Here is a 144,179-nt window from a genome sequence, read left to right as displayed (position 1 = left end):
CTTTAATAAAAATACAAAAATTTGCTGGTGGTGGTGGTGGGCCCCTGTGACCCAGCTACTCGGGAGGCTGAGTCATGAGAAGCACTTAAACCTGGGAGGCAGAGATTGCAGTCAGCTGAGATTGCACTGCTGCACTCCAGCCTGGAAAGACTCCATCTCTAAATAAATAAATAAATACATAAAATATTTTTTAGAGACAGGGTCTCACTCTGTCACCTAGGCCAGCGTGCAGTAGCACAATTATAGCTCACTGCAGTCTTGAATTCCTGGGCTCCAGTGATTCTCTCACCTCAGCCACCCAAGTAGTTAGGACTGCAGGCACATACCACCACACCCAGCTAAGTTTTAAGTTGTTTTTCTTTTTGTTTTGTTTTTTTTTTTAGAGACAGGGTGTCATTTTGTTGTCCAGATTTGTCTCGAACTCCTGGACTCAGGTGATCCTCCCGCTTTGGCCTCCCAAAGCACTGAGATTATAGCCACTGTGCTTGGCAATATGTTGCTAATTTAATGGCCTCATGAATCCCTGCAACATCTCCCCTTTCTAGCCCAATGTCGTCTATTCTCCCTACCCCAAGCCTGCCCCTGCTCTGGAGTCCTTTGGGGTCACCACTTGGAAAACTCTGAGATAACACAGGCTGCCACTCCCGAATGGCCAAGTGGAAGAAATTCCACAGTGGGACTGGGAGAGGAAAAACAGTATAGGCTTCCCATAACCAGCTCATCCTGAGAACTTGTACACCATTTCAAACATGGCCGAGACAAACCCTACAGAGGGACGGTGTCATCTGAGTGTGACAAAGGGAGGGATAGAGAATTAGACCCCAGCCCACGGGGCAGGTTTGATTTAGCAATGTGGTCCCCCTTCTTTCAATTTAAATGATCTGAAAACAAAAAAGGGGCCAGAAACCTGTTTCACTCTGCCTTTAAAACAATTATCTGAATAAATTCAACAACTTAATTTGTCTTAGGCTTAGAACTTACACTAACAAAATATTGTGGTAAATTTTCGTATTTAGCAGTGATCGGGCTGATTTCGGCTCATGTCTTTCCCAGATTTGGTTGCAAGACTCCTGTTTCCAGTTTTCAGAAGCACCTGTGACTCCACTGAGATAGCATGTGGCGACCTTATCCAGGAAGACCAGTCTGACGTATGAAGAGTTTTTCCTTCCAACTTTGTCTCTGTCTACCTGATTTATAATCATACTAAGAATCTGCATAGCACAATATCATTGTCAAAGCCCTTCACTGTGTGTTATTACTATATTAGATCTTTTTAAAATCATTTTATTTATTTATTTATTTTTGCAGAAACAGCATCTTGCTATTTTGCTCAGGCTGGTCCTGAACTCCTGGACTCAAGCAATCCTCCTGTGTTGGCCTCCAAAAGTCCTGGGATTACAGGCATGAGCCACTGCTCCCAGCCCCATCAGATCTTCATAGTCCTCCATAAGGAGTAGCCATTATGATCACCTGAAATAAAGATGAGGAAACTGACTTCTTAGTGACTACCCTCAAGTTTGTTGAAGTATTTCATTTCAACAAGCACTAGTTTGCTAAAGCTGGGCCCAGCTCTCCCATTCTAGTAGAGAAAGTACAGTATTTTTTTCTTACTCTGATGGAAAAAGATGAAAAGTGATACCACAATGCAAAACTAAATATGGCAGTAACTGATGCACACTTCTAGGAAGAGTCCAGGAGAAAGCTGCACAGGGGAAATCTTGGTACCTCTTCAGTTCACAGCCTGACCTGGTTTAGCTTCGAGAAGCAGAGAGGACCACAGAAAAGGAGAGAAAGAAAGGGAACAGACACTTACAGGGAGGTGTGAGACAAAGGGTGAGTAATTCAAAGGCTAGAGAGGGATGGTGAATATGTGCTCACATAAAACAGGTCACTCTCATTTAATAGCTCTAAAGACTTTCCCAGCTCTAATTTCTAGGGTGTCAATAGCTATATAATGACTTCATGGGAAGGTAAGAAATATGTTGTTTAAGGAACAGCTGCAAAAACTCCAGTTGCCTACAGAATGGCATTAGGCTTGATCGAGAGGCAAAATATGTCCTTTAAGAGGTTCTCTGTGCTGATTATTAACTGTAATCATTGCGGGGCACACACACAACAAAGGATTTTTTTAGGATTTTTTATTTCCATAGGTTTTTGGAAAACCAGTGGTATTTGGTTACATAAGTTTTTTAGTGGTGATTTGTGAGATTTTGGTGCACTCATCTTGCAAGCAGTATACACTGAACCCTTTTGTACTCTTTTATGCCTCACCCCCTTCCCACCCTTTCCCCCTGAGTCCCCAAAGTCCATTATGTCATTCCTATGCCTGGTGTATTAGTTCATTTTCATGCTGCCGATAAAGAAATACCTGAGACTGGGAAGAAAAAGAGGTTTAATTGGACTTACAGTTCCACATGACTGGGGAGGCCTCAGAATCATGGCAGGAGGAAAAAGGCACTTCTTACATGGTGGTGGTAAGAGATAATGGGGAAGAAGCAAAAGCTGAAATCCCTGATAAATCCATCACATCTCGTGAGACTTATTAACTACCATGAAAATAGCATGGGAAAGGCCATCCCCCATGATTCAATTACCTTCCCCTGGTCCCTCCCACAACACATGGAAATTCTGGGAGATACAATTCAAGTTGAGATTTCAGTGGGGACACAGCCAAATCTTATTATTCCACCCCTGCCCCCTCCAAATCTCATGTCCTTGAATTTCAAAACCAATCATGCCTTCCAAATAGTCCCCCAAAGTCTTAACTCATTTCAGCATTAATCCAAAAGTCCACAGTATGAAGTATCGTCTGAGACAAGGCAAGTCCCTTTTGCCTATAAGCCTATAAAATCAAAAGCAAGTTAGTTACTTACTAGATACAATGGAGGTACAGGTAGTTGGTAAATACAGTTGTTCCAAATGGGAGAAATTGACCAAAAGAAAGGGGTTACAGGGCCCATGCAAGTCCAAAATCCAGCCAGGCAGTCAAATTTTAAAACTCCAAAATGATCTCCTTTGACTCCAGGTCTCACATCCAGGTCACACTGATGCAAGAGGTGGGTTCCCATGGTCTTGGGCAGCTCCATCCCTGTGGCTTTGTAGGGTACAGCCTCCCTCCTGGCTGCTTTCATGGGCTGACGCTGAGTGTCTGCAGCTTTTCCAGGCATACAACAGTGCAAGCTGTTGGTGGATCTACCATTCTGGGGTCTGTAGGACAGTGGCCCTCTTCTCACAGCTCCACTAGACAGTGCCCTAGTAGGGACTATGTGTGGGGGCTCCAATCCCACATTTCCCTTCTGCACTGCTCCAGCAGAAGTCCTGTAAGAGGGCCCCACCCTTACAGCGAACTTTTGGCTGGGCATCCAGGCATTTCCATACATCTTTGGAAATCTAGGTGGAGGTTCCCAAACCTCAGTTCTTGACTTCTGTGCACCTGCAGGCTCAACACTGTAGGAGATCAGTCGGAGTGGTGGGAGAAGTTATAGGGAAAGGGCACAAACCTTCTGAAAGGTCAGAAGGCTCTGCAAAGCTTCAGGGAGAGTAAGATAAAGGCAGCTGTTCTCTTACCCTGAGGCAGAAGGCGAGAAGTAGGTACAAGGGAGTGTAGGGGAATTTATCTAAATAGGCTTGTTTACTCAGTTTGACCAGAAACCGACTTTTGATCATCTGCACGTGTGACCCACTCCCTAAAAGGAGAACAATAAGTGTTAATTACCCACAGGCTGTGTTTGCTCCAGGCTTTTGGCTTTATGCCTATACTAAATAAAAGCAAGCAACTCCAGCTTATCAAGCCTGCTCTTTTCTTTGGTTCCTAGTGCCAGCAGCCCCCTAGCTGCTGTTACACTGCATGCCTGTGTCTGAGTGCTCCTTTCATCTGTTGCTGGGCCAGGGTCTGTGGGATGGACCCAGCAGCTGGTGCCCCGTGTGAGGCTCAAAGCTGCCAAGGCTTGATGCTTCCACCCTCTAAAGCCACAGCCTGAGCTTTATATTGGCCCCTTTCAGCTGTTATGCCCAGACCGTTTATTCCCCGAAGAAGACCACCAGAGTCAAGAGTCAAAGCCAAGCGGCAAGGATCTTTAATGCAAGTTCGAACTTGGTCCCTCCGTTCTACAACATACCAGAGGGCCTGGAACAATGCGTGCGCTTGCTTTTTATAGCTCGAGGTAAGCAGGACTTTCCAGGTTACAGAGGAACAAGGCATTTCTCTAGGCTACCGCATTACAATTGGTTTACATTTTAAATTATGCCTTTAGCAGCTTTCTTATTGGTTCCTGCGCTTTTACAAACGGTTGTAACCTTATCAGAGATTCTCCAGGTGTTGTTTTTCTTTGAAATATATGGAGGAATGTGTTTGTGTCGGGCCCAGGAAGTGGAGGCATTGCTCAAGGCTGTGATGTGTTTGTGTCGGGCTCAGGAAGTGGAGGCATATGGGGGGATGTGATGTGCTCAAGGCTGTGATGTGTTTGTGTCGGGCCCAGGAAGTGGAGGCATTGCTCAAGGCTGTGATGTGTTTGTGTCGGGCCCAGGAAGTGGAGGCATATGGGGGGATGTGATGTGCTCAAGGCTGTGATGTGTTTGTGTTCTTTCACAGCCATCGCTGGAGCAGCTGGAACACAGGTCACCAGGTCCCAAGGCTGCACACAGCATGGGGACCCTGGGCCTGGTCCCCTAAACCCCTTTTTCCTCCTGGACCTCTGGGCCTGTGATGGGAGGGGCTGCCCTGAGGGTCTCTGATATGGCCTGGAGATATGTTCCCCATGGCCTTGGGAATTAACATTAGGCTCCTTGCTACTTATGCAAATTTCTGTAGCTGGCTTGAATTTCTCCCCAGAAAACGGGTTTTTCTTTTCTATCATATAGTCAGGCTGCAAACTTTCCAAACTTTCATGCTCTGCTTCTCTTTTAAAACTGAATGCCTTTAACGGTACCCAAGTCACCTCTTGAATGCTTTGCTGCTTAGAAATTTCTTCCACCTGATTCCCTAAATCATCTTTCTCAAGTTCAAAGTTCCACAAATCTCTAGGGCAGGGGCAAAATGCCACCAGTGTTTTTGCTAAACCATAACAAGTCTCACCTTTGTTCTAGTTCCCAAAAAGTTTCTCATTTCCATCTGAGACCACCTGGCCTGGATTTATTGTCCATATTGCTATCAGCATTTTGGACAAAGCCATTCAACAAGTCTCTAGGAAGTGACAAACTTTCCCACATTTTCCTGTCTTCTGAGTCCTCCAAACTGTTCCAACCTCTTCCTGTTACCCAGTTCCAAAGTCACTTCCACATTTTTGGGTATCTTTTCAGCAACGCCCCACTCTACTGGTACCAATTTACTGTATTAGTCTATTTTCACAGTGCTGATAAAGACATACTTGAGACTGGGAAGAAAAAGAGGTTTAACTGAACTTACAGTTCCACATGGCTGGGGAGGCCTTACAATCATGGTGGGAGGTGAAAGGCACTTCTTACATGGTGGCGGCAAGAGAAAATGAGGAAGAAGCAAAAGCAGAAACCCCTGATAAATCCACCAGATCTCATGAGACTTATTAAATATCATGAGAATAGCATGGGAAAGACTGGGCCCCATGATTCAATTACCTCCCACTGGATCCCTCCTGCAACACATGGGAATTTTGGAAGATACAATTAAAGTTGAGATTTGGGTGAGAATAGGGTCAAACCGTATCACCTAGCAAAGGATTTTTTATGCTCATATTTTTCTTAGCCATTTTATTCAAAGCAGTTAGATGCCATAATTTATGCATCATCTGGAATTGTTTAAATTCTTTCTGCAGAAGGTGTGATTGATGATTGTTAAAAATGTCAGTAATTGTCCTACTGTCCAAAATGCCTCCAAAATCAAATAACCTTTGAATTGCTGAATGTAAGTGCAGGAATGTATAGTGGAGATCACGTAGGTCAATGCCACCAGTTTAAATCCATCCATTTGATTAACTGGACAAATACTTGCCTTATTTGTAAAAACTAAAGCCCCACCTGTCAGGGACCTAACACACAAGAAGATTATTTCTGCCTCAACAGAAGTCTGACATGGATGTGTCTATCCACGGTGGATCATTGCCAGTTAAATCCATTGTTGGCAGTATAACCCTGGGTCTTGCAAACTTTGTGTCTGCAATTAAATCAAATGTCCAACTGACAGTACACTGTCTGGGACACAGCTGGTGCTTTTTATCAATCTTTTTGGCACCAAGCATCAAGGATCAGTTTCCCTCGAATGTGACCGGAACCTCCCAAACCTGTTTTTCGTCCCGCCACAGGGGCACTGAATTATCCTGTTATTTGCCACCAACAGATGGACCAAAATGTAGAATGAGGCTTTCTCCTTGCAGAACCTGATGTGGTTCCACTGCGTTGGTGAGGTCCTGCTGATAAGCTCCAATAAAGAACAGTTGACAACCACTTTGGAGTAGACTCTGCCTTATAGGAAAGCCCAGGAGTGGCTCATTAGTCCTAAGACGGTACAGAGACCAGACATCCATGTCAAGTCTGTGAAGCTCTGTGGACAGAAGCTCAAAGACCCACTCCCAAGACAGTAAAGGAAAATATACCCACTCTACAGACCTCACTACTCCAAAAGGAAGCCTAGCACTTAGTGGGACTGTTTGGGGTTTGCAGATGAAATGTGCCTCACCCACGTATTTTGCTCAGCTCTGTGTACAAATTGACAAAGAAAATCTGTCAAATCAACCAAATTTATTTGGTGGGGGGGTGGGCGCTGAAGGGGAGTGACTTGCACAGCAGGTGCAATGGAAATAGTGTAATAGGCATGTTGGCACCCCCTAATTTTGGAGCTTGTAAACCCCAAGACTCTTTAGGAACTACAGATATATCTTACCTTTATCTACACTGTGTGGAGCCTGCAGCAAAGGGATGCAGCCTCTGCCCGGATCACACCCCTTGGGGCACTGATTTCAAGGGCATGGCTCCCTGCTACCTTCTGCTTGAGACACAGCTGCTGTCCTGCACCTGGGCCTTAGAGAGGACTCCTAGTTACCCTTGCACCAGATATTCCCATGCTGCATTGGTTCCCCTCAAGTACTAAGGACAGAATCGAAATGCACAGATTTCTCATATTAAATGGAAGTGGAACACTTCATAGGGCAAGTCTGGTCTCACAGATAATTCTCTTTACACAAGTAAGTTGAGACCTCACCTTTAAGGTCTTCTTGTCCCTCTCTTGATTACTCACAGGGGCAGCTTTTGACTACCTGGAGACCACTCCCAGGAAGTCTGTGAGGATGCTGGGGCTTGGTTTACTGAAGACTAAAAGTGCTGGTGTCTACCTGGTGGCAGCAGTCATCTAACCCCAGAGACAACTCTGGAAGAGCTACTGCAGGAGGGGCCCATAGCCCAGTGAGCTACATGGAAAGCCATCACCTTTGCCTTATTCAGTGCTCAGAAGAACCAGACACACCTTTTTCACCTACTCTTGGGTACAGCCAGCAAGCTGCCTGGTTGGTGACAACCAACTGGTATATTAAGGACACTCCTCTATGGGGCTATTGATAGCTGCTACTGCAGCCTCATGAGACATTTTTGTAACCCTTGTGGATGCCATGGAAAGGATGCATATGAGGTGAGACAACATGAAACAAAGTGGGTAACTGGACCCTCCAGCCCTGGTGGCCAGCATCATTGTCTCAGTTCATTATTGGACTGGAGATGGTAATACTGCCACTAACACAATAGGCTCAAAAGTTAAGTGCCACAGAGAGTAAAATGGCCTATGGGGACTGTGATCCCTCTCCGCAGTTGATCTTTCTGTCTAAAGGTGACAGGGATCCTTAGCTCTGGGGGTGGGACCTGCCTTTGTCTGGCAAATACAATACATTTGTCCTCTGCTGTCACCTGGTGGCCATCACTGGTATGCAGGGATAATTGACAACTGTCATCATGGAGTTGCCTTTCTGTGAAGCTGGCAGATTCTGGCCACACCATAGTGGCACTGCAGACTATTCTCTGCCTTGCTTAGTATCTGGCTCACTTGTAGTTATACAATGCCACACTGTTCACAGCAATGGGGCCCTCAGTAGTGGGCTAATGGACAAAACATTCAATGTACATTTCATGTCCTTGGTCTCAGGTTGGTGGCATTTTTAAGTGGTAAGATAGACTTTGGAAGATGTGACTGAGAAAATTGCTAGACACATGATGTTATCTGCACTGTGTCCTACACGTCTTTAGCAGACAGTGTGAGTATTACATGCAGGTACTCCTCAGAGGAAGCTTTCCCCTTCAGAGGAGATGTTTGGAGAAAATCAGGACAGAAGAGGCAGGATTCAGGGAGATCGGTTCTCTATGTCCATTATTTCACCATGAAATCTCTCAACCGATGCTCTTTTTCTTTTTCTTTTTTAAAAAACATAATTTACCCTACTGCCTTGGAAGCCTCACTAGTTTAATCATTAGGCGACACCATCAGTGACAACACAAAAAGGGTGACTCCAATCTGTTGCTTCTATCACCACCTGGTTTGGGTTATTGAATATGGAAGATCGTATGATTAATTGCTAGAATTTGTGGGCCCTAATGAACTCTTTCAGTGGCCCAGTTGTACTACTGTGCCCAGCACTCGTGATTGGTGGCTCATCGATGAGAAAGGCCTGGGTGTGGGTGAGTACTTGATTAACAAAGATAGATGTAGCAGTTACTGAATTAGAACAAACAGATTATGTCACTGTCGAAGGAAAGGAGCACTCTCAGTACTAGGGAGAAACCACCTTTTACATTTCGATGTATAAACCAATTTCAGTTTATTTTTTGTGTCAAGTAATAGTATTCACATTTTTCTTACGGATATGCTGTTATTTCAGTATCTTTTGGTGAAAATGATTTCATTTTCTTTTTTTAAATTTTTTTTAAAATTCAAATCAAATACATATATCATTAAATATGCCATCGTAGCCATTTTAAGTGTACAGTTCAGTAGCATTAATTACATTTGTTATGCAACCATCACTGCTATCCACTTCAAGAACTCTTTTAATCTTATGAAACTAAAACTCTATAAACATTAAACTAACTTCCCATTCTCACCTCACCATAGTCTCTGGCAACCAACATTCTACTTTGAGTATATCTACGATTTTTGGCTAGTCTAGGTACCTCATATCAGTGGAATCATGCAGTATTTGTCTTTTGTGGCTGGCTTATTTTATCTAGCATGATGTACTCATGGTTCATCCATGTTGTAGCATATATCAGAATTATCTGCTTTAAGATTTAATAAAGCCTTTCCTTTTAGGATGACTGAAATATTGTTTGGCCAATGTTACTGTTAATATAACACATGGGCATGTTAAAATACACATTTCTGGGCCTCACTCCAGTTACTCTGTTCAGTTTGTCTGAGGTGGAGCCCGAGAATTAGCATTTTTTAAGATAGAGTCCCACTCTGTCCCCCAGGTTGGAGTGCAGTGGCAAAATCTTGGCTCACTGCATCTCCGTCTCCCTGGCTCAAGTGATTCTCCTGCCTCAGCCTCCTGAGTAGCTGGGATTCCAGGCGCCTGCCACCACACCCAGGTATTTTCTGTATTTTTTAGTAGAGATAGGGTTTCGCCATGTTGGCTAGGCTTGTCTCAAACTCTTGGCCTAAGGCCATCTGCCCACCTCCGGCCTCCCAAAGTGCTGGGATTACAGGCATAAGCCACCACCCCCGGTTGAGAATTAGCATTTCTAAAGTCCCCAGCAGAAGCAGATGCCTCTGGCGCACCTGTCACCCTTTGGGTAGCACAGATTTGAATTGTGTTTCATCATTAAAATCACTGGTCAGCTATATGGTGACCTTAGTTTAAAATGTTGGTGAAAAATGGTCTGTGACAAATCCCAGCCTACCCTGTGATGTTTATAAATTGAACGCCATGAAATTAGAATTGGGTGGACCTGGATTTCTCTGCTGTCCTGACTCTTACAAGCTGTGTATAACTCACCTCCCCAGGCTTTCAAGTCCCTTGATTTATAATTGGGAATAAAACTATTTACCTCTTAGGGATGTGGTGAGAGTTACATGAGGGGGCAAGTGAAAGGCTCAGAGCCCTTATAAGAAATAGACTTGGTATGTCACAGTAGATGTTTGATGTATATATATTTTAGAAACTCAACCCCAGCAAACGTACCCTGACTGCCCCCCACTCACAGCCTCCTATGTTATCTCCTACACTCATCAATGTGTTGTCTTGGTTTCCACTACTTCCCTGCACTTCTAAGATGTGAAACCTAGTCAATTAGTTCATCTCTCCCCTATCCAATGTCTTGCACAGTGCCTAGGACATAGTTGATGATGAATAAATATTTGTTAATTGTGTGAACTACATATAGAGGCCATATTAGTAGTCTTCAACTCAGGTTACACATAGAATTGCCTGGAGATTACCTAGGATACACCCCAGAGATTCTAATTCAATGAATCAAGGGCAGTGTTTCTCAACCTTGGCTGCATATTAGGGTCACCAGGGGAAATGTAAAATTGCACATGCTCGGCCCCATCCCTGGCCAGTTACACTGTAACCTCTGGGGCTGACATCCAAGCACCAGTGTTTTTGAAAAGTTGCCCCAGGTGACTCCATTATGTAGCTAGGGTTAGGCACTGCTGGGCTAGATGGGGAAACAATTTAAGTACATCAAGAGTGGACTATTGGGCCAGGTACAGTGGCTCACATCTGTAATCGCAGCATTTTGGGAGGCCGGGGTGGGCGGATCTCCTGAGGTCAGGAGTTCAAGACCAACCTGACCAATATGGTGAAGCCTTGTCTCTACTAAAAATACAAAAATTAGCTGGGCGTGGTGGCACACACCTGCAATCCCAGCACTTTGGGAGGCCAAGGTGGGTGGATCATCTGAGGTCAGGAGTTCGAGACCTGCCTAACCAATATGGTGAAACCTTGTCTCTACTAAAAATACAAACATTAGCCATGTATGGTAGTGCATGCCTGTAGTCCCAGCTACTTGGGAGGCTGAGGCAGGAGAATTGCTTGAACCCAGGAGGCGGAGGTTGCAGTGAGCCTAGATCGCGCCACTGCACTCCAGCCTGGGTAACAGAGCGAGACTCCATCTAAAAAAAATAAACACATAAATAAATAGCCGTTAAAAAAAAAAAAAAGACAGAGTGGACTATTAATATGTTCTTAGGTAAAACAAATATGAAATTAAGAAGAGAGTGAGTCACTTTTTGCGTATGTCTAGTAAAATCCAACTTCCTTCCTTTCCAACACTGTTGATTAATTTAATTGCTGAGTGTATGGGGTTGTTCTGTTTCAGGTTCACTTCTCTACCATTTTGGCTAGTTGTTATTGCTGCAGGGTGACTGTGCTGGATTGACTAGTGCCCACCAAAAATTTATGTCCGTCTGGAATCTGTGACTATGATCTTATTTGGGAATAGTGTGTTTGCAGACACAATGGAGTTAAGACAAGGTCATTCTTGATTAGGATGGGCCCTAATCCAATGGCTGGTGCCCTCATCAGGAGTGGGAAATGCGAACACACATGCAAGGGAAAATTGCATGTGAAGACAGAGTCAGGGATTAGAGTAATATGTCTATCAGCCAAGGAATGTCAAGGATTCCAGCAACTTTAAGAAATTGAGAGAGAGGCATTGAACAGATTTTCCCTCAGACCCTCCAGGAGAAACTAACTTTGGTGATATCTTGAGGCACTTCTTGCCTCCATCGCTGTGAGAGAACACATTTCTGTTGCTTTAAGCCACCTAGTCTGTGTAATGCATCATGGCAGGCTGAATAAAATACCATGACTTAATGGGTATCCATGATCTCTATAGCATCTAGGTATCGCGTTCGTTAAGAAGATTAAAATCGTATTTCTGAAATCATTCCTTTATTTTGCACACACATAGCTGCTATTTACTGAACTTCCTCTAACTCCAAGTCCATGTTGCCATTCAATGAAATGTGACAAATTCATGTCTTGCTCAGAAGGCTAAACTGGAAATTCATGAATGCGTTACATATTTAAACTTTCATAGCAGGCTCAGATCAACAAAGCAAAACTTCTACAGATAAAAAGTAGATGTGTACACTTGTCACTCTTGGGCCCATCAGCACCTGTTCCCTATCATATCACTGAACTCTGTGAACTCCAGAAAGGAAGGTTTCTTTTCCAAACTTCAGAGAAGCTGCAGATCAAGAATTTGGCCAGTTGCATCTGGTTAGAAACTCCCTTCTTCCAGTGTGAGAACGTTGGACTGAAAGCGGCATAATACAAAAAGAGATGGTTCTCTGTCAGGGAGAGGTCAGCTCTGAAAAAAAAAAGAAAAAAAAAAGGAAGGGATAAAAAATTCTTTATTAGTTGTTATGGGCTGAATTGTGTGAATTGTGTCCCTCCCGAAACCTAAAAACCATAGACTTAAGTCCTAACCTCCAGTACCTCAGGAAGTGTTTGTACTTAAAGATAGGGGCCATTAAGGACGTGGTTAAGGTTAAAGGGGGTTGTTAGGGTGGGACTTCATCCAGTATGAACGGTGTCCTAACAAAAAGAGATGAGGACACAGATCCACACAGAGGAATGACAGTGAGAAGGCTGCCATCTATGACTCAAGGAGAGTCCTCAGAAGACACCAATCCTGCTGACACTTGATCTCGGACTTTCAGTCTCCAGAATTGTGAGAAAATATATTTCTGCTGTTTAAACCACCCAGTCTGTGGTATTTTGCTATGGCAGCCCTAGCAAGCTAATACAGTAGTCCTATGCGGCTCATCTGCAGGATCAAGATATTGTTTTAAGCTTTAGCACCTGTATGCATCTGTATGTAAGCTGCACATCTGTCTGTATAAATATGCATAGATGGATGTCTAAATGGGTACTCTTCTAATTGTTAACATTGCTTATCTCTGTGAGGTGAGATTATGGATGAAGTTTTGAAATTCTTTGTATTTTTCTGTTGTGTTTGAATTTTTCAAATGATTTGTGTGTCTTATTTGTGGAAAGACCAAAAAAATCAACTTTTAAAAGAAAAAAAAAAAAAACAAGCACCTCTCCTCAACAGCAATTTTTTTGTTTTGGCTTAAGTGGTCCATTTTCTCCTCTAGGACCGATCTGAAATATTAAACAAGCAGAAAATCTCCAACCCACAGCAGCAGACACCAGAACAACTTTGGTGTGACCCGACATTTCTTGCTGCCTGGGCGCTATTAGAAAAAGCCTTATTTGTTTTGTGATATTAGTTATCAAAGTGCTGCTTATCAGGAAATCTGCTTTTTTCCTATTTTTCTGACATAGATAATATGAAAAGCCTCAGAAACTCTCCTTTTAAACTCAAAGTACACGAATAAGACTAGAATCCCATGTAAATGAACTCCTTGCTGATGCATAAAATTAATGAAAGCTGCTGCATTTAAGGAGAGAGATCAGTAATCAGCTTTATTTCCACAAGAAAAAGTTTGGTCTTTTAAAAGCAATACTTGCAGTTGATTAAATCTGTTATTATTAATTCGATTTTCTCTTCTGTGATAAACAAAAAGCAGTTAAAGGCTTTGAGAGCTGTGAGAAAGACTTTGAAGATTATTTGACTCAAACTTTCCTCGGTGCACACCACCCCCCACCCTAACTCGACGGCAGGAGAGGAAACAAGACGAGGTGTGGCGACACCTCCACCATGACATGGCACCTCGGCCACAAACACTGCAGCAAAGGCTTTGTTCAGTAGGAAACATCACCCGGCAGAATTCCAAAGGCCTAAGTTTAACAGTGAGGTGGCCCCATCACAAGGAGATTCTCCACCTTGGCTGCACATTCATATCATTTGGGGGAAAGTTTTAAAAGTATACATTCCTGCTCTGCTATGCTGGAGACATAGATGGAACCATCTGGCGAGGGGCCTGGGCATCAGCATTTTTAGAGCTTCTTGTAGGTGATTCTTATGCATCCCCAGCGTAAGTGCCACTCCTGATGAACCACCTCATCTACTCTGCTCTGCAACAGACAGCCTCAAACCCACCCCCAAACACACGCTGAGACTCTGATGTGGTCGCAGTAGCTGTGAAAGTGCTAAGTGCCACTCACGTAGTCTCTGTATGTGAGTAAAGGAAAGGGTGTTACCTGCAGGGGTCTTTCACTTGTCACCCTTGGAAGAAGCTGATGAGAAAGGCACACAGGGCCTGGAAGGGTTTCCAACAGTGTTCCCAGGCCTTCTTCTTTGCTTCCTCATTCCCTCCAGGCCCGGGTCCAGGCTCGGTAGCTTTGGCTGTGGGTAGGGTGGTGGGTTTGGCTTTTCCCAGCTCTTCCATCGAGTCCTTTCCCAGCTGTGTTGCTTCTGTGAGTTTCACTATGGCCTTGGGTCTCAGAGATGGTGTCCCAGCCTCAAGCTGCTGGTTGGGCACTGGGCTGCCTTTGAGGCTGGAAGTCACCTGCTGCATGTGGGCCTGGGGCCCAGCCTTCCTGCACACGGATGGCCTCAGCACTGGGGCCCCCTGGCATGCATGGTGAAGGCGCCTCAGCTCCTGCAGGGCTTGGTTCCAGTAAGGTTTAGGGTCAGCAACAAAAGCCTGGCACACACTGGGCTGCCCCCTGTACTCACACCAGTATGTCTGGTCTGTGTTGTGGCAGTCGACGCGAAGCCAGACTTCTCCAGCATCTTGCCCCAAGCTGCTGGGGCGCATAGTGCAGGAATCTCTCCCTCCAGTCTGGAAATGGAATTCCTCCCCAGTGCTTCCTTGCTTTTGCCTCGGGGTCTGACCCAAAGTCCCCAGGCAGGACAAGGTCACCAGCAGGAGGCAGGGGACGAACTTCATGGCGATGCTCTAATAAACTTGCCTGTAACCCTGCACCAGAAGACAGAACCCAAGTGGGACGAGTCTCCCTTTAAAGGGTGCTGCACAAAAGACTCTTTCTCTGCAAGGGTGGGGAGGGTGTTTTGCAGCAAATGAGAAACATGCCCACAGACCTTAGACACATAATACTTGGCAAGGGCAGAGCAGCTACCAGGGGCCACCTACCACAAGCAAAGTGAATGGTTTTCCTGAGTGCATCAGAGAGATCTGCCCCAGCCCTGTCACACACAAAGCACTACACACAGCTTTGGGGTTGAGGGTTTTACAGTTTTCCAACCACAGGGAGCTTGCTCTAAAATTGGCCCTTGTATGGGAACAGCCTTCTTTGTCAACATTTGGTATATGCCAAGGTGTGGCAGTGGAATTCTGGAAAGAGAGGTTTGTAGCTGGGAGTGTGGGCTGCCTCGAGGCTCCCCTCTGCTCCTTGGAATCCCCATCCTGGGGGACCATGGGTTTAGATAATCCAAAGGATGCCAGAATTTTGTGAGCCTAGGTGTTGAGATGGCCTAGCAAATGCAAAAAAGACTATGTGAGGCCATGTGAGGATGTGTGTGCTAGAGGGACACAGAGACACTCCTCCTCCCACCCACCGAGCTGAGAGTCACCTGGTGTGGCCTTTGTGGGGCTGTCCCACCATCACTGTGGCCACAGGCCACAGTGCTGCAATGCTCACTTCTCTTCTTATTGCACACCTGACAATTGCACCAACTGAATGATGACCAAGAAGGCATGCAAATATATGTTCACACTGGGATTCAGTCTATTTTAGATCATGAATTCTATTTCAAATTCAATTAACACAGTTTTCATTATATCCCAGAAAAATATGATTTTAAATATTATTATTATTGTTCTAAACACAGAAACAAAAACAAAATAAATTGAAAATAACTTTTGGTTCTGTGTCAAGAATCATATTTTCATATGGTCATAACTGCCTTTTGGTGACCTTCCAGAGGTCACTGTGGAGTGGACTAAAGGTGGCAATTTGCTGTTAGGGATAGGGTTGACGGACGTTGCAGGACTAGTTTGAATGAGAAGGATCTATCTTGGTGAACCCACGTGGGGTAGTTGGTACCTGGCACAGCTTTCCTTCCACTTGGATAACCTGAGTCCTGAGAAGACCTAGTAGCGCTGGAACTAAAGTCGGACTGAGCTTTGGCAGCCACTGTGTGTGTAGTGGTGAGACCCTCCCAGAAGAGGGCATCACCCCAGGTGGGCAGCAGAGGAAGCTTCCAAGTGGTGCCAAACCTTCAAGACAAGTCAGTCAACTTGTCAGGCTGAGAAAGGGTAAAGGGCATTTTTTTTTTTTTTACGAGATGGGGCCTCATTCTGTCACCTAGACTGGATTGCGGTGGTGTGATCATAGCTGACTGGCTCATTGTAGCCTCCAACTCCTGGGCTCAATCACTCCTCCTGCCTCAGCCTCCCAAGTAACTGGGACTACAGGCTTGGGCTGCCACACCCAGCTAAATTTTTAATTTTTAATTTTTAGGGACGGGGTCTTACTCTCTTGTCCAGGCCGATCTCAAACTCCTGGCCTCAAGCAATCCTTCTGTTTCCTTGTCCTCTGGAGTCACTGGAATTACAGATGTGAACCACCACAACCAGCTAAAGGTAGGTTCTTTTTTTTTTTTTTTTTTTTTGAGACAGTCTTACTTTGCCACCCAGGCTGGACGTGCAGTAGTGCAATCTTGGCTCACTGCAACCTCCACCTCCCAGGTTCAAGCAATTCTCCTGCCTCAGCCACCTGAGTCGTTGGGATTACAGGTGCCCACCACCATGCCAGGCTAATTTTTGTGTTTTTAGTAGCGATGAGGTTTCACCATGTTGGCAAGGCTGGTCTCGAACTCCTGACTTCAAGTGATCGGCCCACTTCAGCCTCCCTAAGTGCTGAGATTAGAGGCACGAGCTACTGTGCCTGGCCAAGGGCAGGTTCTTAAGGCGGGGCAATGCTTCCTGTAAAGGAGTGCTCCTGGAGTGCAGGTTTATGGACTGCTGAAATGTGAAGGGCAAGGAGGCAGTGGTGAGAATCAGGCTGGAGAGGTGACTCAGGGTGGGGTCCACAGCCCCTGTACCAATCCACAGGGCCAGTTCTGAGACAGAGGCTTGCCCTTCGTGTGCTTCCAATTCAGGAGCCCCTGTAGTAAACAGCACTCCAAGCCAGGCTCCATGTCGTGGACAGAGGAAGGCAGGTGTTCAGCTCCAACCTCCTTTCTCCCACCCACCAATGTTGCAGGCAACAGCTTGCTAGATCCATCTAGCCGCCCTGAGGTTATGGCCAGCCCTTTTCTTTTTCTTCTTTTTTTTTTTTCTTATTATTATACTTTAAGTTTTAGGGTACATGTGCATAATGTGCAGGTTTGTTACATATGTATACTTGTGCCATGTTGGTGTGCTGCACCCATCAACTCGTCAGCACCCATCAATTCATCATTTATATCATGTATAACTCCCAATGCAATCCCTTCCCCCTCCCCCCTCCCCATGATAGGCCCCAGTGTGTGATGTTCCCCTTCCCGAGTCCAAGTGATCTCATTGTTCAGTTCCCACCTATGAGTGAGAACATGCGGTGTTTGGTTTTCTGTTCTTGTGACAGTTTGCTAAGAATGATGGTTTCCAGCTGCATCCATGTCCCTACAAAGGACGCAAACTCATCCTTTTTATGGCTGCATAATATTCCATGGTGTATATGTGCCACATTTTCTTAATCCAGTCTGTCACAGATGGACATTTGGGTTGATTCCAGGTCTTTGCTATTGTGAATAGTGCCGCAATAAACATACATGTGCATGTGTCTTTATAGCAGCATGATTTATAATCCTTTGGGTATATACCCAGTAGTGGGATGGCTGGGTCATATGGTACATCTAGTTCTAGATCCTTGAGGAATCGCCATACTGTTTTCCATAATGGTTGAACTAGTTTACAATCCCACCAACAGTGTAAAAGTGTTCCTGTTTCTCCACATCCTCTCCAGCACCTGTTGTTGCCTGACTTTTTAATGATTGCCATTCTAACTGGTGTGAGATGGTATCTCATTGTGGTTTTGATTTGCATTTCTCTGATGGCCAGTGATGATGAGCATTTTTTCATGTGTCTGTTGGCTGTATGAATGTCTTCTTTTGAGAAATGTCTGTTCATATCCTTTGCCCACTTTTTGATGGGGTTGTTTGTTTTTTTCTTGTAAATTTGTTTGAGTTCTTTGTAGATTCTGGATATTAGCCCTTTGTCAGATGAGTAGATTGCAAAAATGTTCTCCCATTCTGTAGGTTGCCTGTTCACTCTGATGGTAGTTTCTTTTGCTGTGCAGAAGCTCTTTAGTTTAATCAGATCCCATTTGTCAATTTTGGCTTTTGCTGCCATTGCTTTTGGTGTTTTAGACATGAAGTCCTTGCCCATGCCTATGTCCTGAATGGTACTACCTAGGTTTTCTTCTAGGGTTTTTATGGTATTAGGTCTAACATTTAAGTCTCTAATCCATCTTGAATTAATTTTCATATAAGGAGTAAGGAAAGGATCCAGTTTCAGCTTTCTACTTATGGCTAGCCAATTTTCCCAGCACCATTTATTAAATAGGGAGTCCTTTCCCCATTTCTTGTTTCTCTCAGGTTTGTCAAAGATCAGATGGCTGTAGATGTGTGGTATTATTTCTGAGGACTCTGTTCTGTTCCATTGGTCTTTATCTCTGTTTTGGTACCAGTACCATGCTGTTTTGGTTACTGTGGCCTTGTAGTATAGTTTGAAGTCAGGTAGTGTGATGACTCCAGCTTTGTTCTTTTGACTTAGGATTGTCTTGGCAATGCGGGCTCTTTTTTGGTTCCATATGAACTTTAAAGCCGTTTTTCCAATTCTGTGAAGAAACTCATTGGTAGCTTGATGGGGATGGCATTGAATCTATAAATTACCTTGGGCAGTATGGCCATTTTCACAATATTGATTCTTCCTATCCATGAGCATGGTATGTTCTTCCATTTGTTTGTGTCCTCTTTTATTTCACTGAGCAGTGGTTTGTAGTTCTCCTTGAAGCGGTCCTTTACATCCCTTGTAAGTTGGATTCCTAGGTATTTTATTCTCTTTGAAGCAATTGTGAATGGAAGTTCATTCATGATTTGGCTCTCTGTTTGTCTGTTACTGGTGTATAAGAATGCTTGTGATTTTTGCACATTAATTTTGTATCCTGAGACTTTGCTGAAGTTGCTTATCAGCTTAAGGAGATTTTGGGCTGAGACGATGGGGTTTTCTAAATATACAATCACGTCATCTGCAAACAGGGACAATTTGACTTCTTCTTTTCCTAACTGGATACCCTTGCTTTCTTTCTCTTGCCTGATTGCCCTAGCCAGAACTTCCAACACTATGTTGAATAGGAGTGGTGAGAGAGGGCATCCCTGTCTTGTGCCAGTTTTCAAAGGGAATTTTTCCAGTTTTTGCCCATTCAGTATGATATTGGCTGTGGGTTTGTCATAAATAGCTCTTATTATTTTGAGGTATGTTCCATCAATACCGAATTTATTGAGCGTTTTCAGCATGAAGGGCTGTTGAATTTTGTCAAAAGCCTTTTCTGCATCTATTGAGATAATCATGTGGTTCTTGTCTTTGGTTCTGTTTATATGTTGGATTACGTTTATTGATTTGTGAATGTTGAACCAGCCTTGCATCCCAGGGATGAAGCCCACTTGATCATGTTGGATAAGCTTTTTGATGTGCTGCTGAATCCGGTTTGCCAGTATTTTATTGAGGATTTTTGCATCGATGTTCATCAGGGATATTGGTCTAAAATTTTCTTTTTTTGTTTTGTCTCTGCCAGGCTTTGGTATCAGGATGATGTTGGCCTCATAAAATGAGTTAGGGAGGATTCCCTCTTTTTCAATTGATTGGAATAGTTTCAGAAGGAATGGTATCAGCTCCTCTTTGTACCTCTGGTAGAATTCAGCTGTGAATCCATCTGGTCCTGGACTTTTTTTGGTTGGTAGGCTATTAATTATTGCCTCAATTTCAGAGCCTGCTATTGGTCTATTCAGGGATTCAACTTCTTCCTGGTTTAGTCTTGGAAGAGTGTAAGTGTCCAGTAAATTATCCATTTCTTCTACATTTTCCAGTTGATTTGCGTAAAGGTGTTTATAGTATTCTCTGATGGTAGTTTGTATTTCTGTGGGGTCCGTGGTGATATCCCCTTTATCATTTTTTATTGCATCTATTTGATTCTTCTCTCTTTTCTATTAGTCTTGCTAGCGGTCTGTCAATTTTGTTGATTTTTTCAAAAAACCAACTCGTGGATTCATTGATTTTTTGGAGGGTTTTTTGTGTCTCTATCTCCTTCAGTTCTGCTCTGATCTTAGTTATGTCTTGCCTTCTGCTAGCTTTTGAATGTGTTTGCTCTTGCTTCTCCAGTTCTTTTAATTGTGATGTTAGAGTGTCAATTTTAGATCTTTCCTGCTTTCTCTTGTGGGCATTTAGTGCTATAAATTTCCCTCTACACACTGCTTTAAATGTGTCCCAGAGATTCTGGTATGTTGTATCTTTGTTCTCATTGGTTTCAAAGAACATCTTTATTTCTGCCTTCATTTCGTTATGTACCCAGTAGTCATTCAGGAGCAGGTTGTTCAGTTTCCATGTAGTTGAGAGGTTTTGATTGAGTTTCTTAGTCCTGAGTTCTAGTTTGATTGCACTGTGGTCTGAGAGACAGTTTGTTATAATTTCTGTTCTTTTACATTTGCTGAGGAGTGCTTTACTTCCAATTATGTGGTCAATTTTGGAATTAGTGCGATGTGGTGCTGAGAAGAATGTATATTCTGTTGATTTGGGGTGGAGAGTTCTATAGATGTCTATTAGGTCTGCTTGGTGCAGAGATGAGTTCAATTCCTGGATATCCTTGTTAACTTTCTGTCTCGTTGATCTGTCTAATGTTGACAGTGGAGTGTTGAAGTCTCCCATTATTATTGTATGGGAGTCTAAGTCTCTTTGTAAGTCTCTAAGGACTTGCTTTATGAATATGGGTCCTCCTGTATTGGGTGCATATATATTTAGGATAGTTAGCTCTTCCTGTTGAATTGATCCCTTTACCATTATGTAATGGCCTTCTTTGTCTCTTTTGATCTTTGATGGTTTAAAGTCTATTTTATCAGAGACTAGGATTGCAACCCCTGCTTTATTTTGTTCTCCATTTGCTTGGTAGATCTTCCTCCACCCCTTTATTTTGAGCCTATGTATGTCTCTGCATGTGAGATGGGTCTCCTGAATACAGCAGACTGATGGGTCTTGACTCTTTATCCATTTTGCCAGTCTGTGTCTTTTAATTGGAGCATTTAGTCCATTAACATTTAAGGTTAATATTGTTATGTGTGAACTTGATCCTGCCATTATGATATTAACTGGTTATTTTGCTCGTTAGTTGATGCAATTTCTTCCTAGCCTCGATGGTCTTTACATTTTGGCATGTTTTTGCAATGGCTGGTACCGGTTGTTCCTTTCCATGTTTAGTGCTTCCTTCAGGGTCTCTTGTAAGGCAGGCCTGGTGGCGACAAAATCTCTAAGCATTTGCTTATCTGTAAAGGATTTTATTTCTCTTTCACTGATGAAACTTAGTTTGGCTGGATATGAAATTCTGGGTTTAAAATTCTTTTTTTTAAGAATATTGAATATTGGCCCCCACTCTCTTCTGGCTTGGAGAGTTTCTGCCGAGAGGTCTGCTGTTAGTCTGATGGGCTTCCCTTTGTGGGTAACCCGACCTTTCTCTCTGGCTGCCCTGAAGATTTTTTCCTTCATTTCAACTTTGGTGAATCTGGCAATTATGTGTCTTGGAGTTGCTCTTCTGGAGGAGTATCTTTGTGGCGTTCTCTGTATTTCCTGAATTTGAATGTTGGCCTGCCCTACTAGGTTGGGGAAGTTCTCCTGGATGATATCCTGAAGAGTGTTTTCCAACTTGGTTCCATTTTCCCCCTCACTTTCAGGCACCCCAATCAGACATAGATTTGGTCTTTTTACATAATCCCATACTTCTTGCAGGCTTTGTTCATTTCTTTTTCTTCTTTTTTCTTTTGGTTTCTCTTCTCGCTTCATTTCATTCATTTGATCCTCAATCGCTGATACTCTTTCTTCCAGTTGATCAAGTCGGTTACTGAAGCTTGTGGATTTGTCACGTATTTCTCGTGTCATGGTTTTCATCTGTCATTTCATTTATGACCTTCTCTGTATTAATTATTCTAGCTATCAATTCTTCCACTCTTTTTTCAAGATTTTTAGTTTCTTTGTGCTGGGTACGTAATTCCTCCTTTAGCTCTGAGAAGTTTGATGGACTGAAGCCTTCTTCTCTCATCTCGTCAAAGTCATTCTCTGACCAGCTTTGATCCATTGCTGGCGATGAGCTGCGCTCCTTTGCAGGGGGAGATGCGCTCTTATTTTTTGAATTTCCAGCTTTTCTGCCCTGCTTCTTCCCCATCTTTGTGGTTTTATCTGCCTCTGGTCTTTGATGATGGTGACGTACTGATGGGGTTTTGGTATAGGTGTTCTTCCTGTTTGATAGTTTTCCTTCTGACAGCCAGGACCCTCAGCTGTAGGTCTGTTGGAGATTGCTTGAGGTGCACTCCAGACCCTGTTTGCCTGGGTATCAGCAGCAGAGGTTGCAGAAGATAGAATATTGCTGAATAGCGAGTGTACCTGTCTGATTCTTACTTTGGAAGCTTCCTCTCAGGGGTGTACTCCACCCTGTGAGGTGTGGGGTGTCAGACTGCCCCTAGTGGGGGATGTCTCCCAGTTAGGCTACTCAGGGGTCAGGCAGTCTGTCCCTTCTCAGATCTCAACCTCCGTGTTGGGAGATCCACTGCTGTCTTCAAAGCTGTCAGACAGAGTTGTTTGCGTCTGCAAAGGCTTCTGCTGCTTTTTGTTGTTGTTGTTTAGCTGTGCCCTGTCCCCAGAGGTGGAGTCTGCAGAGACAGGCAGGTTTCCTTGAGCTGCTGTGAGCTCCACCCAGTTGGAGCTTCCCAGCGGCTTTGTTTACCTACTTAAGCCTCAGCAATGGCGGGCGCCCCTCCCCCAGCCTCACTGCTGCCTTGCGGTTAGATCGCAGACTGCTGTGCTAGCAATGAGGGAGGCTCCGTGGCCGTGGGACCCTCCCGGCCAGGTGTGGGTATAATCTCCTGGTGTGCCCGTTTGCTTAAAGCACAGTATTGGGGTGGGAATTACCCGATTTTCCAGGTGTTGTGTGTCAGTTCCCCTGGCTAGGAAAAGGGATTCCCTTCCCCCTTGCGCTTCCCAGGTGAGGCAATGCCTCGCCCTGCTTCAGCTCTCGCTAGTCGGGCTGCAGCAGCTGACCAGCACCGATTGTCCGGCACTCCCTAGTGAGATGACCCGAGTACCTCAGTTGAAAATGCAGAAATCACCGGACTTCTGTGTCGCTCCCGCGGGGAGTTGGAGACTGGAGCTGTTCCTATTCGGCCATCTTGCTCCGCCCCCGGCCAGCCCTTTTCAATGCCCTAGTGAGGCTGAGTTTACCCTGCAATGCGAACTTATCATAAGAGTTCTAATCACGCTCTTCCTCCTTCCGCTTTTGGGACAAACCAAGCCTCAAGACCTTTGCACTAGTCGTGCTCACTGCCTGAATATCTTTTCCCTGAACATTGCATGCCTGACTTCTCCCTGCCACCTTCACAGAGGCCTTCCCTCGCTATACAATGTAAATGAGCTCTTCTGTTCCTCTATCACTTCATCCTGCTTTAATACTCTTGAAGGCAGTGATTTCTCTCTTTTTTTTTTTTTTGAGATGGAGTTTTGCTCTGTCACCCAGGCTGGAGTGCAATGGTGCGATCTTGGCTCACTGCAACCTCTGCCTCCCGGGTTCAAGCAATTCTCCTGTCTCACCCTCCTGAGTAGCTGGGACTACAGGCACATGCCACCATACTCGGCTAATTTTTATATTTTTAGTAGAGACAAGGTTTCACCATATTGGTCAGGCTGATCTTGAACTCCTGACCTCAGATGATCCACCCACCTTGGCCTCCCAAAATGTTGGGATTACAGGCGTGAGCCATCATGCCCAGCCCAATTTCTCTTGTTATTTTCTTGTTCATCTTTTAAGTGTGGAGTGTCATGATCAGATTTGCACTGTAAGAGACTGCTGTGTTGAGAAAGGATTGGTGAACAGCGAGGCTGTGCACAGGGAGGGAAGTGGGCAAACTGGCTGTGTATGGGTTGAGTTGCTGTAACAAAAAGACCTTCTCTGTTATGAACCAGTCTTCCAGATTCATGCCTGGCAGTTCTTCAAATTTAACACATGGATTCCAGAGTTTGTTTGATTGCTGCCACTCCAGTGGAACAAGTCCAGGATCTGCAGTCTTGTCTTAGTAGACACTTCACTTACTCCTGGCCTAAGCCTAGTCACTCAGCCACATCTAGCTGCAAGGAAGGCTGGGAAATATAGTTCCCATGAGGTAGCCATATGTCTAGCCAAAACTCAGGGGGCTGGAAGCCTAAAAGAAAGAGGGGAAGGCCTCATTAGTCAAGAGACATTATGAAAACTGTAACAGGATCATCAGTGGGGATGGAGAGGAAGGCTTGGTGACCAAGAGTGGACGGAAGGGAGGGGGAAAGCAGACTTAACAGATTCCTCCGGCTCCAGTGAGAGGGTGAAGGTGGAGAAATTCAAGAAAGGGAATGTGGCAGGGAGAAGCTGTGGGGATGTGCAGGTCAGGACAGTGGTTTAAGGCAGGTGCTACAAACTGTGGCCCATGTGGCCTGCTTTTGTAATTTTTGGAGAACACAGCAATATCCATTCACTTACGTATTGCCTATGGCTACTTTTGCGCTACAACACAGTTGAGGAGACACAGGCCACGTGGCCCAGAAAGCGAAATATATTCACTGTCTGACCCTTTACAGAGAAAGGTTGCCAACCTCTGGTTCAAGGTGCATCTGGGTGGAGACATGTCATGAACACAGGGGTGGCCAGAGCTCTATGTGACGAGAGAACCAAAGGGAGCAGGTGAAGTGATGAGTGAATGAAATCACTCAAGGAGAGAGTGAGGGGTGGACCAGGAGAGAACCCGTGAATGCCACCTAAATTTAAGAACTGGAGAGATGAGTGTTAGAAGGAGACTGATGAATAGATAGCCGTGCCCCAAGAAGACACTGGAGAGGGCTCCTCTGGGAGCCTGAAGGGAGATCTTTGTAAAGGGGATGTGTTCACAAAAGTCAAGTCCTCGGAGAACCTGATAGGAGCCCTTCAGGAGTGGTAGGGAGAGAAGCCAGGTCACAGGAGCTGAAGAACCAGTGGAAATGAGAAAGTGGACATAGAAATGTGTAGATAATTCTTTCAAGGAAATTATTTCCGAAGAGAGAGGGAAAAAAGAAAACACGTTGTACTACCAGGCTGAGTGTGCAGTCAGGTTGAGGAAAGGCTGACTTTTTTTTCTTTTTTGAGACAGTCTCGCTTTCTCAGCAGGCTGGAGTGCAGTGGCACGATCTCAGCCCACTGCAACTTCCTCCTTCTAGGTTCAAGCAATTCTCCTGCCTCAGCCTCCCAAGTAGCTGGGACTACAGGCGCGTGCCACCACTGCCGGCTAATATTTGTATTTTTAGTAGAGATGGGGTTTCACCATGTTGGCCAGGATGGTCCTGATCTCCTGACCTCATGATCCACTGTCCTCAGCCTCCCAAAGTGTTGGGATTACAGGCATGAGCCACCGTGCCCGGCCAGGCTGATTTTTTTTTAGCAAAGATAAGAACTTTAGGACCATATCCTTCCACTGTGTTTGGTGATTTGAGATACCAAAAAATAAATAAATAAAAGTTGCAAGAGTGACACTAGGAGTATTAAGTTAGCTTGAATAACTTGAACTATGTAAATGGGTGATAGAAAAATCAGGTTTTCAAAAAATGAGAAGAGATAATTTCCTCTGGAAGAATTATACACTACATAGTCTTGTTTAAATTGCAAGCCTCTTGTGTGTTGTTTTAAAGAAATTCATTTTTACTTGTGTATGTTTAGGAGTACATCAGGCAAAGCAGAATTTGCCTATAGTTGGTATCCAATTGTGTGTATTGTGACCTGGACAGTTCCCTAAGAAATGATGACTTTAGATCTGAAGATCTAAAAAAAAGCCCACTTTGACCTTGACCTTGACCTTGACTTACTTCTGTATAATGGGCCTTTAATAGTAAGTAATGGAATAAATTCACAAATAATATATGCCCAAATTTCATCATCTAACTTGTGAGTCGCTGGATCTACTCAAGGAAGCAACATACAGACCGTGTTTTCCAAGTTCCTTTTTATTGAAACGAATCCGAACTGCAATCTGCACATGAAAAGACCTGGGGGAAAGCCTACATATGGAATTTCATTACGTCAGTGTTAAATTTTGTCCGACCAGTTTTTCATTGCTCATCACTTTTGATAATGACAGATCCAGATCCAACATGAAAATCCTAAAGCAAATGGATATTTACCTTGTGCTTTCATGTAAATTTAGGGACCAAACTCAAAGGTTGCATCCATGCTGGACACCAAATCTAAGAATTGTGACAGGATCTTTTCATATTTCATTTTAGAATCCTTGATACTAGTCTGATGATATTCATGTTAGCTGCACTCCAATTCATGTTTATTCTAATGCAACAGAAAACTCTGTTAAACTGTACACTGTAATTGGCATCTGTTACAACAAATCGGCTTTTGAACGAACAGCGCTTCTTTCTCTCAAGATCTCTCTCTCTCTTTTGAATTTGCCAGATGGAGTCACGCAGGTTTCTCTAGGATTGCTTTTGCATGCCATTTCCAAATGGAACATGACCAATCTTTGATAAAGTATAATAGATAAAAATCGTTGTGCGAAGGATATGCTGTAGGTTTCACACACTTTAGTGAAAATGGATTATTTTCAACAGCACCAAGAAGTCAATGGTGACTTATTCAGCTCACTTAGAAGAAAGTCCTATAATACTCATTTGTTTAAAAAACTCTGTGGTAACAAAAGGTATATACACCATTTACTGTACACAAAATGCATCTTTCCTGTAAACTAGTGTGTGTTTAGCACACTCCACACATGGCAATATGTTAGAACCTAGCCATCACATTTGATAAGAGTTTTGACAGAAATGCATCCAATGGGAACAAACACCCCATATGTTGTAGTGTCTAAATAGAAACTCAGTGTAAAAAAGTAAAAAACAAAAATAGACAGGGAAGGAGTCATCCTTGAATAGTGATGGACCATGGACTATAAACATGATTGTATTCATTCTTAAAGCACTACCCAGAGACTAACGGCGCCGTTTCCTTGGTGCCCGCCTGAGTCACTACGTTGCCACTGGCGTTCCTCCTGGATTTGGAAAGTCCTTGTAGACCCAGAAACTACCAAAAATCTGTGATCCTTTCCACTTTGAGTATCCAGATGCTGAAATGAAAGTTAAACACAATTTTAGAAATTGCTTTTGAATTAATAAAGAGAAAACCAAGAATGCATAATCCTAAAATGGTCCCCACCAGGAGCCTAAGAACTAAGGAAAATATAAACTCGTTCAAGAGGCACAACAATATGTTTGTTGCAAAACAATTTGTTAAAATACAGCAATATAGAAAAAAACTTTGTGGTTTTTATTTATTTATTTATTTTATTATTATTGTTATTATTTGAGAGGGAGTCTCACTCTGTCACCCAGGCTGGAGTGCAATGGTGCAATCTCGGCTCACTGCAACCTCCGCCTCCCGGGTTCAAGTGATTCTCCTGCCTCAGCCTCCCAAGTAGCTGGGATTACAGGCACCTGCCACCACGCCAGGCGAATTTTTATATTTTTTAGTAGAGTTAGCATTTCGTCATGTTGGCCAGGCTGGTCTCAAACTCCTAACCCCAAGTGATCTGCCCACCTCAGCTTCTCAAAGTGCTGGGATTACAGGCATGAGCCACCACGCCCAGCCAGACCCAGCCAGAAAAAAATTTTAAGTCCATAATACTCAAGGTATGTGGTTGGTACACAGATTTTTAGATTTGTGTTTGTGTGTTTGTTTGTTTAGAGATAGGGTCTCACTACATGTTTCCAAGTTGGAGTGCATGAGTGTGTTGGCTCTTCACAGGTATAATCATGGTTCACCGCATCTTTGAACTCCTGGGCTCAAGCAATCCTTCTACCACCACCTCCCACCCCAGTAGCTGGGACTACAGTCAGGCACCACCATGCCTGGCTTATTTTTTACTCTAAAAAAAATTTTTTTTTTTTTTTTTGAGATGGAGTCTCACTCTGTTGCCCAGGCTGGAATGCAATGGTGCGATCTCGGCTCACTACAACCTCTGCCTCCCAGGTTCAAGCGATTCTCCTGCCTCAGCCTTCTGAGTAGCTGAGATTACAGGCAGGATTACAGGGGCCTGCCACCACACCCGGCTAACTTTTTTAAGTAGAAACAGGGTTTCACCATGTTGGCCAGGCTGGTTTCCAACTCCTGACCTCAAGCGATCTACCCGCTTCAGCCTCCCATAGTGCTGGGATTACAGGTGTGAGCCACCGCGCCAGTCCTTATTTTTTTACTTAAAAAAAAAAACTTATTTTTTTAAATATACACACATACTGTGTGTGTGTGTGTGTGTGTATATACATACATAAATACACACACATTTATATAGCAACGCATGTATATACAGAGAGGGTCATTGTATCATATCTATACATGCAGTCATCCCTCAGGATCCATGTGGGATTGGTTCCAGGACCCCTACACACATCCTCCAACATACTGTGTATCATCTCTAGATTACTCATAATACCTAATACAATGTGTTATGTAAGTAGTTGTTCTACTGCATTGTTTTTATTATTTTTATTTTTGTACTGTTATTTAAAAAACATTTTTTACAGTATTTTGATCCACAGCTTGAATCTGTGGATGTGGAACCTGCAGATACAGAGAGTGGACTGGATATATAAAATCATCATGTCTAATATACTGACCTTGATTTCCCACTTAATGTATTAGGAATAGCTATGTTTTGATGTTCTAAAAACTAAAAACTATAGTCCTATAGATTCTCTTCAATGAAAGCATCAAACTTACCTCAAGCAATTTCAACATCAGCTATCAATGTTGTGATGGGCTAAAAAACAAAAAAAATAAAGAAATATAATACCCCCAGGAAAGCTGTGAGTGGTTTCATCACCTCTGTGCTAAGAAGCAGGCCTGTTACTAAAGGTACAGACAAATATAAACCACACCTCATAAAGTTTATCAAGAAGAATGTGTCCAACAAAACATTGGTTACTCTAGCTTCTGTTTGTATGGCTTTTAAAAAGAGACTAGAAGATAAAGAGGATAAACAGACTGTGACAGGTAGAATTGTGAATATTCACAATCTAAGGTTGAAAGTGTTAAGAGTCACTAAGAATACATACTGAAGACATTAGACCAGCAGCAACACCACAGTACACACCAGCCTACCACAGGAGTCTTTCTAAAGTCTGCTTCTAGGACAGAAGACAGAAGCAAATGGAAGTTCAGCAGGGACCTTATTACAACTACAAATTCCTGGTTGTAAGATCAGGCAGTGCATATGGCCTCTAAGTGGTTCTCTGGGTGAACCATCAACAGTAGCCCTAGTGTCCTCTAAAGTGACTCCGGGATAATGGCCTTGACAATCAAAAGGTATACGGCAGGAGGAGACTAGTGAACTCCATCGGGAAGGTCTGCAGTTTCAACTCGGGCACCACCCTCGCCAACTGTGACTTTGGATGGATCACAACGCCCCTGAACCTGCAGGATCCACCTTGCCTCACTCCAGTGCTGCATCAGACACATGAGGTTGGGGGAGGATGTGCACAGAGGACATCAGGGCACCTGCCAGGCAAGACATTCCTTCTAAAGTGTTTCACCTGAGAAAGTGCACACGCTTGGTTCTGTGTGCCTCTTCTTGCACTACTCTTCATGCTTTCGGTAAAGAAACAAACTCTTTATTGAAAGGGCTCAAAGGGTCCCTGGAAAAGGGTGCAAGCAGGGGCTGGCTCAATCTCTTGTTACTGTCCATCTCACCAGGACATGGAGCTGAACATTATGAAGGACTGTAGGCTCTGGTGATCATTTCTAAAGAATATCTACATTTGCCTTACTGAGCAGAGGGATACTGGGCACACTAACAGGATCACTGGTTCTTCTCCTCTTGCCTAGCAGTGCCTCTCCTCCAGACAGTATATCCATCCTATCCTGGAAGAGATGGAACTCTGGAGACCTCAGAAGCAGGAAATGAGTGAAACAAGCCAATTTAAGCAGTGTCTTAGTCTGTTTTCTGCTGCTATAACAGAATATCAGAGACTGGGTAACTTACAAAGAAAAAAAAAATAATGTTTTTTATAGTTCTGAAGGCCACGAAGTCCAAGAGCTTGGTGCTGGCATCTGGTGAGGGCTTTCATGCTGCATCATCCCATGGTGGAAGGGCAAATGAGTGCAAGAGACAGACAGGGAATGGGGTCGAGCTTCCTCCTTTTATCAGGAGCCCACTCCCATGATAATGGCATTAATCCATTTATGAAGGCAGAGCTCTCATGACCTATCCACCTGTCCAAGGTCTCACCTGTTAATATAGTCCCAATGGCAATTAAATCTCAACATGAGTTTTGGAGGGGACAATGAAACTATAGCAAGTAACTAAAACTAATCCTGGAAGATTCTGATGTAAGAGAAACAAAGGGCCTTAGATGAGACCATAACTGGAAGATACTTTTCTTCAGGCCATTAGGATTTGGGCTCTGAATGATAATTTCCTGGGTGCCCAACACAACAAAGTAATAAAATAAAGAAGGCCAATGCATGACATCTGAGACTCTCCTGTCCCCAGAGTGGACATCACACACTGATGACAGCACTTTTGAGTCAGTCTGGATTAAATCTCCAGATTTCAATCAACACAGGGCTCTGGGCAACCTGATCAACAGAGAGAAGTTGGCCCAGGAGGTGGAATCTGTTTGTCACTGATGCACTATCTCCTTCACAGAAAAAGGAAGGTCCTGGTCCCTGAAGAACCTAAAACATCACACAATGGAAGGGGTTCCAAGCACCCAAGACCTATGCAACCAGAACCTACCCAGGTGAGGGTCAGCTGCTGTTCATGTAGCATTCCCTGGGATCCACCTGCTTCCTCCTCCAGGCTGCAGAGGTGCAGCCATGCGAACCCCTCCTACTTCTATCTAAGAATCTGGCCAAGCGCGGTGGCTCATGCCTGTAATCTAGCACTTTGGGGTAGATCACTTGAGGTCAGGAGTTCAAGACTAGCCTGGCCAACATAGCGAAACTCCATCTCTACTAACAACAGAAAAATTAGCTGAGCATGGTAGTGTGTGCCTGTAATCCCAGCTACTCAGGAGGCTGAAGCACAAGAATCGCTTGAACCCAGGAGGCGGAGGTTGCAGTGAGCCGAGATCACACCACTGCATTCCAGCCTGTGTGACAGTGTGAAACTGTGTCTCAAACAACAACAGCAACAAAAACAACAACAAAGAATCTACAACAGCACTCACAATGAACACCATCTGTAGCAGAACTAGCAAGAAGGTGGTTCACAGACATATTCTGTTGGGCGCCCATGGTATTTTTTTTCTCAACATTGTTTGCTAACATTAAAAAGGGTAATTTCATATTAAAATCAGATTTCTCTCCTTTTCAGATAAACTAGAGTTTCTAGCAACATTTGCCTCTTATTTGTTCCTCTTTCTGCCAATTTGGTAGTCTTCAGAGTGAAGACTGGGAAAAATAATCAAATTTTTCTGTGGTCTTTCCACCTGTTTTGGGAATTTTTCTTTGCCCACCTGCCTTTGGGAGCATAGGAGAAATAGCTCAAATCTTAGCTTGGCCCTGGCTAGCTGTGGAGACCTGGGCATGGCCTACACATCCCTGAGTCTATCTGCAAAAGACAGACAACAGGGAGGTGATGCTAGCCATAAAGCGCCAATGTGAGGACTGTGCAAGATGAGGCAGGGTGGCCATCTTGCCTGGTGCCTGGGGCTGCTGGACCAACACTGGTGTTTGGTTGCTCTCAAGCCTTTGTGGCCTCACATGGAGCAACTTTCTCTCTTGATCTCTGAAGTCAGAGCTAGAAAGAGTAAGTTTACACACACACACACATACACACACACACATACACATACTCTCTCTCCCTAAGAACTCCCTAGCAGGAGAAAAATCACAATCTGAGTGACCTCTAGTGATCCATGAAAGGCCAGGAAGAAGGTTTGGAAACGAGTCACTCATTATTTCCTGAAATGAAAATGCCTCCACTTGCTCTGGAGACTTTACGTGGCAGACAGAAGCATCGTTGGAAAGAAAATCCAGGCTTATGTAGGTTTATATGAAAGTCTATTAACTTTTCCTTCAAACAAAAGCAAATAACCATAGACTGTATGTATAATGGACTAATTACAGTGTGTGGGTGTATGTGTGTGCGTGTTTAAGAAATAACAAAGATAAAAGAAAAAGGGAACATAAAAACTAGTTTATGAAACTGAGTTTGCCACTCAGAAGCACCCCACTTCATGGTTCTTATTTAAGAGAATTCTCCTGGGAAACTCTCCATGAAGCAATATTAGTTGTCAAACTGCTCCACACTTGGTAAGTACTAGCGTCCTGGTTTGCAGAAGGCTTTTCTTTTGTTCTTACATTAAAAAGATTTTTTTTTTCATTTATAGAGACAGGGTCTTGCTATGCTTGCCCAGACTGGTTTTGAACTCCTGGGCTCAAGTGATCCTCCCTCCTCAGCCTCCCAAAGTGCTGGGATTAAAAGCGTGAGCCACCGCATCAGCCAGAAGGCTTTTCTAAAATTGCCAAGCACCTTCTCTGTACACTGATCATTTTCCTCTTAAACCTAGCTTTGTCCTGAAATGCAGGCAACACCTGAAAACTGTTGGTGATGAACACTGGGGGAAAATCACAGTCTCAAGCCATGTGAAGGAGGCATCAATTCGGGTTCATCTGTACAGACGGTATCACAAGGTGTCTGCTATCTGCTAATATCCATAGCCCAGTTGGTGTCATCAACGGAGGCTAAGTGGAGCTGGCTCAGCTAACAGATTAGAGCCACACTTAGTTATCTTCTGAATCACCTTTGGGTTCCCTCCATTGGAAATGCCAGGGCAATAAGAAAAGATGATGGTTATTATGGTGAACCACAAACCCTTAAATAAGGGCTCAGTGGTCAAAGGGTGAATATTTTGCCTGGTTACCTCACTGAACCCTCACAACCCTATGCAAACAAGGCCCTTATTTTTATTTATTTATTTATTGACACAGAGTCTCACTCTGTCGCCCGGGATAGAGTGCAGTGGTGCCATCTCGGCTCACTGAAACCTCCGCCCCCCAGGTTCAAGTGATTCTCCTGCCTCAGCCTCCCGAGTAGCTGGGATTCCAGGTGCCTGCCACTACGCCCGGCTAATTTTTTGTATTTTTAGTAGAGATGGGGTTTCACCATGTTGACCAGCGTGGTCTTGAACTCCTGACCTTGTGATTTGCCTGCCTTGGCCTCCCAAAGTGCTGGGATTACAGCTGTGAGCCACCACACCCAGCCTCAAAGTTCTTATTATTCCCCCCTTTTACAAGTGAGAAAACTGAGGCTCAAGGACATTAAATAGCACTTCCATAATGACACTTGGAGGCAGACCAAGGATCCATTCCAACTCAGACCCCTGGGACCTCTAGGAGGGTCTGAGTGGAAAAGAAAGGTGTCCCAATGTCCCTAGAGTTTCTGGGATGTCATTTTCTAACCTTCTGCAAATAAACCAAATCAAAACTATGATTCTTCACTGACTGCCTGTAGACGGGCTGAACATCCAGGAGACTTGCCAGGGTTCCCACTGGAGGTGGGTGTGCAGAAAGGAAAACAAGTCTCAATTTAATTGTTACCATGAAAGGTGCTTCAATGAAACTCACATACAGTGTCAGTCTTTGGGATTTTTCTCTTATTGAAACAAAACACTTCATCCTGCCCTTAGAGCTCTACTATAGAACACAGAATATAGAAAGTAGGAAAAAATTCAAATGTACTGTGGACCGTTAAGGAAGGTCACCCAACATGAGTATATCCCTAGTCCCAGGCTTCACAGGTGTGTGAAGTGCTAGGCCCTTCACAAGGACAAGTCCTTCCAATGTCTGTTGTAATAAGAATAACCAGAGAATCATCCTAAAGCTTCATTTATGTATTTCATAGGACGAAGGCATTTAATCTAGTTTGAATTTCAACACTAACAGCCCAGGATGAAATGTTCATTAGCAAGTGAGAAGAGTGGCATTTCTCAACACCGACTAGGACTGTTTTCTAACATTTTCCTATTTTCCATCATTATCATGTCTTTTTTCTTGTGCAGCAAGCTAAATCCAAGAGTTAGCAAATCTTATGCTGTTCCAGCAATGTGGATAAAAACTAGTAAATAAGGAGAGCCAGGACAAGCTTCTTGAGCCTAGAGAATTAAGTCTTTGATGCTATACACAGGACATCTGTGGCACTAAATAGGTGCTCGGTTATTCTGTTATTGATGCTAGAACTGGAAATCTACCCTCCTTCGTGGGAAAGGGCTCAAGTGGTGGCATAAGACAGAAGACAGCTAACGCCTGCCTATTTCCAGCACTCAGATCTGAAGCTGGGAATTAGCCAGAGTCCGGTTGGCTGTGATGATCATGCCTTAGTGACAAAGGTCTGTGGCAGTACTGGTATGCTGAGAGGACCCTGGCATCTCAAAGGCTGTCTTGTCAACTTGCACACTGATACCTCCCTTTCAATTGTAGGAGGATTTCTTGGATGCAGCACATTCTTCCAGGCCTACCAGTGCATCTGCCTCTCAGGGAGCCATGGAGTTGCGCTTTCTAGATTCCCTTTTAAGAATGACTTGCCTCCAGCTGGGGGCAGCATGGTCAGCAGAGAACCTTCAGTTGTCAGAGCCTACTGCTCTGGGGGAAGATGGGGTGCAAAGGCTTAGCTGAGCCCATTGTGGGCAACTCTCTACAGACCATGATTGATCCAGAGCTCCTGACCAGCCGGGCCAAGGCTTTGGCAGGCCAACCTCAACTTCTCCCCCTTCTTTCACAACCATGGATCCTCACAAACATCCTGCACTCCAAATTCCATTTCAGCACTGCTTCCAGAAAATCTGCCTGTGGCAACCTCCACCCAGGCTTGCGTCTCTCTCTCTAGCATCTTCCATGCAGCCTGGATGACTCTTCTTAGAACAGAGAGTACTTTCAGTGCCTTCACAACCAACAGGCAAGCACCAGGAAGCAATTCTACAAATTCAGAGCAGTCCTAGAAGATCCGATGTTAGGGCAATAGAGGTAATTGAGAACAGCTGTCCTCTGATCTTGGCAATCTCAGTCCATATATATAAGATACCCTCCAAGCATGCTACACCATGAAAAGGAAAGCCAGGACATTATGCAGGCAGCCGTGCTGTCTACTATCCCCAGAGCACACCTGGCTAATTGATACTTAAATCTATCTTCAACTCTGTCACAATATAGCACTCTAGCCACCAAGCCTTACATACTGGAAATATCAGATGAGATGAAGTCAGTTTGCCCTTTCAGAACTGTATTTATTTAGAGACGGAGTCTCCCTCTGTCACCCAGGCTGGAATGCAGTGGCACCATCTCGGCTCACTGTAACCTCTGCCTCCCGGGTTCAAGCGATTCTCCTGCCTCAGCCTCCCGAGTAGCAGGGACTACAGGCGTGTGCCACCACATCTGGCTACTTTTTTGTATTTTTAGTAGAGACAAAGTTTCACCATGTTAGCCAGGATGGTCTTGCTCTCCTGACCTCGTGATCCACCCGCCTCGGCCTCCCAGTGTGCTGGGATTACAGGCGTGAGCCACCGCGGCTGACCGATAACTTTATTTTTGTTATTATCACCATTTCTGCTCTTAGCTGAATGTTTGTGCACTCCTAAAATTCATATCTTGAAATCGTAATCACAGTGATGCTTTAGGTCATGAAGGCAGAGCCCTCATTAGTTTCTCATTAACGCCTTTAGAAAAGAGATCCCAAGGAGCCAGCTTGCCCTTTCCACCATGTGAGGATTTGGCAAGACGACGCCACCTATGAGAAAGTGGTCCTTCACCGGACACCGAATCTGATGGCACCTTCATCTTGTATTCCCTGCCTCCAGAACTGTGAGAAATAAACCCTGGTGTTTATAAGCTACCTAGTTTAAGGCATTTCGTTATAGCAGCTGGAATGCACTCAGACTTCTCTTTCCCTAAATGGAAAATTACAATGAAAAGTTCTGAATTTTTTACAATGTTCCAAGTTTTAAGTTCAGGAAGCCACTTATCCTTCTGAAAGGACAAATTTTATGACTTTCTGGTTCTGTTCACCTTGAAATCTGACCAAGGTGGAGCATCAACTGTTATTAGGTAATATTGCTTAAGATAAGGATGTGCCTGACTGATGAGCAGCTTCTGGCCTGGGAGGCGCTAAATATAAATACCTGGTGTGAAGCCAAAGCTGTGGGCTTCCCTGAATGTGGGCACTTTTAACTGGATGCCTCCCATGTGGAGCGTGAGCCTTCTAAGGTGGATCACCCCCATGCACCAACGTTAGACTCACGTTTTTGCATCTGAGACATCACTGTGGGGAGCAGGGCTTGGGGGAGCACTAGGGGGCCAGCTGCATGGGCGTGGGAAGGACCACGCCCACTGAAGAGGACAGCCCACTGCGGCCCTGCTGCCCTGCACACTATGGCTCCACCTCTTCTGAGCAGATAGGTCCCTGGCTGACGCGTGGGTCTGAATTCTTAGTAGAGCCTCAGAAGAGGATTGACCTCTGGCAAGCAAAGCTCAGAGTCACCTGATATATAACATATCCAGAACCAGAGAAGCTCCTTAATTCTAGAGAACGTAAATTCATAAAGATTTTGGAGGAAGAATTGGGGTTCTTTTTCTGGTTGGTTACAGTTAATTTATTGGAAGGAAAGGAAAAAAGGAAGGAAGGAAGGAAGGAAGGAAGGAAGGAAGGAAGGAAGGAAGGAAGGAAGGAAGGAAGGAAGGAAGGAGCTTTGAAAACTGTAACTACTCAGTTTATTTGGTGCAGAGAAATTCTAAATGCAAGGTATGCATGCATTTAATCTGTAATGATCTACAACCATACATAGCATTTTAAGATGACACCAAATTTTAGTTGCTGAATAATTCCATTGTTTAGAAATCTACTGAGCATTTAAACTCATGGCATCATAGAACACTATGCAGAGCATGATTGGAGACTAGCATTGATAAAGTATCACACACAGAGAAGTGAAGGCATCAACAGCATGCAGAAAATTCAGTGCTGATGTATAGGAGATGAGATGGTTTATCACAGAACAGGCATGCACTTCCAGACTTTGCTTTACCTTGTCATAACAGGATTGTGAATACCATATAAATGATCTTTATGATAACCATTATTACCATTTTCCATACTGTAACAAAAATAAATACACCAAAACACCATGTTATCTCTCAGATGAAGTATTTACATCATGGATTACAAAGACAATGTAATGGTCACGAAAAGTATGTAACAATTTGTTAAATCTAAAAACAAGACAAATGAGTAGTTTACATTTTGCTCCTTTTAAATTTCAAAGACCAAATGACTACTTTATAGATTAATAAACTTAGCATATAAAATTTTCATTAATTCATGAAGTATTTCTTGAGCACCTTCCCTGTGCCAGCCCTCTTTTGAAGAGGCATTGCAATTTATTTTTGCCTAGACAGATCTGCTGTTTCTACGTAATTTTAAGATGACAATAACTTAATTTTTAAGGTCCATTACATAATAATATAAACCTCCCCCATCCCATCTAGGAATATAGTTTTTTTAAAAAAGGCTTACTTTTTCATGGGTATAGTTTCAACACTATAAAATACAAAAAAGGGAGATAAAATTAATTTTTTTAATTATTATGAAAGCTCAGCAACTACAACCCCCAGATATTTACTCTAACACAGATACTGACAGTGCAAATTCAGGAGAGACCCACATTGAAAGATGGGCGAAGTGAAAAACGAGGCATACACATTCACCAGACACAGAATGAGGGGCAGACTACAGAGCCAAAATGGAAAGTGTAAAAACAGTTATCATAAAGTGAAATGCCAGGTCCCCGAGAGAGAGGAACTGCAAACAAGAAATAAAAAGGCTGGTTAGGGAAGCTGAGAGGATTAAGCAAGAGGAAAAAAGCTGTTAAAACAAGTATAGAAAAATCAGTACCAAGAAAAAAAAATTCAGCTGAATAGAAATGACCCAACTACTACTACTAAAAAAAAAAAAAAAAGAAAAAAAAAAGAAATCAAGTTTAATCTCATCAGAACTCATCGTTAGCAACTCTTTGAAGACAGCACCACCCAGGAAATGACCCCCGTGTCTGTGGAAGCCCGCATACTTACTCATCGTACACGTCCTCTGAATCCATTCGACGATAGTACTTAGCCAGTTTTACCGCAAAAATTAGAGCCGGAAGTAAAAATACAGTAGCTTTTCCTATGCCAAACCAAAACAAATTCTAGGAAAAAAGAAATTAGGAGAATTGAATGTTTGAAGATGGGAAATGGGAAAAACAGTTGTTCGGGGGAATTTTTTTTTTTTTTTTTTAATTTTAAAAAATGAGCTGTCATTTTGTTCTTTAAAACAATTTGAGAATGTCATGTGGACCAAGCACTGTGTGAAATGTTACTCACGTTGTTAGGATTCATTTCATCTTTCTAAAAACCTTGAGTAGATCCTAATATTATGTTTATTTTACAAAGGAGGAGCAGTAGCAGCAAGTGGTAAAGCCAGGATGCGAATCTAGGCCACTCCAACCCAACTTCTAACCACCCCCAACAGACTCTCTTTGTTGCCCGACTGTCCAGTAATCAGAGCATGGATGGCCAGCAGGTTTGAGTTGCAGTCCCTCCTGTGTTTTGTTTTGTTTTTTTTTTTTTTTTTTTTTTTGAGCCGGAGTCTCACTCTGCCCCCAGACTGGAGGGCAGTGGCGCGATCTCGGCTCACTGCAAGCTCTGCCGCCTGGGTTCACACCATTCTCCTGCCTCACCCTCCCGCTGGGATTACAGGCGCCCGCCACCACGCCCGGCTAATTTTTTGTATTTTTAGTAGAGATGGGGTTTCACCGTGTTAGCCAGGATGGTCTCGATCTCCTGACCTCGTGATCTGCCCGCCTCGGCCTCCCAAAGTGCTGGGATTGCAGGCGTGAGCCACCGCACCTGGCCGAGTTGTTTGTTATTAAGATGACAAATTAACCCTTCTGGCTTTGTTCTGCATCTGAGCAGTTGAGATGCCTGCATCTTCATTCCATAACGTTACTGTGTCAAAAAGTTAGAAGCAATGCTCATGCATGCTAGGGTCTCAATCCATGTTCCACATTTCATTTAACCAGTCTTGAAGGTACAAAGAAGCTAGATGACCATGTTTTGTCTAAAGAGCAATGTTAAAGTATCATTTTTTAAATAGTTGCCAACATTTGTAGGTCACATTTCACATGTAAACCTGGATTTACATCTTTTCTTCAAAAATCTAAAGTTTCATCTCTTAACATTGAACCCTTGTTCCCACAAAGCAATAGTCTGGAAGTGGTTCTTCCTTCAAGGGGACATTTGTCCTCAGTGGTGACACAGTCTACACCACTTACATCTGCAAGGTGATATTCCAAATGATTTAACCTTATGGACAAACAATCAGGACCCATGCATAGATGTCATGGGCTGAATGCCACTCTGGCCAGCATCCTACACTTGGCCTGCTATGTAAATCTGCAACCTGCCAAGTTCCTATGTAAGATCAAGTCTGACGATATCCCTGCCTTAGGATAATGCTGTCAGTAACACTGGAACTACTCTCCCCTGCCCACCATGAGGCCAAATGCCACTTGGAAATAACACCTGCTTCACCCTCACAGCTTGACCCTGCATTTCTGCTTTGCTCCTGGCTGAGTTCAGAATTACAGAGGTGGCACCTCTTGGCTCTTAACTTCTAGTCAATTTGTCTTCCCTTCCCTCTATGGTCTGTTAGATTTCTGTTTTCAACCTTGTCTTGAGAAGTTTTACAACTTTATAACGACCCTATCCTTTTTTCTGGAAGCTGCCTCAATCCTTTTGAGGACAATTGAGATACAAAATAAACATGTGAGCTAGTCCACAGTCTATCTGATTGACTAAATGGATGCCCAGAGCTCTTCCTTATGATGTAAACCCTCTGCTATATATACAGCTTCAGCCTATGATCTTCCTGAGCAGCCTCTAGGCCTCCCCTCTGTCCCTGGTGACCTGTGGAGAGGCATCTGGTGCCTACGTGGTTCGACTGAATGGGGTGGGTGGTGGAGGCTGGACATAAAGAGAGGTCAATTCAGAATCAAGCAGATTGGACTCCCCTAATGAAGACTTCAGCCAAAGCTGGCGGCAGGGGCCACCAAGCACAGGACAAAAAAAAAGTAGCTGCTAGAGAAAGGAAGCATCCAGGAAGCAGGGCTCAGGGTCTGCGGGGTTGGGTCAGTGGCAGAATCCTTTTCACTCAGGCATGAAAGTCCCTCCAGCAGACAGATGGACAAGTGAATGAGGGAGATGGACAGACAGGGAGATAGGGATGAGCTGTGACAGAGCTACCTGAATACTCTGTGCCAGGTATTATGTCAGACAACAGGGACACAGCCTTGAATATGCTGGTGACTCATGGAGTGGAGAGTCTAGAGTGTGCTGGAGGGACAGGTCTTAATCAAAGAAACATATAAACATGTAATAAAAACAGCAATAACATCTCTAAAGGAAAAGCATAGAGTTCTACAGGAATGAGGAAAATGGAACCCAACCTAGTTTGGGGAATCAGAAAAGTCTTCCTGGAAAAAAGACATGTTTGAGCTAAGACCTGAAGACTGAACTACAATAGTAGTGAATATTCATTGAACGCTGATGTTCCAACAGCGTGAAGGGCTTTACATGGGACCTCTCACTGAACCATCAAAACAGCCCCATGTAGGCGAGGAACTCAGAACATTTCAGTAATTTTTCAAAGTCACAAAGTTCTGAAAATATAGAAGTGGAATTTTCATTCAGACTTCATGTTCTCCACCATTGTGTTACCAGACCTAGAGGAGTTAGGTCTTACAGTGGGGAGTGGGTAGGTGGAAAGGGAAAGAGAAGAGAGACAGAGAAAGGTGGTGTGTGCCCATCTCCAGTCCAGGCAGAAGAAACGGCATATGCATGGGCCCTAAGGTGGGGAAACTGAAATGTATTTGACAAAGTGAAAGTGGATGAGTGTGTCTGGAGCACAGAAAGAAAGGCAGGCAGGCAGAGAGCACACAGTGAGATCTGAAATGGGGAGGCCCAGCCATGCAGAGCCTAGTGTGATGACCTATGAAGGATCCTGATCTTTAGATAGCAACGGGAAGCCACTGAGGTGCTTTCAGCAGAGGGAGAGGATCCGCTCACAGAGAGTCAGCATCTATTGAGGAGGGAACAGAGCTGAGCATTAAGCCTGATTAACTGGAACTTGCCATCCCAATAGTCACATTTCCAAGGCTTTTTAATGACAAATGAAGTTTGGTGCAACTTTGGGGTTGTATACATAGTTGTACTGAGTATTCTTTTGAAGATTAGAAATCTGCACACCCGTGACTGTCTTTCTGATTATTCTGAACTAATAGGAGTTTTCTCCCTGCAGGTTTCCTGACTGGTAAATATAATCTTAGTAAGGAAAAAAGATAACCGCCCAGAATTTTGACTTTTCTAGTCTATTAGCATATTAATACATTGATCAAAATGTTGCATTTTAGGTTTTGGATTCTCTCAAGCAGAAAACATTATTAAAGTGTATATCACAATCCAAAAAACAACCAAAGATGATGGATTCATTGCGTCTTCTTTTGAAAGATGAAATCTTACCAGGGGGTCGATAATGTAGCTACACAGAAAGACATCAACAGCAGTATCTAGAGCGGTGGCCACAGGTTTGCAGGATGCCACTTTCTCACTGATCTAGGGGGGTGGAAACACAGGCAAACTTTGAGCCGCATCCACAAAAATCCACAGGAATGAGACGTGCCATTTACTTTGACTTGGTGTCACAAAAAGGATCTCCATGTCCTCCAAGACAGGGGTCCCCAACCCTTGGGCCACAGACTGATACCAGCTAGTACCGGTCCGTGGCCTGTTAGGAACCGGGCTCCACAGCAGGAAGTGAGTGGCGGGTGAGCGAGCGAAGCTTCACCTATATTTCGCCTCTAATGCAGCAGCATTAGTTTCTCATAGGAGCATGAACCTTATTGTGGAATTGCACATGCAAGGGATCTAGATTGCGCTTTTTATGATAATCTAATGCCTGATGATCTGTCATTGTCTCCCACCACTCCCACATAGGACCATCTAGTTGCAGGAAAACAAGCTCATATGGGGAATCATAATGTGATTCCACATTATGGTGAGTTGCATACTTATTTCATTATATATTACAATGTATTAATAATAGAAATAAACTGCACAATAATGTAATGCCCTTGAATCATCCCAAAACTACCACTGCCCCCAGTCTGTGGATAAAACTGTCTTCCACTAAACCAGTACCTGGTGCCAAAAAGGTTGGGGACCGCTGCTCTAAAACATGGAACTGACGGCTGATGTGCATGGATGAGTTCTGCATATACAGTTACGGTTGGCCCTCCATATCCCTGAATTGTGCATCCATGGATTCAACCAATCATAGATTAAAACGTATTCAGAAAAAAATGGAGAGTTGCATCTTTACTGAACATGTACAGACTTTTTAAATCATTATTCCTGAACCAATACAGTATACCAATTATTTGCATAGCATGTACATTGTATGAGGTATTATAAGTAATCTAGAGAGATTTAAAGCACACAGGAGGATGTGCATAGGTTATGTGCAAATAACTGTATCTTTTATATAAGGAACTTGAGCACCCAAGGATTTGGGTATCTGCAGGGACCCTGGAACAAATTACCCATGGATACTGAGGGACAATTGTACATATTTTAAAGCAAGATCCTTAGTCTCTCTGAGCCTTGGTTTCCAGTTTCCTCATTTGTTTTGGAAGAGTGAGACCCAACCTACAGGACTCCTGAGAGAATTAAAAAGTTCTTGTGCCCAGCATAGTGTTTTAGTTCAAATTTGTTACCTGGTCCCTTTGTTACCTGAAAAAGGGGGTGGGAAGCAAATGGAAGAATTGCATATGGCAAAGGTGAGCAAAGGGGACCAGGAGGTGGCTGTCCTCTGACCTGGTGGGCAGCCCCAGAAGTCTTGGTCCTGCACGTCAATGTCCTTTCACTTACCTCCTACCAAATTACGGGAAATTTAATTTTATTTCTTCCAGATTTTACTCTAGAAAATGACTATCCTAAAACATGACCCCCCTTAATATTCATAAAAGATAAACTACTTACAGAGAACTCGATCCACTGCAGATAATGTTCAAAATATCCTATTATTGTTTTCCCATACTTCTTAGTTTCCTGGAAACAAAAGATGAATAGAAGCCTTAAAATGATGACAGCATACTTAAACATTATAAATATTTAATCTGTAACATTCACGTGCCCACTTATGGACATGCTTACTTTAAAAAAGACTCACCTCAATAATAACAGAGGAAATATTATTTGTGATGAAGTTCTGAGCAAAATCCAGAGAAGCTAGAATCCTATTTACTCTCTCCTGAAACACACAGCCACAATTAGCGGGGTATCAAGTCATACAAAGATTCAATTAGATGATTTGCATATTGATTCAAGTACTGTAACTTAGCTCCACAACACCATGACCTGGACCTCCTAGTTAAGAGGAAGACAGAACCCGCCCAGCCCCCTGAGGGCAGGGAAGGAGATGAGCTGAGAGGGAGCATTTACTCTAGGCCAGACACTGGGCTAGTCCTTGATAGGAATGGCCTTGCTGGAAACTCACAAGGAGGCAGGAAGGAAGGTACTGTTTGCTAGGCTCCCTTCACAGATGAGGCAGCTCAGCCTCCTCAAGGTCACCATGCTGGGGAAGCATACTAGGATTTGCACCAAATTTTTTTTTTTTCCACCACAAAGCCCATAGTCTTTGCACCACAACACAAGCAAAGACGAGTCCTCTGCCAACCCACATGGCAGCCTGGTGCAAATTGGAAAAGGGGCCTTTTCTGCCCAGGGACCTCAGGGCACAGAGCCTGGCGAGTGAGTCAATGGCCAGTTTCTGCCCCCCACTAACCCCCTTGGCTGGGTCCCTCATGAAAGGCCTTGTACCACTTCACACCCTCGCCCTGTGCACACAGGTAGCAAAGCACCTGCATGTAGTCACTGGTGTGTTTCCAGGTTCCCCAGGCATGAGACACACACTCATGAAATGGCAACTGTGATCAGAGGCATAGGGAGGGTCCCGGAGCAGAGTAAATCTAAACATCTTCAGAGGAGCGGAACCACGATGTTGGCCTCACTGAGAAAAGTGGAAGGAGGGAATATTTAGTTTTATCATAGGGGCTGATGCTCAAAACCTCTCATGGACAGGCTATTCCATTCAATGAAAAACTATCTTCTGAGTTGCCGGTTGGTGCTGTGGATACAAGATGAATACAACACAGCCTTGCAGCTCAGTGTCTGCTGCGGGAATGCTCGCAGACTGCACGTGGCCCCTGTGGTAGATTGCATTAGCTGTTCAGGATTATTGATACGCTCCTTGGATGGCTTCCCAGAACATGGAGTGTACTTCCCCAGCCAGATGACGATGGGACCCTGTGGCTTACTTTGGCCAATGGAATGCTGGTGAAGGGGCAGGGTGCCCATTCTGAGCAGTGGCTTAAAGGACAACCTGTGCCTCCTCTTATCCCCTGAATTCCCCTATGAGGACATGAGGTGCCCCAGACAGGAGCTGCTCCTTCAGGCCAGGTCTCTCAATGGGAAGATGTGTAGGGAAGCCTGCTGTCAAATCAGCAGGGAAAATGAACATTTATACTTAGAAGGCACTGAGGTTTGGGATTGTGTGTTAGGCAGCATTATCTCTGTGAAAGTGACCAATGTACCTTCTAAGCTTGCATCCTACACATCAAAATATAGATTTCACCTACATACCTAATAGTCTGCTAAGATGATGTCTGCACTTATAGAAGTACTTGCAGAAAGGAAATAGTAAGAAAACCCAATTTGGTATTTAAAATAGGTAGATAACCAAGGCTTTTTTTTTTTAACTTAAAGTACCTACGAAAATCACATTTCTAGCATTCTTTGTGTGGTGTTTTATAACAAAATCCCATGATGGAAAACAAAGTAAACCCTTACCAACAATCCATTGCCTGTGCGTTGAAGTATCTTGACACTTTGGTATAGAGTGCTCTGGCGAAAAACATAGATAATATTTCCAAAATTATGACATGAAACAGCAAGATCACATACCTTGTGTCCTCCCTTCCCACAAGACAGCCAGCAAATCTGTCTTTACACTGTAATGGTTTCATTCCAGAAAAAATCACCAGCACAATTAACAATGTGTACCTTCTATGCCTCTGGTGTAAGAAAACCTGAAGAAAAAAATTGGATACATATCCTAAAGCTGTGAAGAACAGCAAATCACATGTGAGGCATCCAAGAAATCCCTTCGAATTAGGTTTGATCAAAGTGGAAGGCATTATTTAAAACAGAGCCTGCCCCACAGGAGTGGTTAGCCTGAATGGTTTAGACTGGAGGTTGACAAACTTTATCTGTAAAAGGCCAGAGTAAACACTTTAGGTTTTATCTGCCATACTCCCAACTACTCAACTTTGTCCTTGTAGTCAAAAGCAGCCACAGAGAGTTTGCAAATGAGTGGGTGTGGCCACATTCCAACAAAACTTTATTTACAAAAACTGGTGGTAGGCCGAATTTAGCCTGCAGGCTGTAGTTGGCAGGGTACCTAGCTTGCCAACCCCTGGTTTAGATCATAGGTCACATGTACGAAGCACTTTGCCTATTTGTGGACAGGTTGCCCTAGCTCTGAAAAGGCCAAAGGGTCCTGTGTACTTGGAAAAAAAGCATTTAAAAAAATGCAAAGCCAGCTTAAAATGTTAACAAATTTGTGTTAGGCATAAACAAGCGCACAGAAAATTGTAAAGAGCACTGGACACAAATTAAGAAAATTCAGTGAGAGGACTTTGTGAATAATCTAATAAATTAGGAAATCAAGAGAGAAAAAAAGAGTATTAGAAACTAGTTCTGGAAAGTTTGGTGTTGGGATGTTCGGATGTTCGGATGTTGGAGTGGAGTGCATTTACTTGCTTGGCCAAACCTGAGCAAGCTGATTCAGTAACCCAGTTTCCACACACTTCTCTCCTTGCTGTCTACAAATACAGCCCATACACAAGCATAATATAATAATTCCTCCTCTTTACTGAGATCCTCTGAGGTCAGGTCCTTCATCTCCATGAACAGGTAAAAGCAAGGCCATTACTGATCCCAACATTTTTAGATGAGGAAACCGAGAAGCTACAATAGTTTGGAGAGCCAGAAGCAGGATTTAAAACCAGGTCTGTCTGACTCCAAAGTCCACGTTCTTTCTTTGCTAGAAACTGCCTTTATTGCATTAAGAAAGAAGTCAGAAGGTGGTGAGAAGCAAATGGAAAGGATGGAAGAGGGGAGAGAGGAAGCAATGCCCATCAAGACAGCAGACAGGGCTAAGTGGATCTACAGAGAGAAGCACTTAACCTCACCTTCACATATTTCTAGACAAAGCTTGGAGAAAAAGAATCGAGTGAGTCCACAGCACTGTAGCTAATTGCGGGGCATAGGAGGGCCTGCTCACAGCAATGGAAACTAGAGCAAGGCAGAGGAGACAGCCACAGATTTTATCTAACTGTTCACACTCAAATGAAAAACGGAAGGGAATAAGCAGAAGAGGGAGGTGCAATTATTTTGTCTAAAGCCCAGCTCAGCTTCTGGGGCTGAGGTCAGTCAGCTGGGACCTACGAGAGATGAGCATGTGTCATGAGGCTAAATGAAAGCCAACTCGTTGCAGTAGATTTTGCTCAGGTCACAGTGAAATACAATACGTTGTTGACTGTTACCAGTGATTGTTCTATAGGAAGGACTCGTTGCTGGTGAATCGTTTTAATAGTTTGTGCATCTCTTTTCAGGGAGTTCCTCAAATTTCCTGGGGGCTACAAAAAGAATAAAAAACAAAGATCAATACCATCTTTCCAGACTCAAAGCACTCTCGCTATCCTCAGGGGCCCTGCGCAGCTAGGAGGGCAGCCATGACATAAGCATGCAGCCCTGCTTGTGCAGTGATGGCTGTGAGTGGACATGGGGACTGGTGTGAGGGACAGTGCCAAGACACCCTCCTTTAAAGCACAGAACCATGGACTCTCAGCAATAACCCACACCCAAGAGCCCTCCCTGAGTGCCAGAGGCTGTGTTCTCTCCAGCTCACCATGATACAGCCACTCTCAGCTTCTCATTTTACAAGTGAGAAAACCAAGGCTCCATGGAGAAATTTTTATTTAACCCACACTCAATGAGTGTTTAATTTATTAATGAATAACAATTCTATAAGGTAGATACCATTACCCCATTTTACAGATGAGGAAACTAAGGCAGAAGGGAGAAATAACTTGCCTAAGCTCCTATCCTGAGTCAAGACTTAGACCCAGGTCTTCCTCAAAAGCCCAGGTTCCTCATCACCATGGTGTGCTGCTTCTTGGACGGGACCAGTTAAGGCCAAGTAGTCGCCAACCAGCAGAGGAGTTGAAAGGGGAAGCTTATGGAGCTGGGGTGGTACCTCTGCCTTCCCTCATCACTTACTATTGGCAATTCAAAGCAACACATGAAATCTTCCTCCCACAGCCCCAGGTACTATTCCCTACACTGCAGGAAAACAACCTGTGTGCATGGGCAGGTGTGTTTAGAAGTGGAGGGGCTAACAGGGGTGGAAACAGATCCAGAGCTAAAGTAATGAGGGTGCCCACACTCAAAGCAGAGGGTGGAAGGCTGCAGTCATCTTGAGATAGAAGGCAGGTGAGACTTCGGACCAGATTGAAGACTGGTGGAAACCAGGAAGAGGAGCCCAAAGCACCTCTCCCTGTCCATCACCATAAGGCATGCCTGCCAGCTCATTGACAGTTAACCATTGCCATGGCAACCCTGGGAAGCTACCACTCATTTTCTAGCTATTTCTGAACAACCTGCCACTTAATTAGTATTCCACTGAAAGTGGTTATAAATAAGACTACAAAACTGTCCCTAGGCTGCTACTTTCTGCACACTGCCTGTGGGGTCGCCCTGCTCCAGAAGAGCAGTCTCTGAGCTGTCACACTGCCACTACCTTAATAAAGCAGGTTTCACCTGCCCTGCATCAACCCGACACCATTCTGGCAACATGCAAGGCTCAGAGAGGTTTGAGCCACATGGCAGTGGCTGTGGATGGAAACGTAATGACACGTACAAGAGAGGTGTTTATGAACAAGGGATTACTCACAGCGTGAGGAAGCTCTTCAGCAGCTTCCCTAAAAATGGCACTGACGTTTGACATCTACAACTACTACAGTATTTAACCGGACGATTTGAACTCACCAAACTATTTGCTTTTGCTTCTAGATCATATGCAAATGATAAAAGATTCACTCCTGCGGGGGATTTACCAGTCTACAATAGAAGTGAACAAAAATTGTCTTATGGATATGGGATCTTTAAGCCTTAACACAACATCTAGTAGGAGAGAGATTAAACATGGATTCATAACCATAAAGTAATCATGTGAGGTCAGACACTCTTAAACAGGTGGCAACATTTGCATTCTTATTTATACATATAAAGCCATATTTTTATTCCATCATATTATTCAACTATGAAAAGGAATGAAGTACTGATAATGTTATAACATGGATGAACTGCAAAAACGTGCTCAGTGAAAGAAGTCAGACACAAAAGGTTATGCATTATATAAACTTTCTTTTTTTAATACCCAGACTAGGTAAATCCATCTAAAGAGACCACAGATGGGCCGGGCGCAGAGGCTCACTCCTGTAATCCCAGCACTTTGGGAGGCCGAGGTGGGCGGATCACGAGGTCAAGGGATCGAGACCATCCTGGCCAACATGGTGAAACTCCGTCTCTACCAAAAATACAAAAAAAATTAGCTGGGTGTGGTGGTGGCATCTGCCTGTAGTCCCAGCTACTCGGGAGGCTGAGGCAGGAGAATCACTTGAGCCCAGGAGGTGGAGGTTGCAATGAGCCGAGACTGCGCCACTGCACTCCAGCCTGGTGACAGAGTGAGACTCCATCTCAAAAAAAAAAAAAAAAAGAAAGAGACCACAGATGGGTGGTTGCCAAGGGTTTGGGGAGGAGCAAATGGGGGCAACTGCTTTCGGGTTTGCTTTAGGGTGATGAAAATGTTTTGGAACTACATAGAAGCAGTAGTTGTGCAACACTGTGAATGTACTAAATGCCACTGAATTGCTCACTTTAAAATGGTTAGTCTTATGTTATGTGAATCTCATCTTAATAAAAAATCAAAAGCAAAACAGAAATACACATCTGACGCTCTAATTTCCCCTAAAGGATCAAGCATGAACACATGCGTCATACCTGAGCCAAGTAGGTGTCATAATTCATTCTGTCTATTCCACAAGCAGCAAAATCCTGAAGGTTTTTTCTTCCTGCTGCACCCAACAGAAAGATATTGAGATTTACCTTCAGACTTTCCAATTCACTGCTTATGCTTGTAGTATGCTGCAAAAAAAGGAAGTACAAATCAGTCGCTTATTCTCCAAGAATGTCACGAGTCAAATGCTTTAAAAGAGCAATAAAAGCTGGATGTGGTGGCTCATGCCTGTAATCCTAGCACTTTGGGAGGCTGAGGTGGGAGGATCGCTTGAGTTCAAGAGTTCAAAACCAGCTTGAGCAACATAAAGAGACTTTGCCTCTATGTTAAAAAAATTTTAAACATAAAATTAAAAAATAAATAAAAAAATAAAGAGCAATCAAACTAGAAAGGACAAAAAAACGTGCAAGCACTTGACTGGCATCTCTTCCTGGTACTTCCCGTCCTGTCCCTTTCCCATCTCTTTCTTTATGGGTCCCATGGCTTCTAAGCCCCCAGCTTTGACAAACAGAGAAGCTGAAAGGGACAGGGTTGGCTGGCATTCCAGGGAAGGGACCAGCACATACAAGAGCTGGGAGTAGGAAGAAAGGGGACATATCATTTGGGGAACAGTGTTTAGTTACCTGGGCAAAGATTATGGAAATGTGGTCATTGATTCAGGGTTGTACTGATAGTCAGCAGTTTCCAGCAGCATCGAGTGCCTGCATGTCCCAGGCAACCTCTCCAACTGCTACCCGCCATAGCACACAGAGAAGTGACCCACAGCATGATGGGCATCTATTTAGGGTTTGGTTACAAAATTATGTATGTTTAATGTATATATATGTGGACTATTTAGGGAAGATAATAAACTTTTCATATACAGCTTTCAACTACAGTTTTTCACATTTGAAAACCATCAAGCCATCATGGCCTCATGGTAACTCTAGCAGCGGTGGGCAAGCTGTGGGGGCTTGGGAATAGCCTCTTCTCTTGGGATCCCTTTGTTTCTGCTCTCATTCAGGAAACCCAAAAGAGAGAGCGCGCTCCAGATTCTTTCTGGCAGAAAGTCAGAAGAGGCCTCCAGGTACAGGGAATGGGGTTGGTCGAGGCTAACGGCACCCTAGGCCTGGGCGGCTGAAACTCTTGCTCTTTCTTCAGGCCAGTGTCCTCTGGAATGGCCCTTCCTCCAAGTCTCAAGACTCAAGACTGGAGTGTGGGCTCTGGCAAACGAAAAGAGGAGGTTCTGTTGGCTTCCATCCTTTGCTTTAGTTCACACTGGAGTCCTGGGGCCACCATGTGACTCATAAGGAAGGAGGATGGTGTGGACCATGCTTCTCCACACTGAGTGCCCAGTTTCAGGGACTGGCAGAAAGGGAGGCTGGTCTTGGAGTGAGAGCCTTCCTGAGGAACAAACAGGGATTGTTCCCACAAAAACGTCTATAGTCAGCAAAATGACATCTTTCCCTGTGAAGTGTCCATAGTGAGGCCGCTCTAGAGGCTCTTGCATAATACACTAGAAAAATTCAAACCCCAAGAAAAACAACTGGTCGAGCAGTGAGAAAACGTTTTGGAACCAAATAGAGGTGAAGGTTACACAGCCATGTAAATATACCAAACGTCACTTTTAAATAGTTAATTTGATCTTATGCAAATTTCATCTCAATTTCCAGAAAAGAAAGAAAGACAATTGGATTTGGTGAAGGAATGTGTTATGTCGATTCCATGACGACTTCTAATTACCTCATTAATATTGAGACATTCACTGATATTGAAGCTGTTCTGCAGATGAAGAGTGCCGTAAGTGCCTCTATTCTTTTTGCAGTCACTGTGGGAACGAACAGAGAAATTAGGACCTAGAAAAGCTGTTGCAGCTACCTATGTCCACCGATGAAGAGGAGGAGAAAGGCTCACTGTTTCTCTTTGTTTAATCTGTGAACACAGAAGTGGGGCTGGGTGTCCCCAGTGGCCACACAAATCCCTCAACACTTCTGACTTCTTGCTTTGTTTGACTAACCGTCCTGTTCCTGGAAGAGATGCAATAGGATTGATAAATATATCTTTCCATCTGTCTCCTACGTGCCCTAGTTCTGCTGTGGAACACAAGTTTACAGATTGGGAAGAAATAAATTCTCATTAAAAAGAAAAACAATACTTGCTAGAAAGAGATACACTGCAGAGTAGATTATGAACTTCATTCAATGATTCTATCAAGCTCCTGCCAAGAACATTTCTACTCTGTATTTCCAGGGCCGAGCTGCACTGACTAAATATATGCTTAGACATCTATCCTCATGGTGAGGACAGAGATAGGGAGGAGATGCAGACTTCTCGATGGTCAGCACAGTTTTGCTGTTACCTAACTCAGCCCCCTGGGTGAAATGGCCTCACCTCGCCATGCCTCAATCTTAACTCTAAAATAGGAAAATTTGACTTTTTTAGACTTGTCTGAGCTAAGAACGGTAGGCCTCATTGGATGTGTATTCCTGCCACAAAAATAGTGGCATCCAGGAATGCGGCATCCCTTCCTCGCCACAGCAGCCAGGGCCCTCCAGGCCTGAGGGATGCCTAGAAGAAGCAACTTTGCCACATCCCTAGGAGGTGTGACCCTTCCCTCCAGAGAACAAGCAGGTTGCTGTTGTTGGAACTCAGAACTTGATTATGAAGGACCAGAGGTAAAACTGAAGGGCTCTGCAGGAGCCAGAATCACAAGGAGCTAGCATGCCAGGCTGAAACACTTGGCTTTGTCCTCTCAGCGTAGGGATGGTGAATGGGCTTAATTGTGTAGAGAAAAGTCAACGGATTGCTAATGTATGCCTAGAGCACACAGTCCAGAAGGAGCCTGAGGCTCCCTGGGCTAAGCAGAAGACCTCAGTTGACTATCAATGTCTACCCCGAGTATGGGGGATGGGCACCAGACACTCATCAGCTGCCTCTGCCATGGGCAATGGAGAAACTTAGGCAGGAAGTGACACATGTGGTTGGGCCACATCACATCATGCTGGGAGGTTTGGAGGATGGAATGGGAGCAAGGAGACCAGTTAGAAGGAGAGAGAGAAGAAAAGAAGAGAAGCGAAGAGAAGAAGAAGAAAAAGGAGGAGGAAGAGAACAAGAAGAAGGAGGAGGAGAAGAAGGAGGAGGAGGAGGAAGAGGAGGAGGAGGAGGAGAAGGAGAAAGAGAAGAAAAGAAGAAGAAGAAGAAGAAGAAGAAGAGGAGGAGGAGGAGGAGGAGGAGGAGGAGGTTTAAGAAAGATTTAGAAGATGAAGCCTACAAGCAACATTTATAAGTTCATGTTGTCTCAGGGCTCTAAAAACTCAGTTTTCACTGCCATGGGCTGAATAATGGAAACGAGGACTTTTCTCTGTCCTTTGATTTTGTATTCGGCCCCAAAGTGGTAGCTGGATTTTTAAAAGCCCCCAAAGAGCAGCCTACTGCCCCTACCTCCCTGCCTTTGTCTGTGTCCCTCAGCCTAGGTGCCTTTTTTCTTCTTCTCGGCCCAGCCAGTCCCCACTAAGCCAACCTACTAAGATCATCTTAGGTGCCATTACCCTCAGGAAGTCCTTCCTAATCCCTCCATTCCCACACTGCATAAGACACCCACCTTGGGGCTTCTAGAGTAGCCTCAGTACATTTCTATCACCTATAAGTATCACCATATTCTAGAACACCTCTTTACAGATCTAACTCTCTACTAGGTTTTCCTTGACAGCAGGATCAGAGTCTAATTCAATTTTGTATAATATCTCAGGTATCCCATTACCACAGGTGCTCATATAATAATAAAAGCAGTTGTTAGTATGGTACCTAGCTCCTGTTATGCCAGGTGCTCATATAATAATAAAAGTAGTTAGTACGGTACCTAGCTCACAGAGTGGTGTGGATGTTAAAGAAGTTTATACATGCGAGGTGTTTCCATCAGTCTTGGCATACAGAAAGCACCATGCAGGTGCTAGCTCTTAGAGTGTTGTTAAATTACCACTATGACCACTTGGCATAATATTTATTAGGTAATAGAAATAAACAGTAATGGCCGGATCACCTGAGGTCAAGAGTTTGAGATCAGCCTGACCAACATGGTGAAACCCCGTCTCTACTAAAAATACAAAAATTAGCCAGGCGTGGAGACAGACGCCTGTAATCCCAACTACTCAGGAGGCTGAGGCAGGAGAATCACTTGAACCCGGGAGGCAGAGGTTGCAATGAGCCGAGATGGTGCCATTACACTCCAACCTGGGCGATAGAGCGAGACTCCATCTCAAAAAATAAATAAATACATAAATAAATAAATATTTAGCAATGACGTAGCTATATTTATTTTAAAATAACTTCTGTGGTTTGGCTAGAGGAACTAATGACCATTGATTAATTAAATGTGTGCATATTTCTTTTTTTTTTTTTTTTTTTTTTTTTTTTTTTGAGACGGAGTCTCGCTCTGTAGCCCAGGCTGGAGTGCAGTGGCCGGACCTCAGCTCACTGCAAGCTCCGCCTCCCGGGTTCACGCCATTCTCCTGCCTCAGCCTCCCGAGTAGCTGGGACTACAGGCGCCCGCCAGGTCGCCCGGCTAGTTGTTTGTATTTTTAGTAGAGACGGGGTTTCACCATGTTAGCCAGGATGGTCTTGATCTCCTGACCTCGTGATCCGCCCGTCTCGGCCTCCCAAAGTGCTGGGATTACAGGCTTGAGCCACCGCGCCCGGCCGAAATGTGTGCATATTTCAAAATGTTTTTAAAAAGTACAAAAAGAACCTTGCAATACCTAAAAGTATAACAAATTCACAAAATGCTGAAGAAGTCTTTTGACTATCAAATGATGGCTAATACTACCAAGCTATATAATAATGCTAGGCATAGGGTTAATACTTGCTTAAAATTGTATAAAGGAACTCTGAGAGAGTAATAAGAACACTAAGAATGGTGGTTCACGTGTAGGGCACGGAAAGGCTTCTGGGCAGATGGCGACCTGTGTCTATGACTTACGAAGTGTTCTGCTCTCAATGTGAGTCACTATCGCCCTGTGTATTTTTAGTTTCATTTACTATGAACACACCATGTTAACACACATCCTCTGGCCCTTCGGTCTCACGGTGGGAGAAATAAGTGTCACCGGTGTTTAAAAAGCATCCTATGAATTGATTTCAAATACTGTTAAAGTGACTCCCTTCCCTATGGCTCATAGCAGAGAGCTGCCCATGGGTTCCCGTCTAAGATCAGACTTAGACTTCCAGCCATCAGACTAGGAGCCCATTTTACCACTGGGAAAAGCATACACTACACAGATATATATCACCTGAGGTCAGAAGTTATTTTCTATATACATAGTGTTTTGTTTTCTTTTTTTTCCTGAGAGAAAGTCTCACTCTGTTGCTGAGGCTGCAGTGCAGTGGCACGATCTTGGCTCACTGCAACCCGCACCTCCTGGGTTCAAGCAATTCTCTTGTCTCAGCCTCCTGAGTAGCTGAGTCTGCAGGCACATCCCACCACGCCCGGCTCATTTTTATATTTCATTTTTAGTAGAGATGGGGTGTCACCATATTGGTCAGGCTGGTCTCGAACTCCTGACCTCAAGTGATCCACCTGTCTCAGCCTCCCAAAATGCTGGGATTACAGGCATGAGCCACTGTGGCCACCCTAGATGAACAGTATTAAGAACAGTATTGTTCATCAAGTCCAAATGATGTGTCAGGCACCATTCGAATCTCATGTATCTTACTTAACCCTAAAACAACCTCAGGGTCAGATTCCTATGAACACCACCCCCATGAAACAGAGAAGCTGTGGAATTGCCCAGGGCACAGAGCCTCCAGGAGGGGGCCTGGGTCAGAGTCCAGGAGGCCTGACAGCAGACAGTTCTCCAACTGCATTGCCTTCCTCCTGTCGGTGATCCAAATCACTGAATCACCTATTCACTATTCTTGTTGAATGGCTTTTACTTAGAGCAATGTGGTTCCTGAACAAGATTTCTCATGGCATCCCATTAGTGCATCATAGGGTCACCTTAACCAGCGAGTTCCAGAGATTATTGGAGAGCAAGACCTTGAAACATCACCTTTCCAAGGTCTCAAAGGCTTTCAGTAGAAGGAATATGTTTTTGATCTAATCTCTACTGTGTCTTTAAAATACTACAGGACAGGCCGGGCGCGGTGGCTCAAGCCTGTAATCCCAGCACTTTGGGAGGCCGAGACGGGCGGATCACGAGGTCAGGAGATCGAGACCATCCTGGCTAACACGGTGAAACCCCGTCTCTACTAAAAAAAATACAAAAAATTAGCCGGGCGAGATGGCGGGCGCCTGTAGTCCCAGCTACTCGGGAGGCTGAGGCGAGAGAATGGCGTAAACCCGGGAGGCGGAGCTTGCAGTGAGCTGAGATCCGGCCACTGCACTACAGCCTGGGCGACAGAGCAAGACTCTGTCTCAAAAAAAAACAAAAAACAAAAAAAAAAAACGAAACAACAACAACAAAAAAATAAAATACTACAGGACAGCTTATCTCTGAAACAGGAAAGTCATATAATTAAGATTTAAAAACACTTCAAATGCAAAATTCTCATTCCGGAAAAAGAACACTTTAAATAGCAAAATGTATAATGCAAATATTGATACCTGTAAACTTGTTCAAAAGTGAGCTTCATCTTCGATTTATTAAACAGCTTCCCAGAGAGATAGTATTCCCAGTCTTCATTTAGTAAGTAGGGTGTATCCAAAACCTGGAACACATTGGGAAGGATTTTTGAAAAATCAGTTTTACACTCACATACATACTAATATAATAAAGTCAATATTCTGTTGAATATATTTTTGAAATTTTTCATAACATTATTTTTCTGGTTGATTTCCAACTTATAACTAGAAAATAATAGTATATATAATTGGAATAAATCAATTGACCACTGGGTAGCATCAATCAAAATTATTAAAATTACTTTTTTTGAGAACTTTTCTTTTTTTTCAGACAGAGTCTCGCTCTGTTGCCCAGGCTGGAGTGCAGTGGCACTATCTCGGCTCACTGCAACCTCCACCTTTTGCGTTAAAATGATTCTCCTGTTTCAGCCTTCTGAGTAGTTAGGACTAGAGGCGCACACCACCACTGCCCGGCTAATTTTTGTATTTTTTTTTTTTAGCAGAAACGGCGTTTCACCATGTTGGCCAGGCTGGTCTTGAATTCCTGACCTCAGGTGATCCACCCACCTCAGCATCCCAAAGTGCTGGGATTACAGCATGAGCCACCATGCCTGGCCAAGAACTTTTTAATCTTTATCTTAATAAAACAAACACATTATAAATAGAAGCAGAGTAGACCATTTGATCAGAATAGCTAATATACAGCCATGAAGTGGTATACCCAGTGCTGTGCTATTTCTCTCTCTGGACAAAATGTATTAAAATTCACACACTCTCTGCCCCAGCACCACACATATTTAAGATGGGCAAATCAGTGCAGGACCGTGTATGTGCTTGAGAAGTAGAAATGGTTTTGAAATATCCCCTACTTAAGAAAAAGTATCTTTGAATGATTCAACACTCTACAGGAGATGATGAAGCCTGGCTTGATGTCTTTCTTTCATCAAAAGGCCAAATGGAGATCATTTGACGTGCTGGTGATCTCAACTTAATCTCCCTCGACCAGTGAAATAACTAAAACATCGTCACAACAGTATTCACCTGATTTCATAACAGATCTTAGGCGGAAAAAATGTATATACAATGAAAGAGTGAAATATAAATGTATTTTAAAAATCACAATCTGGAGAAAAAAAAAAACATAGAAAAGCCAAAATTAGAAGCCAGACACTTAGAACAAAGTTTCCTCATTAATGAAGAAAGCAAAACTGCCAACTGGCCTCCCAGAATCTGTGGGAGTTGGACTGAGAGGGAGAAAGCGAAGCTTGAATTCATTTCCTGGTGGCACCACTAGACATCTGCCAGGTCAGCCCTCTGTCATGAGACATCCACTTACCAGTCTCTTTCCTTTCAAATTTAGGGCTCATCTGTGTGGACACCTCTGTCACCTGGGAATCTCCCAGGGTGTGTGGGAGGAACCTGGGAACTGATCTTCTGATGTTCCCAGCCACATTTGGAAACTACTGTTGAGGAAAATTGTATTCTCCCCAAATACTGCAATCCACATTGAGGGGCAGGACTTAACTCCTGGCCCTGATTTCACTTATGATCAGAAAATAAGGACACTCCCATATTTTTTTTCTCTTACAAATAGAAAGAATCTATTGCATTTATTGAATATTTAAAAATTTATTGAATTTCATAATTTCAAGAAATTTACTGAATTTAAACCAAACTGCTTATATGTTTGCAATGCTCTTAAAGTAACACACAACATATGAAGAAATCCAAGTTTCTGTTCAAGTCCTTTCATAATGGGTAGAAAATCATATTTACCCGGAATAATTCCTTGGCTGTGTAAGGTTCACAGATCAATTTTTCCACATTTGCACCAAAGACGAAGGTAAGAACCACAATGATCATCAATATCCAGCAAAAGAGGAAACTTAATCCAACTCCACTGGAAAAAAAAATAAGGTTAGTAATTCAAGAAAGAATGATTCAATAGTCCCTATTGATACTTACTAAATCTACCTATACTCTATAAAATAGACCTGGGGTCTCCAGTGTTATTCAGGTGAAACAGATCATCCACCTAGGAGTCACACAGGGCCTTGGGGACCTGGGGAGGGGCTGCTCCAGGACAGGCGAGGGATCACTGGATAGGGGCCTTGGGGACCTGGGGAGGGGCAGCTCCAGGACAGGCGAGGGATCACTGGATAGGGGCCTTGGGGACCTGGGGAGGGGCAGCTCCAGGACAGGCGAGGGATCACTGGATAGGGGCCTTGGGGACCTGGGGAGGGGCAGCTCCAGGGCAGGCGAGGGATGTACTGTATAGGGGCCGGGGACCCACGAGGGGCAGCTCCAGGGCAGGCGAGGGATGTACTGTATAGGGGCCGGTGACCCACGAGGGGTGGCCAATAAGGGGCTGAAAGCACAGGGGGAGCACAGCCCGACTTCTCTCTGAACAAGAGCACTCTTGGCACAGTGTAAAGGATGGACCGGACAGGTGCCAACGTGGATGGGACATCATTGCAGAGGCTGTTATCATGGCCCATGAGGGTTGGCCTAAGGGGACAGGATTGGTGGAGAGGTGGTGGATGATGGTGACGTAGTATAGGAGACACAGGAGGCATAATATAGGAGGCAGCAGGACTCGGAAAGCACTGGACACGAGAGGTAGAGGCAAGGAAGGGCTCCTCCAAGGGCAGTGCCAGGGAGCACCAATGCTCTGGAAGGAAAGAGAAGATGGGCTGGATGTTGGTCTTGTTGCCACAGAGACATTGAGTGGAAAGAGTGTGTAGGAGTCAGTATGTTTGGAGCTAAGATATCTGGGTTTCTGATGTACGTTAGGGAACCAGCAGCTTAGCCATGGTCATTTATCCTCAGGGCTGGCTTGGAGAGAGAAACAGCCTAGGGCTGGGTCTGGAAGACTTCAACATTTACAAAGACGGGTGGTGGAAGGAGGGCCAGCAAACCAGACCAAGATGACGAGGCAGAGAAGTAGGAAGGCAATCATGTGGGTGTGATGCCACCTAGGGGACAAAAGGAGTGTTTGCAGAGGAGGGAGTGGTTGGCTGTCACCAACCAATGTGCTGTCTGCATTGTACAGAGAGGTCACTGCCTACTTAAAACAAATGCAGTGATGGGAGAGGAAACCAAATTGGAGTGGACTGGGGAGTCAGCAGGAGAGAAGGGCACAGGCAGCAAGCTCAGATCACTCCCCTGAGAGTCGGCGTGGGGGAAGGAGAGCTATAGGGAAGAGGCAGTGTGGGTAAAGAGTTTCTGCTTTTATTTCTGAAGAAGGGAGAGAACAGAGCTTGGTTAAGTGTTGAGTGAAAGTCAAGGAGACAGGAAGAGAATAAAGACATGGAAAAGAAAGGGCATGATCCATTTTTATCAGGATCAGGGAAATAAATGGGATTGAGAATATAGCTGGCGGAATCAGCCTGAGCAGGGAGGAATCCCTCCGCTTCTGGCAGTGCAGAGAAGGGACGGATGTGTTTGGGAGCATGTGTGTTTGGGAGCATGTGTGTTTGGGAGCATGTGTGTTTGGAAGTTTGATGATGGGAAGTTGCATGATGGCTTCTATTTTCTCTGAGAAGAAGGAGGTAAAGCCATCTGCTAAGAGATGGGTGAAGTAGAGGAAGATGGATTTATCAGAGTGAAAAGACTGTTGCAGGAAAGTGTGGGGGGTGTCGAAAAAGAAGAAAAAGAGAAAGGGAAGGAAGAAAATGAAATAAAAGATTTATCAGACTATGGCAGGTCCATTTGAGACAGGTGATGCTAAGTTTGTAGGGATACCCAATGTACCCGGTACGTAACTTTTCTCTAGCAGTGCCTAGCTGTCTAGGTATAGACAGAGAGAGAGAGAACAAACTCTTAAATCAATCTAGGGGCACTTGCCAAATCAAATACCGTCACTGGTGCACACCAGGAAGGAGCCTCAGAAGGGTGTGGGCTGATGCTTGCAATCACCACAGCACCCCCTCCTAAGGGCACGATTCTCCCCTTTGGCTGCAGACACCAAAGCCATAATTACAGCATTTGTGTTTCTTCACTAAGATAAATAGCAAGTAATGTTCATTGGAAAGGCCTAGGTCAGCCTGACTTTCTCTGACCTACAAGGCTTCTGAGTCTGGGAGAACACAAAGAAGAAGTGAGTGAGGGCCACGCCAGGATCCCCATCTAAGCATGTGTGCCTGTGTGTTGGAGTTAAAAAAAACTCATAAAAACTAAGACAGCTGTCTAAAAAGAGCACCATGACTCTTACTCTAAATCACATACAGTCAACATCTCCAGCCTTTATTTTCTAAATATGCACATTCCTAGATCAGGGGTAGGGGAACCACTGCCTAAGGTCTATTTTTCTAAGGTTAGTGACATAATGGCTAATGTGTACTGAAAATATTGAAAAGGAGGAAGAGGACGAGGAGAATCAGAGTAAGATGAAAGAGCAAAAGAAGGTGAAAAACAAGAAGAATATGCAACAAAGACTGTATGTGGCCAGCAGAACCTAAAATATTTGTTACTTGGCCCTTCTTGGGAAAAGCTTGCTGACTAACCCCTGATGTGCACAGTTAGGATAATACATGCATCATTTTCTGACCCCCTTTCAAATGTATTATCTTAGAAACTTTTGTCAATAAATCAGGACAGTCACCCAGTTATCACTTCAGGGGCCATGTGATCTTCCATGCATGGATGTGACGTAACTCACTTGGCCACTCCTCTCCAGCCTGACAGGTAGGCTGCTTCACTATCATAACTGATACTGCAAAAACTCTTCCCTGGCTTTCTTCATAGTTTGGCCTACTTCCTTCACCTAGAGTCCCCAAAATGGAAATTATTGGGCAAAGAGCATCATGGTCTTTTTACAGCCCTTGCTATACAGCCTGACAAACTTCTTTCTGTAACCTCAGAAACTGCCACCAGCCACAGGAATGTGCCCAGTTTGCGATACCTGTGGCTACTCTTGGCATTGTTGTCAATACCTAAAATGGGAAGTTTTATGATGGGCTTCAAAACAAGAGATGCTTGTGCCACTGTTAGATCTCCTTATCTCTGGAGAAGCCTCCTACATCCCTCTGCAACAGATAATACATTCACCACTGCATTCTATTCAGCTGCTAAAATGCTCCTGGGGCCAGGGGTAGCGGCTCACACCTGTAATCCCAACACATTAGAGGCTAAGACTAGGGGATCTCTTGAGACCAGGAATTCAAGACCAGTCTAGACAACAAAGTGAGACTGTCTCTACAAAAATAAAATAAAACGCTTCTGGGACCCTCTGAAGATGAAAGATCAGAGCAGAGCCAGGGCTCTCTGACTTTCCTCCTTCCACATCTTTCACTGATATCCTTTTGGGAGATAAGAATTCCTGCTTGGTTTTGAAAGAGACCATGCTCTTGATTGGATGGTGTCACCATTTTTAAAGAGCAGGTGGTGTTTTGGTTGCAACAAAACTACACATACTCTTTCTGGTTTCTACAAGCAAGTAAACAGTTCTGAAAAAAGAAACTGCGTTCTTCTAATTAGTCTGATTAGACTGATGACGCTTGTATCATCTCCCCCTTTCACAATTATCCAGTTGTTTACCAGATACCTCAAGAAGTAGAGAATTCTGCCAAGCACAGCAAAGCGCGCCGTGCTGACTGGTGGCATTCAACAATAAAGAAATCATAGCCACCCTAAGTCTGCAGACTCCTTGAAATGAATCAAACAACATCTGACAGTTCCCAACCTTCTTTCTGCTGCTGAGATGAATCCTATGGCCTCCACGCAATACATCTCCATGTCTATAGAATTAGTGTATCTAAATTAAGGTAGCTTTTAGCCTCCATCAATTTGTTGATGATTTCTCTGTTTTTCCTTTTTTTGAAGCTGGATATCACATGTTTTTGGTTGTATGCCTTTAAAAAGTGAATAAAATTTCGATGAGGGGTGCACCGTTTTTCAGAGCAATTTACTGTAACTACCTTTCAAGTAGTTAAAAAGTATGGAAATATATGTATATATACACACCCACCACCAAAACACTGACAGACAACCAAGTATCAGGGTTGTTAAATTTGTAACATTAAACTTAAAATCAATTAAACATTAAAGCAATTACTTTTGCACCAACCTAATAATTTTCTGTTTAATGTATTTTTGTGTATCTGTGTATATTTGAACAAAAAGGGAAGACAAATTCATTTTTCCTTCCGGATGTGATTTCTCTTTTTTTTCTTCTTTGTCCAGAGGTACTTGCAGCTAAATATCTTTCTTTTCTTTCTCTCTTTCCTTTTTTCTTTCTTTCCTTCCTTCCTTTCTTCCTTCCCTCCCTCCCTCCCTCCCTTCCTTCCTTCCTTTCTCTTTCTTCTTCTTCTTTTTTTTTTTTTTTAAGGCAGAGTCTCACTCTGTCGCCCAGGCTGGAGTGCAGATGGCATGATCTCGGCTCACTGTAACCTTTGCCTTCTGGGTTCAAGCAATTCTCGTGCGTCAGCCTCCCAAGTAGCTGGGATTAAGGCATGTGCCACCATGCCCAGCTAATTTTTGTATTTTTAGTAGACATGGGGTTTCGCCATGTTTGGCCAGGCTGGTCTCGAACTCCTGGCCTCAAGTGATCCACCTGTCTTGGACTTTCAAAGTGTTGCGATTACAGGTGTGAGCCATCGAGCCTGGACAAATACAATTTCTTAACTTTGACCTGTGAGCCTCTAGGCTTCTCTGTGTGTGGAGTTCTCTGTCCAGCCCTAGTAGACCCCAGGTCATTAGCGCTAAGGTTAAGACTCTTGTTAGCAAAGGCCTATACCACACTGGAGCCAAATTATTTTAGGGAAAGGATTTAGAATCATAGCTTATAAGAAGCCTGATTTATTGTTCCAGTGACCCAAAGATTTTTGTTTGTCGTGTGTGTGTGTGTGTGTGTATGTGTGTGACAATTTGGTTTGAAAACTCAAAGTTTTAAAAAACAAATAAATCAAATTAATGCACAGCACCTGCTCTCCAGCCCGCTCACTCACAGGCCTGTGTTAGTGACTTCAGTGGATAAATGAGAGAACATGACTCAGGTTTTTGTTCTTCACTCCCCAAAGGAATTGTTTCAAACCTTAACCACTGATCTCGAGCCCCATCTCACTCCCTACTGCTGATTCTTCATGATCTTATCCAAAAGAGAATATTGACTCAAAAAGAGAATATAGAACCCACACAGCTCCCTCTGCAGAGCATTCAAAGCCATTACACCACATCCTAGCTTACATTTCTGGCTCTGGCTCCAGTTGCACCTGGCTCATGCCTGCTATGCTCTGTCATACCCATAGAGTCAAAGGTTTTTCAAACACATGAACTTGGAGATGAATGTCTTCAAAGCAGGGACAGTCACGCCAGTCTTCTGCCGCAGGTGTACCTCTCCCTGCTGCCTCACACCTGTTCTCATGCTTAATCTAGGCTATTTGTCTAAATCCTAAGGGTTCTGGCTTGGCAGCCTTAGTTCTAAACCAAGTCTCTAGAGTTTCAAGCTAGCAATACTGCTAACCAGTACTGCTGTCAGCCTCTGGTGAGTAAATGAATGAACGAATGAATGAATAAAAAGAAGGAACAATAGAAATCAAGAAGGCAAGCCTAGCTGCTTTTAAAAGGAGCCTGCCATATATAAATAGTGTTCTTAAGTTGGTCTATCAAAATGCAAGTAATTTAGTGTCTTTGTTGTTATGTTTTTTTTTTTTTTTTTTTTTTTTTTTTAATGTTTATGCTTGACAGGAGTACCCAAATCAAGGAAGGTCCAATCATAGCAAGATCTCTCCTCCTCACGACCTGGGAGCTGGAACCCCGTGTACGTGGCCCAGAGGGCACTGGGTTTGTGTAACACCAGAGTCAGCACCCAGTCTCTCCCTTGCATTCCCACCCCCACGTGACAGAGAGGAGCAGGCACTCACACCATGAGGAAAACACCTCCCATGTTGGAGACACAGCCTCGGGTGGTCGGGGTGGCATGCCTGTCATAGCCGCACACACCACACAGTAAGCCCAGGTAGTAAAAAATCACGATGAGGGTCAGCAGAGAGCAGATGACTAGGCCACCCAGCCACCTGGAGAGGCAAGCACAGTGTTAGTAAACATGACACGGGCGATGCCACCCTAACACAAAAGTTGCTGGACTAAGGCTGAAGCCGATGAGTTATTCTTGGCTTCAAAAATCAGAGTCATCTATCAGTTCCTCAGAGGGCAATAATGTTGAACGAAAAGATCCCTTCCCACCCTTTGTCTTCCAATTCAACCAACGGAGAAAGTTTTATTTTGATCCTAGGTTTGCATTATTCTTGGTAGTCATGGGATCATTGCTTCCTTGCTTTGCCTTGATTCCCACGGGTGTCACACAGAGTTCATAAGCACAGCACACTGAGCTTCTCCAAGGCTATTGATGAAAACACCCTTAAGATTTTTATGTTCTTTTAAGGTTTCTGATGTCCTAAGTGCCTATTATCATAATGAAGGCATATGGCTAGATCGTGATTAGACTACAGATAAAGAAATACTGGATTCTTTTCCCCGGCCTTTTTCTAAAACATTTTGTGGTTGCAGAAATATTTGGGGCCGCTGTATTCTTTACTGAAACAGATTACGTGGCAGATGCATGGGGTATTTAGAATTTTATGAGCATCCTAAATCAAATGCCTGCAGAATACAAATCTCAATTTCATAATGGTCCTGTGAGACATTTTAGGATAATGGATCCTCAATTAGGCCTTACTGGCATTCCCGGGAGGTAGAACAACCTTTCCGGGCAGCAAGAGGCATTCAAGGGTAGTAATGCTTCCCAACATTTAAGACACTAAAAAACAAAGAATTTACTTCTGCTGGGTGTCTCTTGACAAAAGTCGCCACTGAAGCTTTTCATTCAATTAAGAGCAATCTCAGTAATTATAGTAAAAGCCACAGACAACCATTCTGGGGAGGTTTGTTCCAGACAGTGAGGGCACAAAATTAAATAAGTCACGGAGGCTGGTCTCAGAAAACTTTTAGAGTTAAAGGAGCATCTGCTCAGTTGATTTTCTTTTTAAGATAAGCTCATGGTGTCAGGGCAGGGGATAAAGGAAGGGAAATGGATGGCAGTCAGGCAGACAGGTAATGGTACTATTCTTTCTCGTTTGTGAAGCTCTGATCTTTAATGAAATTATAAGTTCATTGAGAAAGGGTCTGCCTTCTGTTTTTTCTGAGACTTGCTGGGGTGGCCCAGTCCCACGAGGGAATCACGGCAGGTGCCGCCTGGAGCTTGTTGTCTGTGGGGCAGTGACAAAAAGCAGAGCTGGATGGAGCTTCAAAACCTACCTCCGCTGTATGCTAGCCGGCCTTAATGAAGTCACTTCACTTCCCTGAGCCGGTCTCCTTGTCTATAAAACAGGGTTATAAATGGAACACAGCCCAGGGAATTTTTGAGAGTATTAAAAGAAATGTCATGCAGAAAGTGCTTGGTGGGCACACTGAAACTGTCTCTTAAATGGTATCGATTGCTATACTTTTTAAATTTTTTTTAAAATGTTTATTTATTTTTGAGACAGAGTGTCGCTCTGTTGCCCAGGCTGGAGTGCAGTGGTGCGATCTCGGCTCACTGCAAGCTCCGCCGCCTCCCGGGTTCACGCCATTCTCCTGCCTCAGCCTCCCAAGTAGCTGGGACTACAGGTGCTCGCCACCATGCCCGACTAAATTTTTTTGTATTTTAGTAGAGACGGGGTTTCACTGTGTTAGCCAGGATGGTCTCGATCTCCTGACCTCGTGATCCGCCCGTCTCCGCCTCCCAAAGTGCTGGGATTACAGGCGTGAGCCACCGCGCCCGGCCAATTGCTATAATTTTAATTACATATCTTGTGGTCTTGTATAAGAAATAATCCTCATGAGAATGAGTCTCCGGACTCCCCATGGGCTTGGGAGATATGAAGGGTGGCTGAGCTCTTCAGAGACAGAAGTGCATCTTACATAATAGATGATGCTCTAAATTTCTTGAGCCTCCAAGTCCTTCCCTCCCCACGGTTCTGGCTGGGATGTCCACCACCCTCAACCCAGGCCAAACCCTACCACTCACATTTTCTAATGGGACAAGCAGTGGGCATCACAGCCACTCACCTAACCTCTGGGAGCAATTCACTTGTTTCAAAGCACAGCTAAGAAAAGGATGCTCTTTCAGTAAGAACCAACCTCTGCATATTTATTTTATAAACCAATGTTTATATTGGTTTATAAAATAGAAAAGGATATTTCCCAGATGTCCTTCTTAATTACTTTTAAGCTTTAAAATCTCATTACATGCCTAGTTTGATAATTATAACTAGTATTCCAGAAACCACTAATGACATCAAAGTTGCAAATTATCAAATATTTGGCTCACGAAGGTCCAGTCTTCAAATTAAAAAAAAAATGTGGACCACGTTACAAATTTACGTATCATCTGTACACAGGCCTCGTGTGAACCTTCTCTGCATTGTTCCAATTTTAGTATATGTGCTGCCTGGTCTAAGCGAGCACTTCAACTTTTTTAACGAACATAAACTGGGGTTAACATATATCAGGTCATGGCCTCCTTGTACAATTTGCTGTCATAAGATGATCCTGGTGCTAATGTCAGATTTTTTATCTTGTTCTCCACAAAGTTCACTCTCGTAGTTCACCAGCTCCAAGGAGACACTCACCAGTATGAATCATACTCTTCCAATGTTGGTAAATTTCTGTGGATGCAACTTTCAGTGTTATTAACATAAACAGAGAATTCTGAGAGTATATCCTGAATAGGAAGACGCTGAGTTACATTGTCGATATCTGAACCAATGGAATTCAAGACCCTTTTGATACCTGAAAACAAAGATACCTTTGTTATGCGTTTGCAAACATGAAGGAAACAGAAACTTTGTTTTGGAGCCAAACAGAAAAGCCTGAACCACCTTTAGTTTTTCTCATGTTATGTATGTGTTTAAAATATGGTAAGATTCTACAACAAGCATGAATATAGCCAAGACCATCGAAAAGCAATTACTTAACAACAAAACAGCAAGCTGTGAGGACTGACTTTAATGAGATGGTACTGAAGTCAAGCCAGTTTCTCTCTTCTACTTACTTTACTTAAAGTAGATCAAGTGATTAAAATGTATGGTGTGCAGACTATGTGCCAGGCACTTTTATAAATAGTAACTCATTTATTTCACTGAGGTAGATAGTCCCATTCCCCATTTTACTAACAGCAACCCGGAGGCTCGCAGAGATTCAATTAATTGCCCATGGGTCTTTTAAAAGAAAGCTCTGGTAACGGGATTGAAACTTGGGTGCATCTGACTCTAAAGTCCCCATTACATGCTTTTGGGAAAATAATTAAATAATAACAATACTTTCTCCATCTAAGAAATGGTATTCAGGACTGGGCACAGTGGCTCACACCTGTAGTCCCAGCACTTTGGGAGTCTAAGGTGGGAGGATCACCTGAGGTCAGAAGTTTGAGACCAACCTGACCAACATGGCAAAACCCCATCTCTACTAACAATACAAAAATTACCCAGTTGTGGTGGCGCACGCCTGTAACTCGGGAGGCTGAGGCAGAAGAATCACTTGGACCCGGGAGGCAGAGGTTGCAGTGAGCCAAGATCGTGCCATTGCACTCCAGCCTGGGCGACAGAGCAAGAGTCGCTCTCAAAAAAAAAAAAAAGAAAGAAAGAAAGAAAAGCCTTCAGAAATGGAGTAATTCTCAAGGCCCCATTTAAAAACCAAGCAAACAAACAAAAAACACAAGTGACTCTGGGTGATATTTTTGTTAAAATTTTACCTGACTGATACAAATTGAGACTTCTTAGGAAGTACGTCTGTGTCTTTTCTATTCAAAAACCAATAGTAGTCTCAGTGGCCAGTTTCCTTTGCTATCAGTCTTACTATCTCAGACAGGAGTTAAGTTCAAAGAAAACCAGTTTTCTAGAGAGTGTCCATCACAACAGGTCCTAAAATCAAACTCACCTGGGGTGCAGGATTTCACCTGAACCAGTGCTCACATGAGTTCTGAAGGTGGCTGTATCCAAGTGATTCTTCACATGGACATACTAAGAACACACTAATCAGTTAAAAGTCCACTGATCCTGCAAGAGAGGTAAATCTCTTTGCAGCAGCAGAGACAAGATTAGCAGTTCTCAAAATATTATCCTGAGGCTCCCGGTGAACTTCAGGTAGAGAATAGAGATGGTAGCTTGATTCAAAATGTAATCACATAAAAATGGCAGGAAACTTTTTGTTTTCTTTTTGAGACAGGATCTCTCTGTATTGCCCAGGCTGGAGTGCAGTGGCATGATCATGGCTCAATGCAGCCTCAACCTCCTGGGCTCAAGGATCCTCCCACCTCAGCCTCCCAAATAGCTGGGACTACAGGTGTGTACCACCATGCTCAGCTAATTTTTTATGATTTTACTTTTTGTAGAGATGGGGAGATGGAATCTCACCATGTTGCCCAGGCTGGTCTTGAGCTCCTGGCCTCAAGTTATCCTCCTGCCTCAGCCTCCCAAAATGCCGGGATTATAGCAGTGAGCCACCACACCCGGCCCTGGAAACTTTTTTAAAGTTTGTTTTTCACATAGCTATGACATCTAGAAATCAAAGACACAGAAGCAAGCAACAGAGTGTCAGGTGTTTGGATGTGACTCATTAAGAACGGACTGTTACTCCTTGGGGCTCATTGCCTTCTCCAGATGGCTCGTGTGTGAAAACACCTGAGGATCCTTGGCCAAAAATGACTCAGTGGGTCTCTTGGTTACTTCTGAGATTTTGAGAGATGGGGAATGCAGCCTTCCCGTCTTCTAGGAGCAGCTCCAAGGGCCTGTGCCTGCTTCTCAGCCTGGCTTGGCCTCACGCACGACATGGCTCCATGACTTTGCTGCTCTGGCGACTCTCTACGTGACTGGTGCCCTCTCTTATCATATACCCTCTTCAAACCTCTCTCGATGTCCCCTTTTCCAGGCAGCCTCCCACTAGCCTCTCCTCAACTTGTTTCCCTGGCACCAACCTGGTCATGGTGCCAGAGTGTGACAACAAGTTTGTGTACACATGGCTGACTAAAGGACAAGAAGAACTCATGGCTTATGCATCTCACAGCCCAGTGCCTGGCAGAGCCTGGCACAGAGTTGGCACTAAATAATCTGTTCAGGTTGGGATGAGAGCTAAGGACATGAAACTAAACACCTGCGATCCAGGCTGACAGAGCGGCACTGACCCGGCTCTAGGAAAATGCTGGCTTGTGCTCAGGCAATGGCACCATGCGCCATGGGCCACACTCAACGCACACAGCACACTTTGCTGTGTCAGACTTACAAGGAAGGGCTGCACGTATGGGCAGGAGAGGTCCAGAGAGTGGAAACCAAAGAATTAAACACAGAGATTAGTGAGCAGGTGACTGTCAGACATAGAGCATGCATCAGCCTTCAGAGGTTAGCACACGGAAGTCTGAACCCTGTCCTTAGTATCTTAATATTTTAAAGTAGAATCTTATGCTATACAAAAGGAAACCCACAAAACATCTAAAGTGTTATGTAGCAAGATAAAACACTTTTTTACTCAAACTCTTCACAGGTCAAAAAAACACTATTAGGGAAAAATAATCAAGTATCTCTAACATAACATTTTAAAACCGTTTACTCAACAGATAAAAGCAGCATCAAATTGATTTTTCAAAGAAATAGAAGATAGCTTTACATAGCTTCAGAGATTTCTTTTCTTTTCTATTCTTTGTTTGTTTGTTTGTTTGTTTTTGAGAGAGAGTCGCCCAGGCTGGAGTGCAGTGGCTAGATCTCGGTTCACTGCTACCTCCACCTCCTGGGTTCAAGTGATTCTCCTGCCTCAGCCTCCCGAGTAGCTGAGGTTACAGGGGTGCACCACCACGCCTGGCTAATTTTTGTATTTTTAATAGAGATGGGGTTTCACCATCTTGGCCAGGCTTGTCTCAAACTCCTGACCTCAGGTAACCTACCCGCCTTGGCCTCCCAAAGTGCTGGGATTGCAGGCGTGAGCCACTGCACCCAGCCCAGAGATTTCTTCTTCAAGCAAATAACCCAGGTTTGTCTCTATCATTGCACAAAGAACTGCTACCACTGCATCCTCTCCCTCTGTACGTTCACCCCAAATCCCATAACCCAAATACAGCATGATTCAGTAATTTGAGTGGAATCCTCTCCACATTGATTCTGTCTCTCCAAAATTGTAAGCAACCTTAGGAGCCTAAAATACTATTGCCCCAGCATCAGTGGACAGATTAAAATCTTCCTAACGGCAAAAAAAAATCCTTTTATACAGTATTCCTTTTAAAAGTTTGATTTTAAGTTTGTCTAGAAAATGTAATAATCTACAGTTTTTCTCTTCAGTGAAAATCAGAATGAGTTTCCAAACTGTGGCTGCTGTAAGGTCTCAAGGCACACACTCTAGGGACCTGGATTACACTGCGGCTCTCAACCATGTGGCAGCTGCCGGCTGGGCTGAATGATGTTTATCAATGTTCAATAACAGGTTTGTTCTTGTTTTTAAGTCACTGAATGAAGTGACACAATTGTAAAGCTCTGATACTTGTTTCGTTTTGACAGTTTTAATGAGAAATTTTTTTTTTTTAAAGGAAAAGAACAATGCAATACTTGGCAACACATTTCTCTGTACTGACCTTCCAATCAGAGAGACACAGAATCACCTCAAACTGTGAATCTCACCTGCTACGACGGTCTTGGTTTGGCTTTGCACTCTGTCAGGTACATCATTAAGGGATTGATAGCCCTGAAAAACATTTCAAAGTAAATGGATGTACACGGTAAGTTGAACACTAGTTGACTAGTCACTCATTTTGCGATGTAGTACGAGTAGAGAGGCAAAATAAAAATATAACATTCATCTTAAGGGTGAAACTATCATTATATGGTCATCAAGAGTCTAAAAAAATCCTCTTTAAAGAGTATTGTCTTTAAATTATATCAATTAAAGATTGTGTTAGAAATTTTTTATATGGGGGTCCCCATAATTTTAAAATCAACATATTTACACAGAACCTAGGTACTATTACGGGCACATACATCTGCACATACATATATATATAGTGTACATATATACTCCCAGTGGTTCTCAACTGGGAGAAATTTTGTTCTCAACTGGGGTATGTTTGGCAAAGTCTGGAGACATTTTGGTTATCACGGTTGTGGGTTGCCGCTGGGATTGTGGGGGGAGAGGCCAAGGATGCTAATAAATACCCTACCATGCACAGGAGAGCCCCCACCGCTAAGAGCCGTGCACGGTGTCAGCAGTGCTGAGGTTAAGAGACCCTGATCGGTACAATATCCCATGTGCAGACAGAAGGTGAATTTCTAAAAACAGAATCTTACTTTCTAATTAAAAATAAAATTAGAGATATAGTCTAACTGAAAAAAAAAAAATATATATATATATGTATATATATATATATATATATGTATATATATATATATATATCCCAAAGCATGGCTTACAGAGGATACAACTGTGGTGAGGATAGAACAAAAAGAAAAAACAACCGTGCCAAGTGATAGGGCTTTGGGGCTAAACCTCCATGAGAGGGAAATATCATTATTTCCAAATAATTCAACTAAACATCCAGCCTTTCCTCTGGAAGGTGTTTGGTGAGTGTTTCTTCACTGTCTGCTGGTGTACTTAGCTGTCTGCCAGGGAAAGTACAGCACTTTCAACCTTCATAAGATTTATGGTGCCAGCCAGTTTCCACCTTAGCCTAGCTACATCCGATGTTACAAAATGAACATCCATGACTTCTGTTTCCTCCAAAGAGACTAAGCTACTGAGCACACTAGTGCTTGTGTTGGTTTTCTGTGTGCCTGACTCTTTGACATTCATCTGTGTCTGGACTTGCAGATGCCATGGGTGATTTCACAGCTGGAAAGTGTCTTACAGATCTCCCGGTTCAAGGCCGTCTTTAACAAATGAAGTAACACCAGAGTGCAAAGACCAAGAAATTTTGAATAACTTGTTTAAGGGCCACTTACTTTGTCAGTAAGTATCTAGTAAACATATGTAGACAAGTGTTTAACCCACTTATGCTGAAGGTTGCAAATATTTTTTGTGAAAAATCAGAACCTGGTGATGACATTTGGCAGTAGGATATAAATAACTCTCACGAGCTTAGCGTTCCAATAATGGAACACTAAGCATAAATGGGTTAATAGAGATTTGAGATGTTTTTACATCCATGCTAAATGACAGAGTCAAGAATAAAACTATCCTCTCATTTTTCCATAGGCCCAGGCACTCTACTGAACTATAATCTAAAAAGAAATATTTATTGCATATTCAGTATCTATTGGTTGAATAAACAGCAACATTTAGTAAGCTACTGGGGAAATCAGGGAATTCCAGACCAATGCTGTCCCTGCCTTTTTGGGGGTTTACAGTCCAGTGGTGGGAAGGGAGACATTAAAGAAATAATTACAGTTATGAGGAAATTAGCAGAGAATATTTGCAATGCTGCAAGAATGTATTAAAAAGGGTTTGACCTAGTCAAGAAGCCCAGGAAAGGCCTGTTAAGAAGGTAATATATAGACTGGGTGTGATGGCTCATGCCTGTAATCCCAGCACTTTGGGAGGCCGAGGTGGGTGGATCACCTGAGGTCAGGAGTTCAAGACCAGCCTGGCCAAGATGGCGAAACCCCATCTCTACTAAAAATACAGGCTGGGCGCGGTGGCTCAAGCCTGTAATCCCAGCACTTTGGGAGGCCGAGACGGGCAGATCACAAGGTCAGGAGATCGAGACCATCCTGGTGAACACAGTGAAACCCCGTCTCTACTAAAAATACAAAAAACTAGCCGGGCGAGGTGGCGGGTGCCTGTAGTCCCAGCTACTTGGGAGGCTGAGGCCGGAGAATGGCGGGAACCCTGGGAGGCGGAGCTTGCAGTGAGCTGAGATCCGGCCACTGCACTCCAGCCTGGGCGACAGAGCAAGACTCCGCCTCAAAAAAAAAAAAAAAAAATACAAAAATTAGCCTGGTGGGGTGGCACGTGCCTGTAATCCCATCTACTTGGGATGCTGAGGCATGAGAATTGCTTGAACCTGGGAGGCAGAGGTTGCAGTGAGCTGAGATCATGCCACTGCACTCCAACCTGGGCAACAGCACAAGACTCCATGTCAAAAAGAAAAAAAGAAGGTGATATATGAAGCTTAAAAAACTAAGTAGTGGCCGGGTGAGATGGCTCATGCCTGTAATCCCAGCACTTTGGAAGGCCAAGGGGGGGCAAATCACTTGAGGTCAGGAGTTCGAGGCCAACCTGTTCAACATGGTGAAACCTCGTCTCTACTAAAAATACAAAACTCAGGCAGGCATGGTGGCACACAGGTGTAATTCCAGCTACTCAAGAGGTTGAGGCAGGAGAATCGCTTGAACCTGGGAGGCACGGGTTGCAGTGAGCCCAGATCGCACCACTGTACTCCATCCTGGGCGACAGAGGGGGATTCCATCTCAAAAAATATATAAATAGATAGATAGATAGATAGATAGATAGATAGATAGATAGATAGATAAATAAAATACCTAAGTAGCTAGGCTACTAGGAGGGGGGAAAAGAAGAGAGTGCCAAGCAGAGGGAAGAGCGTGTGCAAATGCGTGAAGGTGGCAAAGAACAAAAAAAACCAGTACAGCTGACTCACTGGCAGAGGGGGACAGCATTTTGTATTAGAATCAGTGTGGGGTTCAGCATTACACTCACTAAATTCTGAGGCCTAGGAAAGCAGAGGTCATATTCTTCTTGATCTCTCATGGTCTTAGCATGCCACTTTACACATCACAGGTGCTTAACAAAAATCCTGGGAACTGGAATGATGAACACAATTGCCTGGAAGGTAATAGCTATCATCCTTCCTTGGTAACCCTTCTCTGGAAATTCACTGTTTTGCTGTTTCCCATTTTCTTACGTACTAGTCCACCCTTTAAAACTACATAAAATCAGTGATTGTATTTTTTCCAAAAAACATACCTGTTGGACCAGGCCATCCAAATCTGTCCTAAGAACGTTATTAACTTTGTCAAGTTCTGCATCCACAGGTGGAAGCTGAAAATTTATAAAACGAAATATAAGATGAGGTTGTTACCTTCAAAACGATTCCTCATGAAGCAAGAAGTCATCGTATATCCAAGTCCCAAAGCGTCTATACTATAGGGTACAATCTCAGTTTCTTTTCAACAATAGAGTTTTATCTGGGAAAAATACAGCTCAGACCCTCCTTGACAAGCACTAATTTTTTTGATGTCTGGAGGTCTCTTGCTGTAATCAGCTAAAAAAATGAGGCAAAGAAATGTAACACACATGTAATATATATGACTTCACAATTTCAAATACTAAACACTGTTCAATAAAATTGTAAACAACCTTTTTAAAGCCATGTTTAAAAGCAATGTAGTCAGTGGTTATATTAGTGAGTAATCTGGAATAGTTTTTCCACTTACAGCATTATACATGGATTTGAAGTGCTCTGGCTCTTACCAACACTGGGACAAACATCATATGCCTCTCACATGATGTCCAAGAACATAATATCACTACTGTGATATTTCCCTGGCAAATATGAGTAACTTCAAACAACCCTAAACTGAAGACCATTCTACAAAGTAAATGGCCTGTTCAAAAATGTCTGTGTCACAAAAGAAAAGACACACTTAGAAACGGTTCCAGATTAACAGGAATGAAAGAGACATGACAATAAATGACAATGTGTAATCCTCGCCTGGACCCGGGACTGGAAAAAGAGATGATAGTTATAAAAGGCATTTTTGGAAAGATCAACATTTGAATGGACACTGTGGATTAAATGGTAGTGTCGGGTCAATGTTATCCTAATTTTGATCATTATATAATGATTATGTAAAGTTAGTAAGTACAATAAAATATTTAGGGGTAAAAAGGCATGATGATGTCTACAACATATCCCCAACTTACCTTTTGAGAAAAAAATGCATATTATTTTATGAATGTATATATTAAATGATATGAACAGACAGATAAACTGATAAAATATGATAAAGCAAATAGTGCAAAATGGTGACCCTTGAAGAATGTGGACAAAGGGTGTGTGAACAAGGATCCATGCATTCATCTTGCAAGTTTTTCACGTTTGATACAACATTAAAAATAAAAAGTGCCCCCCAAAAAGGATCTATCTCAAACAACTCAGATGCAACTAAGCTCTAAAAAACTGTTCAATCAAAAACAATTATAGTGATATCCAGATACAGATGTTGCAAGTGAAATGTTTGAAAAACAATAGAATGAAATGTAAGAGTGAGAAAAAGTATATCTCTACTAAAATGTTATTTTATATAAAATGTGAGGTGTCCAGGCATGGTGGCTCATGCCTGTAATCCTAGCACTTTGGGAGGCTGAGGCAGGCAGATCACTTGAGATCAGGAGTTTGAGACCAGCCTGGCCAACACAGTGTAACCCCATCTCTACTAAAAATATGAAAATTAGCCAGGCGTGGCGGTGGGTGCCTGTAATCTCAGCTACTCAGGAGGCCGAGGCAAGAGAATCACTTGAACCCGAGAGGTTGGAAGTTGTAGTGAGCAGAGATGGTGCCACTGCACTCCAGCCTGGGCAACACAGTGAGACTCCATCTCAAAAAAAAAAAAAGAAAAAAAAAGTGAGATGTGTATCTAAGCAAATAAGTTAGACATCATTAATAGACGTGGCCATTTTACCTACATCTCAGAACTTTATATAATCCAAGTTGCTCCAAATTCTTTTTAAAAAATCTTTTCTTTGGGAAAATGGGAGATTTTTCTTCTATTTCAGCATACAGTTAATAGACTAAGCACATCATTTAACATATTTTTTAACTCTTAAAGGTCTACATGAATATATTGTTTCCTTTTCTCCTTGTAAAGCTGAATTAATTCTGATGTGTTTCATTCAGTGGTAGAGAACTACCACAAAGCGGTTCCCTTTTACTCCTTTGCTCCTGCTGTGGTCATTCCAATATGGCAATCAAATGACTCAAGAAGGGTGACAGAGGCCAGGGGCTAACCGTTCTCCAAGTCAGGCCACCATGCACTGGATAAGTCACCCTGGCTTAGCCCTGCCTGGCAGTCCCCAGCATGCAGCCCTTGACCATGGCAAACTCATGCCTGCTCACCTGCCTCAGTTCAGGGTTGCTATTCAGCTGGCTTAGAGACAATCTGATGCTGTTGCAGGTTTCACTTGATGGACGCACTGAGCACAGAGGGTCATTGAGAGATGCCCGCAGGCTAGTTTTCACGCTGGTCAGACTGCTGCTAAGCTGTGTGCTTTGTTGGTGCAAGCTCTTCAAGGTGCTGTTCATGTTCTCCAACGCCTCTTTGGTCTCTTTGATTGCTGTAGAAACACAGCCCACTTCAGAACAGACATGCCAAGTCCTTCCTCATTTACAAAAGTGTGTCTAAAGGGACTTGGGATGGACCGGTAAATGACTTTAGATGGCAGTGAGAGGGACACAGTGCAAGGGGCAGTCTAAGGGGAATACAGGAGCATCGCTAGGCTGCTCTAATAGCTGCTCCAACAAGAAGCAGGGAGCTCTCCCTGCTTAGGGTCTGCTCTCCCGCTTAGGGTCTCTTTCCAACAAGAAGCAGGGAGCAAGCACCAACCCAGGAGCATGATGGGGACACCTCGATGCAGCTTTCACTGGCCAGCAGTGGTCAGCAAAGTCATCACCACCCAGCCTCGAAGAGGTCAATCCAAACAAGTCAATCCTAGCAGTTTAAATACACATCAAAATGAATTACATCCAGACATATTTTAGCTCTAATTATTCTAAGAGTTGGAATCAAAACTAGCACAGTAGTTAAGAGCACGGTTTTAGATTGAGGCCAGTCTAGGCATGGATCTCAGCTTTGCTATGTGCTGTGTGATGAAAATAGACTCCTGAACCACTCTGAGCCAATTTCCTCGTCTTCAAGTACGGAAACACCACCACCTTCATCATGCAACATGGGGGTTACATCAGTCAGATGAAAATGCCTCAAAGGCAGTGGTCTATCTGTTTAATTTTGGAAGCCCCGCCCGCTAGGACACATTCTTGTACAGAGAGTACCCAACCAACAATAGTTCAATTTATGATTTCTCAATTTTGTGATAGTGGAAAGCTATATGCATTCAGTTAAAATGGTACTTCGAATTTTGAATTTTGAACTTTCCCAGGCTAGTGATATGTGGTAGGATACTCTCTCGCAGCAGCAGCGAACCACAGCTGCCAGTCAGCCATGCAATCAAGAGGGCAAACAATGCATATTCTACAGTGTATTAAAAGCATTTTCAACTTACAATGTTTTCTCTTCACCATGGGTTTATTGGGATGTGAGCCCCCATCGTGTATGTGGAGGGGCATCTGTACTAGGAAATCCAGAATAATTGTTTGCTATCATGATTTATCTGGATGGTGGAGCTACCTATACATGACTAGGGAGGTAGGGAATTACGTTTTTCTATAGTGGCTTAAAGCCACAGCAGTACAAGATGTGAAATTTAAATTAGAGGGCATTGCTCTTCTTCTAAGCAAATAAATCTTCTTGGTCAGGTCTTTGCTCTGTGGCTCACGGAACAGATGGTTGAGGATCAAGCTGCAATTGGGTGTTTCAAGGAAATGTATCAATGCCCTTAAAAGTGGCTTCCCCATCCTTTCCTGGCAGCCACATAACAGATAATACTTGAGTGTTATACACACACACACACACACACACACACATTTTTAAAATGTTTTCATGTTGAGTCTAGCCAAAAGTAGCCCGAGGTTGCATTTCAGTTCTGCTTCTACCCTGCTACAGCACATCTGGCAAACTCTCACTTCTCAGGACCTCAGTCTCATCTATAAATTAGGGAGTGGGTTGGGTCACCTCCTGGTTACTAGAAGAGTCTGATTCCAGGCTGTGCCCTAATAGCTTGTGGGGCTAAGCTCTTAGGAGATGGTCTCCCCCATGCTAACTAGGTCTGGTTAGATACTGCAACCTAGCTTTGAGGATGTACCCAGAGACCTGGGTAGGCTTCCAGAATTGAACTGCATCTTCCTTGGTCTCAAATTTCTATCACTTTACCTGAATAGAAAATCTTAAACTCTGCTTCAAACAGTATTTTCTCTTGAATTTCAGTCTAATCATAGCTTAACAATATTTAAGATTATAATAATATTTAGGACTATCAAAGAGCACCCTGGGTATCAGTTTTTCATCTCTCCCACCTATCATCCAGTGTTGTCGGTGAAGCATGAAGCCTGGTATCTGGCTCATGGTAGAAGCTCAATAAATATTAAACACAGCAAAACAAAAAAGAACTCAGCTGCAACCCGAAATACACAGAAGTACCCCAGAAATACACAGAAACACACCAGAAATACACAGAAACACACCAGCAATACACAGAAGAACACAAAAGAGCAGGCTAAAACACACTTCACAATTTAATGTTCTGTGGTTTACTCCTCACAGTCCTTTTCACTTTGACTTCAAGATAAATTATCTTGAGGCAAGAACCACCACCACCACCATCAACAACAACAACAACAACGGAGAATGACAGGTGACAAAATAAAAGCATGGCCCAGGAAATGTGTATTAAGCACTGTTCATAGCCATTCTAGGCTATGGATAATATTCTGTCACGTCACAGGGAGGACTCAGAAGTGATAAACACATGTTTTCCAAAAGCTTCAAAGTGTTTTATGTCTATAAACTATTAACTGGGTTGTAACTCTGGGAGTCCGTCCAGGCCCACCATCATCATATATATTATGTATCTGAAGTAAGTGGAAAAGCTATCTGAGGTTCTCAATTTTAGTGAATTACCATTTTACCAGCCCATAGTATATTTCCTTTATAGGTCCTGATCTGCAGTCCAAATATGATTTGTACACCAAAACAATGGCATGTTTTTGTTCTCTCCAAAACCCACTAAACACTTAGGGCTGCAAAGCGTTTTTAGCAAACAAACAAACAAACAAAAAAAGAACTTTAATAATAACACACGAGGCACTGAAGAGAAAAAGAGAATCTTTGAATCATCTTTTACCTAAAAACGACCATAATTCAGTTACTAAAAACTGCAAGAACGTTGGGCAAAAAGTAACAACTACTCCAAAGCATCAACCACAGTGCATCATTCATATACTTTTGCCCAGCCTTCACCATTACTTAATTTGGGGCTGGAAGAGACCTTGGATCTCTTCAATATTGCAAACATAATATATGTGATCTCTTCAACATTGCAGTCACATAATATATGTGATCTTCGTGGGCCTGGAATGACTCCCAGAGTTACAACCCAGTTACTATGTTATAGATATAAAATACTTTGAAGCTTTTGGAAAACAAAAAGATCTTGTTCAATATTGTGAACGCACTGATGCACGAGGGATCCAGCCTGCAGGGATGCCTGGCATCGTCTGTGGCCACGTGAGCACTGGAATCCCAGGTTTCCAATTCTCCCTCCAGAGGTGCACGTGTTGCCTCCTTGTGGATGTCACCACAGCACCCTCCATCTTAATACTCTTCAAGGTACTAAGTCCCATCTAGGGTGGTCCAGGTAACACAGACTCTTGCTAGAACAGGGTCTGAATCCCAACTCCACCACTTTGCAGCTAACCAATTGCTATGGACTAATATACCTCCCCCAGATTCATATGTTGAAGCCCTAACTACTGATGTGACCTTTAGGTGGGTAACTAAGGTTAAATAAGGTCATAAGGATGGATCCCTAATCCAACAGAACTGATGTTCTTACGAGAGGAGGAAGGGACATCAGAGATGAGTGTCCCAAAATGGAAATAAGACTGGAATGAAGGACAGTGGCCAGGTGTGCACAGAAGAAAGGAGTAGGGGAGGAGGGAAGGAGAAAGGAAGGAAGGAGGGAAGAAGGGAAGGAGGGAAAGAAAAAAAGGGAGGGAGGGTGGAAGGAAGGAAAGAAGGAATGGAGAAGCCATGCGGAAAAAGCCAGGACAGGAAGGAAGGAGGCAATGGTCTCTGAGGTCATATCCCTTCTCTGGGTCTCCATTTCCTTGCCTGGAAAGAAAATGCTTGGTGATGAAGAGAACAGATGTCTGGAGAAATCTAAGGCATCAACAACAGAGGATGTTGTTTGTGATGTTATTGTCGATGTTGAGAACGTTGTTGTTGGCTGGACCCTTTGCAGGGTCAAGGAGAAAGGGAAGGAAAGGCCTTTCAACTAGTTAGGACTCATCTTAACAACTCCTGGCCTGTTCTGCATGTCCTCCTGTTTCCACACATTCATCTCAGTTGTTGAACTATAAGGCATGCCAAAAGAAACCGGAATACTTCTCCATTTTTTACACAATTATCTTCTTTATGGACTATGTTCTCAGGGATGCTAGCTCATGAAAGCAAAATTCATATTGGCAAATGAGTGTTTTACATAGATATAATTGTCGTCTCCAACAAGTACCTCGCAAGGACATTTTTCTCAACATTTGGAAGGGCCTGGGAGGTCTTTTTTCATTACAGTGGAGCATGCAGTTTATCTGTCACTTATATCATTAACCATGGAGGCTTAAGATATATATGTATATTCCTTGCTTCTAAGTTTCACTTTCAGGAAGGAAAAATGAATCAGTTTCCCTCAGATGACCTAAATGTCTATAGGTTCCTCATCTTCTGTATCAGGGTCAACAAACTTTTTCTATAAAAGGCCAGATAGATGGTAAATATTTTAGGCTTTGTGGGTTACCCTATGTCTCTTCCAATGACTCAACTCTGCCATCAGAGCACGAAAACGGCCACAGATGATATCTAAACAAATGCGAATGGCTGTGTTCCAATAAAACTGTGTTTACAAAAACAGGTGGTGGGCCCCTAACAAATTCTGCCCCTATCATCTGAAATGGCAACACCTTTGGCACAAGCTTTAATAAAGAGCACAACCAAGCTATGGCAACACAGTGTCTTGACCTGAACTGTCTGCATGGCCACGGACGGTGGCTCTCCCCAAGCCAGCTCTCAGGGAACAAGAAAAGAGTGAGCGAGTCTGCTGAGCCCAGGGACTCCTGGGTGGAACTTCCTTTCGTCATTTTTGCCCGCTGCTTACCTGTCGCCATGGACTTAATCTCATCAAGAACAGGGATGATGTTGGGCCTCAGTCGGTCAAGAATTCCGCCTCCTAGCACTGAATTGATACCTACATGCAAATAAGCACAGGGATGGTGAGGGTGGCCTCTGCTCATCTCTCCACCCCACCCTCATTCTCTCCACACTGCCTCAGCCTCTCCTGCTGCAAAACCCATTTGCATCCTGGACCTTGTCTAGGGGTGGACTTGTGTACGGAGATTTCTCTTCAGAGTCTCCACACCAACTGTTCCCCAGTGAAAAATTAATCACTACGACTCACAGACCCAGTATTTACTTATACCAGGAACATGGTGTTATCATCTTGACCTATGTGTAACCCCCTCTGTATCTAATCTCTTTGACTAGACCAGAGGAACATGGTGTTATCATCTTGACCTGTGTGTAACTCCCTCTGTATCTAATCTCTTTGACTAGACCAGAGTTCGCACCCAGACTGCACTCTGGTGGGGGCTGTCGTGAGCATTATGGGATGCTTAGAGGCACCCCTGGCTTCACCCCACCTTTACCTCATTGTGACAACCGAAAATGTCTCCAGATGTCACCAAACGTGCCAAACGTCACCCCCTAGTTGAGAAGCACTAAGCTAAACCTTGGCGTGCAGGGTTGAGCCCTCTCCATCCAGCCATTTCTGAAGCCACTGGTTGCTCTGAGGAGCCGGCTGTGTCTGTGTAGGGCACCTGGCAGGAAAACAATCTTTCCCTCATGAAGGAAATGGAGAATGAGCACTTGTGACTACAAGAATGCTAAAGCTTTCCAGTAAGTGTAAAATGAAGAAACAGTCTTCATTTTGCCTGTGACATTCTTCATGCTGCCTGTGAAACAGATGCCTTCGATGAGGGCTAGATTCTAATCGCTGAGTAACAAATGACACATCGGCAATAAGGCTAGGGAATCATCTTTCTGTCTTCCCCCAGCTTTCACGTATGTCATTTCTTAGTCCATGTTTTATGGGAGATGAGTCAAAACAAAGAAACCAAAAAAAGTGAAGCAACTTTAAATTTTACTCACTGTTCAGATCTGAGAACGCCTTGTCCTTGGTAGTGTTGTACTGGGCCAATATATATTTGATTTGCTGAAAAAGAACATTCTGTGAGACCTTCCCTTCTAAGGTCCAAAGGCAATAAAAAGACAAACGGAGATTTAATATACAAACGTTTTCCTGAATCAGAGCATTTTGAGGTAACCAACAAGTTCTTAGAGACTTTTCTACTCTCTGACAGGTTGGAACCCATGAGCACCGCACATTTAGGCTGCTTCCTGCTCAGACACTTTTTAAAACGATGTTCTGAAGATGTAATTCATCAACATGCTTCTGGAGTACAGAAGAAAGGGAACCTCCTCTCCCATCCCCACCCTTCAACCATCCCATTGGCCTTCTCTAAAGACAATTTGTGTGTCCATGAGTATGTGTGCATGTCCTTCCCAAGGAATTTGACGTGCCTATGCAGACATTAGTAAATGGATGTTTATAAAGCTGGATGGTTTCATTACAAGAGTAACTTTGTGCAAGTGATGGAAAGTTAACTATATGGCCAAAAAGAAAAGACAATAGGTTCTCAAAACTTTTCTTTTTAAAACAAATAATAAACGGCCGGGCGCGGTGGCTCAAGCCTGTAATCCCAGCACTTTGGGAGGCCGAGACGGGTGGATCACGAGGTCAGGAGATCGAGACCATCCTGGCTAATACGGTGAAACCCCGTCTCTACTAAAAAATACAAAAAACTAGCCGGGCGACGAGGCGGGCGCCTGTAGTCCCAGCTACTCGGGAGGCTGAGACAGGAGAATGGCGTGAACCCGGGAGGCGGAGCTTGCAGTGAGCTGAGAGCCGGCCACTGCACTCCAGCCTGGGCGGCAGAGCAAGACTCCGTCTCAAAAAAAAAAAAAAAAAAAAAAAAAAAAAAAAAAAAAAAAAAAAAAAAAAAACAAATAATAAGAGCCTTAGAAGTGTTAAGTCCTTTTATAATAATACTGTAATTTAAGCTATTATCTTAATAAAATTAAAACACCAATCCTGAAATTCGGCTTTTGTACTCTTTTGAAAATCACTTTCTGGGGTTTTATTTATTCATCCAGTGGACAGATAACACCAGTCTACGCTGATTCACCGTGTTTCTAGAAGGTTCGAATGAGATTCCAGATATACACAGGAACTCCAAAAAGCCAAAAATATAAAGCATCGCAGTACATAGAGATGATGGTCTTTACCTCTGGAGTTTCATTCAAGAGAGTTCGCAAGTCCTTGAAATTGCTGTCTGCCAGTTTCCGACTCCTTTTGATCCGGGTTCTTACCTGGTGATTTGCCACAAAACCACAGAAGATGCCAATGCTGCAGGAAAAGGCAGAGAGAAGGAAGAGCATTTACTGCATGGTCCATGGTTCTTTGTCCAGGTCCAGGCAGCAGAGCAGGAGTCAGGGAGGAGCCCGCAGAAGGACTGGCCTTTCCTCTCCGGCTGCCCTCTCCTGCCACAGCCTTCCCACCGCCATCCCACAGTCAAACCACCACACACGTAGGGGCTACAAAACAGGACTCCGTTCTCTCAGAGGCAAATCTCCATTCTGTTCAAAATGACTCTCATCAATGGAACAATGTTCACAACAAATTGTGGAGGAAATAGGTGGGAAAAGGTTATAAGGCAGCATGCATGATCCAGTTCCATTCCTGTCCTCATGTGAATGTGTGTACACACCCTCCTGTGTGAACATATGCACGCATGTGAACACACACACACACACACACACACTTCTGCTCCCTGACCCCCCAAAGAAGGCTATAGAAAAAAACATCAAAATGACAAGAGTGCTTGGAGCTTCTAAGGTTTTTGGTTTCTCTAATTGTCTGTTAGTGCCTGTATTGTCCAGGTTGGAAAGAAACATGAGTTATCTTAGCATTAAAATGCTATGTGAGAAACCACATGCAACAGAGGACCTATGTATTATTTCATCTGCAGAAAATGTGAAACAAGTGAAACGGTGGTGCTGGAAGTCAGTGGTTATGCCCAGAGCAGGGGTGGAATGGCAGAGTACCCTGTTCATGGGTGGATTCACTTCATGGACACTTATGCATATGTACTTGCGAAAAGGACACTTTCCTCCATGTGAAATATACTTCAAAAAAAGCTTCAAAAACGCCCTATGAAAGGCATCTTGCAGGAAAGTCTTCTCTATGTGGAAAAAAAACAAACGTCTTTTTTTCAAGCCATCTAAAATGTCTAATGTAATCATTTTTAAGGGCTCTTACTGTTGACTAGTTACTAATAATCCTTTGACTTAAAATGTTTGACCAATTGGCCTGTTTTTGTGGCAAAGCCTTTGAATACATAGTTAAATTAGATGGTGCTAATTGCCAAGGTTCTGTTTAGTCTGGCCACTAGATGGCAGTAAGGAATTACATAAACATAGGCAAATTATTTTACCTGCAGAAGCCAGTAACAAACTTGTTAGCTTGTAATCATCCAATGGAAGATGTAGACATGGTTTTAGAACTAAGTTTTGCAAATAATAGGCTAACTTTAAAAACATATCAGATGGAGAAAATCAATACATTGCCTCTTCAGCAAAAGCAATGTCTTGAGGCTTTATTTGTGCATATAATTACGGGTAGGATGACTAAACATCTCATTTTTGGCACCTAAAATCCCATGTCCCCAGGAAACTTCTCCATCCTGGGTAAATGGGGACAGTTATTCACCCCACTTATAGTATAAATACATTCCAAGGAGCATTGTTTCATTACTGGTTCCAAAACATACTTTTCCATAGCAGTATAACATATGTCCATTAGGTTTCCCGCAATGCTCCAAAAAAGTCTATATAATACAACGTTGAGGAATGTTTCTTATGGTTAACAAGTTGCAGTGTAGTGAGTACTAGATTAGGGACACCAGATTTGGGTTCTGGGTCCTGTCCTGCCACCACCGTACTGTACAAGCCAGAGAAAATAACTTTCTTTCTGTGGACTTCAGTTGGTACCTCCAAACTGAAAAGATCAGTTTAGATCTTTAGGTGTAATTAGATAAATTAGATCCAATCTAACTCAGATTAGATAAGTGCTTCTCAAGCTGTAAAGGAGAGCAGTACTGGATGTACATGTTCTTTAAGATTTTTAAGTTTGGGTTAATTCCGATGGTAAACTTATAAAATAAATGTTAACAATATTCTGTCCCATTTGGAAGGACTGCCTTACAATTTGTCCTAAATTTGCATTGGTATTTTAGGAGCCGATGCACTATAGCAATAAGAGTTATTAACTCAGGCACTCATGCCAAAAGAGGTCAAATGACTCAAAATAATGATTTTGGAGTTTTGTGAAGAAGACACACACACACACACACACACACACACACACACACACAAAAGCTGAGTCAGCAATGCACCTGGAGCTTGCTACCATGCCAAATTCATAACATTCTAGACCATGACGAGCCAGGATCACTATCTGAACATACCTGATGTTCACAATAGGGATCCTTGCTCTCTCTTCCCAGCATGTCCAAATTATTTTATTCAGTCATCAGATTCCAGATATAAGTAGTCAAAGTGAACTTGGTAAAAAGAACCAGTCCAAGTCCACTTTCACTTGACCCACACTGACCCCTCCACCCATCCCCAGAAGGGAGAAGAACTTCCTTGAACTCCCAGAGGCTCTCCCTTTAATTCTGATGGGGTATGTCTCCCTTCACACTTTAATTTGTCTTTATTCGTATGTATGTTTAATTTTCCTAAAAAGAGGTGGAAACTACTTCTTTGTTAACTTTGTATAATGCAGTCTTGCCTCCATGAAGGTGAGTTTAGGGGTCGAGCTTTGGTTTCATTTGGTCTATTTAGAAGACTGGCCATATGTCTGAAGTGTGAGTCAGAAACTGTCTTCGTGCCTTTATTGAATACATGTCCTTACTCACAAGATCATCAGTCAGTGAAATGAATTGCAATACAACACTGGATTTCAATGCTACATATTTTAGACCTACATTTCTACTAATCAATAATAGATCTAATTACAACTAAAGCATTGATAATTTTTTTTTAAAAAGCCATACTAAGCTGAGTGTGATGGCACACACCTATAGTCCTAGCTACTTGGGACACTGAGATGGGATAATCACTTGAGCCCAGGAGTTCCAAGTCCAGCATAGGCAATACAGCAAGACCCCATTAATAAAGAGAAAAAGAAAAAAAAAACTGTACTAAGCATAATTATAGAGTAGAAGTTAGTGATTTTCAACGCTGATTTTCAAACTAATGTACAAAGTAAATTTTGTATTTAAGTTCTAATGCCTATGTAAGCAGGCAGAAAGCATTAAGGAAAAATTAGGTAGCATGGGGTCCTGGAAGCTGGGAGATCAAAAACGGGCTGGAGGAGCAGTTAATCTGTAGGTGTCAAAAGTGCCATCATGATGGCAGATGAATATTACCATATCTTCCCATTTTCCACAAAAATCTGGGAATCTGGATTCTTATGTGAAATCTACCAATTTTTAAATACTAGCAACTAACCAAAAAATTTTAAATACTATGCAGACCAACTGATGGTCTCCATTTGCAATCACAAATTTAAACCTTCTGTTCAAAGACAAATAGAGAATAAAGAAATTACGCTTTGAGGTATTGATTTAGACACTCCCTGTTGTTCAATGTATTTTTTGAGCAAAAAAAGTATGTGAATAAATATTTTTATTTGAACAATCAGCAGTCGATTATTAGAATATAAGGATACTAAGAAACATTTACCTAACACAGAAAGGAAATAATATTTCAGTGAATATCAGTTCTCTGGCATTTGACATAAATGCCTTTAAACAACCAAAAACATATGCTTTTAAGCAGTACAACAAAATCTCTTGGAATTTTTAGCAGAAGATAGGAATTTTTATTTTTATAGCCTTACATCTTCTATATTTTATTATGGAAAAACTAATTTTCTCACATACACACTTACAAGTAAATAAGCTTTTTATAGAGTAAGGCTAAACCTTACTTTTAAACCTTTACTTTGAAACTTGTAACTTTATTGTTCCTACCAATTTCTACTGATTTAATAAAATTAGCCAAAGAAAGCCAAATAAATGCTTTCATTCTATAACTGATCTCTTATTTTTTAAAAAAATTACATTTAAACTGTAAGTAACCGGAGGTCATTCACATAAAGAAAGTTTCATGATTTTCAGGACTGCTATATCTAGTTCAATCTTTTTTCTACAACCTTGTAGCCTCCCAGTCAGGAATTGGCAATCACATCCTAGTATAAAATGAACTTTGACAATAGTCAGCTTCCTGAAAATGACTGGAATTCAATTCACCATGGGAATTCTTAGCAAAGCTGGCTTATCATACTCAGAAACTTGGAAACATACAGAGGAAGTCAAGGCATGGTTGTTTTTTTTTCTTCCATAACCTTTATGAGAAATGCAGCGGTGACAAGCAAAGAGAAAGAAAGGAGAAGAAACTTGGCTGTTTCTGGAGTAAGACACATCTGCTTAACAGTCTACAGTGAGAGGTGGAAATTCGATCTTGTGCTGATGGTCAAACAGACTGCATAAACATATGTCAGTGTCTGTGGAATTCTCACATTCCACAGCTGCCTCTGGGAACGCTCAGAGAAAGAACATGCCCACGTAGACTGCACATCTGCTAGGGAATCTTTCTCCTTAACACCTATGTCTTCCCTTCACCCACTAAAGAAAAGATTTACATTTTTTAAAATAAAAAAGGATGCTCAAAACTAACTTGAAAACCAACTGTGTTTAATTGTAACATTTTGAGCCACAAAAGTGAGAGTCCAATAAAAGGCAGGTGGACTGCTCTGGGTTTCTGAAAGAATTTTTTAAAAATCATATGCAAAGATTATTTCTCAATAGTGTCCAATCTCCGCTGAAGTCAATGTCAGCTAGAGGCCCTGCATTAAACAAGAGAGAGTCTACTCTCCTATCTTTCCTTCCACTTCCTTTCTTTCCACCCCCTTTTTTTTTTTAATTATACTTTAAGTTCTAGGGTACGTAATTGAACTTTCTTTCCCTTTCTGTCTTCCAATTTTGTTGACATTCTTTTCCTTCTTATTTTTATCTAATCTTCTGATTTTGTTGACATTCTTTCTTCTCCTGTCTAGCTACTCATAATGTAGAAATCTTAACTTTCCCCAGGTCTTTAATCCTCCTGGCTAGCTTGGATTACTTGCAAACAATATGTAGGTATTATGCAACTCATGATGTTTACGGTATTTGCAAACCAGTGGGGGTTTCAAAAGGAAGCCATCAAAATAGCTACCGTAAATCAAAAAGTTCAAGGCAAAGAAGCTTAAATTCTCATCAGAATTTAAAGTGAGAAAAAAAATTCACATACTACTCTCATTTAAGCCTATTTATAATTTATATATAAATTCAATGTGCTACATGAAATCAAATTAGTTTTAGTTTTGTCACAGTCTCAAACAGTTGATCAATTTTGGTTTAATTATATTGAAATCTGAAATTACAATTTTCACATTAATGTTTTACTTGGGTGGGAAAAAAGTGGTTTTAACTGAGTGTGTAGGAGGGTATAGAATCACAGCATGCATTTTTTAAAAGAATTTTCTAAATTAAAATATACTTAAAAAAACATATATTGATTTGATAGGTCTGAATTCTGAAGAATTAACAAAATGATAGCTTTCATTTTATACATAAATGGAAGCCAAGTTTATTTTTTACTTTGTAGCTTTATTGTTGATATATTTTGGCATTTTCAACATAATGTAACTAAGTCAGCTGAGAGTGAACTAGAACATGCATAGCACATAATTATATGTAATGCAAATGAAAGTTCAATTTTAAAAAAGAAACCCAATGTAGTGGCTAGGCGCGGTGGCTCACGCCTGTAATCTTAGCACTTTGGGAGGTCTAGGCGGGCAGATCACTTGAGACCAGGAGTTTGAGACCAGCCTGGCCAACATGGTGAAACCCCGTCTCTACTGAAAATACAAAAATTTGCCGGGCCTGGTGGTGCATGCTTGTAAAATCCCGGCTACTCGGAAGGCTGAGGCACAAGAATCACTTGAACCCAGGAGGCGGAGGTTGGAGTGAGCCGTGATAGCGCCACTGCGCTCCAGCTTGGGTGACACAGTGAGACTCTGTCTCAAAAAAGGAAAGAAACTCAAAATATTGGAAACCCATTATTACACATGTAAACATTTATTCAGGTAAATAAATAACTACATTCGATCAAGAATTTTCCTGAAGTTATATGCTATGTATTGACATCAAGTGAAAATTATTAACTTGTTAAGGAAGTAATCACTCTAACAAGAAGCCTGAAGGGCAATATTTTCAGACGACACTTTTACATCTGAATCTCATCTTTGAGGTCCAGGGTGTATGGAGTGGGTAAACATCGCTGTGCAAGCGTCCAGACAAATGCGGCATGTAAGTTTCAGGCTTAGGGAAACACACAGGGATCCCTGGTGGGTTTGACAGGTTTCAGGGCTGTAACTGAGATTCTTCTGGTAGCTGAAAAGGAGGTAACTACCCCAACAACTAGGAGTCTGTGCATTCCTTAGAGTATATCAAATATAAAGGAGAGAGCGACAGGCACATCTGGAATGATCACTACTGAACTGATCCCAAACTGCCTCTCAGGATCAAATGTGAAAAAAACAGTAAGGATCAAATGATTTTTGGAGACACAGAGAAAGAGATAGACAGTGACAGAAAAATACAGAGAGGCAAGGAGAGACAGAAAAGAGAAAAGAGAAGAAAAGAAAGAGAGAGAGAGAGATTGACAGACAGAGATGCCCACACCCCAATGTCATGAACTAAAAACAAGTAACTCTCAGGCTAACCAACAGTGCATGAAGTCAGATAACACATTCACTTGGATCCTGTTTACACACATATATAGTTAAGGTCGATTATTCCACTATTATCAGCAAAAGTATGTCTTTTCTTAAATAATCACAGCCCTGGAGTAAGTGGTAACGCATTAGCCTTTGTCTGTTGTGAATATTTTTTTGTCATTGTTCAAGTTTCAGTTAAGTTCATTCAATAGGTAATACCCGAGCCTGGTATATAATCAAAAGAGACAAAAACCCAGCTACAGCAAGAAATGACTTTCCTTCCTCCCCCTCCACAACCCTCAATTTCCTTCCCAGAGGCAACCACTGTTGCCAGTTGCTTGTCAACCCTTTCACATCCCATCTACTCTGTACAAATATGACCAAGTGCTTGTGTCTCCTTCCTCATCTTTTTTTTTCTTTTTTTAACATAGTTACCATGTTCTACACATGGTGTGCAACCTGTTTTTTTCACTTCATCTGTCATGGTGACTGTTTGGTATCAACAAATCCGGAGCTGCCCAGTCCTCTCCAATGGGTACACTGCATTTCAATGAGTGGTCACCCTAAGCCATACATCTTATCAGACCCCTGCTGGTGGCCACACTTAAAGACTTTCCTTCTTGGGTTTGCAGCTGGAACTCCAACTCATAGGACTGACTGTTTTCAGCTAAAATTCCTGAATATTACTTCCTTAGTAAAACTTGACAAAAATCTTACAGCTACTGAGCACATGTGGTGTTTGGAGAAACGACAAAGAGAAGGCTGTTGGCCAACCCTTGCTGTGCCTTCAGGTCATAGGCACATTTATTTCTATTGCTTCATGAAACAGTGGCGGAATGAAGGAGGAAATGCGGAACAATAACCAAACATCATAACAAGGGAACACTGTTGTGGTGCACATTCTTCAGATGAGCAGTCTAATTTGGACTCGAAAAAACATCATCTTAAAAGCAATGTATTTCTGATCTGCCTGTCAACTGAAAAACTTTCGAAAGCAGCAGAAGCTGCAGCAAAAACACCCTAAATCATGAAGTGTGTTCCAGACTTCAAGAGAGGGTGGTGGATGAACAGCACACGTAAGAAAAATGGGTTTATTATGAGAAAGTCAATTGCATTCTACAATATTCTCAAATTTCCAAATTCAGGGAATGCATCTGTCCATCAAGATTCCTTTGGACTCAACTAGCAAATCAACTTGCAGCTCCATCTCTCCTTTCTACATGCTGCCTGTCTGCAAAGAGCTAATTAAGAGGAGTCTGCTGTGCTGGAAGGTAAATCCTTTCTGCAGTCCAAGATGTCTCAGCATACCTTCAAGAGGAAAAAAATACCAAAAGGCTGGCTCATCAGTTCAGTTGGGGCAGCTTCATTACAACACTAATGTCTGGTGCTAATGAGATCCTTTCGAATCACTCTAGACAAGTACTTGTGTTCTCCTTTTTCTGTTTCCTGGGATTTTTTTTTCATTGTTGCTATTTTGTTTCGTTTTAAACTCACGGTTTAACCATTAAAATATGAGACACTCTTCCTCAGCCTAAAACACAATCAGTTGTTGCCCAAGATTCTACTTGCCTTATTATTATACAAATCACCAAGAGGGAGATTGCAAAGCACTTCCTCAGGAAGGGTCCATTTTCCTTCTGTCGCTGGTGCATTTCTCCACCACATTTGTTACAGCAGCGGCACATACAAAAGAAATACCCCACCAGAGGCATCAGAATAATAAACAGCAGTCCCAGGACAGAGCATAGAATAATCCCTGCTTCATAGTAGACAATCTGCAATTCAAACAAAAGAAATAGCACATATTGTAACACGAAATAATAAGTAGAACATTCCATGGTATACAAAGTTTTTTGTTTGTTTGTTTTTGTTTTTTTTTTTGAGACAGGGTCTCGCTCTGTTGCCCAGGCTGGAGTGCAGTGGCGCGATCTCGGCTCACTACAACCTCTGCCTCCTGGGTTCAAGCGATTCTCAGGCCTCAGCCTCTCAAGTACTGTATTTTTAGTAGAGACAGGGTTTCACCATGTTGTCCAGGCTGATCTTGAACTCCTGTCCTCAAGCAATCCACCTGCCTCAGCCTCCCAAAGTGCTGGGATTACAGGTGTAAGCCACCGCGCCTGGCCATGTTTTATTTTTTTAACGTATCTGCCATCATTAGTTGAATCTGAATATATATATATTTTCCATTTTGAAGCTCCTCTTTGAAACACAGGAAGCAGAAAATTGAGTTATCAAATATAGGGCCAAGTGGTTACTGGAAGATGTCTTTCAACCCCTAGGAAGATGTCTAAATGCTAGTTTGAGCTGCAAACGGTTTAATTTTAACCCCGAAGGTATTTTGTTTGTTTTTAAATGGATCAATAAATCTTGGCAGGAGTACTTGCATAACAAATAATCTACATATAAGGTGCTTTACACCAGGAAAACTGCACAAATAGAAGTTAAAGACTCAAAGCACTTTGGATTGGCTGGCAAACAGTTACACAAGAATCTAGAATGTATCTTAATTTAGAAAAAAGGCTCAGACTCTAAGTCAGGCATGTTAAACACAGGCCAGTCACTGGGTTTCTCCATTGACACACTGGAAATAATAACACGTACCTTGTCAAGTCATTGTGAAAATCAGAAATAATGCATGATTAGAAATAATGTGACAAAGGACCAGGTACTGAGTAGACATGTAAGGTGCTTCTCATGCCATGCTCAGGAACCAGATCCACAGTGAAGGACCGACCTCGGCAGTCTGTGTCTCAGACAGTTCCTGAGTTCCTAGGAACAGCACAATTTCTAGATACAATCATGTGACCTAAACCTCTTTTCATAATCACTGCTGACTTTATTCCGGGATAAACGAAAATTAATGCAACTAGATGATGAAACTTGATATCATTCCAATTCATGCATGTAGCTGCTTACATTTCTAAAGAATGGCAGCAAATTGCAAGTTGGCAGTTTGCAACTAAATGGACAATCTAGACAGCTGCGAATTCTTAAGCCAAGCTGAGCAAAGGAAAATAAAACACACGTCTTGCTCCTGGGAGCAAATGTGATGTCTTGGAGGAGAGACCTGCTTTACATCCCAGCAGGGGGCTTCCAGGTCCCTAAACTGGATGGTATCACATTAGCATTAACCTCATAAACATATTGTGAGGGACAAATAACTGAACGACTGAATGTGAAAACAACTAGCCAAGTGCCCAGCGCACAGTAGATATTCAACAAACAGTAGTTAACGCTGTGAGCAAATGCTCAAGACTAGTAAATCTCGTGCATCTGGCACTTGAATATTACCTACTTCCGTATTAAGATTAAATTGCTAAAAAAAAAGAAAGTGGCTGAATTTTGCTGCATTCATCAAGTACGTGCTCACGCTTAAGTTAACCCCCATCTCATGTCCACGAAGAGGCATTATTAGCTGACTTAACCCTTCCTCGAGGACCAATATCACTTGCCAGTTAAGAAACCAGCCTAGACATTCCAAATTCTTACTTACGTATTTTTCCATCATTTCTCAGCAAATATTCTAAATTGTTTACTATTTTAAAGAAACGTAAATTCTTTCTGAATTCCAGGAGACACTGAATCTAAACCCAGGAGATAAGATATATTGAAATGTTTTAAATGCACTAATTTTACCTTTAAATACAAATTGTACATTTGATACACAGCCTTTCTAATGTTATTGACTAAACATCAGGCAGTATCAGGAACAAGACAGGGTATTTCAAGAGTTCACATCTAGGCTGACTAGATGAAGGCCTGTCACTATTTACGCTGTTTTTTGATACACCAAGATCTTCCAGTGCTTTGTTGATTATGTTGAAGATCAACATCTAAATATTACAGAGATATCTTGCTTAAAAGAGAAGGTTAAAAGTGATGGTAAAAACATAAATGAAATGGATCATTTAAAAATTTTCACAGTGAGGATGACAGTGAAGAACAGAAAGGCTTTCAAAGAGCAACCTGAAATAGCAGACAAGGACTTTACCTTTAGACCTAAGATTAGATTTTCTGGCTGTAGAAGTCAACGCAGGTGAGGAATTTTGGCAGAGGCAGCATGCATCAAGAAAACAGACAGAAAAAGTTATGAGTGATCAACCATAACCAAGAATGTTCATATCCCACAAGGAGGAAATCGGGTGATAGAAGGATAAGTACGAGAAAGGAATATAAAACTTGAGTGTGAATTCAAAAAACAGTGGTTTAAGTTACTTTGAGTTCTGAAATTCACATTTGCATTTACATTTGGATTTCCCAAAAGGTTCTTAATCCGTATGCTAATCGGTTATGAAAAGGAGAATTAGAGGGGAAGTTATAAATGCTTAACACACTAACCATGTGATCTTCATAAAATAGAGAATCAGATCTGAGAACTCCATAATCAATGGCAGCATCTTCCCAAGCGCCCTTTGCTAAAATAAAAATCTGATGGTGCTGTCCCCATGCTTAAAGCGATCAACGGATGCCCACCATTTTTATTCCAAACATCTCATTGTTTGATTTTAAATGTCCTTTTGTGGCAAAATAAAATTAGGTGGCTCTAGGTCATTTTCTAGATCACTTTTTTGAAATATTCTGGTCCAGGAAATCTAAAGGTTTAAAAACTATTGCCTCAGCTGGCAGATCTGAGGGAACAACATTTGTGATGGGAATCACTTTTAAATGAGGCATCCAAAACACTGGGACTGGGGGGCAGTTCAGATGTAGCTGCCTCTGGGGTCACACGGGGCATTTTAAATGATCCCAGGCTCCCTTTCTTGGGGAGGGGGCACGCAGGCTTGTTACCAACCAGGGCACAAGCTCCCAAGCTCACCAGACATAAAGATGCACCTCACAGTGTGTGTTAAAGAAAAACATTGACTCCTGGGCTCCTCTGCTAGAGCACATGAGTCAGAAGACACGTGTAAGACCAGGAATCTGTGTTCCCTGAGGCTTCCAAACAAATGACTTGCCCTGGAGTCATTGGCTTAGGGTCTGCTTCAGGGGGAACCAGCCCAACACGCCCAGCCTTTATCAGACTAAATCTAGTCAGAAAACCCTCCTCCAGATGTGGCCTGGGTCCTCCTTTGGTGCCTGTGCTTAACTAAACCCCTTTCTTTGGATAATGGTAGAAAGCATGGTCCAGTTCCACATCCAGAGTAGGATTCAGCTCATTCATGTGGGCTCAGTTCTGCATCTTCTCTCCACTGCACCCTCACCCAGAGTTTATATTCATTTGCAAAGGCAAGGAAAGAGAACAGGAGCCAGGGGTATAAACCAAGGTTATGGGAGTGCCAAATCTAATACCAAGTCAAGCACAAAGACCCTGCCAGTGTCAGTGGCAGCCCAGCTCCAGCTCAGACTCGCAGGTTCCTCAAGGCCAACTAAGGGTCTCAAGACCTTGTCCTCCAAGTCCCAGATCCCACTGAAGCACTGTCCCTACTCCCATTCCTTGGTTGGCATTCAGGCTGGCTAAGGATATTATGCTAATTTTGAATATAAATACAAAAGCAACAGTCATTTTCTTCCCCCTAGAGATGCAGGCCGACGTGGCAATCACGTTTGGGAGATATAAATGAGGCCTGTGGCACTGAGGAATGAAAATGCTTTCCACAGTGCTGGGGAAGGCTGTGAGCCCTGGGAACAGCTCAGTTTATCTTCCACACAGTCTTCCCTTGCTGAATGTAACAGCCTCTGGATAAGGCTTTCCTCTTCAGCTTCTGCATTTACTTTTCTCTTGAGTATAATTTTCTTGCAAATTAAAAATATGATGAGGCCATTTGTAACTACCGTTTATCTCAGGTAATGATTCAATGGGCAAGAGGGAACTGCCCTCCTCCGTGCCGGAAACACTAGCGTTCAGATTTATTGTGCAGGCCAGTAAAAAACGTCCACCTATACATCTGCTTATGGTCAGCCTGATAACCACCTTCAGACCAGGAAAGGAAGGAACAAAGTGCTTTACTTACCGAGAAGGACTGAGAACGTGGCAAACACATTGAACTATTTTTTATTACCTAACATTCAGTGCTACACACTTCTGTCTGTTTGCTTCATGGGCAACCTACACTCATAACACACCAGAATCAAGACCACTTGTGTGTTTAGGTAGGCAGTTGCAGAGGAGTGCACTGGCAGCACCTTGGGTAATAAGCAGAAAAATGCAAGGAGCCTTGATACTTTCTGAAAATACTGTGGACTCACTCCAGGGAGACGTTCAAGGTCCTCTCAGGATCAGGCCCCATCTTACCTTTTTTTCTCTCCCTCTTGCCAGAGGCCTGCTTCTTTCATACCTTGACCTCTTTGCTCACATGGTTCCTGAAGCCTGGAATGTGAGCAGAGGGCCCACCCATCCCACCGGCTCTGCCTTTGCATGATCCTCATTACATTAACTAGATAAGGTCCCTGCTATCTGTCTTCTAGCCTCTTGAGACCAAAGGCTATCATCCTTATTTCCACCTTCCTTCAATTCTAGCCATGTACTCACACGGCAAGAGATTCATAAACCTTGTACAAATGCAAAGCTACTTTTCAACAAACGATGTTTTATAACAGAGTACATAGTCACCATCTCTAGGAATTTTCAAACAATTCTACTTAACAAGGGAGTTCTCATCCCTCAGCTAAAAGAAAAGTAGTGTAATATTGCTTTTTGAAGAAATTTTAGTTTTTGTTTACTTTATTTATTCATTTATTATTATTTTTTTTGAGATGGAGTCTCACTCTGTCACCCAGGCTGGAGCACAATGGCACCATCTCGGCTCACTGCAAGCTCTGCCTCCTGGGTTCAAGCAATTCTCCTGCTTCAGCCCCCCGAGTACCTGGGACTACAGGCGAGTGCCACCATGCCTGGCTAATTTTTGTATTTTTAGTAGAGACAGAGTTTCACCATATTGGCCAGGCTGGTCTCAAACTCCTGACCTCGTGATCTGCCCACCTCAGCCTACCAAAGTGCTGGGATTACAGGCGTGAGCCACCGTGCCCGGCCATAGTTTTTAATTTTTAAATAACATACAACTTGAAAGGCTTTCTTCAAATGCTACTTTGGAAATTTCTGCTATGGTTCAAATGGGATTTGTAAGGTGGTTCAATATTCCATGAAAGTTCTTAGTCAAAAAAGGTTACTAAAATTGCAGATTGAATAACTGGTTATTTAAAGATTTACTTTCAAGTCAGCCAAAATTTTTCTCATACTTCATATTTTTAATAATAAATACACCAATGGAAAATTACCTTATCATAATCAATTTTGGACTCACGTGCCTTCTGTATGACTTTTCTCAAAGTGTCTGGAAAAAAAGCCACAAAATAGCAAAATTATTTTTTCAGTAAAAATATAAAATGCATATTTGTAAAAAGATCTTTATATACTTACAAATTATTATAACTATATTTCTATTATTTTTATAATTTTATTCCTATTTCTTAATATAGTTAAAGAATTAATGACCTCTAGCCAGAAGCCAAGAATAGAAGACAAATATTTCTGATTTATTATTTTGTCAGGGACAGAATTAGAGAGTTGTCATTTTTAAGTTAGTAATTTATCATAATACACTTTAATATTTACCAGCAAACCACATACAGCTTATTAATAATCATTTATAAAAATTATGCTGAAATTGCTAATCTTAATTATCTGGAAACACAAATGAAATTTATTTTTCAATAATTCCACATTTGCCTGATATTAATATTTTACAAAGGAATGGATAAAAGGAATCTTAAAATTAACCCAACTCGGCAGGGTGCTGCAGCTCACACCTGTAATCCCATCACTTTGGGACTCAGAGGCAGGCGGATCACCTGAGGCCAGGAGTTCGAAACCAGTCTGGTCAACATGGTGAAACTCCATCTCTACTAAAAATATAAAAATTAGCCAGGTGTGGTGGCGCATGCCTGTAATCCCAGCTACTTGGGAGGCTGAGGCGGGAGGATCAATTGAACCCAGGAGGTGGAGGTTGCAGTGAGCCGAAATTGTGCCACTGCACTCCAGACTCCATCTAAAAAAATAAAATAAAATAACCTAACTCAAGAGTTCTTAACATGGGAAATCCTTCTATTCCTGTCTCCAAGCAGTGCACAAAAAACTATGCAACACAAACTTGAACTTTTCCATAAATATTCATTTAGAGCATTTTCAAATTCTCACATAGGCCTGGGACCAAAAAAAGGTTAAGAGCCACCACTTAACCCTGAACCGCCATCTAAGAATGATATGAGACAACTGAGACAGGGACAGAGAGGGTGACATAGTGATTCGTGAGGAGGCCAGACCAAGGCCCAGGTCTTCCTCCTTCTGCAACCCTGTACACTGTCTCTCACCCCAGGAAGGAGCTCCTGCATTACTATCACTATATCCATCACATCTGAAATGTACTACTGGAGGGGTGGGGCGGGTGGGGGTGGGGGTGGGGGCAAACGAAACATCGACTCCTTTTTCGATGCAAAAAGTTCAGATTAACATACAGGAAAACAAAGCAAGCCACTTTCCCAAAAGGCTTTCTGCAAAACAACTTTTCTCCTCCACAACTCAGAGATATGGGTGATATTTAAAGATTATGCTGCAGGAACAGAGATTTTCAAACTGATATGCACCCAGGGAACCCCAATAGTTTCTTCACAGTACCTCGGGGGCTGCCTAAGGACCAGAGGAACACTGAGGCTGTCTAATCCCCTTCAGACAACACAGGTTACCTCCCCCTTCAACCAGTCAGCATTGCTTTGGTCTGTTTTACAGATCAGGCTTCTGTTTAAAATTTCATTGAATGAAAGAGTCATGTGTCTGTTGGCTGCATAAATGTCTTCTTTTGAGAAGTGTCTGTTCATCTCCTTTGCCCACTTTTTGATGGAGTTGTTTTTTTCTTGTAAGTTTGTTTGAGTTCTTTGTAGATTCTGGGGCTGTAAACTAGTTCAACCATTGTGGAAGACAGTGTGGTGATTCCTCAGGGATCTAGAGCTAGAAATATCATTTGACCCAGTCATCCCATTACTGGGTATATACCCAAAGGATTATAAGTCATGCTGCTGTAAAGACACATGCACACATGTGTTTATTGTAGCACTATTCACAATACCAAAGACTTGGAACCAACCCAAATATCCAATAATGACAGACTAGATTAAGAAAATGTGGCATACATACACCATGGAATACTATGCAGCCATAAAAAAGGATGAGTTCATGTCCTTTGTAGGGACATAGATGAAGCTGGAAACCATCATTCTCAGCAAACTATCGCAAGAACAGAAAACCAAACACTGCATGTTCTCACTCATGGTTGGGAATTGAACAATGAGAACACTTGGACACAGGGTGGGAAACATCACACACTGGGGCCTGTCGTGGGGAGGGGGAGTGGGGAGGGATAGCATTAGGAGATATACCTAATGTAAATGACTAGTTGATGGGTGCAGCACACCAACATGGCACATGTATACGTATGTAACAAACCTGCACGTTGTGCACAAGTACCCTAGAACTTAAAGTGTAATAAAAATAAATAAATAAATAAATAAATAAATAGTCTACTGTTGATTTAGAAACTGAGAAATCATCTATTTATTAAAATATATTTAGCTGCACAGCATAATATGTTGCATTTTGGGATCTTGATCTAGAAACGAGTTAGAAGGGAATCCAAGCTCTACCACTTAACTGAGTGTCTGTAGGTAAATAACTGCTACAAACATCCTCATCTGCAAAATAAGATGTCCCTACTCTCAAAGGACCACTAAGGGTGAAGTGAGAAAACATTTATAAATAAAACAGCACCGAGCCTGGCACATAGTGGGAACATGGTATATACCTGCTATTATTATATGAAGGAATTTAGAGAATGCAGGTTATAGAACAGTATCCATGGTAAGTGCAGTGTGGAAGACTGTCATTTTGGCCATTCAATATCCATTCACTTTTATTTTTTCCCCTACAAAACAAAGCAAACAAACAAAAACAAAATGAAAAACTTCGGATTTCTTTTGGGGAACTGCTCCTTCCATCCTCTCAGGCCACGTGGACTGGGAAAGCCGTGAGCCCAGCACCACAAAGGTAGATCCTCACGGGTCTAAACCAGCAGGTCTCCAAACATGGGCTGTGGGAATCCCCAAGATATGTTCAGGGTGTCCGTGAGGTCAAAACACAAGATGTTAATTGCTTTTTTTGTTGTGTTGACATTTGCACTAGGGTGCAAAGGCAGTGGTAGATAAGAATGCAGGTGATTTGGCACAAATCAAGATTGCAGCTAATACTCATTATATTCTTTCCCATCAGGCATTCATGTTCAATAATCAGTTACACTTAAGAAGGGTCTTGATAAAGCATTAAAAATTATTTTCATGAGGCCGGGCGTGGTGGCTCAAGCCTGTAATCCCAGCACTTTGGGAGGCCGAGACGGGCGGATCACGAGGTCAGGAGATCGAGACCATCCTGGCTAACACGGTGAAACCCCGTCTCTACTAAAAACTACAAAAAACTAGCCAGGCGACGTGGCGGCGCCTGTAGTCCCAGCTACCCGGGAGGCTGAGGCAGGAGAATGGCGTGAACCCGGGAGGCAGAGCTTGCAGTGAGCTGAGATCCGGCCACAGCACTCCAGCCAGGGTGACAGAGCGAGACTCCATCTCAAAAAAAAAAAAAAAAAAAAAAAAAAAAAAAAAAAATTATTTTCATTAAATTTCAACCTGTGAATACAGCTCTTTTTATTATCCTGTGTAAAGAAATGGTAACTATACATAAAGCTCTTTCACGCACATCCAAAGATAATGTGCAAAAAGCATTTGTGCAAGTGTTTTAAGTTGTGAGCTCAACCAGCCACAGTTTTCATGGAACACCATCTTTACTTGGAAGAAAAGTTAATGGCCAGGCGCGGTGGCTCACACCTGTAATCCTAGCACTGTGGGAGGCCAAGGACAGAGGATTGCTCGAGCCAAGGAGTTTGAGACCAGCCTGGGCAACTGGGTAACATAGTGAGACCCCACATTAGCCAAGTGTGGGGGCATGCACTTGTAGTGCGAGGCTGAGGTAGGAGGATCATTTGAGCCCAGGAGTTCGACTAAGCCACAGTTATGCCACTGCACTCCAGCTTGGGTGACTGAGTGAGACCCTGCCTCAAAAAAATAAAAAATAAATAAAACTAAATAAGAAAGACTGAGAGACAAATTGTGACTATTCAGACTTGGATATACCCAATCTCAACCCTTAATCGTGGTTCACTGCAGGCTTGAACTCCTGGGATCAAGTTATCCTCCCCTCTCCCCTCAGCCTCCTGCATAGCTAGGACTACAAGTGCAGGCCACCATGCACAGATAATTTTTTTATTTTTATTTTTTGTAGAGATGGGGTCTCACTATGTTGCCTAGGCTAGTCTTAAACCCCTGGCCTCAAACGATCCTCTCACCTTGGCCTCCCAAAGCACTGGGGTTACAGACATAAGCCACCGTGCCTGGCCAGCATTTTCTCTAAAATGAAAGAAGTGGAGCTTGCAAGTTTAAGAAGCCACTGACGGGATGTGTTGCCAATGATAAAATTAGAACTTTCAAGCAAAAATTAGAATTTTGCAAAATGTGTATCCACCACCATGAGCTTGACAGCATTCCAGTACTCATGCCTTTCTAACGTGATCAGTAAGGATATTAAAGAATTTTTGATACTATAAAATGAAATATGTCCACATTTGGGAGATGTGCAAAACTCAGTGACTGAATATTTTCCAGATGATTCATGCATCATGTCACAAAATCCTGCATGGAAAAAGATCCATTCGAAGTGGGAGACAGGGAGGTGGGAGGAGGGCAGATGATAAAAAATTACTTAATAGGTACAGAGTACGTTATTCAGGTGACGGATACTCTAAAAGCCCTGACTTCACGACAATGTGCTCTATCCACGTCACAAAATTACATTTGTACCCCATAAATTTATACAAATTTAAATTTTTTTAAATAAATAAATACAGTGGAAGACAGACCAGTGGATGTTAATAGATTAAAATATAAAAAACTAATTCATGTGGTTCCAGATTCCACATTGCAAATAACCTTTACAAACTAGCACTTGTACAGTTTTAGTGTGGTATTAAAGAAAAATATCCACAATTATCTGAAGAGAATACTAAAATATGACTCTGTTTTACAACTACGTATTTCAGTGAGAGCAGACCTTCACGCTATACATCAGTCGCGCTAACACCCAGTACTTCAACAGGACCAACTCAAATACAGATATGAAAATCCAGCTGACTTGCACTAAGCCAGATGTTCAAGAGATCTGCAGAAATGCAAAAACTGATGCCACTCTTCTCATGATTTTTGCTTTTGGAAACCGTAGTTATTTTTAACAAAATTAAGTTATTTATGAAAAGGGTTTACTATCTTTCTTTTAAAATAAATTGACAAATATATGTTAAGGTGTTCTCCATTTTATCTTCAAATATGATCAATATTGATAAACAAAATCTCTTTGGGGCCCTGAATAATTTCTAAGAGTTAAAGGGGATCTGAGACCCACAGTGTGTGAGTGAGACCTTCTGGTCTGAGACAAGCAGCATATTCCCTCAACCCCCTATAACTTGGTTTAGGAGTCAACAGACAATCCAGCTTCAGCCAGTGAGAGACAGACTCAACAGACTCAAGTCTTGGCTTTTCTTGTTTTTTATTTCATAGAGATGGGATCTCATTCTGTCACCCAGGCTGGAGGGCAGTGGCGTCATCATAGCTCACTGCAGCCTCCAACTCCTGGCCTCAGCCTCCAGAGTAGCTGGAACCACAGGCGTGCACACCACACGCAGCTAAGCCTTGGCTTTTTGGGGGGAGAAATGTTCACTAACACCTCCCTTCCCCAGGCCCTTGGTGAAAAGGACGTTGGTCTGGAGTCACTGCCACAGTCTTCCAAGCACAAGGCAAGAGACTGAGAATTGAAGGCCCGCGTGAGAATCAGCCCTGGCAGCATCACGGGAGCTCCACTTTGAATGGATATTTTTCTGGACTGCACGTGCTGAGAAGGTGGCAGGAATGCGTACTGTAGCCTGGAAAGTATAGAAAATAAGGGCAGCCTGCTCCTGAGGGCACATGGGTTGCCCCATGACGCTGTCTGGGACGTGGTTCTGCACCTCTCCATCCATTGCTCTGTCCATAGCTCTGACTGCCAGCCTCTCCAGGGTGTGTGGCCTGGGAGTGAGCAGCCCTGTGAACTTCAGGATGGACTTTCTACGGCCAGCAGCCAAAACGAGTTCTGGAACTCAGGGTCTCTCTCTCTGTCTCTCTCTCACACCCCATTTCCCCCGCCCCCCCACCCCCACCCCCGGCCGCCCAGGTCAGGGGATAGCGCTGGCAGTATGCTTAGCTTTGTGGGATTCTCTTGGACCTTCTCACTACACTTCAACAGGGCTCCATCAACAGCACATGCAGCAGGAGTTTCTCCAACAGGCTGCATGCGTATGTGTGCGATTTCTGAGTTTTGAGATGTCTGAGCCACAGAAGTAAGCTAAAATAAGAAACGTGCCTTATGCAGGACCCACATATTATAAGAGATCCATCTTCTTTATGTGAATCAAAACTCATCTTTGACTAAGATATTTCTGTTCCCAAACTGGTTTCTTTGAGTACATATGTAGATTCTGGCCCAAGCTGGGCCTAGTGAAATTCCACCCCTGTAATGTTCTCTTGTAAAATGAATAGAGAACTTAAAATCCCCTGTTGTTTGCAGTAGATTTATCAGACTTGTGCCAAGCTTAAGTGCTCTTGGAAAGATTTTGCTGATAGTATCTGTAAGTCAGCTTGCTTGGGCACTTGTGTTTACTTAGAAATGTGATTAATTAAGAGCATAAATAGTGTTAAGTGCCTCTCTGCAGAGAGACCAGAGTCCCTCTTTTGCCTTTGGTGGCCCCATCTTAAACACACATAGCTCAGGGGTCTCACACGTGGCTCTGTGCTAAGAAGGATTTAATATGTTAACCCACACATTAAAACAACACTGATCAAAGTGAAAGAGATTATTCATATTTTCTGAAAAGACACAGAATAAAATAATATTCAAGTTCAATTTAGAGACTTGCAGAAACTAGGTTTGTACATGCATCATTTTTGTAAATTAATTACTAATTAAAACGCAACTATAATTGTTCCCTTCCAGGCACAAAAGACTTTCTGGAGGCACTTCCAAATAAATTTGACAACTTGCCCCCATCTAGACCAAATTCCTGAGGGGACGGGGGAAGCAGGCAAACCAAGTAGAACTGACAAGCCCAGAAAAAACACACATCTACACAGTTCAAAAAGTGCTAAGTCTCTGGATGTGCTGGCATTACACAGGCTATGGAAGATCGAGAGGCATCTTGCCCCAAGAAAAGCATCCAGTGCAGTGCCTGGTATGTAATATAGGGAGCACAAAGTGTCCAGTGCAGTGCCTGCTATATAATATATGGAGCACTACAGATGCTAAAAGACATGTTAGCCTCTCCCACCTCCACTCTGGGATCCCACGGCCTTCAACACTCCACTCTTCCCTGCCAGCCCTCGGCGACTGGCACAGAATGAAAGTGTCCTGTGCCATCTGTGTGTTGCCTCTTCCTCCCTGGCCCACAGCCTGACTCTATTCCCCAGCTCTTTTGCAGCTAAGAGGGACCAGGGAACTTGAGTTCTGGAGAGCAAAACACGGATGGACGTACACGCACACCACTTCCAGGCCTGGCCTCTGAAACCTCCCAAAAGACCCTGCATGTTTGCCCTCTTTATTCTTTTCTCAGTCAAATACAGAGGATCCAGTGGAGGATTCCGAAGCCCAAGCGGCTGGCAAAACCATTCGGTAGAGCGAGCCGGAGTCCCCAGACCACACCACCCAACTCACGGCAGCCTCTATGTTGGACTGAGCAGTGAACCACATTTTGTACTGAGATTTGGGCTTGTTTCTCTTAGCAAAGGATGTTACTTACCCTAATAAAACACACCTTACTGAATTAAGACCCCCAACATTTTCTAGCTACATGCCTCCTCTCCCAGTAGCCTATCCCGCCAGCTTTGACTAAACATAGAATGAGAAAAAAACAAAACAAAACTTTGGTTTCAGCAGAAAGTAAACATACACATGACATGTGCAGAGACTGAGTGAAGCTTACAAACCAGCACCCACATAAACTGAGATTTTGAAGACATCTTCACTCAAAGATATGAATTCCTGTATTCATAAAAGAGAATGCATGAAAAGGTACTTGCACTCATAAAACTCACGACCACATACAGTGGAGTATAGCTCCGATGAATCACTCTTCCTGCCTGCTTCTCATCCATGGTCTACAAAGCTTGGAGAGTCATCCCGGGCCTGAGACACATCCAATAAGCCTACCAATTGAATTGTCCTAATCTACAAAACACATGTCCATAACCAATTTAAACCACCAATTCAAACAAGCCTCTACTGCCAAAATACTTAAGGAAAATGTTCTCAGGTAACAGTATTATCCTGGGAATAGTGCATCAGATAGGGGTCAAGGTTAAGCTGGTTTAAGATCTCAGTAGCATCTCCAAGAGTTATGAGTACAAATGGCTGGTAAAATGAGTTGGGAGCACTAGCTTCCAGATTCAGGCTGCCCTTTCTGGAGGAGAATGCAGAGCCAGTTGGTAAAAATAAAAACATTTATGTGGTTTATATGTGGCCACCAGCACTTTCTCCAGGGCTCCCATTTGGAAGGGATCTTAAGTAACAAACAGAGGTAACGCTGCCTCTGAGTCTTGTCTTCCCTCATTGGGTTAGGCCTGCTGGGTGTTGTTTTTATGCTTTAGAACTTCCTGATTCCATTTTCTAATAAAAATTTGTCTTCTCTTGATGGGAAAATACCTCATGACTTTAAACAAATCCAGAAATGTCTAGTTATTTGCATAGCTTGACTCAATTTACCTTTCATCAAGGAAAACAATGTTTAAAGAGCCAATTCATTGTGTGAAAATGTTTAAATCGACATTGAATCAGCGTAGTAGATATAATCAGTTGTTAGGTTGACTGGAAAAGAAAAAGAAGGAAAACAAGCCTTAGATATTTTATTTTAACTTAAGACATACAAATATACATGCATTTGCCTCTCATCTGGTGCAAAGCCAGTCACTTCAGCTCCAAATCACAAGCTCAAGGGAGACGAGAATGACCCCATTGACTCGCGGAGTCACACTGTCTACACAGAGTGGGTACTTCAGAGACGGTACTCGGTCATCACAGACTCTGCATCAAGATACAGGTGACCTTGCTCATTTGATTCTTCAGTGACTAGAATAGGCAGAGGGCTAGGCCTTCCTCCAATCACACACTCCTTCCCACCCTCATTCGCAAACATTGGGAATAACTGCCTGTCTCTGTCATGGTTCCCTAGAGAGACAGAGCCAATATGAGACAGTAATATAGATATTCAGAGACTTATTCTAAGGAATTGTGGGAGGTAGCAAGTCTGAGATCTGTAGGGCAGGCTGGCAGGCTGTAAACTCAGGTAGGAGTGGATGCTATAGTCTTGGGGTAGAATTTCTTCCTCCTCAGGAAACCTCAGTTTTTGCTTTTAAGGCCTTTCAACTGATTGGATGAAGCCCACTCACTTTATCAAGGGTACTGCCTTTCTTTTTTTGAGAGAGACAGTCTCTATTGTCCAGGCTGGAGTACAATGGGGCAATCTCAGCTCACTGCAACCTCTGCCTCCTGGGTTCAAGCAATTCTCCTACCTCACCCTCCCGAATAACTGGGATTACAGGTACATGCCACATACCACAGCTGGCTAATTTTTGTATTTTCAATAGGGATGGGATTTCCCCATGTTAGCCATGCTGGTCTAGAACTCCTGACTTCAAGTGATCTGCCTGTCTTGGCCTCCCAAAGTGCTGAGATTACAGGTATGAGCCACCATGCCCGGCCGGTACTTACAGTGTTCAGCTGATACTGCCTTTCATGTAAAGGTATCAATTCGTTTCATCACAATTAGTTTCATTACAATTAGTTTCGTTAAACTAGTTGTAGATGTTAACAACATCTATAAAATACTTTTAGCAGCAACACTAGATGAATGTTTGTTTACGTCATCATCTACTATAGCCTGGCCTAATTCTACCCCAGTCAGCTATTGCTCCTGCTGGATGGTTATATCTCATAGGTGCAGGAGCAGAATATCTCTGAGCAGCTCTGTTTCAGAGCAGGTAGAGGAACCATCATTAATGACAACTGTCGACAACCTAAGCCCCCTACCAAGCAAAGGGCAGCAATCAGGGCCCAGTGAGCACAAGGGCAAGAGGCCACACATAGTCTCTGAGGACAAGGATCTTGAATGAAGACCCTTAACCACTCCCACAAAAAAAAGTTGATTTATATTTGGTGTGCACTCAATTCAAAGGCCTGAATTCAAATACATGCCTTTTGAAAAGATTTCCACGGAAAATACTAGAGCTAAAAAAGTTTGTCACTTGAAGAGTTAAGTGTGGCTTCTCTGAAAAATATATTTATCAACTCTACCTTCCAGCACCCCCATTTGGCTAAATGTGCTCATTATTCATAATGAAATGAACACAATCTGTCCACTCCTCAGCTCACATTTTCCTGTAGCTGGTGTGGGTGAAACTGAGACCAAAGAAGGGATTCTGGGGGGACCCAAACAGCACGATGGCCTCGGGTCCTGGAGTTCCCCAAACTTCCTGACTGAGCCTATGTCCTTATGCTGTGGCTGAGTTGCGCCTGTCTGAATTTAGTACCTGAGTGATATGCATTGAAAAACCATTTTCTGCTCCAACAGGGCTGTACTTTTCAGTTTCTCAGAGCACTTGCCTTTAAATCCTTCAAATCCTCACATCCACATGACTAAACTATTCAGTTTGGTTTTTGATAAAAGGATTGAAGTTTCAGACTTTTAGAAGCCAAGCTGTATTTATTAGACGTATCAAATGTATCCCCGCTGCCTCCATGTATATAACAAACTACAGGAAGAGCTCCCTTTCCTTTATTTTATTTTATTATTTTATTTATTTTATTTTTTGAGACGGAGTCCCGCTCTGTCGCCCAGGCTGGAGTGCAGTGGCGCGATCTCGGCTCCCTGCAAGCTCCGCCTCCCGGGTTCTCGCCATTCTCCTGCCTCAGCCTCCCGAGTAGCTGGGACTACAGGTGCCCGTCACCCAAGTTGAACACCTTTGGGGTGTTTTTTTCCTATATCAGTTCCTCTCCTTTCGCTGACCGGAGTGGCTTCTCCCTGCAGGACTGACACACGTTGGCTTTTACTAGAATGAATGGTGGCACGAACTCACTCTGCGAGTCAGGAGCTCAGAAAACATGCTGCCCAGGAAGCTATTTCTGTGAAAACATCTGGACCAGTCTGGCCCGTTTAGCCTCCTGGCAGCCGTGCTCACAGCCACGTGTGGCCTGTGATTTTACTTTACCTGGATGTAGCATGTGGTACAGCCCAGCCTGTCACTGGGAAGATTATCATTTCCAGTTCCTTTAGAGGAAGCGAATACTCAGGTTGCACAGGGTGAAGGGACGCTCCTGAGGTCTCCTGGAGCCTGGAATGCCGGCCATTGCGGTGCAGTCACCCTGATGATGGGGCGGCTGGGCTGGGGCTCTCCCACAGTGTGATGGGCCATGGGCCGGGGCCCCGTGCTGCCGCCCCTGGCGAATGTGGGGGGGGTGGGTGGGGAAGGACCACTGCCAAACTATTTGTGGATTCCGACGGCATTTCTTTCCCTCAGACATTCCTGGAAAGCATAATTCCATTTACAGCCTTTGTCCCTGCTGTTCCTGGGGGACGATTTACTGGGAGGACCTTGGAAAGGAAGTTTATTTGAATCACATTTTTTGGTCTGTATGGAGGTCCACGTGAGATCACAAACACTGCTGTGAGAATGTGAATCAGCCAAACCCTATTTTGTTCTACGTGAAAAAAGGCTCAGCTGTCGACAATGACTCCCCCAGGACAGGCAGTATGATTAGAAGCAGCGTGAAGGGGAAATTGTTTTCCTTATATATAGTTTAAGCTCACATAAATTTGTTTTAATTAAATTAAATGTTTAAAATAATTCTATTAATCTAGTACTCTATCTCCCTCTTCCCGCATCCACAGATAAGAAATACACACTTCTTGACAAAACAAAGTTAAAAATGCTGGTTCCTGTAAATCAGATCTCACCATATTCTTATGTAGGATATGTGACCTAGAACCATTTTTACAGTATTTCAGCACATATTTGTCATGAGAAACTTACCAACTACCACTCATGATTGTACTGAATAAGAGGGCTCTGATCTCCTTAAATTTATATATATTTAAAGATATGTATATATAGTTTATTATTGTATTTAATATGACATGAACAAGACGAATTTTTTTCTTGTAAATTGATGTGGATGGTCAGCCACTGCAGGCTTCATCTTCAACACTGTCTCATTCCTTCTTAAAATGAGTTACCCATTTGCAAACTGTGATTTCTTTAAGACATTGTCCCCATATACTATGTGTAAAGCATCCATTATTTCACTATTCTTCCACCCAAGCTTCACCATAAATTTGATGTTTGGGCTGGGCATGGTGGTTCACACCTGTAATCCCAGAACTTTGGGAGGCCAAGGTGGGCAGTCATGAGGTCAGGAGTTCGAAACTAGCCTGGCCAACATGGTTAAACCCCATCTCTACTAAAAATACAAAAATTAGCTGGGTACGGTGGTGGGCACCTGTAATCCCAGCTACTCAGGAGGCTGAGGCAGGGGAATCCCTTAAACCCAGGAGGCAGAAGTTGCAGTGAGCCGAGATAATGCCACTGCACTCCAACCTGGGTGACAGAGCAAGACTCCATCTCAAAATAAAAAATAACAACAATAACAAAAAAAAATGGATGTTTGTTCTTGCTTCAGTTTTAGAATTCATGTTGCACTGATACAGGGTGTTTGTTTGGTTTTTGTTTTTTTTGAAACAGGATCTCACTCTGTTGCCCGTTCTGGAGTGCAGTGGCACGATCATGGCTCACTGCAGATTCGATCTCCTGGGCTCAGGTGATTCTCCTGCCTCTGCCTCCTGAGTAGCTGGGGCTACAGTCACATGCCACCAGACCTGGCTAATTTTTGTATTTTTTGTAGAGACGAGGTTTCATCATGTTGCCCAGGGTGGTCTCAAACTCCTGGGCTCAAGTGATCTCCCTACCTTGGCCTCCCAAAGTGCTGAGATTATAGGTGTGAACCACCACGCCCAGCCTAATCCAGGCTATTTTAAAATTGGTGTCTTGTCCTTCTTAGTGAGTCAAACTAGTACCTATTCAGATATCTTAGAAGAAATTAATATAAGTTTATTTTGATGCAAAAAACTTTTGAAATCCATGCGTAGTTTTTTTCATATACATATTTTCCATGAACATTTTGAAATCCCTTCATATATTTAATGGCATGGTCAGACTATATTCCCAAAAATGCTTAAAAGGCACAAATGCATTTCAGAGTCTATACTGCGTTCTAAGGATACAAGGATGAAAATATGCAATCCATGCTGTTAATAGGCTCACTGCCTACTGGGAAGACAGATCAGTAAACAAAATAAAGTAGGTGTGCTGTGTGGGGAGATGCAGGCATATAAGGCTCAGCATCAGCTGGCTACATTGGGAGAGTTATGAGGAGTAAAGACTTACTAGAGCAGGTAATATTTGAGCTGTGTCTTAAGAGTAGAAATATCCAACTATTAAGTGAAGGGAAAAAAATCCAGGGACAGGGAACTGCATGTTCAAAGTTATTCAGACATGAGACAACATGACAGGTTGAAGGAACTGCAAGTAACTGGCACTGCTTAAATAAAATGCCAGGATGGGAGATGAGGAAAGACAGGCAATTACCATAGCAGTTAGGGGCAGAGAACTCCAGCCCCGCTATTTAATGGCTTTGTGGCCTTGGGCAGGTGGCTCAGCCACTCTGCGCCTTCATTTCCTCTTCTATAAATGCTATGCCATTATTATCACTAACAACCTTTTGAGTGCTGGGAAACATTAACAAATGCTCAGCTGTGAACTCTCTAACCACTCTAAATATCCATCATCCTGTGAGGTGAAGAAGGCACCTATCGTGTGCCAAGTCCTCTCTGAGCACAGAATGAGTTGACTTTACACTCCAAGATGCTGAGTGTGGGGTTTCGGCCACAGGTTGAGTGGGACATGTAAGGCCTCATCAGGATGTGCTTTGTGAGTTCAGACTGTAAAGTCCCTTCCCCTTTGTGCCCAACAGCAGAGTCATTGTGGCTGCCTGGTCAGGTGGTCAAGATCCAGACTGTCTTTGGACACGGAATGGTTTTTCTCCCAGCTGAGCAAACCGGGACCGGGTTTCTGACCCTGGTTTAATGAGCCCAGCATCTTAACAGAGTCTTCCAATTATTCTTCGCAGCTGAGAGCAGAGTCACAAACTCCAAATGAGACTGGGATTTACAAGAACTCGGTGGCCCTCCAAGAAACTTCCTAGAATCCAATACAAACATGACATCTTCTTATTTGCTTTGAATCTCTCCTACATAAAGTTCTATATAATGTCAGAAAACAAAACCCCAAAAGAAAAGGAAGGGAATGAAATGCCCAAAGGCCACCTTCTTTCAATTTAAACACAAAACAAACCAACTTCTCTGTTGGATCTATATCTATGCCTGTTTATGAGCTATGGGATTGGAAACCCTGCAGCCAGTGTGGAGATGAAAAGGAACGCTTTGTGATAGCTGAGCCTGAACACTCGTGAACCCCCACTGAGAATGCCAGGCTAAATCAAACCTCCTTAGCAACTGAGGAAGCACCTAACCTTTCCTCCCTGACTGTTTCTACAACTCCACATCTCCAGCCTTACTCACTGCACTCCCACAGAATCGACAGCCCCGAGCTCTGTTCTGGCCACTCACAAAATCGCCATAAAGTCCTTGGAAAATAATGAAATAGGCAGGTTTCCCCATTCCTATAACATGGTATCAGAATGCTCCTGATACAGCAGAATGCCCCCTAATAAATGGAAAAGAAGCGACAGAACACCACCACCTTACAGCACTATAGTAAATGGTTTATTTTTTATTTTTTGAGACAGAGTCTTACTTGGTCACTCAGGCTAGACTGCAGTGGTGTGATCTCGGCTCGCTGCAGCCTCAACCTCCCTGGGCTCAGGTGATCCTCCCACCTCAGTCTCCTTCCCGAGTAGCTGGGACTACAGGTGCACAACACCAACATGCCTGGCTAATTTTTGTATTTTTTTCTAGAAACGAGGTTTTGCCATATTGCCTAGGTTGGTGTCAAACTCTTGGGCTCAAGTGATCTGCCCACTTCAGCCTCCCAAAGTGCTGGGATTGGAGGAGTGAGCCACTGGGCCTGGCAGTAAATGATTTATTAAGGCAATAATAACCTATGAATGCTAAAAGCCCTAGGCAAATGATTGTTGGGGAACGGGATAGTATATGGAAAAATCTGGAAGATACTACCTTAACCACATGGTTAATTTCACCAACAATGGGACAAATTGACATCACGAGCCTCCTACTATGACAACAGTGAGAGGACATGTCATTTATGTAGTACCACAGACAAAATATTTAATTTGAATAAAAGTTATTAAAAAATTAATGTAAATATTTGAGAAATGTAAATATGAACTGTTTAGGAGACAAAAGTGTCATAATAATGTGAAATGTTCTGCATGCCACATTTGCATGTGGTTATGTAGGAGAATGACCTGAAGTGCATGCTGAAGTATTTCACAGTGTGGCAAAATATTAACAACTGATGAATCCAGGTAGAGGATAAACAGGTATTCATCTGTACTACTCTGGCAATGTTTTTAAGGTTTGAGGTTATTCAAAATAAAAGTCTGAAATGAAAAAAGTTATTGGATCTCTTTCTATTTTTCTCTGCAATCACTTTCCTTTTTCCAAACTCTACTTCCCAGTTAACCAGTTAACTAATTTTCCTCATTTATCAAGCTCAAAACTTTTTGACTCTGTTTTGGAGAAAAACCACAATGTTTAAGAGTTTCTTTCTCCCTTGTTGCGATTCTGATTCAAGGGAAGGAAAGAAACAGTAAAAAAGATAACTGAGAAAATGTGGTCACTAAACTTAATGATGATACTTAAGAGTAAAATAATCAGAATTCTTATTAACTTTGGTAATTTGGTAATGACACTATGGATAGTCAATATTCTTTAGAAATGCACGCTGTGGTGGGAGGGAAAGTGACGTGAGGTTTGGGTTTGCTTTAAATGCTTCGGCAAAGAAAAATGCAAAGAAAATACAAGGAAAAAAGATAGATAAAGCAAATACGACAAAACCAAATCATTTTTTATCTGGACCACTGGCATATGGGGATTCACTGTATTCTTTCTGGTTCTGAGTAGGTGTGGAATTTTTCATTATAAACAATTTATAAGGCCAGGAGCAGTGGCTCACGCCTGTAATCCCAGCACTTTGGGAGGTCAAGACAGGTAGGTCACTTGAGGTTAGGAGATCGAGACCAGCCTGGCCAACATGGTGAAACCCCATCTCTACTAAAAATACAAAATTAGCCGGGCATGGTGGCGAGCACCTGTAATCCCAGTTACTTGGGAGGCCAAGGTAAGAGAACTGCTTGAACCTGGGAGGTGGAGGTTGCAGTGAGCCAAATTGTGCCACTGCACTCCAGCCTGGGTGACAGAGCAAGACTCTGTCTCGAACAAAACAAAACAAAATAATTTATATAGATGTCTTACCTCCCTTGCATTCCATCATCCAGTTCAGATCTCCATCACATCTACCCTACTTTTAATGAAGTCACCCACTAATTATTCTTTTGGCCTCTCATCTCTCTTCTATTCCATTCCATTCTATACAGTGCTATCAGGTTAATCAGTCTATCTAACCCCTTTTACTCGGCCTCCATCAATTGTCTTTAAAGCTACCCACAATGTAACCCTACCCTTCCAACTGAAATCAAAGTGAAATCAGGCTTTGGAGTCAGAGTGACCAAACATATCTTGATTTGCCCAGACAGCCCTGGTTTACATCTGCTGTCCTGGCATAATCATTACCAGAGCTCTCTTTTATTCTCAAAAGGTGCTGGTTTAAATGACAAATATATGGCCACCGTAAATCAAGTGATCCTGAGTTCAAATTCCAGGTCAGAAACTTAATGCTGTGTAACTTCAGCAAATTATTTAAATTCCCTGGGCCTCAATTTTTCCCATCAGTAAAATGAAGATAATAATACTCATCATTAAAAAACAATGTGTGAAAATCTTAGCAAGATGCCCAATACATATTGAGCAATTAATAGAATTGCTATAATGATGTCTCCCTTCAAAGGAGACCCCTTCAATTCAGCCAGAACCCTGACCTCCCAAAGCATGCCTTGTTCATGACCCTTCTGAGGTCTGCTGATACTATTTCCACCTATCAAAACCCTCCCTATAATGGTCAGTACTCAAGTTCCCAGGGTGGGGGGGGGGTGTGGCGAATCATCCCTATCCTCAAAGTTAAAAAGTGAGGTCCTCAGCTGATTTCTCTCATCACTAAATCCCTGCAACTCACAACTCACTTGTGACATTTAAAGATCCACTGGCTTACCTGTTCCCTGAACTATTTATTCTATGTAAATACATTTGTCTCCTCTGCTAGAGACACTGTTCATTCCTTAAAGTAGAAAATGTTCTCTCTCCCACACAAATCCTGTAACCCCTAACCCAGTGCTGTCTACCTGCAGCAATTGCTCAGTAAAACTTGCATGCCCCAAATAAGGCATCTAAATGAGATCTAAGAACCTAGCATTCTCCTAGGCAAGACTATTTTCCTTGGAGAAACAAAATCTGGATTCATAATCATAGTACCATTCTTGAGAAATTATGCTGGTCATGGTGGCTTACGTCTATAGTTACAGCTACTCAGGAGGCTGAGGCAGGAGGATCACTTGAGGCAGGAGGATAACCTCCCAGACAAAAATTCCCCTTGTCTTCTTTCTGGCTTAGTTATCCTACCAGCTCTCATTTGGCTGCATGGTCTTAAATGAGCAGGCTTCCGCTATCTGGGCCTTCGTGTTCTCATCTACAAAATGGAAGTAGGGAATTGAATAATTATTTCTGATCGGAAGATCTCCCCTAACTCACAAATTCCCTAAAACCAAATAGCCTAATACCAATTCATGGTAAACAGCCTAGGAAAGGGTTTTCGTCTGAGGAGAGGCTGTCATGGAATCAATAATAAAAAGACTAAGACTCTGCTACACAGCTAGGCAGAGGCATTTCACAGACAAAACCCTTAGAAAAGGAACAGATGTGAAAATAGTCAACCTTGACAGTAATGAGAAGTATATACTTTTAAAAATGCAATGTCATAGCCTTTACCATTCCATTTTCTAAATACCCAATACATCACTAGTAATGGCATAAACCTCACAGACCTTCTGGTGGATTGATAATTCCTTCAAAAACTTGGAAATTAATCAAATCTTTTGGCTAACAATGTTCTGGGAAAAGAATCCTAAACGCAAACAAACAAAAACATTTTCTGCATATCTAACCCTAGTAAAAACCTGGAAGTCAAAACAGGGAAGGATGAGTGAGTCTGCACGTGACTCCATCCATAGTCTCCATGAAGAGTAAGGTCTCTAGCTGGCAGAGGAGAGTTCAGGCTAGAGATTTGAGAAGAGAAGAGGACGTGTGCAAGCAGGGTGTTAGGAAAGAGGATTGACTGGGAAACAGGTCAGAGCTGTCAGGAGTACGAGCATCCTCGTGGAGGCTGTGGATATTCATTTAAGCGAGTCCAGCTGAAACAGTCACAATGGTTTCTAGGAGCACTCAGCCGCTTGGGTGTAGGCCTGAGGAAGTAGAGTAACCAGAAAATGCTGCAACCAGATTTAGGATTTCACCAAACAACAACCCTGGTGGGAGAGGAGGGCAGGAGGATCTTTATAATGCAGGACTGTGGGTGTTCACAAAGAGAAGGGGGGGTGCCCTGAGAGGGTACACAAAAGCGTATCCACTCGTGCATGCGACAATTACGGGGCACTTGCTGTGTTGTGGGCGCTGCTCCAGGTTATGGGGCTACTGTATGGACGAGTGAACAAAATCAATAGTTCCCCCTTTTCAAGATGTTTAGAGTCTATCAAGTGAGATAAACAAATATTTACTGTAATACCAGAATAAATGCTATAAAGAAAAATGAAGCAAGGTGAGGGGTGTGGGGGTGGAAGACGATCTGTCCCTTTGAGATGACACTTGAGCAAAGGCTGGAATGAAACAAGAAACAAGTCATGCCAAAAAAAAAAAAGAAAAGAAAAGAAAGGAAATGAGCCATGCAGAAGAGTCGTCCAGGCAAAGGGAACAGGCAGAGAAGCAAAGGGTCTGAGGCTGAGGAGTGTTTGGCATGTCCCAGGGAGTCGGCTGGCCTAGCTGTTACAGGGGTTCGGAGCTACTACTGTAGGCTGCTGCCCATTCTCTCTGCCCATTAGGAGGCCCTGGCCGTGGTCCAGGGAACTGGCAGCCTCAGCTGCAGGAAGGCAGTCCTGGTGGTCAGAAGGGGACAGATTTGAAATACACTCTCACACGAGAGCTTGTGATTTCCATGTGAGCAAGTTCGTCTTCAGGAAAACTGGCCCGCTCCTGTTTTTGCAATGCAACACCTGGCAAGCTGTCATTTCTGAAGTCAGGGAGCTATTTACTTGAGTTTCAGAAGGAGATACTCATTTCTGCTCAGTTTTATTTCTATGCACAAGTTATATTTGGAATGGCTCTTTAAAGAAACACAATTCCTTGCCAGGCAGGCACCCGGGTGTTCAGTCATTTATACACAGATCTGGCACATAAAACGCAGCATGTCACAATCAATCGCCCTCCTGGAAGCCTGCTGTCCAAATCTCATTAGGCTGAGCTTCTGGGTCAGCCAATTTCCAAGAGGATATAAAAATGTATACACAACCTCCTCTTTCCCAGGATGCAGTCAGGTTCGAAGAGAGCCTTCATCTCAATTAGTCAACATGTCCTAATTTCATCAGTGACAGCATCAGACTGAAACATTTCAAATCATAACTCAGGAACTTAGAGATTCCTACGTGAAGTCATCAATGCTAAGGAAAAACCAAATGTGAATAGTCACATCACCACCTTCTGGCTCCCAGCGTGGACTAAGAAGCTTCTTCTCCACAGGCTTCTTAAACAGAGTCTTTGTCTCTCCAGCCGTTTTCTGTAAACGAATCACCACTCTCTTTGCAAGTCAAAAGAAACTTCCTTCATCCAGGCTGATGGGGAAAACAGATCTTCTCTATTTCCCTTCTCTAGTTTTAAATTATCGACTCTTCTTATTTTAATCCCACTCAAGAAAGATTAGGATTTTTATTTTTATTCATATCTACCTAGGTTTACAGAGATACATATAGAGTTATGGTAGCATAAATAAGAAGAAAAAGAAAGAAAAGCAAGCCCGAGGACCTAAGAGGAAAGAGCAGCTCCATAGAGTCAGGTGTTCTCTGACTGATGGTTCCATCCCCGCAGCATTCATTCCTTACCTGTTTGCGGAATAAGGAACATACGAAGCAATGGTGTACCACCAGAGTCCTATACCTGTGGTGAACGGTGATTCACTGTTTCCCAACTTCCCAGTAGCAGCCACCTGAAACCACCCAGGCCAATTGTTCAAGAAAAAAAGACTAGAAAGAAGGTTTTTTTCCAAGGGCTCTCACAAAGAGGAAACTGGAACATAATCAACAAATGCCTCAACAAGTGTAATGGAAGGAACAGGTTTCATTGTGCAGTTCCAGAAAACAATGAGGAGAAAGTGAAGGGGTCTTTATGAATCGCTCTAGGCATCCGGCTCACAGCTCGGGACAAAGCCCAGTGGACTTCAGCACATAACCATTGAAGGCTTTAACATTTTTTACTGAACTAACTGTCAGGCCTCTAGCCCAAGCCAAGTCATTGCATCCCCTGTGACTTGCACGTATAAGGCCAGATGGCCTAAAGTAACTGAAGAATCACAAAAGAAGTGCAACTGCCCTGTCCCGCCGTAACTGATGACATTCCACCACAAAAGAAGTGAAAATGGCTGGTCCTTGCCTTAAGTGATGACATTACCTTGTGAAAGTCCTTTTCCTGGCTCATCCTGACTCCAAAAGCTCCCCCACTGAGCACCTTGTGACCCCTACTCCTACCCACCAGAGAACAACCCCCCTTTGACTGTAATTTTCCTTTACCTACCCAAATCCTATAAAATGGCTCCACCCTTATCTCCCTTCGCTGACTCTCTTTTTGGACTCAGCCTGCCTGCACCCAGGTGATTAAAAAGCTTTATTGCTCGCACAAAGCCTGTTTGGTGGTCTCTTCACACGGATGTGCATGACAGTAACTATAACAACTCATGCTTTTAAAAAAATCACTGCTTTTCAGAAAGATAAAATTTATTCAATAATATTAGCCAAATGAATAAAGAGGGGAATCAAAACTCAAATGATACACTACTAGAAATAAAAAATGATGCCAACGCAGGTGGATCACCTGAGGTCACGAGTTCAAGACCAGCCTGGACAACATGGTAAAATCCCATCTCTACAAAAATATAAAAATTAGCCAGGCGTGGTGGTGCTCGCAGCTACTGAGGAGGCTGAGGCAGGAGAATTGCTTGAACCCAAGAGACAGAGGTTGTAGCGAGCCAAGATCACACCACTGTACTCTAGCCTGGGCGACAGAATAGGACTCCATCTCAGGAAAAAATAAATAAATATGAACACCACATTAAAAAACTTACAGGAGGAAGCCAAAACTGTCCTCAGGAGAAACTTTACAGACTTAAATGCATTTATTAGAAAGTAAGCATAAAAATAAAATAATTTACCTCAAAAAGCTAAAAAAAAAACAATTAAATAAGCTTCCAAAAATAAAATAGAAGAATTACTAAAAATAAACTAAATAAAACAAAGATAATTTTTCATTTAAAAGGCACATTAGAAGGCAATAAAGCCCAGCTTTTAACTCTGGAACCTATTCATGTAGGAGCAGGGAAGACACACTTGGAAAACAAGCAGTACAATGTCCAAAAAGGTACCTCGGGAATGGGCTAAAATCCAATGAGTAACACCTGAACAGAACCTTTATATCAAATGTTCAAAATCACTCCACTTGTTTTTCCTTTCTAGACATCTAGGAAGTACTGGAACTTACAAAGCATTTTCCACGGAATGCATTGTTCAATCCCCCTAAATGTACTATGTAATAACCTAGTCTAAAAGGATAATGAAAAAAACAAGATTCTGAAATCAGTCAGATATGAGTTCAAATTCCCGCTCTGCCCACTCACAAGCCATATGACCCCTGGCTAAGTAAGTTACCCTCTCTGAGTCTCCATTTCCATGTACATAAAATAGAAATGATGTCCACCCCACAAGACAATAGACAAAATTCAGTGAGCTGTTTCCACATTTTCTGATATGTAAGTAAACCGGTTCAAAGTTTACGGAGTGCCATTAGGCGATATCTATCAAAAGTGCAAATTGCCAGGCTCAGAAGCTCACGTCTATAACCCCAGCACTTTGGGAGGCCAAGGCAGGAGGATGGCTTGAGCCCAGGAGTTCTAGACCAGCCTGGGCAACATGGGGAGATCCCGTCTCTATAAAAAATTAGCCAGGTGGGGTGGTTCATGCCTGTGGTCCAGCTACTGGGGAGGCTGAGATGGGAGAATCGCTTAAGTCCAGGAGGTGGAGGCTGCAGTGAGCTACAATTGTGTCACCGCAGTCTATCCTGAGTGAAAAATCACTCAATGCAAATTCACAAAATTATAAACTGACCTGGCAATTCTATTTATAGGAATTTACCCCATATATATACTTGCATATTTGTGAAATAACGAAAATAATTTATAACAATGTATGTAACAGCAAAATGGTTGAAATTAATTGATAAATAATAAACTACCTCACAGTAATAAAAAATAATGGTAGTAAGACTCCTAGGCATAAATCTAAAAAATGAAGGATGAGAGGTCTCTCTATGGGCTAATATAAAATAATAACCAAGCTGTATGTTTAAAAAGAAAGCAAGGTGCCAAATAATATATACAATATTTTTTCACTGATGGACACAAGACCATATACACATGTTGGCTTCTACATGCATAAAATAGGTCTGAAAAGACACAGACACACACAAACACTGATAACAGTGGTTGCCTAAAAAGAGAGGCAGGTGGCTGAGAATCAGGAATGGGACCGAAGCTTCACACTGCATATCCTTTCGTACTTTTGAATTTTCAGTCATATAAATAGGTTATCCCTGCAGTTTTTTTCCAAATTAAAGAGAATTGCATGACTAGAATTATCTACCAGATATATTAAGTTTTAAAAGCAAGGGGCAGAAGAGCATGTCAAATAATTCCTTTCTTTTTTGTTTTTCCTTTGGGACAGGGTCTCACTCTGTTGCCCAGGCCAGAGTGCAGCGGTGCAATCTCGGCTCACTGCAACCTTTGCCTATCTCCCGGGCTCAAGCAATCCTCCCACTTCAGCCTCCCAAGTAGCTGGGCTACACATGCATGCTACCAAGCCCGGCTAATTTTTGCATTTTTTTGTAGAGATGGGGTTTCACCATGTTGCCTAGCTGGTCTTAAACTTTTGAGCTCTCAAATAATTTCTTTTTAAAAAAAAAATGTGTGTGTGTGCGTGTGTGTCTGAAACATTTTGTGGATGTTTATTTCCCAGAGCCTAAAGCAGAGCCTGGCACTCAATAAGCATCGAATGAATGAATGAATGAATGGTTGCATACAAAACTTGGTGATCACCAATTACTTCTGGAGAGTGAAGTGGGGTTATTTTACTTTTCCTGTTTCATCCTTTAAGTGATATTTGCATTTTCCCCAACATACACATACATTGTTTTTAAATTTAGAATAAACTTAGTTTGAAATTATTTTAGCAAATATTGAACACGAAAGCAACATATATAATTGAGCCCATTCGATGATTCAGATTTAATTCAACACTATGACTTCTCATTTTGGGTGTTCCTAGGAGCCCTTGTCACCTTTGGTCTGCATCACACCAAGTGTTCCTCACATCACAGTTGTCCCTTGCCCCTGAGCTCTTTGCAGATATTTAATTATTGTTAAGTAGTTATTAAGCTGGGGACCCCTGTTGGCTAAAATATTGTAAACTTGAATTTGTCCACAGAAGTAACAAGCAGTTATCTTGGAAACAAATTGTTAAGTGTCTGAAATAGAAATAGCCATCGCAAAATCCAGGCACTTCGAATTCTGCAGGAAAAGTGGAACCACCCACTGGAACTCACCCAGAGACTTGTATAAAATGAATCATTAGGATTTTAAGAAAGGAGAGATGCATGACCAGCTGACTATAGAGAAACAACAGAATGTCAACCCTGAGAGTAAGGGCTTCTTCAGCTGAATACTATGGGATCTAGCTGTAGAACAGTAGGAAGAATCATGTGTACTATTTAAGCAATATCTCTTTTTCCTTCTCAGCACATAGAGTTGAATCTTCATGATTAAATAGATAAAGTGATTCAAATGTATGTATAGAGAATAAAATATGTAGAATAGAGACACCAGGAACTAAAGCCCACTTTCTCGGCTAACCAGATGACGTAGACATTGGTTCCATCCCTCAGAACACGTGGCTGTGCTCTGTCCCTCCCCACGAGGTGACCACTCTGTCGGGTGCTCTTGGACTTCTGCAAATAACAGCTCATGTATCTACTTACAAGGTGAATTAGTTTTCTGGTGCTGTTGTAACAAAGTACCACAACGGAGTGGCAATGTATTGTCTCACAGTTCTGGAGGCTAGAAATCCAAGATCGAGGTGTCAGTAGGGCCATGGTCCCTCTGAAGGCTCTAAAGAAGGATCTGTTAGAGATCTCTCCTGGGTTCTGGTGGTTCCTTGAGTTGTAGCAGTGTGACCATCCCTTGGCATTCTCCCTGTGTGTGTGTGTGTGTGTTTACAAATTTTCCTTTTAAAAAGACACCAGTCATATTGGATTAAGGACCCAGCCTACCCCAGTATGACCTAAAAGTAACTAATTTCATCTGCAACAACCCTGTTTCCAAATTAGGTCACACCCTGAGGTACTTCGGGTTAGGACTTCCACATAATTTTCGGTAGACACAATTCAACCCGTAACATTGGGTTTGCCCCAGGCCCCTTTCTGTATAATAAGCACAATTGTTAATGAATAATAAATAAATACTACACAAACTAAAGAAGCATGAACATAAAGAGAAGGAGCATTAAAAACCTAAGTCAAATGTTCTATAAAGACTTATTAAAGGTCAGTCATTTGAATGAAATTACATGTGAGTAAATTTTAGAAGTCTGGGGAGAAAAACAACAAACTAAAAATCTAGAACTCTGAACTCTAAGTGTTTTAGTTTTTGCTATACTTCAAAGAAACCAAAACAAAGAAACCACAAATTAGAAAGGATGCATTTTGAGTATGATTTCAGAAACATTAAATTTGAAACTTCTAACAATTCACTCCTAATAAAAACAAATTTTAAACTTTGGCTCTACATCAAAAGATTGGTGAATGTTTTAAGTTCTTTGCTTAGAAAACTTTCTTAATTTAGGCAACACCCTATTAGGAACAGACATGGAAAGATGCCCATGATATAATGTTAAGTAAAAAGTTTAAGTTACAAAATATGCAAAGTATCCCCCCCTTCCCCCAAAAGTTGCAATATATTTGAAAGCATGTTTGTGAATGATTTTGAGAGAATTGGGCCCATTATGAATGAATAAATCTAGACAGTGATCATCATTGCTGCCAACATCACAAAAGATACAACCAGAAATTATTCATCTCCTGATGTAAATGTACGACACTATCTATAGAGGTGTTTTTCCCCCAAAATGAACCTGAATCTGATCTCTATAAGTACTAGTTTACAGGAAGTACAGAAGACAGAGGAACATGATAAAGAACACCATAAAGATGCAACTGGTGAAATGCAGCCTAAGGGAAAGACAGTAGGAAAAGCAACTTGGTTCTTCAACAAATAAATTGCAAGAGGGAAAAAGACATAAAGGGGCGCCTTATAAATCAAAAATAGATGAAGGAGACTAGGTGCAGTGGCTCACGCCTGTAATCCCCGCACTCTGGGAGGCCAAGGCAGGGGATCACCTGAGGTCAGGAGTTCAAGACCAGCCTGGCCAACATGGTGAAACCCTGCTTCTACCAAAAATACAAAATTTAGCCAGTCATAGTGGCATATGCCTGTAGTCCCAGCTACTTGGGAGGCTGAAGCAGGAGAATTGCTTGAACCTGGAAGGCAGAGGTTGCCTTGAGTCCAGATCTCGCCATTGCACCCCAGCCTGGGTGACAGAGTGAGACTCCATCTCAATAATAATAAGAATAAATAGATGTAAGGAGATATATCAACCAATTGCAATGTGTGGACATTATTTGTATCCTGATTCAAACAAAAAAACTTAAAAATGCATCTATGAGAAAATCAATAAAACTGAACATTTCCTGAATGCTTGATTAGAATGAAGATATACTCTTAACTTCCACAGCATGATAATGGTATTGTTCTCAGTTTTGGAGACGCATACTGAAATACTTACAGATGAAATGACACAACAACTGAGATTTGCTTCAAAGTAAAAGAAGGGGGTAGGAGGAGTGAATAGAGGTAGAACCAGAGTAAGACTGGTAATGAGTTGAAAGTTTTTGGAGCTGAGTGATGGATAAATAGGGGCTCATCAGACTCTCCTCCTCCTTTTATACATATTTGAAATTCTCCACAATAATGTTTTTTAAAAATTTGCTTGGCATATGCACTCGGGAAAACTTTTTGCTGGTGTTACTAGAGATGAAAAAAATGCATACCCCATCGTGCAGCAATTCATTCCTAGAAATATGCCCAGCAGAAATGTGTACATAGAGTCACTAAAACACATAGGAAAAATCTTCATAGCAGGACTAAGCATAATGGCCCCAACCAAAAACCTCTCAAATGCCAGTGCAGTAAGGGGATCAACAAACAATGGTATCTTCACATAACAGAATAGTATACAACAATGAGAATGAAGATATACAACTACACATAACAATATGGATAAATTTCACAAAATGTTGAGCACAAGAAGCCAGAAACCAAAGAGTATATATTGTGTGATTCCACAAGGAATAATTAATCTATATTGCTGAAAGTTAGGCGGGCGTTACTCTTGGGAGGAGACAGGAGACAGTGACCAGGTAACAGGAGGCAGTTCTTCCGTGGAATGGTTCTTTTTCACAATCTGAGTACTAGTTACTAGTTATATGGATGTGATTTGTGAAAAGTCATCAAGTTGTAAGCTTACACATACTTTTTCTGTATGCATATTATACTTTAACATTAATATTTTTAAATTAAAAAAATAGAAAATTAGCACTTTGGGAGGTCGAGGTGGGTGAATCACCTGAGGTCACGAGTTCGAGACCAGCCTGGCCAACATGGTGAAACCCCGTCTCTACTAAAAATACAAAAATTATTCAGGCATGGTGGCGGGTGCCTGTAATCCCTGCTACTCGGGAGGCTGAGGCAAGAGAATCACTTGAACCCGGGAGGTGGAGGTTGCAGTGAGCCGAGACTACACCATTGCACTCCAGCCTGGGCAACAAGAGAGAAACTCCGTCTCAAAAAAAAAAAAAAAAAAAAGTTTTTGATTTAGTTAAGCGTGGGATGGGGCCCAAGAATCTGCATTTCTAAAAAGCTCCCTGGTGATGCTGATGCTGTTGGCCCCAAAGGCCACACTTTGAATAGGACTGAGCTAAGCCACTAGTGTCCAAATACACACAAGAATTTCCAGAAACAAACTCAGGGGCCAATGCACGCTCCCCATGGCCTCCTTCATGTCACTTTGGCCAAGGTTAGGGGTTTTCTTCTGAGTGATGCTCAGTCTCTACTGTCTGCAGCACCCTGATGGCATGACATTCCAGAGCCTGCAAGTCATATGCCTCCAAGCTACTCTCCAGCCCATGTTCTCACAACCTTCCAGACATGCAGGGAACCAGCCTCACTGCTCCCCAGGCCATGTCCTATGAGCCCATCTCAACTTGCATCATTCAGGCCTCAGTTCCCTCTGCCTGGAATGTTTTCTGTGTCTTGAACTCTTCCATACACTCACAGCTTAGTTTGAATGCTACTTCCTCCAGGAAGCCTTCTCTGATTGCCCCCACCAAGACCAACCCCTCCTCTAGACAGCTGTGAACACTATTCATAACTCATAGTAAGCCGGACCAGCCTGCCCTGTGTCACAGCTGACTGTGGAGGTGGAGGTCTCCTCAGTTGAATGTCAGCTTTTTGAGAGCAAGGGAACCCAGTCAACACCATCTGCCAAACAGCGTCAGGCTTGGTGCCCAGTAGATCCTTGCTACACCTCTGCGGAAGTGAAATAAGCACTTGGAATCAGACAGTCAGGTTTCAATCTGGTCCCATCTTTTTCAAGAAATATGATCTTGGGTGCATTGCTTAATATCTCTGAGCAGCACAAGGTTACTTGGAAAACTAAGTAAGAATATAGCAGGAGTAACAGGCTGAATGGTGTTCCCCAAAATGATGGATCCAAGTCCTAACCCCAAGACCTGTGAAAGTAACTTTACCTGGATAAAGGGTCTTTGCAGAAATAATTAAGTATCTTGAGATGAGATCATCCTGGACTTGGGGTAGGCCCTAAATCCAGTGCCAGGTGTCCTTAGAAAGGAAGAGACTCAGAGATGGCCCTGTGAAGACAGGCAGAGATGAGAGTGATCCTGGTCAGGCCAAGGAACACCTGGAGCCATCAGAAGCTAGAAGAGGGAAGGAAGATTGTTCCCTAGAGCCTTCAGAAGGAGCATGGCCCTGCCCACACCTAGATTTTAGACTTCCTGCCTACAGAACCACTAAAGAACACACTTCTGCCATTTTAAGCTACCTGGTTTGTGATCATGTGTTATAGTTGCCCTAGGAAATCAATAAAGTGAAGGTCAAATAAATACTTCTTTTTTTGTCCATGTCATCACCAAGACCCGAGATTAATTTCAAAGCTTTTAATAAACATGGATTTTGTATATTCATATTTTGTTTGACAAACACATATATAACACTTAGTATCTACCAGGCACTATTCTAAATGCTTTATAAATATAATTTACCTAAACAAATATTAAAATGACCTGAAAAGCAGGTACTATTATTACCATTTCCACTTTAGAGAGGGAAAACTAACGAATAGAGATTATTAAGTAACTTGTGCAACGCAGAGCTAGTGGATGTCAGAGTTGGGATTCAAATCCAGGCAGTGACTCCAGGGCCACTGAGTATGGACTCCTTTCTGAATCTTGATCCCAGGCACAGGCCATCTGTGCCATCTCTCCTGCAAAAGTCATCCTGCTCTAGGCTCTGATCTGGCACCACCCTGCAGACCACACTTTCCCGCCACTTCTCTAAAGGCAAATCTCAAGACTTCATTTCTGCTCCAGCCCAGTGGACAGATGCTATTTAATACCATGGTAGCTTCATGCAGCAGCTGCTGGGCGGCCTGTCTGTATTTACATTCATACTTAATCTCCCCTTTCCTGCCTGTATTGAAGGCCTCCTGAAAGGATGTCCTCGCTGAAGATCAGCAGAGCAGGAAGCTTTTCTTCTGGTGTCTTTCGCCGGACATTTCCCAGCTGTGCACAGCCTGCCTCGATTATTTATGTAGGGCAAGATAGGACCCCATTTCAGAGAGACTTTGTAGGCTGGGTAATAGGCTAAAAGTCTACAGGATGAGTTTTTCAGTTTGGTTACAAAAGACTGCCCTATGAGACTGAAGACACAACAAGGAAGATTAGGATTGTTTCTATTATAATCTATTATAATCTGCAGACACGTCACCTCCCACTCAAACCCACCCTCTCACAGGTCACTGGGGATGTCAAATGAAATCTGTACAACAGATCTCCTCCTCCATAGAGGCAACAGGGTTCAGCACGGAGGGAAGACACTGCACTTGGGAGGCACAGGGCCCCGGGTCTAACCCTGGCTGGGCCTCTTAGCCATCAGGGTGTGTGACCCTAAACACTCCTTAACCTCTGAGTCTCACTTTCCTCATCAGCAAAAGAAAAGTGGCAATTATGACTTGCCTCTGAAGCCTGCCTGGATTCAAACCCTGCCTCTGCCACTGACCAGTGGCAGGACCCGGAGCAAGTTATTTGATCCTCTGAGCCTTGACTTCCTTTTCTGTAAAACGAGATAATAATAGCACCTAGCTCCTAGTGCTGTTGACTCGCCGAAATCCCTGAAAGCGGGTACACGGTGGTGCTTGCCAGTCTGACTGTTAGGATGGCAGCTGTAGGCTGCCCAGCAGAGTGACTGACATGGAGGGGGAAGGATCAATGGATATCAGTTCTTTCCTCTGTGACCTAATTTGTGGCTAGGCCCATTGCCAGCATGAGTCACATGTTCTAAAGGCGACAATGCTGGCTTTGTCTGAATTAAGTTAGGACATGCAGATGTTGGACTCTGCTTCTACGTGGACATGGGCATAGACACGTCAATCTGGCTATTCACTCGGCCACCCCTTTCCTGGGTACCGCTTCTTTCTGCCTCTGAGGCCATGGTGGCAGTGAGGGCCTATAGCAGCCAGGCTCAAACAGATGACCCCGGCCATGTGACTCAGTGGCTCCATGGTTTGTGATTGGTTCAGGTGAGCCAGAAGCCCTCCCTGGGAACTGAGAATTGGGATAGAAAAAGAAAGAACTCCCAGCCACTCTCTAAGAAACTGGTCTGAAACCTAGGATTCTGACAAGCTGGTTCTCCACCATGAGGACTGCAGTGGTGCAGGAAGCCAGAGGGAGAGGGTAGGGGAGGAGGCACAGAGTAGATGCGCAGAGAAGCCAAGATGGGAGGCAGAGAGAATCCGAGTGAGGGCTGGTCCCTGGTGGCTCATATGTCACTGAGTGCCCTGAGATAACCCAGCGTGCTGATGGGAAACTCCCTGTTTTTGGTTACCTTGGCCATGTTAAATAAAAACGATAGGAGGCCACTGTTTTGGACTAAGCTCCTGTACTAGCCCCCAACAGAGCAGAATAAAAATCAAAATGAAGTCACCCATGCTAAAGTTCCACGTCACCAAATGGAAACTGAGTTGTTATCTGGCCTTCCAAGAAATCAGGAGAGAAGATAGCAGCCTATTTCCCAAACAGGCCAGCTGCTCTTGGCATGATAATGAAGCTCTCTCCATTTCAATCCTTAACCTGAAGTCACCTGACATAACCAGTTATTTCTCTATTGCTCTGTCTCCATGTCCCCGTCTTATAAGGAAAGTAACTTTGAGGTGACCAGTTCACTTTGTGTTCTTTGTTTCTGCTTTCTTCAGCCCTTTTTCTGACTATGAAGCTAGGCTCTGCTGGACTCACTGCAATACCTGTTCAATTTTGCGGAATAAAGTGTTGCCCAATTCCAGAATTGCAAATATAGCCAATTGAGATCTTTAAACTAAATTTGTTATAATTTTGTCCTTACAGCTAATAGGATTCTGTTACCTGTAATGCAGAGAGCTCTTATACTCACTATAACATCCTGATGGCCTCTCAAACTCCAAGGAAACAAGGCTTAACTCCCCACCTTCCCCACTTCTACCAACTCACCCAACTCCACTCCTACACACACCAAATCCCAGAAGCAAATCAGAGTCACCTAAAATGTTTTTACAAATAGGCCGACCATCCTAAAATCTAAATTTAAAAACATACCAATGCCGGGCATGGTGGCTCATGCCTGTAATTCTAGCACTTTGGGAGGCTAAGGCACGTGGATCACCTGAGGTTAGGAGTTCGAGACAAGTCTAGCCAACATGGCGAAACTCCATCTCTACTAAAAATACAAAAATGAGCCAAGTATGGTGGCGCCTCCCTGTAATCCCAGCTACTCAGGAGGCTGAGGCAGGAGAATCACTTGAACCTGGGAGGCAGAGGTTGCAGTGAGCGGAGATCGTGCCACTACATTCCAGTATGGGCAACAGAGTGAGACTCTGCCTCGAAAAAAAACCAAAAAAAACAAAAAACCAAAACAAAACAGGGCAGAGAATAATTTTAGAGAATTTATAGGAAACTGACAACAGAGGAGATGTATTTCCTTGCTTGCTCCATTCGAATAGCTCAAATCTGGGTCAGAACTTATGCCAAGTTCATCACGGCCACATAAAATTGGAAGTGGCACTCCTCATCATCCACACCAGACAATATTTTACAATGCACATCTTTAACGTGCAAAAATTACTATTTTCCATACTAATCCATGGTCATTTTAAAAGCATCATAGTAAAATAAAAGAAAAATACACACAAGGCAGCTGTGTTTTATAGGAGATAAAACTAGTCCTAGAGATGGGAGTTTCTCAATGTGCCACAAGCTAGTGTGTGCCTTGAACATGTAGTCTCTTTCTGACTTAGTTTTCCAATCTGTAGAAGGGAATGTAAGAAATAATACCACCACCTACCACCATCATCTACCTTCCAAAGTTATTGGAAGTATTCAGAGAAGAACTTCAGACAAATTAAATTTAATAGTGTTTAACTGAGCAAAGAATGATTCATGAATCAGGCAGCCCTCGGAACCTCGGAATACACTCAGAACGACTCTGGGGCTGCCCCGTGGTCATATAACATCTATGGACAGAAAAAGGAAATTGACGTGCAGAAAATGGAAGTGAGGTACAGGAGCAGCTAGATGGGTTCCAGCTCGGTGTTTGCTTTATTTGAACAGGATTTGAACTAGTGGCCACCTGCAATTCGCTGAAACACAGCTAATGCCATTGGGTAAGACTCAGCTACTTGTTGTAAGAGTAGGACACAAGTCTGTTCACACACGCGTTTAGGTCACAGTTTACTATGTATGGAGAAACATTTAGGCCAAACTTAAAATATGTAAGGAGGCAGCTTTAGGCTACACTTAATTTTTTAACAATTTCCCCCCTTTAGATCAACCTCTCAAGATTGAGAGGTTGGTAAATTTGGCAATTTTGAGAGGCTGATCAAAACTTTAGGCATTGAAGTCAGTCTGTCACCATGGTTAACAAACTTATTTAATCTCAAATCCCACTGGAAAACAGTAGAACAGTGGGTTTTGTAAGGTGGAAACAAGGACACAGAAATAAAAAAAAAAAACCTGACTAATTATTTCAGGTTACTTGTTTTTTAGTGGATTTTAGAGCAGATGGGACTCTGTTATTATGACGCAATCTCCTGTTTTCAAGAGTTAAAAAAAAATTTGGTCTGTTTTGTGATCTCTCTGCTTCCTTAAAGTTTCAGTTTGATTACATTGCAGTTAGCATGATTGAGTCCGTTTTGGTTTGGACCGGTCTGTTGGGGCCAACTAGAACAAAGACTTCCCACAATTTTGTTTAACAAAAGAATCAAATGAGCAAACACTTAGCAAAGTAAGTCTTGCAGCAGATACTGAGAACTGCAGAAAAGAACAAAGAAACCAAGAAAAGCAAGTGCCTGTCAGATGTAGGTATTTTTGCAGAGAAGCAAAGACCAGTCAGTAAACTAGCATCACATCCAAACCTTGGCTTCCAGACTACTGTCAGGCTTGCCAAGGGAACAAGGCCCACTTATCCTCAAAAGTCAAGGGAGTGTTTCATACGAGGCAACGCCATACAGAATGTTCCTGAGGGAACAATAGCAAGGACAGTTCAATGATCCCTCCTGGAGACACCTTCTGATTCCTAAGTCCCCTCCCTACAACAATCGTGGCATCAAATTGATTGTAACTCTAATCCACTTTATGTCCAACACAAAAAGGGGTCTGAAAGTTAAACAACTTAGCTAAGATCATCCAGCAGTTAACGGGCAAGAGCTAGGATTTAAACCAAGTTCTTGGGACATGAAATGGACACTGCGTCCATTTCCCCTGTTGTCTTTTGTTTCATTTTGAGTTCCTTATCACTTCCCTCCAGACCACTGCAAAAGCCTCCACCTCCCTGTGATCTAACCAATCAGCTGTTGTTCGGTCCTCTTCCCCAAGCTGAATTCCACGTACACCCTGACAGACAGCATCCAGCAAGGTGAACCCCAGAACACAGGGACTTTCAATAAATGCTTGTCCAACTAATGAAATGTGTGCTGGAAGGTTTCCTCACCTTCCTTCTCTCTCTAAAACTCCCTGGAGGTCAAGGTCCTCCAGCTCTGGTTTTCCCTAACTTTGGTCAATTTATTCCATGAACACCTATTTCACCCACTGTCATGTCCCGAATGTCTGTGTCCCCCAACATTTCTGTATTTGGAGGTGGGGATTCTGGGAGAGGTAATTAGGTTTAGATTAGGTCATAAGGGTGAGACCCTCATGATGGAAATAGTGCCTGATGGGATTAGAGAAAAAGAAGATCTCTTTTCACCCTCTCTCCAGGAGCCTGCACCCAGGAAAGGGCATGTGAGCACACAGCAAGAAGGTGGCTGTTTACAAGCCAGGAAGTGAGCCCTCCCTAGACAGCAAATCTGCCAGCACTGTGATCTTAGACATCCTGGCCTCCAGCACTCTGAGAAATAAATGCCTGTTGTTTAAGCCACCTAGTCTATGGTATTATTCCAAGAAACTGAATGGAGTAGGGCACTCACATTGGAACCACGGTCTCCAACAAACCCTAGACATGCCCTACTCTCTACCCGGAACACCCTTTCCCTAACTTCCTCTGGTCACCCTGCCACCAATATCTTTTCAGGTTTGAAAGAATGAACAAGAGACTCTTCTCAAAGGTAAGGTACAGCTCTCTTAATGAGCCTAAGCCCCATGGGTAGAGTATTCCTTTTGCAGCTTCAGGCCAGGGAAAGCATTTATGAAATACCCACAGCAGGTTCTAGAATATGTTCTGCCATGTCAACACAGGGGTGGTTACCTGTGTTCCTTGTCTAATTTAAACTAATGTCTTCTGCCCAGGAAGTAAGGCTTTGTCTCAAATCTCAGCTGAATAAGACCTTTCCATCTTACGTTTATTAAGCTGGGACTTGAGATAAAGCCTTACTTCCTGGGGATACAAGAAGGGTTTCTCTTAGAGTTTCAAATGCAAAATTTGGAAAACCAATTGACTGGACACAGAATACAAAAGTGAAAAACTTTCCAGTCAGATGGTAAGAAAAGAGGAAACCCAGGCTCCAGGGCTTTCTCTATCTCTTCTATTCCTTGACCTATACTGGAACTTTGCAGTTAAAGTACCACTACTCTTGACACCACCTTTGCAAAAATTATAACTGAGAAAATTATTACAGTGTAAGAGATCTGACCTAACCAACTCCATCTTGCTTTTAACCTCCAACCTATCCTTGTTCATTCCTGGGCATAGGCCCAAATAACTTTGGGAGGAACTTAGTTTATAGTTTAACTTTGAAACAAAGACAATAACAGACCTTTCCCAAGACAAACCCCTTCTTGACAGGTGACTATCCTGTTCTTCCAGGACTAAAAAATTAGCCACAAGATTAGAAATTGTGGTTTGGGAGTCGTGTAGCTAGAGGTCACAAAGTTCTAAACCTCCCAATTGCTCCTAGGGATAACATCACTGTTGTAAGGCCGAAAATCAGTGCTTGAGATACTTTGCAGGTACTTTGCAGACCCTGTGTTTTGAGGCTTCAGCTGATGCCACCCAGATACATAAACTGGCTCTTCTGGTCTTGTGGCCCCCACCCAGGAACTGACAGCGCAAGAGGACAGCTTCTATTCTCTATGATTTCATCTTCTATCTGACCAATCAGAGCTCCCCACTTTCTAATTCCCTACTCACCAAATTATACTTAAAAACCCTAATCCCTGAATTTTTGGAGAGACTGATTTGAGTAATAATAAAACTCCAGGCCGGGCGCGGTGGCTCAAGCCTGTAATCCCAGCACTTTGGGAGGCCGAGGTGGGTGGATCACAAGGTCAGGAGATCGAGACCATCCTGGCTAACACGGTGAAATCCCGTCTCTACTAAAAAAAATACAAAAAACGAGCCAGGCGTGGTGGCGGGCGCCTGTAGTCCCAGCTACTCAGGAGGCTGAGGCAGGAGAATGGCGTGAACCCCGGAGGTGGAGTTTGCAGTGAGCCGAGATCGCGCCACTGCACTCTAGCCTGGGCGACAGAGCGAGACTCTGTCTCAAAAATAAAATAAAATAAAATAAAACTCCAGTCTCCCATTCAGCTGGCTCTGCTTGAATTAAACTCTTTCTCCACTGCAGTTCCTCTGCACTGATATATCGGCTCTATCTGGCCAGCAGGCATGAAGAGCCCATTGGGCAGTTGCACGCTTTTAAATGAAAGGATATATCTATGGGAGAATAGCTTCTATGAAGACGTTACTCCACAGAGGACCGGTCCTGAAGTCTTGTGTTTGGTTAATGTACTAAGGTATTAAACTAATAAACAATATATAAGGATCAGTCATGCACATGCTCTCACGCTCTCTTTCTCTGTTTTGTTTTTTGCATCTTCAATTATGAGGGCATCTGTTTATGATTTGGTGCTTGTGAAATGCACTGGCCCCAAATGGAAAAATCATGATTGTCGTATATGTGTCTAATACATTGTAAAGCACCCAGTGGGTACGTTAAGACTACTAGGAAATGTAGTAACTAGGTGGAAGAATACAAACAAATGGGATGATGGAAGAAAACCAACACTGCAATAAATTCAATATTATATTATTTAAGCAACCTAATAATTTTTCCTCCCAAAGAGGTAATGCTGGTCTTCCCTGGTCTGCTGTTGAAACTTGAGAATTTCCTTCTGTAAGGTAGTAAGTATTGATGAAGGTCAAGAGAAAAACTAGGCTAATACCCTCAGATTACATTAGGATTACAATTCTTCAGTTCCCTCCTTAGGTCTAACAATGTTGTTGCAGTTCAAAACCTTGTAATGCATTGGAAGTTGTGTAAGCTAAAAGGTATCTTCTAACTTGATCACCAGAATGAAGACCTTAAAATATACTGCTTTTCCTTGTTTAAAAAAAAAAAAAAAAAAGTATGAGGAAACCTTCCAATCAAATCTAAAGGGACCAAAATAGAGCAACATATGGAAAGAGATTATGGGATTAACTAATTACATGATATGCCTTAGAATGAGGCATGGGAAGCTTTCCAATCTTTTTGAGGAAATGATGGTAAATTCATATTCAACAACTGAATTCTATGCCTTTTATATTAAAACAAAACCAAGAAGCAAAGACTAAAAACACTAGTAGGAAAATAGTTTAAAAGAATGAAAAAGACCTAGTATCTGAGAGCACAACAGGATGACTATAGTCAATAATAATATAATTGTACATTTTGAAATAACTAAAAGAGTAATTGGATTGCTTGTAACACAAAGAATAAATGTTTGAGGGGATGGATATGCCATTTTATATGATGTGATTATTACACATTGCATGTCTGTATCAAAATACCTCTTGCACCCCATGAATAGATACACCTACTATGTACCCACAAAAATTAAAATATTTTTTAAATAAAAACGTTAATAGGTTATTTTATTCAGTAACACATATTAAGTCTCCAAATAAACCAAGAAATATCTATTCAGAAGAGTGAATTTGTATCCAATGTTAATAAATAAACTCAGCTGATTTTCTACTTCTGTCTTTGGGATTTCCAAAGTTAGTATTTTAACAGCAACATAAACAGTAAGTAGCATTTGTTCAGGATTCTCTTCAATGACAATAACCATTCAAAGAGATTTGTTTCGTGAACTGAAATTTAAATTAGCAAAAATTGACAGCTATACTTCAAGCTGTTTTAATTGACCAATTTAAGACAAATAAGTGTTAAAAAATCAATACAAATGTATTTTAATGAAAATCTATAAACTCCTCATAATATAAACAAGTGAGGAGATTCACTGAATACCTCCTCTCTCTCTTCCTCCCTCTCTCTCCCACACAGACACATACACACACCAGTAGGACTCTTACAAACAGTAGCTGACCAGCTAAGGAAAATGATAAGAAAGATTGCAGCAAATTCTGTAATCAATGATTGTAATCAAATCTTCGTAGCTAAAAGAACAGGCTTAGGATGGACTCACTGTTAAGCCAATCAAAAATTTAGGTGCCAAACCCTACTAGCAGATATTTCTCACAGGCTTTTTTATTTTTATAATCCCTTTTCTATGAACATATACTCTGAATTCAGAAGAGTATGGAAAACAACAAACATTAAGAAGGCAAAAATGACAAACGGCACTGTGTGTGATGAATAACGACACCATGGCATGACAATTCTGGCAAGTGCCAGTCCTCTTCCGCACACCCAAGCTCTTAGAACCGAAGAAAACAGCTGGTCAGGTAAACATGTTTGTCCTTACCCTAAGCAATGTCAAAATTTGCATATTGTGGTGGGCAGAAGAGAGTTAAATTTTTAAGCATTGAGGTGGCCATCAGATGCTAGAGAGTTATTCGTTTCTCCTTGGATGATACAAAATTTGCATTTTTACCCTAACTTTACTCTAACTTTTACCTTTGGTAAGTGCCTTAGAATAATTCATTGCTCTAACCCAAACAAAGCAAAACAAAAGGTGAAGAAGTGGAAAACCAACATAGCAACATCGTTTGCTTCCATTTCTCATGATAACATTCCTCACAATCTATTTAACCTAGTACAAGTCTTCTTAACTTCTGTCTAAATGCTTTCTGCTTCCGTGCAAAGCAATCACTAAAATACTGAATATATTATATACTGATTGCATTGACATTAAAAAACAATACTGTAGGTGTGTTTGGAGATAAATCCTATCTTTCCCTGCCATCAGCACTTACCTTCTGGGAAATCACGCGGCTGTACCACATAGAGAAAGATATGCACTAGTTCAAAGAGAATGCCAATGGGTCCAGCTGTATGGGAGTCTTGGGTCTCATAATTTGTTGCAGGCAATTCATAATTCCAAGCCTTAGGAGCATCTGTGGATGAAGGCTGCCCTCCTGAAAAAGAGTTCCCGCACAGCCCCAGCAGCAACAGGGAGCCGAGTACAAGGGCCATAGCTAGCAAGATCCTGCAAACATGAGGTAGAACTGGGTGCCTCCTGCCTCAGAAGTTCTGGAAGCCTTGGGGAAGAGGAGCGTGTTCCTGAGCAGAAGAGGAGCAGGAAGCACTGGATCTGCTGAATCTTCAGTTTTCTGTCCGAGGCTGGCTTGAGGCGAGGGACATCTCCAGAAGAATGTTCTCCAAGGGGGTCATTCACTCAAGGCGCCATCCCTGGCAGGGAGAGAAACAGCAGCAGAGTCATCAATGCATGCAACCTGCCTGCACCTGGAGCTGCCCGGAGAGGAGGCTGCAAAGCTTTAGAGCGAGGCCTCGCGCCTAATCCGGATGGGTGGGTGGACACCAAGCACACAAACTGCTCCAGAGCCACAGGGCAGGCGCTGGCATCAAAGCCATGACTCAGAGAAAGTCCCTCCTCAGGAGGGTCAGACGCAGAACACACACCCTTTATGTGTTCGGGAAATACTAGGTTTTGTAGAGAAGGCTTGGGATCTTGGAAACTAACATTTAGTGAGCACTTACTATCTTTCAGGCACTGCTATCTATGCTTCATAGATAGAAACAAGGTCCTCCTTGTTTGAGGCATTATTCCATTCTGCAGATGAGGAAACTGACACAGAGAGGGTTCTGGTGACTTGCCCAAGGTCACAGGTGATTAACCATGCGGCCAAGAGTCAAACTCACTAGTTTGCCTTCAGAGTCCAAGATCTAACTATGACGTCAAGACACTGTCTCTACAGTGTCCCCCCTCAGGCTCTAGTAAGAGCCACTGGGGCCCCAGTAATCCAGTATATGCTTATATGCTTATTTCTTCTCCAAGTGTATGTTGTTCTCCTTGCTGCTGGAGATATATCTTACTCTGCCTTATATTCTACTTATTTACTCACTAATCTCATTTCAAACATCCCCCTCTCCACCTCACCCCCAATCCAAAGTTGAAGGGCATGGCCTCAAGGCTAGGGACCACACTGTTTGAGTCTGGACACATGTGTGACACTGGAACCTGTCTTTCTAATAAGCTTACTAACTAATCCTGATGGAAACCTTCACCCCAAGTAACCACCTGGACAACAAGGTTCTCAGAGATGAAAGCCAGGGCAGAGGGAGACTCCTACCTATCCCTTGGGAGAGGGAGAAACACAACAAGAATCCTAAAAGCAGCTGTGGCTCCAGCATCTGGGAAGGAAATGGGACTGAAAGTGCCTCCAAGGTGGACCCTGTCCTATTCTTCTTTCAATCCCCAGACCTTAACACTGGGCATGGCACACAGTCGGTGTTTGGTAAGAGCCTGCTGAGCAGCTTGTTTCACTCATGGCGCCATCCCCGGCAGGGAAAGAAACAGCAGCAGAGTCAACAATGCATGTAACCTGCCTGCAGCAAGAACTGCCCCAGAGAGGAGGCTGCAAAGCTTTAGCAAGGCCTTCAGCCTAATCCAGGTAGGTGGGTGGAAACCAAACATAGCCTGCTTCAGAGCTACAGGGCAGGCGCTGGCGTAGAAGCCAAAATATGTTATTTCCTTGTGCGGTTTCATGAGACTAGGCAAATCAGCATGGAACCTGGAAGGATCCGGGATGTGCCACTCTTCCTCTCCATATTAAGGGTTCTGGAGCAAGAGCAAGCTGCTGTCATTTTGTGAGCTAGATACATACTTACTAACTTTCAAGATAAGGACACGGTGCTCTGAAACCCACACTGTAAGAAACGGAAGGGGGATGATGAAGAAAGTGACATACTTTACAAGAGGCGAGAGGACCCACTACCAATGTTCCAAGTCAAAGAAAGCTTTGGACGAGAGATGGGATTTCATGAGCTATTTGAACAAAGATGTTAATTCATATATAATCCCTCCATTGCCTCATCTTCTAAGGCCTGTCCCACTCCAATTACTCCTGCACAGAGCTACCAATACAATGGCCCTAAACTCTTCCTTTGTCAAATCATGGGCTGCTGAGATCCCAAGTGGCTGCCAGTACTAACCTCGTGCCCCACGCTTCAGGTTCCGCCCTCCATCACACCCACAGTAGACACCTCGACCCCGGTGTTTCCAAAGGGTGCCCTTTGAACACCTACTGCAAGCACAACACACCACATGTACATTTTATCTTGTTTTTTTTTTCTGCTAAAGGACAGGCAGAGAGCTAAGCCTCCAGCACAGCAGCTGGAAGGATTAAAGGCTCAGATGCTGAGAAGGCCCACTTTCTGGTAATTCCACCAAGCCTCAGTCCAGGACAGAGAGAAACTGCCCAGGAAAGAACTATGAACAAACAGGCTTTCCAACTCCCTCAGTGACAAAGCAGGGGAAGGGATATTCCCAGTGAAATGAAACACAACTGCTCACTGCAGCAAAGATGGGAGACAATGATTTGAGATAGACAGCAACTGGAGTTGCACTTCCAGATTTCTTTACATCTTGTTCCAAAATGTAGGTCCCCCTGAAGTTTTAAAGTACATTTTAAGAAAGTATTAAAATCTCACTAACTATGAAACACTAGAAACTGATTAAAGTCAAGTCAAAGAGGAAGAGTTTTTCATCTCGGGTTTAATAGGTTGTGCCAAAAAGAGAAGCTCTGAGTATTTACCTGCTAAATCCCAGTAGGTCCGAGAGCCACTGAGAGCAGCCTCTGTCTCAGGATAAAATGGAGTGTTTAGCTGAAATGCAGACTATTAATGGACCTAATTTCTGGGATGAAGCTCATTAATCTGCATTTTTAACAAGCTCTCCCGGGGACTGATCCTTCAAACAAAGTTTGAGAACAGTTCTGTTCCTGGAGTACTCTGATCCTGGAGTACCCACCTAGTCAATTCATGTCACTTTCCAAGGACACTTCAGGCTTCCCAAACACATTGGAAAATAACAGATGTAAGGTGAAAGCTCCCCACATGTCCTTTTCATATACTTTTGAATTGATCTTTCCCAGCTGCTGTGCAGGTCCCTGGCTTATTTCTGTATCCCCAGAGCATGGTCCTCAATGAAGAACTGCTACCAGCCTGGGCAACATAGAGAGGCCCTGTCTCTATTAAAAAAAAAATTTTTTTTATTTAGCGAACATAGAGGTGCACAACTGCAGTCCCAGCTACTTGGGAGACTGAGGCAGGAGGATTACTTGAGTCCAGGAGGTTGAGCCTGCAGTGAGCCGTAATCATATCACTGCACTCCAGTCTGGGCGACCTTAGGTGATTCTGAGCCTGGAGTCCAGAGAACTGCATTTCAATACTTGTATAAAAGCAAATATGGCCCGGGTGTGGTGGCTTAAGCCTGTAATCCCAGCATTTTGGGAGGCCGAGGCAGGCAGATACGAGGTCTGGAGATCCAGACCATCCTGGCCAACATGGTGAAGCCCAGTCTCTACTAAAAATACACACACACAAAATAGCCAGGAGGGGAGGTACACACTGCTTGGGAGGCTGAGGCAGGAGAATCACTTGAATCCGGGAAGCAGAGGTTGCAGTGACCCGAGATCACGCCACTGCACTCCAGCCTGGGCGACAGAGACTCGGTCTCAAAAATAAACAAACAAATAAATAAATAAATAATGAAAAAGCAAATACGGTGATCGATCACCTTCATTTCTTTTCTTCGTTTGATGGAACTTCTCAGAATCTTTCTTTTTAAAAAAGATCTTTGTAGTGGATTTTTGTCATCTGGGGTGCTTTTGGCGGGGGCATGGGGGATACCCAATTTCTGAGATCACCTTTGTGAGCTGGGTGGGAGGCAGCCCTGCCTTGCATTGTGAGGCCAGCTGAGGTGCCCAAACTGTCCTGGCGGAGCTGAGCCACGCTGGGCCAATCAGAAGCTTTCTTCTGCGCCTGGGCCTGCGCGCTCTGAAGCAGGACAGTGTCTATAACTCATTCCAGCAATGATGGCAGCAATGCCAGCAGCCACATCCAGGGTCTTGTTCTGGCAGCCGCAGCCATCCCTGCATCAGGGGTCCCGTGGCATGTCTTGGATTCCTAAGCCTGACTAGCCAGCCTTCCTGCCACTTCCCTAAGCCACCCAGGGTCCATCCTTCCAAGAAGTCCTTTATCTGATAAAATTACCCCAGACTCAGCTTCTACTGTTTTAACAAAGTATCCTGACCCTTAACAAATCTCAGAAATAGCTCTTTGCTCCCTGAAAAAACCTATTTCCTTTATATTTTAAACAGTACCAACAAAACAACACTTGGTTTAAAGTTTTCAGCTTGTCCTCTGATGCATTTGTTTACTTCACTGTACTAAAACACAAAGAAACTGTCTCATAAAAAATCAGAAGGAAGTTTAGAAATCAGAAAGAAGTTTAGAAAAGTTTAGAAATCAGAAGGAAGTTTAGAAAAAAATTATGGAACATATTTAAAAAAAAAAAACAAGAATAAACTAAAGGGCACTGCTGAATAGACAGACAACAGCAACAGTAAGGGGGCTCTGGTCCCCCTTACTAACTCTGCCAAGATGACAGTTGTTTGCATTCTCCAACCCTTCTTCTGCTCCTCTGTCAAAGGCGGATTTCGCATAGGGTTGGCAGGCTAGCGATCTAATAGGTAAAGCACCTGGCACGCAGCTGGAAGGCTATCTGTGGTCTGTCTGCTTCTGCTTAGCATCAATACTCTGAGCTCAACTCCACCGGGGCTCCTAGGATAACCGGGACAGAGAGGACGGTGAGAAAAGAAAAATGGGTAACATCACACAAGTTGAATCATATGAGGTTGACGATATTCATATCTTCCATCCAAGAAACCGACAATTTCTTATGATTCAACCCAACATATCGCCGCGGTTGTTCGTGTCACGTGAGTCTTGGGGGGCACTCAAGAACTAAGATCGTGCACTTGCTTTCTTAACAAAGAACAGCTGCCGCCCTCAGGAACTCTAGCAAACCTTTCTCCAGAAAGGTCAGTCGCCCTCGCGGGCTCCAGGAGCAACCTGTTGCAGAAGGAAGCTTGGGGCGACTGCTTCCCCGCCCTTTACCACCAAACCACCTCCAGGCCAATCCCCCTCCCGGCCTAGCTCCTTTCTGGGCGGAAGCCTCTCGCGAGCTGCGGGACACAAAAGAATGAGCGGCGGGGCGGGCGCGGGAAGCCGAGACTCCAGGAATTCGCAGCCGCGCAGGGGAGGGGGTTGCCGGAGTAACTTGGCTGCTCCGAGCTCGTCGGCGCCAGTTCCCCGCCGCGGCCCCTGTTGGGCACCGATCGGGGGCGATCTTGCCAGAGAGAAGGGGTTCCGGAGCTAGTTCCTTCTTCCGATCTGACTCCCTGCCTCTCCAGACGCGGGCTCTCGGGGAAACTGATCCAGAGCTTCCGACTTTCTACAGCCATGAAGCTCTTGGTCTGTCCAAGCTCCTCTTTGTTGTCCGGTCGGCGCATTCTGGCAGGGTGCGCCTTGAGCACCCCAGTTCTCCATCTAGCGATAAGCCGCGGGTCCCCGCACATGCATGCAGAAGGGCCGTGGAGTGGGAGGCTGGGACGGTGCTTTGAGCCAGGGGTGCATGCGTTCTCCCACGGACGCGGGGAGATGGCTTCGCTTTGCACCCCCATATCCCTCCTCCGGCTGTGGTCTGCTGCACAGTGTTGGCCCCTTTCCTCACTCAGCCAGGGAAGCTCAGCGCTTCACGTCCCCGGGGCCATCCCTAGAGCTTCCTTTACCGCAGACTCGTTCCCAAGACCCTGGCAAATCTCACCTCGGTCGCTGTTCTCCCGGAGAGCGAGTCTGAAGTCTCTGGGGCCCCGGTCCGGTTCGCACACCCACCTCCGACTCCCGCTCCGGAACCACAGCCTCCGGCTATCGCCACCACCGCCCCCAGCCCCAGTGGATGGAAAGAAGACCCAAGCGGGGCGGCGCGGGCCACCACTCAGCGGAAAAAGTTTGGGTTGGCTGGGCGCCGGGACCACCACGTGCTCCCCGCAGTCCCTCTGGCCCCCAGCCGCTGTCCGGGCCCGCACCACCTGCTGAGGAGCCAGGGCGGCGGCGCAGATGGCTAGGGTAAGGGGGGAGCAGAGAGAACCCGTCCACTCCTTACTGTATACCCCCAGTACAGTGGAAGTGCGCTCAGCCCCGCGCCTGGTCAGCAGATGCCTCTCTCGCTCCGGGATGAGGACCCAGCTACTCACCGTGCACCCGGTTCCCACTCCTGCTCGCGCCCTAGTCACCACTGCCGCCGCCCTTCCCTTAGCTAGCCAGGCCCTGGCTCGTGAATTATTTATGACCCGGCTTCGGGGACCACCGCGACGGCTTTTGGAGAGCCGGGCCCGCCCGCCGGCCGGGGAGGGGCTCAGGCGGCGCAGCGGCCGGACCCTCGTACGTGGCTGGAGGCAGGAGAGAGGGCCCGGTGCCCAGGGGGACCTGTTGCGGCTTCCTCTGTCCCGGGCGGGGACCTGGGTATGGAGCCGCCGTAATGGGAAGGATTCCTTAAACATACTCACCGCTGCGGGATTGCTGAGCGCGGGGCCAGGTGCCGCGTGGAGATCTGCCTCAGCCACTTAATGATCGCGAAACCCGAGCCCTGGACGCAGTCTGATTGGACCGGCTGAGTTGCTTCGCCACGTTGCTCGGGGCGCCCACCAGCACCTGGACAGCATCCATTTCCTGTAGAGGTGCCTGCTCAACCCCCACACTCCCTTCTTGCAACACTCGCTCCTTTTACCCCAACAGAGTCACTTACTTAGAATGCAGCTACCCTCCTAAAAACTCTCCTTTCTCATCCCAGCCGCCTAATTGGCGGCTTCTGTTGCCTAATCCCAATGCAACTAAAAAAAAAAGAAAAAAAATTGAATCCTTCGTGTGCAGCAGTACCAATGCTAGTGACTGAAGCAGTTGAAAAACGGCATAAAGCAATACATACTCCCATGTGTACACACAGGCATCTGCTATGACATGAAGCCACTGCACCTTCTTTTCTCACTGCCTGTTGGTCTCCCTGCTCTGTGAGTTGCAGCTCACCCTTGGAGTCTTCACCTTGCTACTTAGCTGACTGGTGGAAACCTGTTAGAAGTAATCACTCCGTGTCTAACTGTCCTCACCAATTTGCACTTCACTTATTCACCACTTCTTATCTTGAATTGAGAATACCGTACTCTCTGGCAGGCAAAAAAAAAAAAAAAAAAAAGACTTAGGTAAGAAAAGCACCTTCAGGAGAGTGTCTAGCATACAGTAGGTGTTTAATACATGTTTGTGATATGGATAGATAGATGAAAGAATAGATGCACAAACTACAAATGAATGATAGGCAGGAACATTAAGTCACTATCTTTTTCATTTACCCCAGAATCTAACATAAAACAGGTACTGGAAAATAAGCATTTTTTGTTTTTAATAGTTAGATTGATCTTGAGTGTGTATATTTCTAGACAAGAAATGTTAGTTCAGAAAACTTCCAAAAATTACACTAAGACATGGCAAGGTTAGATGATTTGCTTCTGTGTCCCCACCCAAATCTCATATTGAATTATAATTCACTGGGAGAGGGACCTAGTGGGAGGCGATTGGATTATGGGGGCAGATTTTCCCCCTTGCTGTTCTCATCATAGTGAGTGAGTTCTCATGATATCTGATGGTTTAAAAGTGTGTGGCACTTCCCCTTTGCTCGTTCTGTCTCTCCTGCTGCCATGTGAAGATGTGCTTGCTTTCCCTTCTCCTTCCACCATAATTGTAAGTTTCCTGAAGCCTCTCTGGCCATGCCTACTATACAGCTTCTGAAACCCAGTCTCAGGTAGTTCTTTATAGCAATGTGAGATCAAACGAATATGGGTGGAAAACAAATCTTCTAGTCAGGGCAGATGTCCCCTCTGCAGCCCCTGCAGATCGGAAGCCTCTGGTTGAACATCTCCTGGGGCCCCATAAACCTGCTCCTAGATAGCACTCTTAGACCGGAGCTAGCAAAAGAGGTGAGTTCTCAGAGGAGTGGGTCCTGATGTCCGTCAAAGTTTGGTCCTGCCTTTTTTAATCGCTGTGACTTTGGCTGCTTAATATTTCTCTGAGCCTCAGTTTTCTGGTCTGCAAAATGAAGACAATTATAACTCACAGGACTCATTTTCATTTCTAATAATACCAGCAACAGTAGTATCAGTAGAGAGGGAAGAAGCAAGATGGTCAAATAGAAGGTTTGACCACTACCCCTCCTCCACCCCGGCCAGGAACACAATTTAACAACTATCTACACACACAAGAAGCACCTTCATAAGAACCAAAAATCAGGTCAGTAACCATAATACCTGGTGTTAACTTCATATTACTGACAGAGGCACTGAAGAAGCCAGGAAAGATAGTTTTGATTTGCCAATGCCACCAGTCCTCCATTCCCCAGCAGCAGCAGCCTTGTGGATTGGGAAAAGGAGAGTGCAGTGATTGTGAGATTTTGAATTGAACTCAGTGCTGCCCTGTCATAGCAGAAAGCAAAACTAGGCTGAACTCGGCCAATGCCTGCCCATGGAGGGAGCATTTAGACAAGTGAAGGGGTGGCCTGCCCCTCCACACCTGTGGGCATTTCTTGTTAGGTGG

General features: G+C 43.2%; 2 protein-coding genes and 1 non-coding gene across 6 annotated transcripts; all 3 read right to left on the bottom strand.

Moving 5' to 3' along the window:
• Nucleotides 1-11,832: 11,832 nt before the first annotated feature.
• FGFBP2 (fibroblast growth factor binding protein 2) lies at nucleotides 11,833-14,869 on the bottom strand. Its single transcript, XM_010358126.2, has 2 exons — nucleotides 14,070-14,869; nucleotides 11,833-12,270 (listed from the first exon to the last, which is right to left on the bottom strand). The coding sequence occupies exon 1, from the start codon at nucleotides 14,759-14,761 to the stop codon at nucleotides 14,090-14,092; it is 672 nt and encodes a 223-aa protein (XP_010356428.1). The 5' UTR covers nucleotides 14,762-14,869; the 3' UTR covers nucleotides 11,833-12,270; nucleotides 14,070-14,089.
• Nucleotides 14,870-26,050: 11,181 nt separating this feature from the next.
• On the bottom strand, nucleotides 26,051-142,173 carry PROM1 (prominin 1). 4 transcript variants are annotated; one of them, XM_010358127.2, is made up of 28 exons: nucleotides 142,106-142,151; nucleotides 135,488-135,923; nucleotides 97,022-97,077; nucleotides 93,798-93,824; nucleotides 91,376-91,581; nucleotides 83,206-83,326; nucleotides 82,009-82,072; nucleotides 80,960-81,049; nucleotides 76,032-76,249; nucleotides 73,880-73,954; nucleotides 70,585-70,648; nucleotides 66,556-66,715; nucleotides 63,808-63,960; nucleotides 57,722-57,845; nucleotides 55,928-56,031; nucleotides 51,073-51,157; nucleotides 49,335-49,478; nucleotides 48,321-48,392; nucleotides 46,817-46,909; nucleotides 45,060-45,113; nucleotides 43,381-43,461; nucleotides 43,191-43,259; nucleotides 41,673-41,765; nucleotides 38,187-38,302; nucleotides 37,633-37,656; nucleotides 37,145-37,213; nucleotides 28,845-28,884; nucleotides 26,051-27,195 (listed from the first exon to the last, which is right to left on the bottom strand). In XM_010358127.2, exons 2-27 carry the CDS (start codon nucleotides 135,705-135,707, stop codon nucleotides 28,869-28,871), a joined length of 2,598 nt encoding a protein of 865 aa, XP_010356429.2. In that variant the 5' UTR covers nucleotides 135,708-135,923; nucleotides 142,106-142,151; the 3' UTR covers nucleotides 26,051-27,195; nucleotides 28,845-28,868. The 4 variants fall into 4 exon arrangements, with proteins under 4 accessions (XP_010356429.2, XP_010356430.2, XP_010356435.2 ...); XM_030923242.1 differs by lacking the exon at nucleotides 142,106-142,151 and adding an exon at nucleotides 141,364-141,873 and having other exon boundaries at nucleotides 26,057-27,195; XM_010358128.2 differs by lacking the exon at nucleotides 93,798-93,824 and having other exon boundaries at nucleotides 142,106-142,173.
• Nucleotides 66,280-66,391, bottom strand: LOC115896081. Its single transcript, XR_004056066.1, has one exon. It is a non-coding gene; the product is annotated as a U6 spliceosomal RNA (small nuclear RNA).
• Nucleotides 142,174-144,179: the final 2,006 nt, after the last annotated feature.

Source organism: Rhinopithecus roxellana, chromosome 2 (assembly GCF_007565055.1).
Source record: "Rhinopithecus roxellana isolate Shanxi Qingling chromosome 2, ASM756505v1, whole genome shotgun sequence".
NCBI lineage: Eukaryota > Metazoa > Chordata > Mammalia > Primates > Cercopithecidae > Rhinopithecus > Rhinopithecus roxellana.
Note: the sequence above shows the minus strand (reverse complement) of the source record. Positions and strands in the feature narration are given on the sequence as shown.

What these genes read in the sequence shown, in the direction of transcription:
- FGFBP2 (XM_010358126.2), bottom strand. Translation starts at nt 14,761, where the DNA reads ATGAAGTTCGTCCCCTGCCTCCTGCTGGTGACCTTGTCCTGCCTGGGG.
- PROM1 (XM_010358127.2), bottom strand. Translation starts at nt 135,707, where the DNA reads ATGGCCCTTGTACTCGGCTCCCTGTTGCTGCTGGGGCTGTGCGGGAAC. An exon ending in GGAGGTGTTTTCCTCATGGT is followed by an intron (nt 57,846 to 63,807) that starts GTGAGTGCCTGC and finishes TTTTTTTTCCAG; the next exon opens with TGGAGTTGGATTAAGTTTCC. An exon ending in TTCCTATAGAACAATCACTG is followed by an intron (nt 45,114 to 46,816) that starts GTAACAGTCAAC and finishes GTTTTTCGCCAG; the next exon opens with AGCACTCTATACCAAAGTGT.